The 144179-nt window shown below is 40.2% G+C and overlaps 1 protein-coding gene across 1 annotated transcript; it reads right to left on the minus strand.

Annotated features, from left to right (window-relative positions):
• Positions 1 to 16505: 16505 nt before the first annotated feature.
• LOC126427059 (putative sodium-dependent multivitamin transporter) lies at positions 16506 to 86121 on the minus strand. Its single transcript, XM_050089239.1, has 7 exons — positions 85893 to 86121; positions 43684 to 43830; positions 40212 to 40436; positions 36293 to 36444; positions 29224 to 29419; positions 23719 to 23886; positions 16506 to 17180 (listed from the first exon to the last, which is right to left on the minus strand). Exons 1-6 carry the CDS (start codon positions 85926 to 85928, stop codon positions 23800 to 23802), a joined length of 843 nt encoding a protein of 280 aa, XP_049945196.1. The 5' UTR covers positions 85929 to 86121; the 3' UTR covers positions 16506 to 17180; positions 23719 to 23799.
• Positions 86122 to 144179: the final 58058 nt, after the last annotated feature.

A 144179-nucleotide genomic window follows, 5' to 3' on the forward strand; every position in this document is an offset into this window, starting at 1 on the left:
CAATACGTGTTACCAACCAGTGAAAATCATCCACCAACAAACATATCAAAGCAGGCCTTATGAAGTTAGTGACTAGTGAACTGCCACCAAATATCTGACGCTTCCACAAAAATTCAGACCGAAATTTTTCTCTTCCTTCGCTGCTTTGTTTCCTGCATCAGCAACAGCGCAGTTGACATACACGACAATCCTGTCTAGATATCACTGTTTTCATCGCAACTATTTCACTGCGGTGTGGTTCTATCGGGTATCTGTGTATGTAAGTTTAGTACCAAAGAAACAAAATCGCAGACTTCGCTTTTGTTCGCTCTCTCAATACTCGTTTGGCAGTGCTTTCTTTCGCTCGTCTAGTGTAAACACTTGTTCGTAAGTACAAGCGAATTGTAGTGAACTGTTGTCTGGATTGCTCGTTCGGTTGTGTTTGCTGCGGTGGACAGTCACTACACAGCAGACGGCAACAGGAGAGACAAGACTACACTGACAGAGTAAGGGACGTAGTTCACATAAGTTACGACATCCAGTTGAAGGGTCAATTGTAGTGTCTGATTCCAACCGTCGGCTTTGAACAGTGATGTCATATCTAAGGCAAAGACGCTACATTGAGGTAATCTTTGAAAGTAACTGATTAAAAAAGTAACTGATAAAAAAAAAAAAAAGAATGTAGCATACTATAAAATTATGTACAATCACAGGTGATTAATTACTTAGCCAAGATTTATATTGGAAAGAACTGAAGGTAACGAAAATAAATAACAGAAAAAGAGTAATATCCATGTCTGGAATAAATTAATATCGTAATTTATGTGAGTAAGAAAAAGGCAGATAACCTTTAAATCTATTACAGTATAGCATGTGGTGAAGTCATTATATTATAAAATAGTGTTAATATGTAATAATTATTGAATCTAAAAATTCTACTGGGGGAAAGTGGGAGTTTTTGTGCATGGAGAAACTAAAGTGTAACACAATAACAGAAAATGAAATAAATCGTAACATATATGAAACATTAAAAAAACAGTAGCAAGAAATGTGAAGAAACTGACACACAAATCCTGAAAGAGCTGTCGGTATACAGGTAACGAACAGTCACATAAAGTAACAAATGTTGGCATCAGTAAGTAGCATTAAATGATGTAGGTCAGTTCTATTTACCGATTCCAGCCATTTCATGGTTCATTATTTATATAGTTTATCCAGCAGGTTTGGGCACTGGGTAATAGGGTTTCACCATTAATGATTACTCTCTGAACTACTATGGGAAAGTAACAAATATTGGAATCAGTAACCCCAATTGACCTAATTGGTTTATTCTGTTTACCAATTCCAGTCCTTCTGCAGTTCGTTATTTAGACAGTTTTAATAACACATATATACAGTACAGTGTTATAGGACTTCTACATTTACTATTACTTTTTGCACTACTATGAAAAAGAAAAAAACTTGGAATCAGTACGGTAGTTTCGTATTCCCTGGATCATTTGCACAACAAGTTGTAATGATGTGGAAAGAATCATTTTACGCTCAAGTAACAAATTTACAATATGCTGCTACATCCAGACTATTTACTGGGTGTTTTTATTATTTTTTAAGTATAAAGAAGTTAATTACTAATTACTACCAATCACATTTTACACATTATTGGTACACAAACAGAAATACAGAACAGTTGTTATCGAGGAGAATCTTTTCAGTTGGTTTTCAAATTTAACTTTGCCGTGTGTCACATGTCTCTGATGAAAATTTTGATAGTAATATTGTGCTTCACTTTTTGTGCAAAAGACAACCTCAAACAAGGATAAGTTACACCAGAACTTTATTCCACGTGACATTATTGAATGCAAGTATGGAAAATATGTTGCCTCTCCCCAATATCTACGTGGCCGAACTAACTTGTTTTAGGGCTTACGAAAACCTTTTTTTTACCTTGTAAGTCTTATCAATATAGACATTAAGAAAATTTTGATGTTCCACCCTATGTATCACCCCCCCCCCCCCCCAATTTGTTACAGTTATCATGGGTTTAGTACCCCTAAGAGGGCAGAACTGCATAATTTGTGCCTTTTGAAATTGAGAGCGAGACCATGTGAAGAAAACAGTCAATGATACATTAAAGAAGATTGTTTCTCATTTCTTCCCCTGCTGTATACATGCTTGGATTGATTGCAAAACTAGTGTCATCTACAAAAGGAACTAACTCTGTTTGTTGTGTGTTAGACGAGTGGCAATTTACATGATGGCAGATCTATGATGGGACCTTGGGGAACCCTATTATGATTTCTCTCATTAGAAGAATCTACCCTGATTGCATTGGTTGGTTTACTATGCATAACTTTTCACATTCCATTGGTTATGTATGATATTATCTGTTGGTTGGCTGTGCCATCAATTCCATAAAACCTCAGATCATCTACAAGAATGTTGTGATTTACACACTCAGATGTCTTAGATAGATCACGGGAAATAACAACTGGTGCTATTTTGTTATTTCATCATCACAAGTTTTCATGCTCATCATGGAGCATTATGACTCCACAAACGGAGTGTCTCCATCCTGTTAGGCCCTGCTGAAGAAGTAGACCAGAGATTATCTTCTCCTCGGTCTCTTGCCCTCGATGTTCCCTTCCGAGATTATTTTCTCCACATCTTCTCACAGTATGGCCAAAGGGTGGAGAATTTTTTGATTGATACAAGAAGAAAGGCGTCTGGAGATATTCAGTTGCTCAATAACAAACATCTGTTCTTCTTTCCATCCATTTTATGTACAGTAATCTGTCAGCACCAAAGCTCAAATGCATCAATATGCTGCACACATGTGCATCTCTCGTGTCTTTGGACAAAATGATAAGCAACTACTGATGCTCTAAAAATTAGTGAATGACAAATAATAAGAATTGACAGTGAGACATTAGCAAAAGAAGATTAGCCATCATCTAAATTGGTGATGCTTGGGAAGCAGAAGCCCCTCAAGAGGACAGTCGCAAATTGTATTCTTTCTCATCATAAAATATACAGTTTGTGTATTATTCAAGAAAGGAACAGCCAATGCATATAAAACTATCTGCATCTCTTGTCGCAGCAGACCTGTTTCAGGGTAGTTAATCGTTATTGCCTCAATTTGTAAGAAAGTTAGGATTCCATTACATGCCTGTTTGTGGCTGGATGTTATTAATGCAGCACCAAGATACTACAGCCTGGCACTGCCGTTTTCTGAGTGAATCAGTAGGGACGAATTTTTACAAAATCATTTGGCTTGATGAAACCTGGGTAAAAGCGGGACACAGCTTTGGAAAAGGTTGTAAATATGATACCATCAGCAGTAGTGTGGCAGCTCAAACTGACACAGAGAAGTAAAATAATTGTAGAGCACACTGGAACTTCAGAAAGTTTCATTCCTAGTTGTCTGCTGTTATTAAGTTCGCAGAAGACCTCCGAAGAAAAGGTGAGGCACAGGACTTTTGTAAAATGGTTTTAGGATACTGTACTTAAAATCGTTACAAAATAAGTCTGTGATCTTTATGGATTACTATTTATATTATTCAGTATACAAGGTAGAACACCCACAAAGACAGTGAGGAAAAACAAGACATTATTTGCTGTCTAGAGAAATGAAACGAACCTGTTGACAGTAACTTGAAATGCTGGCACCTCCAACATAGTAGTTGCCCATTCACTTGCCAGTCCATTCAACTGTGGACTGGCTTTTCTGGGTGATGTCTAACTACTTATAGATGTAGGTAAGAATGAATTATTATTTAGAAAAGAACATAATGCAATGAAATATGGCTTGATTGGAATTTAGATTTTCATGGCCTAAAGAATCAACAGAATTCTGAATTACATACAACTTTGCTGGCTAAAAATTTACAATAATGAACATTATTTTTCTTCTGCATTGTGAGCCTTGTCATCTATATGAATGAGAAAAAGTGCAAATTGAAATGGATTACTTGAAATAATCAGTATCTTGATTCACCAATGGTGTACATCTGATGGTATAGAAAATTTAAGGTAAGAAAGTAGTTGAAGTCCAGAGTCTAACGGTGGCTCTGACTAAATCTGCAATGGAAAACACTACTGGGGGGGGGGGGGGGGGGGGGGGAGAGCTTTTCCAATAATGTCAACATTCATACAGCATGGTTCCATGGCCTAGGAGCAGATTTCTATTGTTGAGGAACTGAACGACTGTTCAATGTTCTGACCATTGTTTAGACACTTTGCGACTGTGCTGAAAAAAATAGTGCCACATATCTGTGTCACTTGGAAGTGTAATGCAGCATCCAGTAAACGTTATTCTGCCTGCAATAATGAAGTTTACCATACAAAGAGTGGTTCAACAATTTGAGATTTATCACGTCACGTTGTTCTGGGTCTGGTGAGCTTATAAAAGTATTTTTGAAACAAACTGCCGTAGTTTGCATTTGTTGCCACATAATTTGCAAATCTGTTCAGTATGATGCTTCAGAGTCCATTGGTTTCTGGTGTGAATTTACTGCCTTTGTCAGAAAAGTTCCAGGACAGGTATTTTAAAAAAATAGAAAATTACACTTACTGAGTAATTATCCTACCTCCTATCGAAATTAGTCCCCTTGGCTCTCTATACACAGTGGCCAATGTTTCTGGAGGTCTTGGAAGCAAGCAGGAAAATTTTCAACTGCAATTGCTGTAAGGTCATTTCTCACAGCCCATTGGATGCCTGCAATATCCTGATGGAGCTTTCCTTTCAGTCACCCTTTCACTCAAACAAGGAAAAAACAAAAAACTGTGAGGTGAAAGGTCAGGTGAATACGGTTGATGTGGGATGGCAATAACAGAATGTCTGCCCAGCTTTGGGGTATTGCATTGTCATGCAGTGAAAACCAGTACTGAGAATGTCACAAATCAGGGCGGTGATATCAAATGACTTGTTGTAAATGATTCGAGACTTCAGTGTAAAGAGTTTGGTTCACTGTTTGAACTGTAGGAGCATACTCATGGCGAATAATCCCTATCAAAGGATGTGGTCAACATTTCCTATATTCTCAAAGGTTGTCATTTGACTTGTTTTTTATAGGCTGGTAATCCAGGTCTCTGCCATTCAGCACTTTGACACTTGGTGTGAGGGCTATACTGGTAGCACCAACTTTCTTCTTCAGTAATAACCTTTTACAGAAATGAGGGATTGTCCAATTTTCACAAGTGGTTTTCCAGAGCATAAAGCAGAACATAATGTTAACTCATTGCTCACAATCAGCATTCATTGTGTGACCATAACTAAAACCCAAACAGTGTATTCCTAAGCTCAGTCCTTTCACTTAGTGATTTTGTATGGCAACCTGTCCAAGTTTATTTGAAGGACATACACATACCACATATCGTAAAAATAACATTTTTCATTTTTACAAACAAAGAAAGAAAAAACCGTCCTGAAACTTTTTTGACAGAAGGAGTGTTTTAAAATAATGTATATATGTAAAAGCTACTGATTATGGGAAAAAACGTGATACTTTCACAGCTACATCGTATTCTGCAGTCAGTGTGAAGTGCATGGCACAAAGTACTTCCTGTTGTAATAGGTATTGCTAAGTCTTCCAATTCCATTAGCTTGTATAAATCTGTTTGTACTGTGTTTAAAATGCAAAGTATTTATAGTAAAGTAAAGGGATATGTTACATCCAGAGAAATTATGCTGTTCGAGCAATGACATTTCTACAGACTAATAGTATGTTGACTGGGAAAATTCTTTATAGGAATAAAAGACAGGATGTACATAAAGTTTGGGAACACGTTGAATTATTTATTGCACAAGAACTAAATATTGTAGAGATGTCATACATATGGCATTTTGAAGAGGAAATCTGAAAGTGTTCCCGCCCCCCCCCCCCCCCCCCCCCCAAACATTCGATGTGTGAACCATGAGCGAGCTGGCAGATGTCAATATGGTAATCAAATTCCTGCCATACCCGTCTGAGCATTGCATTGTCGACTGTGGCAGTCACTTCCAGTATTCTCTCCCGGAGATCTCCTACATCACGTGGTAGAGGCGGTACATGTACCAGATCTTTAATGTCCCACAGAAAGAAATCACACCGAGTGACATCTGGGGATCTGGGAGGCCATTTCGAACTCCAACACACAGAAAGCTTGCTCCGCACCTGAACTCGCCATGTCTGCGACTGGCGCTGACTATCGGCAAATTACCAAACTACACTGTGGCGGTATAAGTGAAGAAAGAAAAAAAAAAAAAAAAAAAAAAAACTTTCAGGGTTTCTCTTCAAAATGACATATGTATGATATCTAACAGTGTTTGGTTTTTGTGCAATAAATAATTGAAAGTGTTCCCGGACTTTATGTACCTCCTGTATTTATGTCGGTGGATTAGCTTCCACCTAACACAAAACATGACACTGCAAATTGCCACCAGTTAAACAAAAAATTAAATGAATGCACTTCCTCCACAACTGACCTGACTACCTACATTCAAGGTTTAAACGTTACTGTCAGCTACTGACAAGTAACAGTATTGGCTATAAGGATGCACAAGTGGTGATATAACATAACAACAACTTTGTTACAGGTGTAGGGAAACATTTTCTGCAAAACACGGAAATCCACTCAAGTAAACATTAAGCTACCAATACAAGATAAACAGTGAATATCTGGTACAACTGAGTCAGTAGTAGCACTGTTAAAAATGGCAGCATTCCTGCTGATTCACTATATTTCATTTAGCGGGCATAATCACAGAGCATATTAAAAGGTTTAGTAACAGTTCATCCCAATGTATTATTTTCCTATAATTTCCTTGTTCCTTATTAAGCACTGTATTCAGCATTGAATAGTAGCTCTAGGAAGCTTTGGTCCTGATGCACCATATTGAACCTTCAGTAGATGGAGACTACTTCCTGCCATCTTTTCACTGTTTTCAGATTGCAACTGCTGCTTACATCTTCTTTGCACATTCCAACGATGTGAAAATACAGCCCGTGTGATGACCATTAAATGCAGTTTAGTGGACACCTTTTGTGTAACAAATTAAGTTATATTAACCAATAACAATAATAAAACCATGAGGAAGGAAGAATGGAGTAGGAGTCTATTGTTGAAGTGGTCTGCAGATTTACAGCACAGGTTATAAGTTATTATCTCAAAAAGTTTATTATTCTTTTCCCACATCACTAACACATTCTGTATACCACAGTTGTCACTATAATACTGCTAAATGCTCTCATTTATACACTAATATAAATTTTTTTCACTGAACACACATTCTCTTCATCACTTCTTGTTGCTGGAAGACATTTGGAAAGAGTACAAGCTTTTTGTGCAAATTAGACATTTAACAAGTAATCTACTGCAATGAACTGCAAAATTATCAATGACAGACAAAAGGCAATTACCAACAGCTCAATGGAGAAGTGCATTTTCTACATATGGTATTGTCTGTCTGTCTGTGTGTGTGTGTGTGTGTGTGTGTGTGTGTGTGTGTGTGTGTGTTGGCAATTGCCAAACACGCATTGCAATACCAATAATGGAAACCCATGTGCAGAAGAATTCATCCACACACACACACACACACACACACACACACACACACACACACACACACGCCAATACAAACTGATTACAAAGTTCTGACCAGGAAACAGCTTCTCAGTTATTTCGGAAGTGGAAACACATTTATCTTCTTAAAACAACAAATTGCTAGCACATTTCTTTTAATCATAAGTACAACAATCACTGCACATCCACTCCTGCAGTTCCACAACACACACACACACACACACACACACACACACACACACACACACACACACAGGGTAATAGGAGCCTAAGGATGCACCAGCATGTCAAAGTATTTTCCATTACCAGTTGCCATGTGCCACTACAATAAGACAGTCATACACTATCACATTACATTTTTATGTGCGGATAACTTAACAACAAGACATAGCCAATAATCACCAAACTACATTAGGAATGATTTAAATCAAGTTTTTCCTAAAGTGGCTCTTACTCCTTTCTGTTTGATACATCCCTATAGAGCTCATCAGTGTTCTTTCCCCAACCAATGGATATTCAAAAACCTCAATGTAATACTTGATGAGAGTTTTTTTATTATTTATTTTTCATTTTTTATTTATTTATCTGTACATTTTGGTTGCCATGCTATCACAATAAATAGCAGCCTGCAAGAAATACCATGTGGAATAATCTGATAAAGGAAAGCTTTAAAAAAAGAAGGGGTTCACCACAAGTATTTACCTTTGGGAATGATTTACTACGAGTTTTGAGTGTGATGTGTCTTTTTACAGATATGTAAGATGAACAGCCAGTGGAGAAGTAGGAGAGCAAAGGACAGACATGTTAGATATATGGAGCCGTCTTTAGATGGCAGAGGTACCACTGCCTGTCAAGAGCAGCCAGGGTATTCCACCAACAGGATACATCCTTCAAATACCATTACGACATGCCACTACTCCTGCATTGGTCCTATAATTGATGGAGGTATGTTATGAACCATATTAGAATGTCCTGAAGCCTGTTAGGATGTAAGATCAGTACCAAGAATGTTGTACACTGATCAAGGAACGTCTACACCATCAACCCAATACAGAAATGAAACATATGGCACAGGACATGAGATAATCCAAGAGAACCAACATTTGGTTCAAAGGTTACAGAAGAAGGCTGCTCTCAGTCCTTATGACGTGGATCACCCAGCGTCAGAGGAATACGAGAAGATTAATTGGATACAATAGAAAATTTTCCCCAAATATGCCAATGGAGCAAAGTACAGCTTTCATATATTAATTCCCCACAATTTACGTTACCCAAAATTTATTTTCTTATTTTAACACTTATCCAAAACATTCCACTTGTATTGGCAAGTTCTTGGCCTCACACAACTTCACTTAATCTGCACAAGTCCTCTTTATGAAATGATATGCTTGTGATTGTTTTACTATTGCAACAAACATTTTCAACAAAGAGTTCAGCATTACACAATACCTCCCAACTCCTGGCCACATAAGCGTAATCAGTGAGCTTCCAACAAATTTGCCTACAGTAATAATTAGGACTTCAAGTACAAAATAGTGGATCTTTCTCGTGAGTTGTAGCCACTTGTGTCCTCACATTTCAATGGAACTCACATAAACACAAGTATGGCAACACAAGACCGCCCGGTTTGGTAACAGCACTACATAACAGCTAACAGTTCCAGGCAAAGATCCAGCTGAGGTAACTGCATTTCTGTTGAGCCAATGCTCTGTTTTAGACTGAGTGTAGTATAACAGGTTGGTAGATGGAGTTGGAGTGAAACCTGTAGTTTTAAAGAGAATTCTGTTCAAATGTTGGGAGGATCGTCAGCAAGCAAACTGGGAATTAGTGGGAGGCACATGGAAGCCAATAGCTACACAAATAAGTGGATGACATTAGAAAATGACAAGCAGCAGCAGTAGGAATGGATGTGGGTGAAAATTTGTAAGGTGTGGCAAAGTGAAGAGGCAGCTTTTATTTAGTAGTGGGTGTCAAATGGATGGTGATGAAGAATGAAAGTGAGGACTGATGGTCAGGGGCAATAGCGGAGAGTAATGACAGTCTTAAATAACTGCTAAAAGCGGGTAAGTTGCCAGTATTTGTGACAGTATTTATGAAACTTAATATTCCATTTTTTTAATTTTTTCTTGAGAATTAATTAATTTGAAACAAACTCATGCACAGTACACTCAAGTAGGGACTCATCTCATTTTCTGCCATTAAAAGAAGGGTTTTCATGTTTAAATGTGTCCCTAAGATCCTTGAAGATGACCCACATTAAGTACATCTGAGAAAACCAGTATCACAGTAGCCATGGCTGAAACCCAAATTTTCACCACCCTGTTACATCTCTAATCCACAGTTAGAGTGGTTAAAAAAATCCTGTCTCCAAAAAGTTTATGGCAGAAAGAGTTTCTGTCATCTGACACAGGTTATTTTTGTGAGAAAGCTAGCATGAATTCAAAGTCATTCATTGCTTCACTACCTGACCATCATAGCTTACCTTCAACCCAACAGAGGCCATTTTCCCCCCCAATCAGGATTTCTCATTAATTTCCTTTGTGAAGAATCTAATTGTCATAGTACCAAATGACTAGGATACAGTCATTACTTCCTCTATACAATATCCGGTACCCTTCAGTATCTGTAATATAGAGTAGTCCTCCATGTGGGAAGAAGCTGTTGCTCAGCCTTTCATATGTCCAGTGAAAAAACATGACAATCACAAAATATTGAGAATGTATGCAACTACAGTATGTGCCAGAACTGCTATGCATATCTTCAAGATCTATTGCACTCTGGAACAAAATGAAGTCTCTTCAACTGTTTACCAGAAGGAGATCGAAATTATTAAGTCAGAAGCCCACCTCAAATTCATCTCTCCTTTCTCAACCCAAAACTTCAACACAGTGATAGCTTTGGGACAGTAATTTTTGAGAACAATTTTCTTGAACAGTAGTTTTCCTTAATACTTTAAAATGTACATAAACAGTCTCGACCACAAGAACCGTTATTTTTGTGGTTGCTAGTTTCCTTCTGTTACTATCTGATGGTAGGTGGTATGGACTCCACAAAACTCCGCAGTTGACATTAATGCATTTTGTAATGCCTGCTCTGTTCTCTGCCAACACCTGTCAGCATTATATGTGGTCTGAAGGTGGTCAGTAACTGACAGAAACCAGTAACTACAAAAATAAAGTTTTTTGCAGTCGAGACTGTTTATGTTCATTTTTAAGCTCTGGGACAAGTAGAAAATTGACCAAAGTTGGTAGTGAGTGAGTCTGACAACACTAGTTGCGAGGCAACATAAATGGCAGAGTTTTCTGCATTTCTAATGTAATTTTTGTTTTTTTAGGAACTTGATATGTTCCATGCATGATTTTGTGACAAGACATTCATCACTGAGGACTGTATTTTATTACAATATTTATTTTTGTTAGGACACAAATTACATTACTTGAGATGCCAAAGGCACATGCTAGTAGGATTAGGAAGTAACATACAAAATGTAATGAGACGAGACAGCAGACAGTAAGATTGAGAAGATTTTAGTTGCTGGCAAATTTTTTGGGGTTGTACTTTCATGGTCCACAAATGTTTTTGGCCCTGACATGTCATATAGAGCAGAGTCAGATATCTCCACAGCTGCTTCTGATTCTGCCATGTCTTGCTGAGACTCAGGTCAGTCATGTGACACAAATATTGTGAAAAGTGGGCATGGTACGTGTTTTAATGCGATTGACAGACATCCAGCAAAGATGAAACTTAACTATTGATTCTTTGCAGCTACTGTTCATCAAGAAATTAATAGTGGACAAAGAACAGCAGAATTAGTACAGATCATTGACCAAAGTGTCCCTGCATAACACTGGTATTTAAAATTGTGACAGTGCATCTATGCCATTGTTTAAAACATGCATCAAAGCCAGTTTGGAATAATTCAGTATTTTGCTTCTTGACCCACCGTTTTAAAGCTGATTTTATGTCATCCATGAACCAAGCGTGCGGTGATGCTGCAGTCAACACCAGCTGTGTGTGGTACTGCGTGAAAGAGTTGGGTTACAGAGAAACAGATACCGCTGTGCCAACATATGTCACAGATGTCAATTGAGAATGTGTTGTTGATGTGATTCACAGTGACAGACATGGTGACAAAAATAGGTTAAGAAGCAAAAGTGTGACTTTTTTTCCCCCAAATTGGTTTTGATGCCTGGGTTCAATGATGGTGCAAATGTGTATAAATGCATGGCAACTTTGTTGAATAGTTGTGTTGTCTAGAGGGCTATGATCTGTAACAATTCCAGTGCTGTATGTTCATTATTAAGTATTTTTATCAATCCACATACCACTAAGTCTCGTGGCTTCTTTTCTGTTAAAATCATCCACGTATTTATGTACTTTGATGGCTTCTCTATATAGCTGTGGACAACATTTCATCACTGTATATGAAATATTTGTATTTACATCTCTTTCCAATGCCTAACTCTTCATTTGGCAAAACAAAGTGGCACCGGGAGCATCTCTGAAGATGTCAAAACACAGCTCTGGACAAAATGCGAGACCTAAAATGTTAACCACACAAGTTGGAAGATTCGTTAGCAACTATGACAACTGCCCATGAAAGCATTAACTGTGTGCTGAGCAGGTTTTACCACTGTCTTGAAAAAGTTTATTTTTGAATGGGGATAGTTTTGTAACCCACACCTATTTCACTGGTGGTGCAATCAGTGTACCCCCTGCAAATCCTATAGCCACTCAGTGGGAACTGAAGACAGTGTTAACTAGTAGACAGATTACCAGAGACAGGATGCAACTTTAATGAAAGACAGAGGGGCTATATATTGAAAGATGTTCGGCCAAGGGATGATGACATGCGGAATGTGATGTCGATGGTGCCAAATTGTGGAGGATGATGTAATACTTAACACTAAAAAATAAATCGGCCTGACATTTATTTGGATGCTGTTGGTCCCTTTGCCACATTTTCCAAAATATGAAGTGATGACAGTTTTGGATGGATTATATAACTAGTGGAATACAAAAAGAAAACCACATAGGATTCAGAAGAGGTTCTAGGCAGTGGATGCACATACAGGTAAAGTAGTAAACATGTGGCTAATTTTTGCAGCTCTATACTTCATTCTGCAATGCAATGTTGTCACTGTTTTTCATCACAGCCAGAATTCTCTGAACACAATTTGCGTCCAAAACTTGCTGTGTTTTCCAGTAGAAAATGAACACAGTCTGTGGAATTTGAGTGCTTGGTAACAGTGTGCCTCGCACATTTTCACTCAGTGTTGGCCTGTGGCATAATCTTCACTCATTCATTAATTCACATACTGTGTACAGTAAATCCCATCATAGTGCAGAGCCTGCAGCAATGCGGGCTGATATGAGTCATGGATCGCCAGGCAGAAGCAGCCAGTCTAGGAAACATCCACAAAGCACACTCACTACCAATTGAGGCTTTATCGCAGAGAAGCAGAGGTCAAAAAAGTACTTAGTCTATAGTGAGAATATTGAGTAAAGTGGAAAAACCAACATCAACAGATAAACATATGTTCACTCTTTTGTCTTATCTGAGGTAAATAATAATGAATTTAGGACAAACTGCCAAAATACTAGAAGTAAAAATGCGTTTCATGTAGACTATGAATCCTGACTGGGGTTTGGGACTGAGTTTTTTGTTCTGGTGAAAATGTTTTTGGAAGGTTGCCAACAGACATCAGGTAGAGAACTGGAAATCTCCAAATATTCAAAACTAAGGTGCAGTGGTACCATCACACTTACAGGTTATCAGAACAATGGAGTTTTAAATGCCCTAACACTGATAATTAGTCGGGTTTAACTATGGTCTAACACATACAGTCATGACATTCCGACTCATTTTTGTTATATATTGCAACAGCAGTGTTCCAAGCCAACAGAAAGCTACGTTTACAAATATGGTATCAGACTAGTGCAAACAGTACCATTTATGTTGATTTCTAACAGCTTTTACAATAGGGAACTTCATGTACTGCCATAAAAATAAGCACTAACTAAGAAAGAAAAAGAAGGAAGGGTGGGCGAGACCACATTTGTCTTTCTTTAGTTTCCTAAGGGCCTTGGGAGGTATAAAACAGTCCGTTACAGAATAGTTTGTTTATGTTTCCCTTATAACCTACAGATATTTGCTGAAGCATGTTTTTTTTTAACCCTTAACCCAAACCAATGGTCTCTCAGACCCATCATTCATTTTAAACATTCATTCTAAAACATGTGGCAACATTCAACAATGAGCTTGACTTTGTCAGCCTAGCAATAAGACATATCATTTCGAAGTTAGTGCAAAATTGAGTGCCTTTGTGACCACGTTTCACATTATGTATAATAATTAGGTAGGTCCAACACACTGCATGTTTCTAGTCAGTACATATTTTGCTTTCAGTTGATATTTTGGATATTCTTACTTTATAGTATTTTATTATATGTGTGAATTTATGCTATTTTTAGCTTCAGCATGCAGCAACTTTATAAGAAAACAAAGGGGTCTGCAGTTGAACCAAAGAAGAGGAAGCAGAAAATGGGAAAAACGATAACATTTTTGATGATTCTAGTATCGATTCTGACTTTGTAGTAGCTGATGGTCACCACAAAACAGGAGTGGTATAATAAAGATATTGCTTTACTGGAAGCAGAGCCTGTTTGAATTGTACCACAGCTAATTACTCACAGCAAACACAGTAATTTTATGGCAAAGATAATTTCAAGTAGAAACATTCAGTCTGTTACAGCAAGAAAAACAGCTCAGGATAATATTTTGGAAAGAGGAATGGTTCTACTAAAAGCAAAAATCGAATTTTGGTGCAAATGCCTATTAAATCTCAAACACAGGAGAATTTATTTGATGACACCTTAGAGGCATACCAAATGATAGAATGGAAAAGAAGAAGATGTGTACAAAGTACCCAGCATAAAAAAAGGAACTGGTGGTCTCATAAGTGCATCAATCGTGCTCAGCCAACATTCATGGAATGCAATAGGAAGATGTGCATCGAGTGTGAAAAAGTTCTCTGAATTGCTTTTGTTTGCATTTTCTGCAATCTTTCATTTATACTCATGTACATCGTGATTGATGTCACAATATTAAATCATTTCAAGATTCTTACTAAATGACTGCACATATGTTTTGTATTCATTTTGAATACTGTAAGTTCTCAATAGTATTGCATCTACTCGTAATATGAAACAGTTGACTATTCACTTAATTTTTGTCAGCTAATGTGGGGATATGTGATAACAATATTACAAGCTTTAGGAGACATGTTTCTCGTTACATACTTGAGAGATGTTTTGAGTTAAAGTCTTAACCCTTTTAGTGCCAAATACGATCTGATCGTGATCCAGATTTTCGGCGAAAAATGCCAGTAACGATCTGATCGTGATGCCTTTCTCATTCATTTTTTCCGCACTTGAAAGCAAAGTTGTTAGTATTTCCTAGCGAATGAGAAAGGCATCATGATCAGATCGTTACTGGCATTTTTCGCCGAAAATCTGGATCACGATCAGATCGTATTTGACACTAAAAGGGTTAAGAACAAAAAGTACTAGTAAACAGCAGAAGAACTGACTTTTTGCAGAAAGACACCCATGTTGAGTATCTACTCAATTATGTTAACTCTTTTCATTACAGTTCCAATCAAATCAGAGAATATGTAATGTAGGAAAGCTATTTGGAACGCAATACCTGCATTATTTAATGTACTACATATGCCTCCACAGATGCAGCTGAAGGTGAAACCACACAGACATTACAATAAAATGCCAAAAGCAATAATCCTGCAGGATTTCTTGCTGCAATGTGCACTAGTGTTGTTCCAGCTTGCAGACAGTAACAGTTCCCACAGCAATGAATATCATGACCGTATATGTTAAACTGTGCTTTAACTTTAATGTTCTGTAGACAGCTGACACTGTTCTGTGCAAATTTACTCAAAACTATTAGATAAAAACAGCAGCTAGTAGTATGATAAGAAGATCAGTAATTTCCTTTAAAAAATAATAATGTTGCTAATGTCCAACTACATTCTGCCAAACAAAATTCTAGAAACTAAATACAAAACAATTAAAGTGTTTCTCGAGTCAAATATTTGGATAAATTGTTCTAGGAACTAGTTTTGAAAACACTATGGATGTAGCCCACTGACAAAGTATTTAAAATGGGCAAAGAGGCGCTGAGGAAATATAGAAGAGAAGAAAGTAATCACAAATTATTTTGTTAATAAAAGGATGGATGAAGGAGCAAACAAGGAGATTCTAAATTAGATCAATATTTCTTCACATGTAAAAATATGCACTAAACTTCTATGGGATATTAAAAGAATAGAGTCAACCAGATTAACCAGGTAAGTTGTGGAGCTCTACAAAACCAGCAGTAAAGCTAGAATACAGACAATGGAACTTATCATGACAGTAAAGATGACTTGAAAAAAGCAGGGATAACACAACAGCCAATGTTCGACACATTTCATGTCTCTACGCACACCTTTTAATGAATACTTTAACTCACTCCATACCCCTAATGTGGACCCAGAACAAAATGGGTGAATGAATGGATGAAAAACATGTTTAGCACTAAATTCTTTTTACACTGTACAAGTTGAACCCACATTAGAAATACCATATTTGTTGATTTCTTTGCCATTGATGCAATATGTGTTTGTATAAGTTCAGCCGTGATGGAAGTGGTGCAGATAGCAATGCAGTGTGTTGTATTGAGTTCTATTTAAACTGATGCATTATTCAAAAGAGTGAAGTACAGATGCAGCTCGATTTCGAATTACTCAATTTAATACAGGTGCCAAAAATCAGCTGACAGTGGGTGACTGAATGATGAAATAAATAAACATTTATATTTTAAAAAATTTTAAAGCTGAAATGGCAAAATGGTTTTAACCTTAAAAAAATTTACTTTGGCAAGGAACCCATAAACACAAGACAAGACAGATTCTTCTAAAGTGCAACGTGCTCTAGAAAAATAATTACAGTGCAGCAAATATGATGGAAAACGTACATGTGCAAATTTTTTGATTGGTTTGTATCTGTGACCTTTTATAGGCAACTAGTTTTATTTTGGAGGCATCTTTTCTATGCCATTCAACAATATTATTCAGCCATTTTTACACCATCCAATGCCTCCTCCCTTCTGTAGTATTGTTCTTCATCACACGATTATTGATTTCCTGGTCAGAACTTTTTCCAATATTGTAATAATTATTGTCATACTTTTGCTCACAGTTTACCAGGTAAGCAATTGCCCATATTTAATAAGTCCACTGAAATGTTACATTTGTGAAAGTTTCTACACTGCACAGCATTGCATCACCAGTTAACTTTAGCAACATTTTTCTGCCTCATATAATCTCTCCCACTCTCTTTGGCTGCTTCTGTCGAAGCTTCATGCACCTATAAAACTGATTTTGCAGTGCTTCATTATTTGCAGCAATTCAGCTGAACAGAAGAGAACTGAGAATAAAAAGCACAGCTATTACAAACTGAGGAATACTGAGTGTTTACAATTTTTTCCTTTTTTACAAAACTAGAAAATAAATGGACCAAGTTGTTGCAGCCTCTGTAGAGAAGGCTGGAATGTCTCAGGTTGGGAACCCACAGATCAGCACCTGCAACACAGTAACAGGGAAAACAAACAGTCACACATACTGGATTTCAAACATTCAGTTTACATGGTTGTGGGAAACATACAAGCTGTGTAAAGGGAAATTAAAGAAACCTTTGGAAAAGCTCAGAGGGCAAACTCATATTTAGCAAAGAAAGGAAGGCTGAAATGTGGAAGAAATATACAGAGGCAGTAGATGAACATGATATGGGAGATACGACATTGTGAGAAGAGTCTGACAGAGCATTGAAAGATGTAAGTGAAAACAATGTACTTGGAAATAGATGAAATTCCCCCAGAAATACTGAGCTCCTTGGAAGAGTCAGCCATGACAAAACTATGCTGCCTGGTGTTCAAGACATATGATACAGGTGAAATACCCACAAACATAAAGAAAAATTTTATAACTGCTATTTCAAAAAAGGCAAGTGACAGGTTTGAAGGCAAATGACAGGTGTGATAATACTGAACCATAAGTTTAATAATTCATGACTGCAAACTACTGGCAAATTATTTATAGAAGAATGGAAAGAATCATACAAGCCAAATTGGAGGAGAATATTCTCTTTGAAGTTGCTAAGACAGCAGGAATAAAATTCAGGATGCAAAAGCTTACAGTCAGTAAAGAAACCAGAGTATAGTTATAGGAATTAAAAGGTGTGAGAGGAATGAGTCAGGGTTGCAGCAAACCAGACTGCAGTTACAAGAACTGAAGGACACAAAAGGAATGAGACCAGGTTGTAGCCTATCTCCCAAGTCACTCAGTTTGTACATTGAGCAACAGAAAAGGAAACCCGACAATTTTGGACAGGGAATTAAAATTTAGGGAGCAGACAAAAAATTGAAGTTTACTGATAACATCATAATTGTCTCAGAGACAGCAAAGGACTAGGAGAATCAGACGAATGGAGTGGATAATGCCTTCAGAAGAGGCTACAAGGTGAACACCAACAAAAGTAAAGCAAGGCTAGTGCAATGTAGCCTAATTAAAAAAGGAGGAGTCAGGAATATTTTATTAGGAAATGAGACACTGAAAGCTACAGATGAGTTTTGCTATTTGGGCAGCAAAATAACCAAAGCAGACACGATGTCAAATGTAAATAGGATGATAAGTTTTCCCAAAAAAGAGAAATTTATTAACATCAAATACAAATTTAAGTGTTACGTCAGTCTGTTCTGAAAGTATCTCCCTTAAGTTCCACCCTGTATAGAAGTTTAATGTCAATGATATCGACTTCAGGGAAGAGACATGGTGCTATAGGAGAATTCTGAAGATTAGATGGATAGACTGGAAAACCAAATTATGGAAAAACCAAATTATGGAAAAAAAGAAAATTTATGGCACAACGTGACAGAAAGAGCAGTTTGATTGTGAGGGCTTAATCCTGAGGCAGCAATGAATTGTTGGAGGGGAGAATCTGCAGGGGAGGGAGGGAGAAATGGTAGAGCTTTGCTGCAGAAATAAGGCTGATACAAACCTAATCTCAATCTCTTTTACCATGAGAAGGCATGTTGCATATTTTATACTATTTTCATTATGTTCAGTCATGTATAACTGAAACTCATATCTACATCTACATCCATATTCTTCAATCCACTGTGAGGTGGACGGCAGAGGATACATAACATTGTACCAGTTATTAAACTTTCTTCCTGTTCCATTGATGTATGGAGTCCAGGAAGATTGATTGAATGCCTCTGTGCACGCAGTAATTATTCTAATCTTATCCTCACAGTCCCTGTGTGAGTTATGCATTTGGGATTGTAATATATCCCTAGAGTAATCATTTAAAGCTGGTTCTCGAAACTCTGTCAGTAGACATTCTGGGGATACTTTACACAGATCTTTGAGAGTCTTCCAGTTCAGGTCCTTTAGTATCTCTCTGACAATCTTCCACGGATTAAACAAACCTGTGATTATTCAAGCTGCCCTGCTCTGTATACAAGGTGACAACTACTGAACTATATGAAAAAAAGTTAAATTAATTACAAATTATGGCATGCATACACTTTATTCAACATGTAAATGTCACTACAGATATTTGGGTTTAGGTTATGACACGTTTGATATGTCTGCCAACATTGGCGATGATGTGACGCAGATGAATAGCAAAATTGTACATGATTTGCTGAATTGTCTGAACTTTGATGCTGTTGATGACCTCCGAAATGGCATTTTCCAGCTCGGCAATGGTTTTGGGGTTATTGTGTACACCTTGTCTTTAATATAGCCCCACAAAAAGCAGTCACATGTTTTCAGATCCAGAGAACCTGAATGAGAGGAATGAGGCCCATGCCAGTGGCCTATGGGTACTCCAGAGCCAGAATGGGGTCCCCAAAGTGCTCCTCCAGGGCATCAAACACTCTCCTGCTTCCATGAGGTTAAGCTCTGTCTTGCATGAACCACCTCCTGACAAAATAGGGATCATTTTAGATAATGGGGACAAAATCGTTTTACAAAACATTCACATACTGTTAGGTAGTTACTGTGTCAGCAAGAGATACGGCACCGATTATTCCACGACTGGGCATTGCACACCAAACAGACACCCACTGAAGGTGAAGAGACTTCTCGATAATGAAATGCAGATTCTCAGTCCTCCCAAATGCACCAATTTTGCTTATTGACGGACTCATCTAAATGAAAATGCGCTTTTCCGTTAAACCGAACAATATTCAGATTGAAGTCCTGTTTGTCAGTTCTGTGGATAATAGTGCTGGTGAAACACAACCACTGTTCCATACCCTTGGGGCTTAATGGCTGACGGGTTTGAATTTTGTATGGGAAGAGACGCATGTTTCAACAACAATTCTCTCCGGTTGGTTCCCACCTGTTGTGCAGCTCATCTGATCAATTTCCTGTGGCCGGTTTGAAACACAACACACGTATCCTCGATGTTTTCAGCCTTTTTCGATGACCGATATTGCCGGCACTGTCTTCACGACACTACCCATTCTCTCAAATTTGCGAATCAAATTCTTGATTGTTAGCACACTTGGACTAGTTGTCTTCAGCTTGAACTCGGTTGCAAATTTCCTTCGGACCACAGCTGGGGTGGTATTGCTCGTATGGTAGGACTTTACAAGTGCTATACACTCAGGCACGCTGTACTGTGACATTTTCATGTGCAAATGGTGAAAGACCTGTGTGTATCCACATACTAATTCCCATCATGCTCTGCAGCCAACCATGTAATTTGAACATCCTAATGCAAGCCATTCAGAAGTTCCAATGATTTTATTTCATATAGTTCAATAGCTGTCAGAATGTATGTTCAATATCTCCTGTTAGTCCTGTCTGGTATGGGTCCCACACATGAGCAGTATTCTTGAACCAGCCACACAAGTGATTTGTAGGCTATCTCCTGTGTAGACTGAATGCATTTCAACAGTATTTTACCAATGAATCAAAGTCTAACAGCTGTTTTACCCACAAATGAGCCTGTATGAACATTCCATTACATATCCCTACAAATCGTTACAACCAGGTATTTGTATGAGCTGGCCAATCTGAACTGTGGCTCATTGATATTATAGTAATAGGATAATGAGTTTTTTCATTTTGTCGAGTGCAAAATTTTACATTTTTGAACATGTAGAGAAAATTGCCAATCTCTGCATCACACTGAAATCTTATTAAGATCTAACTGAATATTTATCCCACTTTGTTTCAGATAGTACTTCATTATAGATAACTGCATCATCTGCAAAAATCCTGATTTTACTATTAATATTGTCTGCAAGGTCATTAACATACAACAAGAACAGCGAGGGTCCAACACACTTCCTTGTGGCACAGCCAAAATTACTTCTGCATCTGACAACAACTCCCCATCCGAGATAGCATGCTGTGTCCTTCTTACCAAAAAGTCCTCAATCCAGTCACAAATTTCACTTGATACCTCATATGATCATACTTTTGACAATAAGCAAAGCTGCAGTACTAAGTCAAATGCTTTTCAAAAATCAAGAAATATCACTTCCACCTGGTTTCCTTGATCCAAAGCTTTCAATATGTCATGTGAGAAAAGTGAAAGTTTGGTTTGAAAACCATGCTGTCTGGCATTGAGGAGGTCATTCTATTCAATGTACATCATTTTGTTTGAGCTCAGAATATGTTCTGAGATTCTACAACAAATTGATGTGAAGGATATTAGATGACATTTTTGTGGATCACTTCTACTACCTTTCTTGTAGATAGGTGTGACCTATAACTTTTTCCATGAATTGGACACAGTTTTTTGTTTGAGGGATCTACAATAGATTATACTTAGAAGATGGGCTGACTCAGCCAAATTCAGTATAGAATCTGACAGGGATACCATCGGGCCTGGAGCTTTGATCAGCTTTAACAATCTCAGCCATTTCTTAACACCACTGGCACCAATACTTCTTTCATTCATCTTTTCAGTGGTACAAGGACTGAATTGGAGCAATTCTCCTGGGTTTTACTTTGCAAAGGAAATTTGAAAATGTAGTTAAGCATTTCAGCTTTTGCTCTGCTACCCTCAATTTCAGTTCCTGTCTCATTCACTAGGGCTGGACGCTAACTTTGTGCATTAACAGCCTTTACACAGGAACAGAATCTCTTTGGTTTTTGTGAAATGTCATTTTCACAATATTCTGCTATGGTAGTCACTGAAGGCATCACTAGTTGATATCTTGACAGCCAAATGCATTTCATTCAGTATCTATCTATAGCCCTACTATTTGTTTTGCACCTATTATGCAGTAATCTTTGTTTGTTTAGAAGTTTCTTTGCGGTGACTGTATATCAGAGAGTTTCCCTAATGGCAGTAAATAGACAACCATGACATAATTTACTTTTAGATATGCACTGTGAAGTGTTGGATGAAAGTTCAGCCTATTCCCCTGGCATGTTTCACTCAGACTTGCATTTCTTCTTAAAATTCAAAGTTGCTCTTGTTCATCAGCATTTTTCACCTAACACAGAAACAACTCCAGCTGTGGAAGAGAACCCTTCCAATGGTACACTACAAAGATGAAATTTCACTGGATGAAATATGTTAATGTTAAAGAAGATTATGTTGAAAAACATTCTGGAAACATAAATGCACGTTTTTCAGTATGAGGCAGAGAACTTTCGAGACCTCCCTCCTACCTCCACTGATTACACTTATTACACATTTCAGTTAATTCTGAAGTTCATTATGAAGTGCACAGCAGAAGACACAGCCCACTCTACCACATATTTACATTTCATCCTGCTCCATTACCTCATACAATTCTGTCTGTATTATGTCTGAAATACAAAGTCTTATTTGTGAGGTAAGGGAGATTGTTACACACAGAGAAATAATCCATTTTAAAAATGACATTCCTATAGCGTGACTATATCAAAACTATGGAAATGCTGCAAAGGCATTATTTCAGTGGATAAAAAGTGATATTATTGGTTTGTCCAATGCATGATATCTGTATGTAATTACTGATGCAAGGGGATGGGAGATTGTCACCCCCAAGGAAGTTGCATCACAGGAATGCCATTTTTGAAAATGCAGTGAATGGAAAGAGTAATGACTCAAGAAATAAACTCTGGAATTTTGGTGTATGGAGTTATTACTCCTTCTATGAAAGCAGGCAACAAATGTTCATTATATTGAGGTATTAAGTGGTGTGATTCATTACCATTTGGAAAGCAAGTATTCATTTATTTGCATACCATTTATATAGTCACCCCCAAGGAAGTTGCATCACAGGAATGCCATTTTTGAAAATGCAGTGAATGGAAAGAGTAATGACTCAAGAAATAAACTCTGGAATTTTGGTGTATGGAGTTATTACTCCTTCTATGAAAGCAGGCAACAAATGTTCATTATATTGAGGTATTAAGTGGTGTGATTCATTACCATTTGGAAAGCAAGTATTCATTTATTTGCATACCATTTATATATATATATATATATATATATATATATATATATATATATATATATATATATATATATATATATATATATATTTCTTTTCACACATTTTGTAATTCTTCCATGAGGTCTTCCATGAGATCCTATAGCTCTGATATTTTGCTTTCATGGACTTTTACATGCTTGTAGTATTGTGATTCTTCACTGAATAACTGTCTATTAAAGTTGGAAATCTGCTGCTTGCTTTAGAAAATATGTTGCTCTGACATCCACAAATCCACAAAAATATTTATATAATATGGCACCAGGTGGTGGTGATGAAAGGACTAATGCACATATAGCTGAGCACGACCTCACAAATTAAGTTCTGACACAGGTAAACAAGAAAAATTATCCAGTCAGTATACTCTGTGACCTTGCTACAGTCTGTGACATCATGCCTTCTACAAATGGCATCTAACCTTCAGAATAGAAAGTAGAGGGTCACACTGGTGCACTTAGACACAAGAACGAAACAAACTTGACAATTGTATAACATCAAATGTGGGTCCCATAAGTGACAGTACCAGGTCTGTTGTTTATCTTGGGTCACATTATGATGATCACTCAAGTACAGGGAACAAAAATTCATGGTCACATGTCATGTGGATTCACCTTTCAGCTCACAGCAGTCCCCACTGTACTCTGTCGACATCACATTGGGGCGACGTGGTGGCCATCTATGCCATTGAGCGGCTACTCCTGGGTTTTGGTGTCTGCAGCTGGTCCCACACCATTGGACAGGTCACCGACCACACGTGTCAGCTGCAGCGAGTTGGAGCCCTGCACACAGATATATACTGGCTGTACCCACTGACTGTACTAGAGACAAATATGAAAAACTTTAAACTGTCAATATTTTATGGAACTTTTCCAAGGCCTTCAGATGCACAGATCATTTAATTCTACAAGAGAAACTATAAAATGTTGCATTGTGAATAGAGTCTTGTCTCAAGGACAGAAAACAGACCACATTAACAAATTGTAATACAGGAATAAAACCAAATTCACAGTGAGAAAAACACTAAGTATGGAGATCCACAAGGTTCAGTATTTGGCCCACTACTGTTTTGACCTAAATAAAACGTGATATATTGTTGAGCAATATTGCTGAGCGTTTTGGTATGAGAAATCCATGCTATCCAGTGGCTTGTTACAGAATAACTGCATCTAGTTTGACACTTTACACAAATTTTTTTCATATCTGGATTGGGCTGTGCACTAAGCTTTTATTTGATTCAGCTGCTATATTCGCAACCTAATTGTTAAATATTGTATATTGTACTGTCATGGTAAGCTATTTGGACGTCACTTATAACTCCCTGCAACTGACTTTACGAGAATATAATGATTTCAAAGCAATCTAATAAACAGGACATTGAACTTACAGAGACACAGAACTACACTGTCCACTGGTTGTAGCTTTTCTGATCTGGTATGAAGATATTATGATATGGTTTGCCATCCATGTGAGAATATTTCATTATAGCATCACTGTATTGTTCCTTCCACTGCATTCAGTGAACCTTCACACTAGATGTATTGGCCAACTCGATCCATACTACTCTGCACCACTGTTAACATACAGCTAACACTGCCAGAAAAGAAACCTGAGAAAGTACTGAGCTGTTTGAAAATCCAGCTTGAGGGCAAGGACTAAAATGGACATTATTGACGTTGGCAGCAAGAATTGTGAGCAAATTGAACAAATTTGTTTCCAAACAAGACACACAGTGCATAATGTAAATGTTGGGTTGCAAATGTCTATGATATGCAGACATTTGCAGCACAACCACATCACAATACCTTCACAGCAGGCCAGAAAAGCTACACCCAGGCCTATCACTGAAGCCTGTTTGTGTACAGTGTAGTTTTGCCTTTCTTTAAGGTTACAGTTCTGTTAGTTTGGTTACTCTGAAATCTTCTTCTTCTTCTTCTTCTTCTTCTTCTACTTCTACTTCTACTACTACTACTACTACTACTACTACTACATAAGTCAGTTGCTGGAAGTTATAAGTGAACTTTAAGTAACTTTCAACAATAAGTACAATGTAGAGTAGTTAACAGTAACTTTCTGAATATAGTGGGTAAGTTAAATAAAAACTTAGTTTCTCCAGGGAATTATCTAATTCTCTTAGGAAATGGCTTTCAAAGACTGCTATCTGAAATACACCTCTATGATACTGGAAAGGTGGAGATTCAGTCACTGAGTAAATAAGTGAAGACTAAGAACTCTCAGGTACATGATGGATTATCTAGCGGAATACTAAAGCAATGTGCTGCCTATGTTGGTCCAGTACATGGCCAAATTTGTAATTCTTCTTTTAGGAATGTTTAGTTTCCTGAATGATTAAAGAACTCAACAGTGAAACCACTTTATAAAAAAAAAAAGAGAGAGAAAAGGATAATGGAGACAAATTCACATTTCAGCGCCAATGGCTTTTCAGAAGGAGTTTAAAAAAATTAATAAGTAGCAATAATATTTTGTCTAATTCAAGTAATTGTGCAACTGAGAATTTGCAGAAGTGACTTTATACTGGCTGACAAACCCAGTGACTGTACATGGTTGTGCACGAACTGACCTCTGCTCTGTAGCAGCAGCTATTTACAGATGCATATAAATCTGTCTTTACAGAACAATAAATTATGTATAAGATTTTTGAAAACATAGTCAGTGATCTTAAAAGTAGTTAAAATCAAGACTCTTTTAAATTTTAATTTTAATAAACTATGCAGTTGTTGAATTTCAACAGTAACATAAAAGACAGAAAAGTAGAGAAAACATATATACATTAAGCAATTAAGTTATTTTGATTAACAACTAGCTGGATGCACAAAAAACAGCACATGTAGCTGGTTCTAGTTTTATGAGCAAAATTTTAAGCGTGTACTAGGATTGTGTGGAAGAAAACATTGAGATTTGAGGGGTCTCACTAAAATCCATCATCCTGGTGCTGTAGGGAACAGAACACCATGTTATAGTAAAAGTAGCTTCTTTTCCACATTTTCAAAGGTCTAAACGAAAAAATTTTACTGTGCAATCAAGTTTTGAACACAAGCACAACTGTTCAGAAGAGGAAAGTTTACACTTTTATCACAAATGCAATGTAGAATGAAATGAGTCAGTTCTTAATTGCAAAAGCCAGAGAATCTGAAATCTGTTCAATACTGCCCCACCTACCACAAATGAAAAGAAAGTTTCAGGTAAACCCTAGGTATTTTTTGACATAGACTCCAAATCTGCGATGAAATCATGATTTCCATTTGAAAATAAAAAATTGACCACTGCATGGTGGGAATGGAAGTTAGTGGGTAGCACATATATATGTCCCCTTTGAAAACATTAACTTTTTATCTGGAACATTTTTTTCATACAATTCACACTTTTTGGAGCTATTTAGTTGTTCTATGCCAAAACAAACACCCTACCCATTATATACAGGGTGTTTAAATGTAGTGCCATATATTCCTACACGAGTTAGTATTGGTGAATAATAGAAGGAAAGTACTTATTTTGATATGTCCAAAAATCAATACCTGTTATAATATGAGCTGTTGAAAATCCACAGTTCACAGACTGTATTTTATTTACAGATGAGGCAGAATTCACAAGAGATGCCATAGTAAATTATTACACTATGCATGTATGGACCAATGCAATACTTGAGCAATCACAGTGATAAGGCATCAGGATCACTTCAGAATGAATGTACGGGTGGGAATTGTCAGTGAAAGGCTCTTAGGGTCATAGACTTTACCAAACAGTTAAACAGGTGCCACATATCTGAGTTTTCTGTACAATAAATTATTAGCGCTAATGGAGAACATTACCATTACAGAATGATGACTGTTTTATGCATGACAGGTCACCACCCAATTTTCTACAGATTGTGTAACAGTATCTCACTGCAATGTTCATGGGTAATGGATTGACTGGAGAGGTCCAGTACCACGGTCCCCTCATTGACCAAATCTGAATCCATTGGATTTCTGGCTCTGGGGATATTTAACAACATTGATGTATGCCCAACCCATCAACAATGTCCAGATGTTGCAGTAGCACGTGACCAATGCACAAAACACAATCCAAATGGTGCTCCGTATATCTGAAAGAATGCCGATTCACTGTGAAGTAGCACTGAAGGATGCATCAGAATGCATGGTAAGCGCATGCCTGTAGCATATACTTCTATGTAACACACATATGGGAATGAGAGGACACATTGAGCCATATCTCAACAGATACTGGTTTCCGGACACATCTTTTATTCCATTTTTGACCAATATTAGCTCCTATAGGTATATGTAACAATTTTCTATAATACCCTGTATATGTAATGGATGACATCACAGTAAGTGGAGGAACTGTACCTCACTACATTCTGCCATGTCTAAATATAATATGTCAGGCTTTTACTTTCTTCCCATTTTATTATCAGTTTCTTGGTAGTTCTCCTTTTACCTTTAGTTGCCTTGTTTGCAGGAATATTGAGCTTTTTGGTCACCCCGACACCGCTATATGCGATCCAACATGACACACGGCATTTCCAGTAAGCTCAATCTCTCTGGTGAGCGAGACGACCATTGACAAATGGTCGGCATATATAGGGGAGCCATTCGTCTGACTCTCAGCGTCCATTTAGTCACAGACCATGTTGTGTAGCTACATCATAGAAGCTGAGTTGTCACATCGGCCCCAGTGGGGTCACAGCAGAATGGCTCATGTGACTTTTTTTAAAACTAAGTGCCAAGATTAGTCTCTTGAGAGCCATTTAGGCCACTAGACTAAATAGATTCTGCAGTCGAGAAAGACACTTTATAATTTAATAATAAAACTAAATAAATTAAGTTTAATAATAAAGTTAAGGACAAAAGAGATAAAGCTAGTGTTCTTTATCCCACAGAATCTTGGTCAAACACATGTAAATAAATAGTATGTGGCCTGTGAAAAGTACGACACTGCTGGTATATATCGCATCAGTTGTGACAATTGTCCTGCCAGGTATGTGTGGCAGACTGGCAGAGGGTCTGCTATTACGTTTCGAGAACACGATAGTCTGAGAAATTTGAGGTCTACTTTAAGTAGCCACTTATGTGATTCTGGCCACTCCATAACAGGTGTAGTCAATAATTTAAAGGTCTTACACAGAGAAGTGAAGGATTAGATCTTTAAAGGAAGAGATTGAAATTATGTGGAGTCTAAAGCTATACCCCAAACACATCCTTAACAATCAGCTGGAGTTAGGACGTTACAATATACTGTCTAACTTTGATTACCTTTCAAAGATGTAGTGTCATATTTGCTTGGTTATTGATCCTGGGCTTGTTGTTACATGTTCTTACATCTGGTCTATTTGGTTTTACAATTTTTTTGCTGACATATTTTATAATTTATATGATTATGCTGTGTAACAGAGGCCTCAAACATTTCCAAGATATTTTGATTGAATAAAAATGTTTGTAGCTTTCCCTGCTATGTGCACGGTGATGCTAGTGCCCTCCATGATACACATGAACACACTGGCACACTGAGCAGGGTGAAGCATTGCTGTCTGCAGCTTCCCATTATGAAGTGAGGATTCATAACCAGGGGCGTTCAATGTAACTAGCTGGGGCTTTTACTTTTCTTGTTTTGTTATTTTGCTCTTTTCACTGTAGGTAGGTGCACATTTAATATTTCAGTTTTCAACCTGTCAATTTGAATTACGACATCCCGCTTGTTGTGGGTAACAGTACTTTACTTTGAGATGTCGTCCCCCACTCCTTTTTGTATCAGGGGTTAAACATTTCACTGATGTGTATTTCATATTGGTTGTCATCAGCATAGGTTATTAGGATAGCTATCTGTTTATCATAATGTTCATTGTACATTTCCTATCTTGTACACCTGAAGATGTGATTTTAAATCACGAAAGTTTTTGTGTTCCCATAATAGTTCATATACAAGTGAAAGAGGTTTATTTCAGAAACACTTCATAATTAACTCCACCACTAAAACAGCTTTTAATTCAACAGTAAATGTGTCTCCAAACAGATTATATCTGAAATTGACTGCCTAATCACTTGTCAGGGCATCGCTCAGCTGGAGACAGTGCTGCCACTGTTACCACTGCCACTCACCCTGTGCCCTCTCCTCGCGAGCAGCGCCCTCCGGACTGGCGGCACGAAGAGGTCGTGATCTGGCGGCGGCACGCTGTGGTCCCCCTCGCAGGTGACGCCCGCCACCCACGATGCGACGGCGCCCACGACGAGTGTCAGCAGGGATCCCAGCACGACAACCCACAGGTACGACACGCGGTACAGGTAGAAGTACTCGCTGCAATGTGGGGGATAATACGTATTGTACATACGTGTAACATGTGGATCCCAGGAGTGGGGTGAGTGTGACATCACGATATAACTGCCGATGTTGTTGTTGTGGTCTTCAGTCCAGAGACTGGTTTGATGCAGCTCTCCGTGCTACTCTAACCTGTGCAAGCTTCTTCATCTCCCAGTACCTACTGCAACCTACATCCTTCTGAATCTGTTTAGTGTATTCATCTCTTGGTCTCCCTCTACGATTTTTACCCTCCACGCTGCCCTCCAATACTAAATTGGTGATCCCTTGATGCCTCAGAACATGTCCTACCAACCGATCCCTTCTTCTAGTCAAGTTGTGCCACAAACTCCTCTTCTCCCCAATTCTGTTCAATAGCTCCTCATTAGTTATGTGATCTACCCATTTAATCTTGAGCATTCTTCTGTAGCACCACATTTTGAAAACTTCTATTCTCTTCTTGTCTAAACTACTTATCATCCACATTTCACTTCCATACATTTCTACACTCCATACAAATACTTTCAGAAACGACTTCCTGACACTTAAATCTATACTCAATGTTAACAAATTTCTCTTCTTCAAAAACGCTTTTCTTGCCATTGCCAGTCTACATTTTATATCCTCTCTACTTTGACCATTGTGAGTTATTTTGTGCCCCAAATAGCAAAACTCATTTACTACTTTAAGCATCTCATTTCTTAATATAATTCCCTCAGCATCACCCAATTTAATTCGAGTACATTCCATTATCCTCGTTTTGCTTTTGATGTTCATCTTATATCATCCTTTTCAGACACTGTCCATTCCGTTCAGCTGCTCTTCCAGGTCCTTAGCTGTCTCTGACAGAATTACAATGTCATCGGCAAACCACAAAGTTCTTATTTCTCCTCCATGGATTTTAATTCCTACTCCAAATTTTTCTTTTACTTCCTTTACTGCTAGCTCAATATACAGATTGAATAACATTGGGCATAGGCTACAACCCTGTCACAGTCCCTTCCCAACCACTGCTTCCCTTTCATGCCCCTTAAGTCTTATAACTGCAATCTGGTTTCTGTACAAATTGTAAATAGCCTATCTCTCCCTGTATTTTACTCCTGCCACCTTCAGAATTTGAAAGAGAGTATTCCAATCAACTTTGTCAAACACAGGCTTGCCTTTCCTTAATCTATTCTCTAAGATAAGTCATAGGGTCAGTATAGCCTCACGTGTTCCAACATTTCTACTGCCAATACGGAATTTTAATTGAACGCTACTCTTTCCGTTTACTAAACTACCCCATACACTGTGCATTTTTTCATACTTCCATCCTTTTATTCTCAGGTGATGCTTCATTCCACTATTATGAGCCACATTTGAATGTTTTCTGCATATTCTTTACTGATTTTATGTTAATCTCATTTTATGGGACATTGTATTTCATTAATAGTTGCTTGTAGGTGGAAGGTACACAGTGTTTCAATAGCTTTTCAATAAATTATTAGGAACAGTATAAATGTATTGAAGTACTCATATATGCAGAAATGTTAAGAATAATCAAGAAGTTAGAATTGATTAGAATGAAAGCAGTTGCTGACGTGTGTGAATATTACCAGACTATCAGTTTAGTAAGTCATGGTTGTAAAATACTAAAACAAATTCTTTACAGAAGAATGGAAGAACTGGTAGAAGCTGACCTGGTGGAAAGTTTGTATAGATTCTGGAGAAATGCAGCAAAATATGAGGCAATAGTGATCCTACAACTTATCTTAGAAGATACATTAAGGAAAGGCAACCCTACATTTACAGTATTTGTAGACTTAAGAAAGCTTTTGAGAGCCTTGACTGGAATGCTCTCTTTTAAATCCTGAAGGTAGTAGGGGTAAAATACAGGGAGCAAGAGGCTATTTACACCATGTGGAAGTTATAACAGTTGAGGGAACAGAGGAAAGCAGTCATTGAGTGAGTAAGGCAGGATTGTAGGCCTATCACTAATGTTATTCAATCTGTACATTGAGCAAGAAGAAAAGGAAACCTAAGACATATTTGGAGTAGGCATTAAAGTTCAAGGAGAAGAAATAAAACTTCTGAGGTCTGTCAATGACAGTGTAATTCCCTCAGAGGCAGCAAAGGCCTTGGAAGTGCAGTTGAAAATTATGGACAGTGTCTTGAGAGGAGGATATAAGATAAACATCAACTAAAGCAAAACAAGGATAATTGGATATAGTTTAATTAAACCAAGTTATGCTATGGGGATTAAATTAGGAAATGACACACTTGAAACAGTAGACGAGTTTTGTTATTTGGGCATCAAAATAACTTAGGATGACTGAAGTAGAGAGGACATAAAATTTAGACTGGCAATGGCAAGTAAGGCGTTTCTGAAGAAGAGAAATTATGTTAAAATTGACTATCAATTTAAGCTTTAGGAAGTCACTTCTGAAGCTATTTTTATCAGTGTATGTAGCCATGTTCGGAAGATAGAGTTCACACATGAAGAGACTAGAAGCCTCTGAAATGGGGTGCTATAGAAGAGTGTTGTAAATTTAATGCCTAGATTGTGTAACTAATGAGGAGGTACTAAATACAGTTGGGGGGCACAACCACACTAGAGGAAGGAATCGGTTGATAGGAGACATTCTGAGATACCAGGTGATCAATTCTGTACTGGAGGGAAGTGGGGGTGGGAGGGAAGGGGCTGTAAAAATCATACAGGGAGACCAAGACATGAACAGAGTAAGCAGATTCAGTAGGATGTACGTTGCAGTAGTTACTCAGAGATGGAGAGTCTTGCACAGGCTAGAGTAGCATGGAGAGCTGCATTAAACCAGTCTCTGGACTGAAGGCCACAACAACAGCAATAACAAATAATAATAATAATAATAATAATAATAATAATAATAAATAACAAAATATATGTTCACATTTTGTGCATGTCCAGGTGTGCAATGGGAACATGTGGTGATAAACACTGGAACCAATCCTTATATCGTTTAGTGTAATAGTATCGGTGCTCTTTTTACACACTCGTGATCTACAGCCTTAACTAAGACAGGTAGTGCAAAGCTGATCTTCACTAATTTTCTCTTTTAGTTCCAGGTGAGAACCAAGGAAGGCAGGTTGTGGTGTTGACACTGCATTATCTGTGGCTAACATTATCCCAGGCTGAAGTTATCGCTGAACTGTTACTCGATATTTTATTAAAAAGATTTATGAATATAAGTCCTATATGCTATGGAAGGTAGAAAGTGTACGAGATGTGGCAGTAGCTGCTCCATGCCTGCTCTGGTGACTTTTGGCACCCACTGTCCACAACCTCCTCACTGCCCCACTACTACTGCAGGCCGACACCACCGTGGACAGTGAAGCTCTTGACACTGTGCTTCCAGGTGATCAGCTGAGTTGTGAAATGCACGTTCCTGTATGATATTTCAACAACAGACACAGTCGTCACCTTTGGGAGCTGCTAGCTGGGTCACTATGCACACTTGCTGCCTGGCCTACAACCGGACCGAAACACTGTCTACGTCGCACAGTTATTCGTAGCTGAGACTGATTCCTAGTGCCAGTTACACACTGTGATCCTCTTTTGTTTTTCAGAGACCGCACTGATATTCCGTGAAATGCAAATGCCTTCAGTGTTTACCACCCCTGGTGGGCAAGGTGCCCAGCCTTATTTAAACTGCTATCTCCATTCCAGTTTACTAAACTTTTTGGACTTCTTTGTATTGCTAGAATCCTTAATTACAGCGTCCCAGAAACTTTGTGTTTACACGAGGACACTGGCCTCAGAGCATTTCAGCTTGAGATTATATCAGAGGCACTGCTCAGCAACAACTGATTTGCCAAGCTGTTTTAGTTGGGTGTGCCAGTGAACCTGTTCTCAATTGTTCTACTAGTCTGCCCGATGTAAGATATGCTACATACACTTGACCTTCTGAGAAGCACATCACATCTCTAATATTGCAAGCCACATTGCTTATCTTTGTTGACGTGAGTGAAAGACTGTGGATGCCATTTTCCATACAGGCGTACTAATTTCAGTAGATATTGAGTAATTATTTGTATGTAACCTCCCCCCCCCCCCCACCCCCCTGTATCTCAGGAGTTGATTACAAAGCCCACTCAGTGTACCAATCCAACTGACCTCTATTTCAATACACTACTTGTAGATGATATAATTCTGCAGCAGTGCTCTCATGATATGACACTACACGAGGAAGGCTTTGCTGGAATGCCCATAGTTCGTAATAATGGCACAGTACAATGAGCCTACACCTGTGTAGTTCTGGAGTACATCGGATAGCTGGAACTAATGTATGAAGTAATATATCTTTTGTTATTATAATATTTTGTAACACTAGCAAAGTGTATTTCCTTAGTTTTAATTTATTGATTTATTTTGGTGTTTGGGGACCCATGTTTCTTATGTCACATTTAACTATATTCCTTTATTTCTGAAAGCCTATGCCTTTGTATTTTGAGTTTCCAGGATGAAATACTGATAACCATATGTGAAAAATTATGTTCCCATTTATCAATTATCAGCAGAGAATTTTGGTCTTATGAATATTTAAAACTGTTAAAACCCCATTTTAAATTTATTGCATCTAACACTAATTGATTATTCAAGCTTAACAAAACTTCAATTACTATTTGATTAAAGTATTATACACATTCCATTTGTGAACAAATACCGATATGAGTGATACTGTACAATCCATCTTATATCTTTGGTTTATGTTTCTCTAACTGGAGGTAGTTGGCAGTGAGCTGTGGAGAAAGGAACCCGTTTTGTAACTGTGTTGATGATCAGACATGTGGAGGCAAAACTGCAACTTCTCTCCATTGCACCCATGTGAAACACATTGTTTATGTGTGAACAAATCTGAAAAACTGAAATTTATTATTTTATTTATTTCTTTATTTTTTTTTAAGAATTTTATTTTATACCTGATTAGATAATTCTGAGAACATGACAGAAATGCATTTTTGACTATTTTATTGCATGAATGAATTGTGCTAGTATACTGAGACCAAGAAGGAGAAGGATATATTGTTCTGAAACGTTTTCAAGATCCAAACACCCTTTTGGTAAAATCATACCCCATTTTTTTCCAGACAGCAAGCAAGAACAACAAGTACAACAATGTACTTAAGATGAGTGTTATTCTTAACTATTTATTGTTCACTATGTTAATGAAATATTTCTAGCGCCTGAGCCCTGCAATTTCTTTTAGTCAACTCTACATATCGTGTCCACAGACAGACGTGTGACTTTTTATTGCAACAATTATTCAAACATATTTTAATCATACAGCAGGACACGGTGGCTTTAGAAGACCCACTACATACCAGCTAGCAAAATATCTGGAACACCAAGAGAATGTGTATTTCAGAAAAAATTGTGTCATCTCAGTAAAACAAACATGTGAAGCAGTGCAGCAGGAGCTAGGAGTCAAACTCGGCTATAAATAGTGGTGTGATACAAATTTTAACATCATTCTTTACAAAAAGATATCTCCAAGTCAAAAACAAAGTCATATTCTATGAGAACATGGGAACATGTCTTTCAGCACCCATGTAAGGAACTATAATCTGGGAACTTCCCTCCATTACTCAACAAAATAGACCAATTAGTACAAAATAAGTCATTAGGTGGAATCCTTGGGAATCTCTCTGCACCCCCCCCCCTTCCCTTCCAAATTGGGGCATCTTTACATGCTCACTGTGCACTCAGAACTGTGGGGAGCGACGTGATGCGCAATCGACAGGTGTATTACAGACACTGTCCTACAGATCTGTGCAAAACTTCATCAGGCTTCCACTGTGGTTTCCTTTTTTGCAACTGATTGGACTTTACTTTCTGAACAGCCCTCGTATGACTTTCTTTAAAAAAAAAAAGGTAAATCCAGTGTGGAATGTAATAACATTATGAGAAAGATAATTGCAGTCTCTGGCTACTGAGACCTGACTTGGTTTGTGGCCTCATCAGACAGAGACTGCTGTCATCCATGAGTGAGCCCCATTTGCATGTCTATGTGTGTGTGTGTGTGTGTGTGTGTGTGTGTGTGAAAGGGGGGGGGGGGGGAAGTGCGCCCAATGAGGTCTTGTTGGCCAAACACTCATTTTCTGGTGCCTGTCTGCAACTCGGTTGGTTGGTTGGTTTGGGGAAGGAGACCAGACAGCGTGGTCATTGGTCTCATCGGATTAGGGAAGGATGGGGAAGGAAGTCGGCCGTGTCCTTTCAGAGGAACCATCCCGGCATTTGCCTGGAGTGATTTAGGGAAATCACGGAAAACCTAAATCAGGATGGCCAGACGCGGGATTGAACCGTCGTCCTCCCGAATGCGAGTCCAGTGTCTAACCACTGCGCCACCTCGCTCGGTCTGCAACTCAGTATATCTGCTATATGGTGAGTAGCAACTATCCTTTTCATAATACTGTTACTAAGAAATGAGATCTATGAAGAAGAATCCAGACCCCAAAACAGGTTCTATGTGCTATTAAAAATTACATATCAATAAGCAAAGTTTTTCCTCTGTAGCATGGAACCCGTGAGGTGTGGAACTAACAACTTATGACTCAAACCTTCCCCCAAGGGGATCAAAAGAATGTGTGCCTTCAAGGTTATAAACTAAATATTTTAATGTCATGCAGGTGATAGCAAAGGTGATATAATGTGCGAAAAAAGGGAAAAAAATTGAATTTTGTGAGAGTCCAGGTAGCAGGTACACTTAACAATACATCTCACGTCAACTGAAGAAGATGACTGCGTCAGTCGTTGAAGTATCGTGTGGAATAATGGAACTGACAACTCTGCTGAGCACCCAAAAGTACAGTGTTAATTTATGACGCTGCGGAAATGTTTGAGGAGATGCTGCGGCCAACCTTGGGTCCTGGGTGGGCGGCGGCGGTGTGGCCGTTATGTTGAAGTCGCAGCCATCCGTCCTCGTGGGCAGCCTTACTGCGTCCGGCCGGGGGACGCCGAAGCCGACCCACATGGAGAAGGTGAGCCCCGTGGCAAGGCCCGTTATGGCTCCCTGCAACACCGTCACGTAGCAGTAGGCCTCAGTGGGAAGAGGGGATGAAAAATAGTCAAAAGAGTCTGCAGGCATCTGAGAAAAGTTCACGTCGCTCTTTCAGTTGACGGTGAGCAGAAAGAACTGAAGGATGAGAAAGCCTCGTGGGCATCTGTAGATATTTATGCAATCTGGGCAAGACTAATACTGCCATTTCTGATACCAAAGTATTTGGGAAATTCGTGTCGATTGTTAAGAAAAGTAACGAGGAAAAATGTCACTGATTACTACCCTTAAAAGTGAAGCAACGGGAAACGAACTTAACCATGCAGTGGGTTCACCATTTTTCGTAACGCAAGCTGGCATACGGTATACTTTGTACACTTGTAAAGAGTAGTGGTCTTTATGATACCGAGATTAAGATGTGTGAGCAAAATCATTGTTTAATCTTAGTTTGATTACACAACCGTATAATAAACTTACATACCCTTGCTAAAGCATTGCTTAACTAAACTATAATGAAATAAACTTTCATTACGTCGATCTGTTGCCACGGATAGGTGTTACTTCTCGGTAATGACCCATGGTATACAGCTGCATCAGACCCCAACCAACCAATTATTTGATTACTAATTAACTCGTAGGGAACAGCTTCATTAGGGGGTTTTGCTGCTAGCTCACCATCTGTGTCACTTTCGTGCGTGACCCATGAATTTTTTTTGTTTCCTAACACGCTGTTTATTTTATGTTACTGCTAATCACTTGGACATATGTCAATCACCAACCTAGCTGATGCAAAAACGAAGGAATTGGTATAGCCCCACAACTGTGAAACAACAATGGAATAGTGCAAAACAGTGTCATTTGTGTTGGCGGACTTTTTACTGATTGCTGCCGCTTAATGATGTCGGCAAAGATACGGACATTCTATAGTTCACAAAGCTGACCATCAACTGAGCTGTGTGTTAATAAATGTGAAGAGAAACGAACACATTGTTCCACAGTGTTGGGATATCATTTAATAACAGTGCACCACATTCAACTATCAAGCAGCAGAAGGTGCAGATGTTTATGTGCAAGTTCGGTAAGCTAAAACTGTTATATGACATATACTGAGCTGTTACAATTCTCGCAATGTCTGTCTCAGTTTCACGGATGGCTGCCGTCAGGTCAGTAAGTTGACCTTAACACTGGAATAGCAGTCTTGCATGGCTAAAACTGGTGTCTCATGCGTCAATTCCTTTACAGATACAAAGCGAGCTGGTGCATTGGTTAGCACGCTGGACTCCTACCTGGGAGGGCCACAGTTCAAATCTGTGTCTCGTCATCCACATTTAGGTTTTCCATGATTTCTCAAAATGAATCCAGCCAAACTCCAGGATGATGCCTTTGGAAGGGCATAGCAAATTTTTTTCCACATCCTTGAACATCCTGAGCTTCTGCTCCGTCTATTGATCTCAATGTTGACTGGATTAAATACTAATGTTTCCTTCCTTTCTTTCTTTCTTCCTTCCTTCCCTTCACACATGTATTGCATATTCTCAGGACCCTCCCAAGTCCTGGTTTTTCAGAACTTTTGCTACAACTGGTTTCGAGATTTCATTTTATAATCATTCTTAGTATTATCTTCGGACAGGTGATATGAAAGCCTACACAAGCTATCATCCATTTTTTAACTGAGTGCTATCAGGTTCCCTCCTTTTATAATACCTTTTATCTTTCATTTATTCACACTTAAGGATCTATCAGAGTACTGCTCATCCTAATTGACAATTATTTTATAGACCGATCTAAAGCAAAAGGGCTAATCATTGCAGTTGGCACTATGGCACTATTAGTTCCTTTCTCAGGGAACAGAGATGGATAGATTGGGGAATGTTAGAAGGAGGGGTAGCTCACCTGGACACCAGAATGAAAAGGAGCCACTGATTGTGACAATGAGGGCAGAGAGGATGAAGGAGGGAAAGGGAAACTTTTCTGAAAAAGAGAAATACCTTAATTTCTAACACATATTTAAGTAAGTTTTTTCTGGAAGAATTTGTTTGGAATGTGTCATTATATGGAAGTTAGACAAAAACAATAAACACTACAGACAAAAAGAAAATAGAACGTTTTCAAAATGGGTGCTACAGAAGAATGCTAAGAGACATGTGGGTTGTTTGGATAATTACGGAAGAGGTACCAAATCAAAATGGAGAGAAAATAATTGTGGCATACCTGAAAAAAGATCAGATGAGTGGTACACATCTGGAGGCATCAAAGAATCATCAGTTTGGTAACGGACGGTAAGTATGGGGGACAGAAATTGCAGAGGGAGACCGAGGCTCAAACACAGCAAGCAGGTTCAAGTGATGAAGGTTGCAGTCATTAAGCAGCTTAGACATGACGTGTTTGGGGAGAGCTGTATGTAACCAGTTTGTTGGTGATGTTCAGTATGTAATGGAACAGCTCAATAGTATCAGTGAAGTATGTGATAGACTCCTAATTTCCTTTATGGTACAACAAGATATCTTCCACAATTTTTTTGGATTACAACATTAAAAAATTAGTGTAACATTCACACACAAACTAACAAAAATTTATATAAGGAAAAATATTTTCACACAAATAATGTAATTTTAAAACTGTCATGCATATTTTGTGCATTCATGTAACTAGAAACATTCTCCCCCTCCTCCTCCTCACCATCACCACAATTACTACTACTGTTGGCATTAATATTGGATACTGAACTGGCTCTGAGCACTATGGGACTTAACATCTATGGTCATCAGTCCCCTAGAACTTACAACTACTTAAACCTAACTAACCTAAGGACAGCACACAACACCCAGCCACCACGAGGCAGAGAAAATCCCTGACCCCGCCGGGAATCGAACCCGGGAACCCGGGTGTGGGAAGCGAGAACGCTACCGCACGACCACGAGATGCGGGCTGATACTGAACTACAAAAATTAAAAATTAATTATAAATGAAATATGCAAGAAGTTGCTTATATTTACGATGTGATTGATACTTACAGCAAGCAATATCTTTGGATGTTTTGGACCCACTGACCCTTGGCGAGCAGCACCAGTTACAGTCTGACATGTTTTGGAAGTAAGTTTCCGTGTAGCATAAAGGCAAGGTGCATTGTGTTGTACAGGATGCGACAATTCAGATAGGGATTGTGAGGGTAAGATTAGAATAATTACTGCATGAACAGAGGCATTCAAAAATCATTCTTCCTGCAGTCCGTACGTGAATGCAATGGGAAGAAATCCTAATAACTGGTACAGTGGGACATACCATCTGTTACGCACTTCACAGTGATGTGTATGGTAGAAATATAGATGTAAATTATCAGTAAAGATTGAATGAAATGTGGAGAAAAGAAGTAACCTGCCTGTTACAGATCCTTTAATATAGTACACACAACGAAATTTGAACCCTAAAATCTCTTCCGCATCTGTAGATGCCTTGTGCAAGCCACAACAAACCCTGATAATGAATTAACACTGAATGGCAGATAAAACAAAATCATTTATTTCAACACTGACAGAAAAACAGGTCTCATGTCGTCTCTTGTATGTACTTCTGGGAACACTGAGGGGTAATGGTACAAACAGATCACTGTGGGAGTTTGTCAGGTTTGCTATGTCTCATCTGCTTTACTTCAGTTATTTCATCACAGTGCCAATAACAATAGATAAGAGAGTTCACTACCGGTATACCTCGGCATCCCAGTTCTACACACCAGACCTCTCTAGCAGAGTCTCTGGCGAGGCAGCAGGACGAGGAGTACGTACCGGCTCATTGGCGTGGGGCAGGAACATGCCGAGCGAGAAGAAGCCGAGCACGGGTCCACCGACGGCGCCGAATATCGTGAGGCTGGCCTGCAGCACGCCACCGAGGAACTGCGCCATGAAAGCCAGTCCCAGAAACAGCAGTCCGAACACCAGTGCCAGCAGCTTCCCCACAAGCGGCGACCGCGACTCCCCCAGCGGGTGGCCCCGGTACCGCACGTACAGTGGCTGCCGAACACCGCAAAACTGCGTCACCGTTTCGTCACGAATGGCAATCGCACAGCTGGCTAGCGACCACGTACGCAGAGCCCCTGCACTAACACGGGAACCGATACCTGTCTCCGCAATGTTCCGGCGGTGGTCTCTCGGCAGTCTGCTCACGGTATCGTGACAGTAATCCGTGTTTACACCGATAGGCCAAAATTGTGAGGCCGCTGCCTATTGCCAGATTCAGTGCAGCCTGGTGCACTGTAGGTATCTGATGTGAGAACAAGTGGCTACGAGCACTGTGGAAACTGCACAGCTCATTGGATTTTGCCGTACTACCGTCATTAGCATCTATGGACAGTGGTCGAAGGGTGGTGGAATCTAAAGTCGGTGACAAGGTGTTTAATGTCTGTGCCAGTTAACAGAGTGTGGAGGTCGGTGGCTTGCCTGCTCTGTGAAGAAGCACGGATGGCAGTCTCAGCGATATCTGAACGAATTCACCATAAGCGGCGAGAACTAGCGGAAACTAGCAGTAAGCTCTTACATCTCCATTTATACATCAGTAACATAATGCAGTGTTATGACTGGAAGGTGGACTGTCTATGGTTCAGGACCATGGACCTCAGTGCAGAAATGGCAACTAATAGGCAAAAGAGGAAATTCGATGGCCTACAGAAAGGCAGAGGTGAAACATCAGTCGCTGGCAACTCTCGAACTGTGATTAACATGTCTGGGAGAGAATTAACAAAAGAGGAACATTCAGTTCTGTCGAAAGGAGGCAACTTTCCAGTCACGCCACTAAAGGTTCCTACGGAGGACATTATAGCGAATGTGGAGGCAGGGATCCGTTTGTTACCATCGCACTCCGCGAATGAAATCGGGACTGAAACAGCCAGAATATTACGCCAAGCGAAACCATCTACCAGCAATTTGTCTCAATCGGAAAGGAGGGCACTGAGGGAGATCAATGCGCGTAAGAGCATTATTGTACTTGCAGCTGATAAAGGAAATGCTACGGTTTTGCTGAACACCGAAGATTATCACAAGAAGATTAGTGACCTTTTGGATCCCACTATGTACAAAAAGCTTCAGAAGGATCCTACAACCAAAATATTGAGAAATACCAATCAACTGGTGAAACAATCTTCTCTTTCTTTGGATGATAAAAAACAACTCTGCAAAACGAAGCTTATCCACAAAGACTTTTTGGACTCCCAAAGGTGCATAAACCACAGGTCCCGTTGAGACCAATTGTGAGTGCCATAGGATCTCCGACACAAGAGGTGGCCAGATATCTCACCTGCTTGCTGCAACCACACATCGGCAGAACCGACAGTTACATTAACAACTCGGCGCATTTTATTGAAAAACTGAGGGAGATTAACATCAGCCCAAGTGATATTCTTGTGAGCTTCGATGTAGTGTTTACCATTGTGCCTGTAAACGAAGCTATTTCATATATAGCAGATATTTTTACGACTGACATAGTGGCTTTATTTAAACACTGCCTGACGACAACTTATTTCCAGTATAACTAGTTTTATGAACAGATCGACAGGGTGGCTAAGGGAAGCCCTCCCAGCCCAGCTGTTGCCAATTTATTTATGGAGATCTTCGAACAGCCAACGCTGCAGACTGCCAGTAAAAAGCGTGCTAAATGGTACCGCTATGTTGATGACACATTTGTAGTGTGGATTCATGGTGAAGAAGAGTTGGATGTCTTCTTGGTGCACCTGAACAGCATTAATCCGAAGATACAGTTTACGATGGAGAAAAAGAGCAATGGTCAACTCAATTTCCTGGATGTGTCGGTAATTAAACGGGTGGATGGGATGCTGGGCCACAAAGTATATAGAAAGAACACTCACACGGATTGATACCTTCACAAGGAATCTAACCATCATCCTAGGCAAAAAAGAGGTGTCATTAAAACCTTGGTGGCCAGAGCCAACAAAATCAGCTATGTCCAGAGCAACAATGGTCACCTACTGGAAAAGTTTTCCTACCATTTATTAATAAGGTTACGGACTGTGTCGGGAAAGTTCTGGCCAAGTATGGGATCGAAACAATCTTCAGACCCACCAAGAAGATTAAGGAATATTTAAGAACTGCAAAAGACGCCCGACATCCCCTAGCAACACCTGGGGTATACAAAATTCCATGCAGTTGTGGACAAGTATATATTGGAACAACGAAAAGAAGTGTAAATACACGCTTAGCTGAACATAAAAGAAACTGTCGCTTGGGACACATCAAAAAATCGGCCGTAGCTGAGCATGTTTTTCGAGATGGGAATCATGAAATTAAATTTAATGAGACAAGTGTTCTAGCATGAACATCCCATTATCATGCGCGCTACTACTTATAATGATTATAATGTGAAAGTATGATTAATGACGCATCAAATGTATGTAAACGTGTCAAATGAGCTAGAAGAGAGATTGCATAATCAATGAAAAAGATATTTATTTATTCAGGTCTAACATTAAAAACCTCTAAAATGACAGGCATCATCAATTTAATTACAGCTACCATGCTCTTAAGCAGAGAGAATGATAAAATATTTTGTACATTTTTAGTTTAGTCAGCACAATAGACACACATTCATACTTGTTTACTTTTGCAGAATTATGTTATGCTTTTCCTTTTTAACAAGAAGAAACAAGAAAGCTTGTACTTATTGGCTCCGTTCTCACCTGATAGAAGCATGTAATGGATTTATCATCATTCTCACATCCCCAGCTGGACCTGTAAGAGCTTTGGCAACTATCTACTTATCATATTTCTTTTTGTTTCGCATTTGTTGTGTGGATCACTTGGCTCCCAGAAGCATATATGATACATATAGTGCTGTATCACCAACATTACTTGGTTTTTTTTCCAGACCACTCCATCACTCACTCCAATTCAACCAGTGGAACAAGTGAGAGTGTAAGTAACTGTGAACCAAATGTAATCAAAGGCTGTTCGCTTACGTACCATTTACAAAAGACAGAACATTTCTTGGCAGATGCTCATTCTCCTGTATCTTCTCCTGCGCAAACCAGGCTCCAGACAACAAAAATGATCTACAATTCAAAACAAATAAGAAAGTCGGCCCATCCAGTTAATGCATTTAAAAACAAACACACACACACACACACACACACACACACACACACACATGTGCACAAACACCATACATCAACTGTTTTCAATACAGGGACATATGACATCCATCCACCCATAGCCCACATATTCCTCTCATCGCAGCTGCAGTAGGCCTCACCTTAAAGTAATCCTCCAATGTGACGGCAGCCAGCGAGTTGACGGCCGACGAGACAGTGCTCAGGGAACCACTGAAGATGCCAGCGACGAAGAGGCCCGGCAAGCCCGGCATGCCGCTCATTGTGTCCACCACATACAACGGCATCAGCTGCAAATGAAGTGCTCCTGTCATTCCGAGGGTAGCTGCATTACATCCAGCACAGGAGACCGTGACAGCGCTGACTCGGGTAAACACAGGATGGACCGACATCTGCCTGATATCTTGTCAAATACCTCTCAGTTCAATTACCACAACTGCATTGTAATTTGGAACTTCCTAGCAGTCTAAAACTTGGTTCGGACCAGGATTCAAACCTGAAATGTCACCATTCAGTGGAATGCTCTTCCTGGCTGAACTACCCTGGTCCAGTTGGCACCCCGTCCTCACAGTCTGACTATTGCCAGTGCCTCTCCAGTATTTTTCAAACTTCACGCAAGACTACCAGTACTCCTTGCTCTATCACAAAATTATCTCAAATTACCTATTAAATTATGTAACAAGAACCAAATTTGTTACTGAAATAAAGCATCTAATTTAATTAGATACCTAGATACCTATTTACTGTGAAAAATCGGAAAGAAAGTTTATGATATTGCTGTAAGTTTTACTGGAGTCAAGAGTAATAATTATATACACTGCCTGGCCAAGAAAGTGAAGCACTCTGAAGACTGATCAGATGTTAATGTAACAGAGCATGCATACATGCACACATGTACACGCGCACACACATGCACGCGCGCGCGCGCGCGCACACACACACACACACACACACACACACACACACACACACACACACACACACACCTGCAACAGGTAGAATGGCCATAAGAGTGCATTACTGTTTTTTATGTTTTGTGTTGTTACCAGGTCTGGTACAACATAAAAAAGGCATGAACAGATTAGGACATTAAGTGGTCACTGTGAAGGAGACAGAGAAGCTGCATAATCATGTGAGAAGCGTTATCAGCACCTGCAGAGGCCTCATATTGAGTTTCCATTTGGGCAGATTTTCTAATTATGCAATATCCAAATTAAATTTTTGAAAACAGCTACAAGTCACACTTTTTTTGTTGTATTGACTGGTTTCACTCTTCAGATTAACAAGAGCATCATCAGAATATACACTGTAAAAGATAAAAATTGAGGCAATACAGGAAACTTACACTGACATCACATGAAGTACATATTCTCCTTCCAGTATGGTGATTTACATTTAAAGTTGGCTGACAGGCCTAAAGATTAATGTGGCTCTACTATAGTACTTAAACTTGTGTTTAAAGTACAGCAGTAAACAATGACATAGATATGACAGCACGAGAGGAACATACAAGTAAATCTGTAAAAATCAAAATATCTTTCAAAATACATTATAAAAATACATATTTAAAATATCCATTCAAAAATGCACTCAAAACTACTGTTTTTAAAGATATTTCTAATAGGATGATATGGCAAGTAATATATGTTTCCAGAATGAGATTTTCACTCTGCAGCGGAGTGTGCGCTGATATGAAACTTCCTGGCAGAGTAAAACTGTATGCCGGACTGAGACTTGAACTCAGGATCTTTGCCTTTCGTGGGCAAGTGCTCTACCAAGCTCTACCACCTGGGCTACCCAAGCACGACTCACGCCCCGTCCTCAAAGCTTTATTTCTGCCAGTACCTCATCTCCTAACTTCCAAACTGTATATTAAATCATATACACACATCAAAAAAAGCTTTGCATCACCCCGGTTCCCAGAACTCCTGAAGACAGATATTGTCTGTGGATATTGTAATATTGTATCACAGACACAGTCCCTTTGACTGTTCAGAGCTCCACTAAAAGTGCCTAAAGATGTAAACAACCATGCATGAGCAGCACCTGTAATCTCCCCACGGAAAATTACCCTCTACCACGCAATAATTAATAATGGTCAACCAAATCATCCACATGTATTTATGTTTCAAAAGTATCTGATCAGATTTTCTAGTAATATATGCGCCGACAGCTCGTCGACGCCAAGGTATTTTTCTAGTACGTTTATTCTTTGGAACAACAGAGGTACAGAAATGTATGCTCCATGGTTATTATAGAGAGAGAAGGGAAGAGCTTCGGAAGTATCGGTTGGAAGGTTGTCGGATTGCTAAAAGAGATTTTTTTTTTTACTCTTCTTCGCTCTAAAGCGAGTTAGGAAAGTTTGTGCCGCTAGCATGATAGGTAAAGAGAAAGAAAAACCTGTAAAAGCAAATTACATGAGACTTGGAACCAACAGAAAACGGAACATGTACGGAAATGGATTCAATATACAATTTGCCTCAGAAATAAGGTTTGTGACCATTTTATTCTAGAGTGAATGACGAATGAGTTCCCTGTCTGAATCATTGAAGATTGTCTTGGCCCTGTAATTAATTGGGAAGTTTCAGCTGTGACGAAGAGAGCCTGCAATCTCTGAGTTTTTATAAATCGTCCAAAAAGGCTTCGTCCACATCTGAAATTTTAGATCTGTCGTGAACTGAACGAATTGTTCAAACGATCGATTTTTCCCAACTGAATGCAGCGCTTAATAATAATAACAAATGCAAAGATCTTTTCTAGCAAGCCAGCCGCTGAATATTAAGACGAAGGGCTCCACCAGAGATTCTACCAGGCTGATTTCACGTAATTAATATATTTAAACTGTACACAGATAAAGGACAGATAGAGAGAGAGAGAGAGAGAGAGAGAGAGAGAGAGAGAGAGAGAGAGAGAGAGCGCGAATGGAATTCGAGAATTTACACAGAATCCTCCATTAGCATAATTGTTTGTGTGTCTTTTCACGGATCAGCCTAATTAGAAAACACGAAGCCCTGACTTTATTGTACTGATTTATGTGTGAAAGTGAAAGAGCAATAAAGGCGACAGATACACTTCTGTACAGACAAAACATTACACCAAGTTAGCGGCAAGCTGCATTCACATAGACTTTCATCATTTAAAAAGTAGAGTAGAATTCATTATAATGGCCAATCCGTGACAGGACACGTTTTTGGACGTTGTTAAAATAATTTTGTTCTCTGTTTCATGTGAACTACGACGAGATAACTTAACTTGGAAAAGAGAAGAAATACTCACAGGAAAATTAAGTGGATCTACAAATAAAAGCAGCACGCTGGGCGCAGAAAAAAGGCCAGATCTATAATTTTTTATTAAAGCTTGCTAGTATTGAGGAAGTAGACGTAGATTTGAACATTTACTAAATGTGTTCACACCAGACGTAGTTTGATTGACCTGCACTAGTTGCATTTACCTGTATAAGTACTATAAGAAAGTAGCCACAGAAGTATTGTTGTGTGAAGGGAGATATATACATATTGACTGTAGAACATTTATATGGTTTTAACTAGGGCAATGTTTAAGATGAGTCAAGCAGAGCAGAGCAACACGCAACAGCCTTCAGCTGTGAGCACGGATAATAGTGATGTAGTAAGAAGTGTTGTAGAACCGATCGCTACAGATAGTGCAATAGAACACCCGGTAGACACGGCTGGAGATGTAACAGCAAGTATGCAACATGGATTAGATCCATTCGTAATTATCATGAGACAGATGCAGATGATAACCGAGAGCATGAATAATATGAAAACCGACATTAATGCGAAGTTAGCCTCAGTTACCGAGGGGCAAAATGATTTGAATGCGAAATTAGCCTCAGTTACTGAGGGGCAGGAAAATCTGAAAGCTGAGATTAAGCAGCAGTTACACGACAGTTTTTCCGAATTAGAGCAGCGGATAGAGGCGAAGACAAAGGAACTTAAAGATCAGGCCGAAGAGACGGAACGAAAATTAACTGCACAAATAGAATTGGTGAAAGCTCAATGTGAGGAATCTACTCACCGCGTACGTGTAGAAATGAAGGAGTATGTGGCTATTAAGATAGATACCGTACGGGAACAGGTGGAAATGGTTCCGCAGTTAGTACAAAAGCAAGATGCCATGTCATGTGCAATTGCGCAACTTCCTGAATTGGCACGTACGCAGACGAACCTAAAGGAAAGTGTGGAACATCTGACAGAACGTCAAGAGGTTATAGACCATCAGATTAATGTATTAACGGGTAAATTATCCGAAATCACATTAGAAAACAAAAGGCTAATGTGTGAAAACGTTGAGCAAAATGTTAAAGCAGCATTCCAGAGTCTATGCGGCAAACAGGAAGAGAATTTGTTTGCGAAAGGACTTGAGGAAGTGCGACAGCAGTTAGGGGCTGATTTCGAGCATTGGAAACAAACGATAGCAGAGTCGATACGCGTTTCATAACAAGGCTCAGAACAAATGAATACAGGCCAGCAGCAAAAGTTGGCAGCGACTATAGAGCCAGTTACTGCACATTCGTACACAATACCGACTTGTGTAAGTAACTCAAATATTAAATTGCCACGAGCTAGTTGTTTGCGTGAAGTTTTATCTGACGGAGATTACGAAAGCCTTTGCCATGCCGAAGAAAAAATGATAAAGCATCGGCAATTTCAGATTTTTAACACTGATAAAAGGGGGGTCCATCCGATTGTTTTTATTCGAAGTTTTAGAGGAGTGCTACCCAGAAATTGGTCGGAGTGGCAGAAGATCAGTTTCGTTACGGGGTATATACAAGGTTCGGGGGCGATCTGGGCCTCGGACATGACTTCTGTATGCTCGACCTATGACGATTTTGAGAAAGCGTTTTTAGCAAAATTCTGGTCAGAAGGGGTACAGGAACGCCTAAGGCAGGAGGTGCTCTACCCAGAGCCGTTCTCTTTTTCAAAAAGAAGCCTTAGGAAGTATTTTGAAAAATATATAAATAAAACTAGATATTGGGACAGACCTATGCCCTTGCCAGACATAATAAACATACTTAAGGCAAGACTACCAACTAGTATACGGAATCAATTAATTTACGGGAACGATAAAGACCTGGAGTCGTTCCTCACGACGTTAGACCATATAGACATTATAGAAGAGAACAACCAGAAAGCCCGTAACAACAGATTCCAATATAGGGAGATAGAACCTCCGCCAAATGGTAGGCAAGGGAACGCACAGAGATCGATAAATAGTGGAGAAACCCCTCAAAATCTCAATAATAATACCGGCAATAGTCTTGCGAGGGGCTATCCAAGGAACAACAGGAATGGGAAACGATACAATCCCGTATGGGGGAACGAAAGGAATTTCAGACCGCAAGCCTGGAACAATAACAGTAATAGAAAGTGGAATCAACTGGGGGGGAATAGATTCAAATAACCAACATCAGTGGGGACGGACATCTACGAATCAACCGGTAATTACCGAAGTGATGGACAATGTCAACCACCAGGCGAATCAAAATCCAACAAACTTGTAAGGACCCACTCGTGCCCCGGAGGAGCGGTCAACAATAGGTTGAGGGGCAACAGGATATGTGTGCCCATGCTAACGTATAATGATGGACGATTACTGGCAGATGAATTGACCGAGGACTTAGAACTCCAAGATGAGGATAAGGAACAGGTGGCAGTAGCCGAAGTGCAAGTCATTTTGGAGACTGTACCTATAGTGGCGGTTTTGGACACAGCTGCAACCACGAATGTTATTTCGGAGGCTCTATTCAACAAGATCAGAAATATAAGACGAGTACCAATTTTTCCAGTTTAAAATTGCAGAATAATAGGCGCCGTTGGGGCTAGATCGGCTAATGTAAAAGTGCAGTCACTACTTAGTGTAGAAGTCGGAAATGTAGCAATATTAAGCACATTCCTTGTTGTGAAAAATTTGGTGGTAGACTGCATTATAGGAGTCGACAGCCTACGTCAATACGGATGCAGAATAGATTTTAAAACAGGAAAAATTTGGTTAAATGTAAATAAACAAGAAATTGAGTTGGACTTGTTGAAAAAGGAAAGCCTTACCAGAAAATATAATAGTGGGAACAGTGTGCAAGTAATCAGGACTGCACAAAATTCTAAACAGTACGTGAATAATGAGTTCCAAGTCAAAGGAGATTTCGGTCAATTAGTGTATGAGAAGTTAAATGAATCCGACTGCATTATTGAAGAGCAGAAGAAGCAGCTCAAAGAATTATTATTAGTGTATGAAAACGTGTTTGACGAAAGGCCAGGAGTTATTAAGGGATACATATGCCATCTCTACGTTAAGCCACACGAAACGTATTGTAGAACTTTCTATCCTGTTCCCTGGAGGTTAAAGGCTCAAGTTCAAAAAGAAATAGATCGCATGTTGAAATTGGGTTTGACCGAACCCTCTACAAGCCCATACTGCTCCCCATTGTTGGTCGTGCCAAAAGCAAATGGAACTGTGAGACTGGTACTCGACGCCAGGGAAATAAATAAAATCATAATTCCAGTAAGAACACATCCGGAAAACATAGATGAACTGATACAACAGTTCCAGGATGTCCAATATTTGACGAGCATCGATTTGCGGAGTTCGTATTGGCAGGTCAAGCTGGATGAGTTATCAAGGAAATATACAGCTTTCATTTATGCCGGAAGAAGTTACCAATTTACTGTAGTTCCTTTCGGACTCAACATTATTGCTGGAATCTTTATAGCAGCTCTAGATTATGCTCTAGGCCCAGAACTAAGAAGCAGGATAACAGTATTTGTTGATGATATGCTTATTGCATCGAAGACCTGGGAGGAGCATATTACCTTACTGAGTCGGGTGTTGGACGTGTTCAAAACCATGGGAATAACTGCTAACCTACAGAAATCCCATTTTGCACTAAACAGAATCAAGTTCCTGGGGCATATAGTTGACGCAAAGGGAATTTTACCAACCAAGGAGAAGCTAATTGCGATTAGTAAGTTTCCAACACCGAGAAATAGGAGGCAATTAAAAGGGTTTATGGGTCTTGCCTCATTTTTTAGAAGATTTATAACGAATCAGGCCATGAATGCAGCAGCTCTAAATAGTTTGCTGAAGAAGGATGTGCCCTGGCTCTGGACATTAGAGTGTCAAGAAGCATTTGAAGAGATAAAGAAGCAATTAGTAAATGCACCGCTTTTGTACCATCCGGACATGCAAGAGGAATTCTACTTGTCAACAGATTCGTCAAATGTGGGTCTTGGAGTGTGCCTTTTCCAAGTACGCAAGATAAATGGACAGCTTACCTTTTGTCCTATTGCGTTTGCTAGTCGTGTTTTGTCCAACTGGGAACGAACGTACACGACGACAGAATTAGAGGCTCTTGCGGTCGTCTGGGGATTTAAAAAATTTCATTATTATTTATATGGGTCGAAGACTATCGTATATTGCGATCACCAATCATTAACCTTTTTACAAACGTGTAAACTGTTACACCCCAGGCTGGCTAGATGGACGCTCGCTCTGCAACAATACCAGTTTAAGATCGTACATGTCTCAGGGCAGCAAAACATTATTGCTGACGCTCTATCAAGGTCACCGCAGGGTTTAACAAAAGAGATTGAAGTAAATAATTCCTCAGAATTCCCTGTATTGCTGCTGCAGGAAAATCCATTTAAGACGTACTACGTCAATTTGTGTGTGCATATGGCCCAGTTACAGAAAAAGGATGCTCAATGGGGAAGTGTCATTCAAAGGTTACAACAGCAACCTTCGGATCAGATGGCAAACTATTACAAGCTGGTAAATGGCGTATTATTTTTCCGCTGTGGAAGGCCAAACAAAGTCCGTTGGTGTGTCTGTATACCTGACGCGCAAATAGAGAAACTTGTATGGTTCACTCATTTAACCTGGGGACATTTCGGTGCGACAAAATGTGCAGACAAGATAAGTGGGTACTGTTATTTTCCCAACATAAAGCACAGAGTGCATGAGGTCTTAAAGAGATGCATAATCTGTCAAAAAACAAAGCCGGATTCAAAAGGGACTAAGCATCCGTTATGCTCTATATTAGTACAAGAACCAAAAGGATTAATTTCGTGCGATCTGTGTGGAGCGTTACCCACTTCAAGAGGTGGCGTTAAATATGTGTTGGCATTTCTCGATGTGTGTACGAAATATGTAAAGCTGTACCCGATAAAGGCGGCTACAGCCAAAGTAATTGTATTAAGATTAATAAGGGATTATCTTCCACATGTTGGTACACCTAAGGCGATCATAACAGACAATGCTAAAATATTCACGGGACTCCGATGGAAGCAGACTTTGTCTCAAGTCGGTGTGAAACATATACTAACATCATTTTACCACCCACAAGGCAATTTGGTTGAGAGGATTTTTAGAGAATTCAATCGATTTATGAGGACGTATTGCCATAATAAGCAAACTGCGTGGGCAAATTATGTGGAAGAGTTTGAGCAGATATACAATAACATGCCCCACCACTCAACTGGATATACACCTTGTGAATTGATGTTCGGAGCAAAAGAGGAAAACTTCTGGACTGACCATATCCCCAAAACTCAGGAAACTGAGATGCCTTGGGAAGAAAAAATAAGACAAGCTATCATAAATATGACGAAAAAGGCTGATCAAAGAAAACAACGATATGACAAATTAATCAAAAGGGTACAGACATACCATGTCGGAGAGAAGGTACTAGTTAAACGACATACCAAATCATCCGTAATAAAGAAAAGTATAAAGAAATGGGAGTTACTATATACTGGACCATACATTATCCTACAAATTCCGAATCCGGGGGCTTATCTGTTAGCATACCCGGGATCGAATAAAATAAAAGGGTTATTTTCTCATAACGACTTAAAAAAATATAATGAAGTTTAGAAGATAGTGAGGAATGGTGTTCCGAGTGACAGAAATGAACGCTCGTAAAAAACATAATAATAAACTGTGTGTGTGTGTAGTGATAGAAACCTTTAAATTGAAATAGTTAATCAGTGACATAGAGTATAGAAATAGTGACTAACTATTAATATCAAGTGTTGTAAAGAAGATAGTGGAGATAGGCTTCACCTGTGGTTTGGGTGAACATAGAACTTTAGCATTGCTAATGTCATTAAGAATGATTAAAGATCTAACTGACCGTCAAGAAGAATGAAATGTTTCCCGTAAATGAAGTTGAATAATCAAAAGAGGTTCCGAGTGAATATTCATATATAATCTCATGTGAACGCTTAGATGTGTAAACGTGTGAAGGGATGTGTTGTGGCAGTGAATTGTGAGTGACGGTTAACGCCGCAAAGATAATTTCCCGCGCAAAACAGTTGACGTCGGCGCGAGAGTTAAAATCGATATAGACGATACAGATATGCTTTGTAAGAGACTCGCACCAAACGCGAGGATAAACGGATTCATGTTGAACTTTAAAAGAAATAGGTGTTATAATTAGAAGTTAAGAGTTCTTAATTTATTAATGAATGATTAAAGAAAGTAATATTCATAGATTCAGTAGTAATTTAATGGTTCGTGTTCGTTTGGGAATTTTGTGTGAAAAATCCATTTCCATATATGAGCATGGATGAACACCGTATGAATCAGAGAGTAAATGGAAGAAGTGAATCCGCATTCCTCAATGCTAATAACTTTTACATTTCAGCACTCAAGCGTAGAAATATGTGTATTTAGAATAAAAAGTTTTGAGTATAGCTAAATTATATGACTTATCAAGTAAATATGGATGATGTCTTGGTATAAAATGAACTACACTTTCCATTATTCGATGATTTGAATCCAAAATCTATAGTAAGTTACATGAATCCTTTAAATTACGAAGAACAAATCAGTGATTGAAAATCCGTTAGAACTTTTGGACTTATAAGCACAAGTGGGGAAGCAAAGTCAAAAGGAGTATTCAAACGAGAGTAAATCGGATGATGCTTTTGGCAACATCATGAGTTAATGGTTGAATTCCTTGAAGTACGTCGTAACAAAAAGGATCCATGAAGCCATAAGGATTTTGCTTTCAAAAAGGAGAATCTTGGACGGTGCAACCTAACCAGTTCTCTTACAGGAAGAGTTTCCCTTTTGGTCATTACTAATTCTTTTGGAATGAATGTTGCATGTGAATTCGAGTATCCCCCTGTCCCTTCTACTCTTCCCATTATGGGCCGCGTAGAAGATCAACTACAAAGGGGGCCGCGTAGAAGAACGACTACAAATGTGGACGTCGGGGACATGCAAGACCCGGAGGAGTTTAGCACCGCAAGATATTGTCCAAGAAACAAGATTGTAAAACGAGAATTCACGTTATTTATTGTAAAACGTTTTTTTTTGCTAGAGGCACAAAGCACTCTTCTCCAAATCGTGATACAAATTGATCCCTGTCTTTCCTTTAGAGATCTATTTCAAAATTATATTTTTTTTCTTCTATAGGCTTTCCTATCTTCTATGTACCGTAGGCTGGGGGTCTAGGCTTAAGAGGTTTTCCAAGGTTTCCCTGCTTAAGAAAGTTCCCGAATGGGTAGACCCTGACATCAGTTCATGAAAGATCATCTTCCTTGGTTGTGCACAGCAAACATAACACCTAGATGCACGTAAAAGCAATACAGCCGCGGTACCTGTCTCTTCATTTCTTCTGTCTTCAACATTTCTTTTCTTCGGTATGTTGATGATTTTCACTTATGGACCGTCTGACAGCAACTGAATAAAACACAATTTTAGTGCCATACGCGTTTCGCCTTTATTTTCTGCAAGGCATCATCAGTGGCCTGTAATATGTACATATGTTAGCTATTTTATTTACATTTTTGATACTGTGCCTATAGGTTATAAACAGTTCTGGTGGTTGGTATTTCCTATTAAGTAGTAATGTTTTGAACTGTACTTACAGGTTGCGTAGACAGTTTCTACATATTACGCTCCTGTTGCATTTTTGGTCTTGTTCGTCTTCCTATGAGCGCCAATTTGCTGTTTTTTCTGCATTCCACAGCACTATGCACTGAACGCTTTTATTAATGGAATGTTTTGGTTTCTGTTGCCGACTGTCAAATGTTTTTGCCAAAGATCGAATATTACTGCCAAACTTATGAGTGTAACTATCGAAGTATCTGTGGTCTGTTCCTGTATGCATTTGTGTGTGTGTGTGTGTGTGTGTGTGTGTGTGTGTGTGTGTGTGTGTGTGTATTTTTTGATGTTATATTATTTTATTTTATTATATTTAATTATTTATTTTTGTTTATGTCCTGTGTGTGTGTGTGATTTGGTGTGATATATATATATATATATATATATATATATATATATATATATATATATATATATATATACACATATATATATATACATTTTTTTTTTTTTTTTTGTGCTGTGTATGTGTATCTGTCTGTATTTTGGTGTTATTCATTTTTTTTTTTTTTTTTTTTTTTTTTTTTTTTTTTTTTTTTTTGGAGGGGTGGGGGGCTGTGTGTGTGTGTGTGTGTGTGTGTGTGTGTATTTTGGTGTTATATACTTTTTTTATGTTATCATTTCCTTTATTAAGTGTAGTAAGGAGCCTGTGCTGATGTGTGTTTGTTCATTTATCACATGTTTGTTTTCTGCTATGGCTTTCTGGATGTGGAAGTTTTCTTGCATTTGTATAAGATGTTTGTCATGGTTGCTTATTCTCATTATTTTCATTTCTTGTTCCATGTTTGTAGGATGATGGTTGTGGTGTTTTAAATGCTCTGCAAATGTGGAATGGTTTGTTTCATACTTCCAACATCTGATATGTTCTTTGTATCTTGTTTCAAAATTCCTGCATGTCATGCCTATGTATACTGCATCACAACTTTGACATTCAAGTTTATATATTCCTGATTGTTGGAATTTGTCCCTCTTGGTAGCTGGCTGGCTTAGTTGTGATTGAAGGGTTTGCCCAGGCTTATATGCTATTTTGAAGCCCTGTCTCTTTAGGATGTTTGCAACTCTGTGTGTTAGTTTATGTGTGTAGGTCATGGTGTACCATCTGGTTCTTCTCTGTGTGGTGTTGTCATTGTGTGTGTTTGTTGAGTGTGTTTGTAAGTTTTCAGCTTGTGAGTTCTTTTGTATTGTGGAAATGTTGTGTTTGTTTTTTATTTGTGTTTTTATTTTTTGATTTAGCCTGTGTACCACATGTGTGTCATACCCGTTGTTCCTAGCTATTTGTATGATCGTGTTCATTTCTTGTTCATAGTTTCTCTTACTGAGTGGGATTCTGTTTAATCTATGTAACATGTGTCTTAGTGCTGCAAATTTCTGGTTTTGGGGGTGGTTGGATGTGGAATGTATTATTGTGTCCGTGGCTGTTGGTTTTCTAAAGATGTTAAATGTATGTTTTCCATTTTCTTTTTTAATTGTAATGTCAAGAAAATTTATTTGATTTTCTTTTTCTTTTTCAAGTGTGAATTTTATGTTCTTATGAGCTTTGTTTATTTCTGAATGGAGTTCATCTATTTTTTCACTTGGCTCGTCTACCAAACAAATAATGTCATCCACGTATCTGTACCAATATATGATTTTGAAACTTTCATTTGTGGTTATCTTATCAAATATCTGATTTTCAAGGTGACTGATGAAAATGTTTGCTAGTGTTCCTGATATTGGGGATCCCATGGGCAGTCCATCAGTTTGTAGATAATATTCTTCCTCAAACTGAAAGTAGTTTTGTTCAGTTGTCAGTCTGAGCATATCTGTTATTTCTTTTATTGCGTCTGTGGTGAGGTTGCTGTGGGATGAGAGATTTTGTTCTATGATTTCTATTGTTTCTGTGATAGGGATGGAGGTATACATATTTTCTATATCAAATGAAATCAGTGATGCTGTGTGTGGTACCTGTATGTTCTGTATATTTTCTATTAGGTTTCCTGTGTTTATCACTGTTCTGTTGTTTTCTACTTTATAGTGTTTTGTAACTAACTTTTGGAGGTGTTTGGCTATGCGGTATGTTGGGGCTTTCTTGAAGTTGATAACAGGTCTCATTGGCATTCCGTCTTTATGTACTTTCGGTTGACTGCGGAGTGTTGGTGCTTGTGGGTTTTTCTGTGTTAAGTAGAATTTTTGTTTGTCTGTGAGTGTGTGTTCAATGTTTTTCAGTGTTCGTTTCACATTTGCCTGGAATCGTGTAGTTGGATCTGACTTCAGTTTTTGTATTGCGTTGGTGTTTATGTATTCCTTGGTTTTTGTGATGTATTGCTCTTTATCCATGAGTACTGTTACATTTCCCTTGTCTGCTCTTGTTATTAATACGTTGTTGTTTGTTAACTTTTGTTTTAACCTTTTCATAGTAGCTGCTTCTGTTTGGTTGTTCTTATTGTGTGTCTGCTGTGTTTGTTTTATTATGCCTTTTATTTCTTGTTTTACTAGTTCTCTTGTCAGTCCTATGTTTATTTCACAATTATTTTGTTGTTCTTCACGTGTAAGGATGTGTTCGGTTTCTACTATGAGATTTTCTATGTATTGATTGTTCACCTTGCTATTGGTGCAGTGTTTCAAACCTTTTTCCAAGAGCATTTTTTCGTTTTCGTGTAGTTCTGTCTCTGTTAGGTTAACTAAGCGTGGATGGAATGAGTGTTGGTGTTCATGTGGTTTCACATTTAAAATGTAAATGTATTTTTGCGTCTTTTTTACTGTTAGTTTCATTATCTTGTGTTTATGTTTGTTTTGTAAATGTTTCATTGCTATGTATGTGTTGTGCTCAGTTTTTTCTACTAGTGCCATGAAAACTGCGGCGTTTCCTACGTTTTTTGCCAATTCTAGATGAGTCTCATAGAGCATCATGTTTAGGTGTTGTTTTTTCGAATAGAGCATCTTAATTTCATGTAGTAACCAATATCGTTCTGCAAATGATTTCGACTTTTGTGCCACTGTAGAACTGTTTTTAACCTTTACATTAATGTAGCTTGGAATTAAATCGTTCTTTTTGCATGTTCTGTTGAATTTTATATGCTGTATCGTCTTATGGAGTCTCAGATGTATTTTCTTGAACCTGTTGTACACGTTGACAGGGAATGCTTGACATAGCTGTATTGACATCTTCAATTTTTTGGTCCTGTCCTCCTCAGTTGCGCGTAATACTACGGTATGTTGATGATTTTCACTTATGGACCGTCTGACAGCAACTGAATAAAACACAATTTTAGTGCCATACGCGTTTCGCCTTTATTTTCTGCAAGGCATCATCAGTGGCCTGTAATATGTACATATGTTAGCTATTTTATTTACATTTTTGATACTGTGCCTATAGGTTATAAACAGTTCTGGTGGTTGGTATTTCCTATTAAGTAGTAATGTTTTGAACTGTACTTACAGGTTGCGTAGACAGTTTCTACATATTACGCTCCTGTTGCATTTTTGGTCTTGTTCGTCTTCCTATGAGCGCCAATTTGCTGTTTTTTCTGCATTCCACAGCACTATGCACTGAACGCTTTTATTAATGGAATGTTTTGGTTTCTGTTGCCGACTGTCAAATGTTTTTGCCAAAGATCGAATATTACTGCCAAACTTATGAGTGTAACTATCGAAGTATCTGTGGTCTGTTCCTGTATGCATTGTGTGTGTGTGTGTGTGTGTGTGTGTGTGTGTGTGTGTGTGTGTGTGTATTTTTTGATGTTATATTATTTTATTTTATTATATTTAATTATTTATTTTTGTTTATGTCCTGTGTGTGTGTGTGATTTGGTGTGATATATATATATATATGTATATATATATATATATATATACATATATACACATATATATATATACATTTTTTTTTTTTTTTTTTTTTTTTTTTTTTTTTTTTTTTTTTTTGTGCTGTGTATGTGTATCTGTCTGTATTTTGGTGTTATTCATTTTTTTTTTTTTTTCAGACGGTCCATAAGTGAAAATCATCAACATACCGTAGTATTACGCGCAACTGAGGAGGACAGGACCAAAAAATTGAAGATTTCTTTTCTTCGTCTGTCTCAAATATAATATTCTTTTTCAGTCGGAGGACTGACCATCATCACTTCCGGGTTATCCACGCTAATAGATAGCTCGCGAAGTGTGTTCGGTGAATCAAAATTGAGCTCACAAACTTCGCTTGCTGCGAGGGGCATTGTAATCTCCCCACGGAAAATTACCCTCTACCACGCAATAATTAATAATGGTCAACCAAATCATCCACATGTATTTACGTTTGAAAAGTATCTGATCAGATTTTCTAGTAATTTATGCGCCGACAGCTCGTCGACGCCAAGGTATTTTCCTAGTACGTTTATTCTTTGGAACAACAGAGGTACAGAAATGTATGCTCCATGGTTATTATAGAGAGAGAAGGGAAGAGCTTCAGAAGTATCGGTTGGAAGATTGTCGGATTGCTAAAAGAGATTTTTTTTTTTACTCTTCTTCACGCTAAAGCGAGTTAGGAAAGTTTGTGCCGCTAGCGTGATAGGTAAAGATAAAGAAAAACCTGTAAAAGCAAATTACATGAGACTTGGAACCAACAGAAAACGGAACATGTACGGAAATGGATTCAATATACAATTTGCCTCAGAAATAAGGTTTGTGACCATTTTATTCTAGAGTGAATGACGAATGAGTTCCCTGTCTGAATCATTGAAGATTGTCTGGGCCCTGTAATTAATTGGGAAGTTTCAGCTGTGACGAAGAGAGCCTGCAATCTCTTGAGTTTTTGTACATCATCCAAAAAGGCTTCGTCCACATCTGAAATTTTAGATCTGTCGTGAACTGAACGAATTGTTCAAACGATCGATTTTTCCCAACTGAATGCAGCGCTTAATAATAATAATAACAAATGCAAAGATCTTTTCTAGCAAGCCAGCCGCTGAATATTAAGACGAAGGGCTCCACCAGAGATTCTACTAGGCTGATTTCACGTAATTAATATACTTAAACTGTACACAGATAAAGGACAGATAGAGATAGAGAGAGATAGAGAGAGAGAGAGAGAGAGAGAGAGAGAGAGAGAGAGAGAGAGAGAGAGAGAGCGAATGGAATTCGAGAATTTACTCAGAATCCTCCATTAGCATAATTGTTTGTCTGTCTTTTCACGGATCAGCCTAATTAGAAAACACGAAGCCCTGACTTTATTGTACCGATTTATGTGTGAGAGTGAAAGAGCGATAAAGGCGACAGATACACTTCTGTACAGACAAAACATTACACCAAGTTAGCGGCAAGCTGCATTCACATAGACTTTCATCATTTACAAAGTAGTGAGAATTTATTATACACCTATTAGATGGAGGGGACTGACAACCAATCAGTTCCAGTGATTCCACCACGAAGGAGGTACACGGCTCATGTTGTCTATAGTTCAACCATGCCTAGACAGTTAATACTGCAGTTTGATCATGTCTGCATTGTAACTTTGTGCCAAGAAGGCTCTCAACAAAGGAAGTGTCCAGGTGTCTGAGTGTGAACCAAAGCGATGTTGTTCGGACAGGGAGAAGATACAGAGAGACAGAAACTGTTGATGACATGCCTCAATCAGGCCGTAATACTGCTGCAGTGGATGACTGCTACCTATAGACTATGGCTCAGAGGAACTCTGTCAGCAATGCCACGAAGTTGAATAATGCTTTTTGTGCAACCACAGGATGTCATGACTCAACTCAAACTCTGCCCAATAGGCTGCACAGTCTGCAACTTCCCTCCCAACGTCCATGGCAAGATCCAGCTGTGCAACCACGACACTGTGCAGTGTGGTACAGTTGGGCCCCTACAACAGGCCGAATAGATCACATCAGTGTATCAAGCGTTCATGACTAAGACATCATGAGTGAACTGCTTAATCTTCTTCAGCTCTTGCAATCATACTCTTAATACATAGTACATGGAACAGAAAATACATTGGATTAATTAATCATCATCATCATTTAAGACTGATTATACCTTTCAGCATTCAGTCTGGAGCATAGCCCCCCTTATAAAACTCCTCCATGAGCCCCTATTCAGTGCTAACATTGGTGCCACTTCTGATGTTAAACCTATTACTTCAAAATCATTCTTAACCGAATCCAGGTACCTTCTCCTTGGTCTGCCCCGACTCCTCCTACCCTCTACTGCTGAATCCATGAGTCTCTTGGGTAACCTTGCTTCTCCCACGCGAGTAACATGACCCGACCATCTGAGCCTGTTCGCCCTGACTGCTACATCTATAGAGTTCATTCCCAGTTTTTCTTTGATTTCCTCATTGTGGACACCCTCCTGCCATTGTTCCCATCTACTAGTACCTGCAATCATCCTAGCTACTTTCCTATCCGTAACCTCAACCTTGTTGATAAGGTAATCTGAACCCACCGAGCTCTCGCTTCCATACAACAAAGTTGGTCGGAAGATTGAATGGTGCACAGATAACTTACTCTTGGTACTGACTTCCTTCTTGCAGAAGAGAGTAGATTGTAGCTGAGCGCTCACTGCATTAGCTTTGCTACACTTCGCTTCCAGTTCTTTCACTATGTTGCCATCCTGTGAGAATATGCATCCTAAGTACTTGAAACTGTCCACCTGTTCTAACTCTATTCCTCCTATTTGGCACTCAATCCATTTATATTTCTTTCCCACTGCCATTACTTTCGTTTTGGAGATGCTAATCTTCATACCATAGTCCTTACATTTCTGATCTAGCTCTGAAATATTACTTTGCAAACTTTCAATCTAATCTGCCATCACAACTAAGTCATCCGCATATGCGAGACTGCTTATTTTGTGTTCACATATCTTAATCTCACCCAGCCAGTCTATTGTTTTCAACATATGATCCATAAATAATATGAACAACAGTGGAGACAGGTTGCAGCCTTGTCTTACCCCTGAAACTACTCTGAACCATGAACTCAATTTACCGTCAACTCTAACTGCTGCCTGATTATCCATGTAAAGACCTTTAATTGCTTGCAAAAGTTTGCCTCCTATTCCATAATCTCATAGAACAGACAATAACTTCCTCCTAGGAACCCAGTCATATGCCTTTTCTAGATCGATAAAGCACAGATACAATTCCCTGTTCCACTCATAACACTTCTCCATTATTTGCCGTAAGCTAAAGATCTGGTCCTGACAACCTCTAAGAGGCCTAAACCCACACTGATTGTCATCCAATTGGTCCTCAACTAATACTCGCACTTTCCTTTCAACAATACCTGAGAAGATTTTACCCACAACGCTGATTAAAGAGATACCTCTATAGTTGTTACAATCTTTTCTGTTTCTATGTTTAAAGATTGGTGTGATTACCGCTTTTGTCCAGTCTGATGGAACCTGTCCCGACTCCTAGGCCATTTCAGTTATCCTGCGTAGCCATTTAAGACCTGACATTCCACTGTATTTGATGAGTTCCGGCTTAATTTCATCCACCCCAGCTGCTTTATTGCACTGCAATCTATTGACCATTTTTTCCACTTCCTCAAATGTGATCCTATTTCCATCATCATTCTTATCCCATTCTACCACGAAATTACTGATCGCATTTTCACCTACATTGAGCAACTCTTCAAAATATTCCCTCCATCTGCCCAAGGTATCCACAGGATTCACCAGCAGTTGTCCTGACCTGTCCAAAATACTTGTCATTTCCTTCTTACCTCCCTTTCGAAGACTGCTAATTACATTCCAGAATGGTTTTCCAGCAGCTTGAGCCATAGTCTCCAACCTGTTTTCAAAGTCTTCCCAAGATTTCTTCTTGGATGCTGCAATTATCTGTTTGGCTTTGTTTCTTTCTTCAACATAACTTTCTCTGTCTACTTGAGTTCTAGCCACTTCTAGTACTTGTAATGGTACTTTGACTACCGCGCCTCCGCCAATACAAAGATATAATTTACGATCGCGCACGCAGAAGAGCGCTGCGCCAGCGACCGATTTTTATAAATAATTTTGTTCGTCTTTTTACTTTTTGCGTAGGTTTTTGTTTTTAACAACTAATTGATGACACTCTCTCTTGTCTTCATACGAAACACATGTATTTTTCGGCGATGTGTTGAATGTGCTTTTGGGTGGAAATTAAAATTATATTACAAAGCGAGGTTGTTTCAATAGTGATTCGAGGTGGATATCACCAAATTTGTAAATTGATCACGACAGTGACAACTTGAAGTTTTCAACAGACGGAGAAAAGTGAAAGACGGGTCGTCCTACAAGAGAAATTAGGAGGACAGCCATGAAGACTATATTGTAATTGATACTGCGTATCTAACAAGATTATAAGGTAAATTTCAATTAGTTTCTGATGCTATTTCCGTACAGTCGCTATTTGTAGTGTTGCCGACCCGGTCTGCCATGCACGGTCAAATTACAGCATGATCTCAATCAATAATACGAAGTCCGCCTTATCCGTAACTGAAACCACCAAAATTCAAAATCCAATCAGATTTTCTATTTTATATTTTTCACGGCAGAACCCTGAGAAAAAGGAAACACCACAATTGGCGTCCTGGTGACAGGACTTACAATCTCCGGATTTGATACGGGTGCAATTATTATAGATTTTGGACATTTGATCTCATTTTAACCACATTATAGCACCAGAAAATGAATTTGGACTAAGTCTCATTCATTTCAATTGTAATGTTACGTGCATGAAATTTACAACAATATTGTTTTCCCTGTTATTAATTCGTGTTAATTTTCATTTTCATGCTAAGGAAATTAAGTTGGTAAAAAAAATAAATAAATAAAAAAAAGGAAAAAGGATAACGATCCATAAAATAATTTGCACGGACGCGAAAGAAAAATTTTGGTTTGAAAACTGTATATGTGATGCTACATTTGCAACATAAGAAAAAAAAAAAAAAAAAAAAAAAAAAAAAAAAAAAAAAAAAAAAAAAAAAAAAAAAATTGGTGAGTACAGAAATTTACATTTTTTACAGTTTCAAGCAGCCACCTGTACTTCCATTATTCCGATCCATTTATTTCGCAATTATTTTTTCAAATTGTAGTTAAAATTGATTTACTATTATTGCAAATTATAAGTGAGGAGCATATTCACAGTCATTTATTTGTGAGAGGGAAATTTCACTACCAGTTTAATAATTCAATTTCTAATTAAAAATCACATCAAAATATCCATTTCCATAAGAGAAATTTCAGATTTCAACATATCATACTTTAAATTTTTTTTTTTTTTTTTTTTTGCCATTGGAAAATTTTATTTGCAATTAATTACAAAAACCGCAAGATGGACGCTAGACGCATAGAAATTGTTTCCGCAGACGAGCTTAGTGAAAGTGACACATTGCAAAACATGTCCGACAGTCAAATGAATATTGAACTTAATTGAGGATGTTCAAGACATAATTTTACCGGATCGATTACGACAACAACCCCTATATTTAAACAGATATACAGGCGACTGGAGAGTGAATACTACGCGACAAAACGCGACACTGACAACATCAACTTCAGAACCAGACATCAATCAGACACGAAAAAATGATGAAACTAAGACACAGGACTCTGACATGCTCAACCAGATTCTGAAGTTACTTGGTGACCAAATCAGAAAATTTGCCAAAAATTTGACACTTTAGACGAGAAAAATGACAATTTAAAACGTGACATTGGGAAATTTGACACTAAATTCGATGAACTGACACGGGACATAAAACAAAATTTTGAAAAACAATCGAGACAATTTGCCGACTTGACAGAAACCACCAGTAGTCTTAAAAGGAAATTTACTGACTTATCAGACAAGGTTACGAGACAAGAAAAGGTATTTGTGGAATTCAGTGATGAGACAAAAACTGACTTACAGCGATGTAATGAGAAATTGTTAACAGTAGTTTTTGAACAACAGAAAACCAGTACCCAAGTTGACGAATTACGACAGTCACACAATTCCGTAAAAACAAACCAAGAACACTTAGACCTGACGATTACAGACCTTTCAGACAGATTAAATGATGTAACATTAGAGCAGAAATCCTTACAGGAAAAGTTAGAAAAACTTGAAGACAGAGCAGATGTAGCATCTCTGAAGAATGACAGAACTCTAGCAGAGAAACTTGTACATGAATGCAAAGTATGTGATGATTATTTAGATGAGAAGTTTGAGACAATGACACACATCATTTTAGATAAGGCAAAGGAACAAGTAAAGGGAGAAACAGATAATATTCAGAAAGAGGTACGTAAACTTAAAGAAAATGTAATACCAAGTTTGTCAGTGATACCAAAACCCATAACAGGCAACCAAAACACAAATGAGAATCCGAATAATGCTAGACGCAGCACACAGCCAAAAATAGAATTACCAATGAGTGATACAAATCCCAATGAACCATTTTCAATGCTACCACAAGATCAAAATTGCTATCAGACATCACCACATACTATGCACAGTTTGACACAAAATGCAGGACCCATAATACCATCGGGAGTAGTTGATGAAACATTAGTACGACATGGATACTTTCAGACATTTTCATGTGATGAGAAAGACAAAGTGCATCCGATTGTTTTCATCCACTCTTTTGATGGTATTTTCCCGAGACATTGGTTAGAAGCCGATAAAATTCAATATGTTACAAATTTGTTATGTGGAAGAGCAGCTAAGTGGGGAGCAGCAATGAAAAGACGATGTTCAACATTTGAACAGTTTGAACAAGCATTTCTTGAGGAATTCTGGTCGATCACAGAACAGCAAAGTTTAAAACGAGAAGTGTACAATCCAGAAATTTACAACCCGAAGGAAGAGACTTTACGTCAATACTTTGAACGCTACCTAAACAAAACATTATATTGGACAAAACCAGCAGATTTACCAGACGTAATTAGAACACTTAAAAGGCACTTACCATTTCCTTATCGTGATAAATTAATAGGAGTGTCCGAGGACAACATAAAGAATTTTTTCAGTTATGTTGATGAGATAGATGTTGTTTACAGAGATGAGATCAGGAATTTCAATCAATTGTATCCGATCCATCCAAGCAATTCGCGTACGCACAACAGAAATGACAGAGGCTATTGGAATCCGCCTCCGACACCACAACAAAACACTCAAAGAAACAATTCACACTACACTGGGGCAAATCCATTCAATATTAGGAGAAACAACTCGCAGCATTGGCAAGGAAACAGTAATTATTACTATAATGGTTATCCTAACAGTAATTACAATCAGAACAATAACAGTTATATTCAAAATAACAACAACAGAAGAAGGAACCGAAATCATAGACATCAAAGAAGAGAGGATAACAGGTACCATCCAGGATATTTTCAGAGAAACAACGTACAACAACATCCAAACATGTATTGCAGGAATAACAGTAATGACAATACCAGTTACAGTCATGGACGAAATAATGTATGGGGAAATCACAATGGACCACCTCCACAACACATGCAACCCTCAATTCCTACCTAACGGAACTCCCAATGCGACGCGAGTTAATGTCAACAACCAAACAGCTGATACTTGGGTGACGCGCGACAGAAATGTAAATATTATTGAGTTGGGCAATGAACCCGACCCGCAGCAACAACCAAATTTACCAGAAAACGAACGACGACCGATCTAAGCGCTCGAGTTACGGTTGATAGGGAGCAGAGTGCAACAGAACCGACGATTTGTTTGCTCCGATATGATGACAGTAAGAAAATAGAAAAAGAATTATATCAGGATGTAGATTTTAATAGTACCAGTAAAGCAAAGAAGATTATTCAGGCTATAACACGAGTTACGATTGGTAGTTATGAAGTGGAAGTAATGTTAGATACAGGAGCAGCAGCAAGTGTCATTTCAATGTCCTTATGTAATGAACTCAAACAAATAATGAACATACAAACATTGCCAGTACAGAATTGACACATTATAAGTGCCACCGGTAACAAATCGAAGAATGTGAAATTTCAAGCGCTAATTAATTTCACATTTTCAAATATACCACTCAATTACAATTTTCTGGTGGTAGACAAATTAGTTATGCATTGCATATTAGGAATTGACTTTTTGAATGAATATCAAGCAATCATAGACTTAGGAAAAGGGAAATGTCATTTAACCGTAAACCAACAACAACTGACAATACGGTTAACACAGGGTACAAACTTAAAAAGTAAACAAGGGAAGTTTGAACAGTTACATTTTGTGAATCCACCAGCAACAAACATATGTGATTGAACTTTTAATGAAGCTGTAGCTCAGGAATTATACCTAATGATTTATATGAAAAATGCACAGAATCTTAATATCTGACAAAGGAACAACAACTTGAATGACTAGAAGTTTTGCAGCAATTTGCTGAGGTATTTGTGGAGAAACCTGGAATTATTAGAGGCTATACTTATGAGATGGATGTTAAACCACACAAAACATACTGTAGAACATATTATAATATTCCTTGGTCAAAGAAACCCACAGTTTTGAAAGAGATTGAAAAAATGCAAGCTTGGGGTATCATTGAAAGGTCACATTCACCATATTGCAGTCCGATCCTCGCAGTTAATAAAGAGGATGGTAGTGTAAGGTTAGTGCTGGATGCACGAGAAATTAACAAAGTTATAATCCCAATCAACACACAACCGACAAATTTGGAAGAACAACTTTTAAAATTTCATAATGTACAGTATTTAACCAATATCGACCTCCGCTCATCGTTTTGGCATGTGAACCTCCATAAAAACAGTCGTAAATACACTGCATTTCTATGTGAGGGACGTAGTTATCAATTTTGTTTTCTACTCTTTGGTCTACGAGTGAGTGCTGGAGTATTTATTGAAGCCTTAGATGCTGTTCTTGGACCACAATTGTTATCGCAAATCACAGTTTATGTTGACGACATTGTCATTGCCACCACTACTTGGGAAGAACTTGTTAATCTTTTGAAGCAACTTCTGACTAAATTTTCTGACGCAGGTGTCACTATCAATTTATCAAAGACGAAATTAGGGAGGAGAGAAATCAAATTCCTTGGTCACATCATATCAACTGAAGGCATTTATCCAGACTCAAGAAAAATTGATGGAATAAAGAATTTTCCATCCCCACAGAATCGTAAACAACTCAAAGCTTTTCTTGGTCTATCTTCATTCTTTAGGAAATTTGTACCCTACCACCTTCTTAACAGTCCACATTTTCTATCTTTACTCAAAAGAAATAATATTTGGAAATAGACAGAGTTCAGAAGAACCTTTTGGGAACTGTTTACAGCTTCATTACTGTGTCATTAGACGTTTGATTCTCTTTCTGTATTAGTCTTTTGTTATATTCACATTTGTTGTTTATTAATACTGTTAATAATAGTAGTTACTTCCCTTATAGAGTAAGTTTGTGATTATTGTAGTCAGGTTTTTAGCATCTTCTTATTGTAGTAGCGGAACTTAGAAAAAGTAAAATTTTACCATGAGTGAGAAGTGTGGGCTTTGCCGTAGGTTCGTAAGTAGTGGATTGCGGTGTGAGACTTGTTCGAAGTATTTTCACTGGAGGGAATGCAGTGGGGAAGCCAGTGGGCATTCTGGCGAGATTCTCTCCTGGAACTGCAGGTTATGTAGTAAGAGTAAATTGATAGAGGAGCAGGAGCGTAAGATCTGTGCCCTTCAGGTGCAGTTGAAAAATGCACAGGAGCAGCTAGATAGGATGAGGAGGGAGAAGGGGTTTGGGGAATGGGAGCTGGCTGTTGGCAAGAGATCTGCTAGGAGAAGAAGATTTTCAGATAGTTTTACTATTGGTGTTTACAATAGATATGACCAACTGTCAGAGTCTAGTGGAGAGGAATCTCTAGTAGCTGTAGATGTAGGAAGCATGCAGCAGACCTCAGTAGTTACTGTGCCTAGAACAGTTGCAAAGTCGAAGAGGAAGAAGAAGGTTCTGCTGTTAGGTAGTTCTCATGGCAGAGGTGTAGGCCAGCAGTTGCAGGAAGTGCTGGGGGGTGAGTACCAGGTCACCAGCATTGTGAAGCCTAATGCAGGGTTGGCTCAGGTGACTGTTAACATAGGGGGGTTACGTAGGGATTTTACTAAAGAGGATCAGGTAGTGATTGTGGGTGGGGCTGGTAATAGTATTGATAGGGATAGGGAGTATGACATAGATGGTGACCTGGAAAAGATAGCCACTCAGACTGGCAACACGAATGTGCATTTCGTGGAACTGTTTCAGCGTCACGATCGGCCTTATCTTAATACAGCCGTCAGGCGTAATAACATGAGACTTGGGGGTGCGCTGATGACAGAAAGCATGGGTCACATTTCAGTGGTGTCGGTGGAGTCTATCAGCACGACGGGTTTCACTAGGCACGGCCTGCACCTCAACAGGTATGGGAAGGGGAGGTTGGCAAAGCTTATAGGTGACAGCATAGGTGGGGGTGGTGGGATCACTCATGGGAAAATTCCTGCAGTAGTGGGTGTTAGAGCTGCACCTTTTTTAGATTGAAGTCAGCTGATAGGTATTCCTGCTTAAGGGAAGTCTCTCTAACAAGGGAATCACTTTTGACAAAGCTTAGGTATCTGAGTAATGAGGGAATTAGTATATTTCATCAAAATATACAAGGTATTAGAGATAAAGTTAGTGAACTGCTTATAGATGTTGACTCTGAAATTATTGGTATATCTGAACACTTCTTAAATAAGGAGATAATTCAGAGGCTTCCTTTACCAGGATACAGGTTGGCTGGTTGCTTTTTGAGGAGCTCTTTGCGGTGTGGGGGAGTAGCCATGTATGTGAAAAACGGCATCGCATTTGAGTCAATTGATGTTTCAAAGTACTGCACAGAAAAGGTGTTTGAATGTTGTGCATGTGTGGTTAAATTTAACGGAGCTAAACTTGTAACTGTTATTATTTATAGATCCCCAGACTCCGATTTCACAGCATTCTTTGCTAAAGCTAGAGGAGGTTCTTGGTTCACTTTATAGGAAATACAAAAAGTTAGTTATATGTGGTGACTTCAATATTAATTGTATAAGTGATTGTGCAAGGAAGAGGATGCTGGTAGACATCTTTAATTCATATAATCTTATGCAAACCGTATTCTTTCCAACGAGAGTGCAAGGGAACAGTAGAACAACCATAGACAACATTTTTGTTCATGCCTCATTACTAGAAGGGCATTCTGTTAGCAAAAGGTGAATGACCTTTCAGATCATGATGCGCAAATTTTAACTTTAAAAGATTTTTATGCTGCAACACGTGTTAAATATAGTCATCAGCTGTTCAGGAAAGCTGATCCGGTTGCTGTAGAGACCTTTATAAACCTTATAAAGGAACAAGAATGGCAAGATGTTTATAGCGCTGATACAGTAGAGGATAAATATAATGCTTTTCTCAAGACTTTCCTCATGCTCTTTGAAAGTTGCTTTCCGTTACAACGTTTAAAACAGGGTACTAGCACAAACAGGCAACCTGGGTGGCTGACTAGAGGGATAAGAATATCTTGTAGAACAAAGTGGCAATTATATCAAAACGTTAGAAACAGTCAAAATCTAAATGCAGCAGCCCATTACAAACAGTATTGTAAGATGCTTAAAAATGTTATTAGGAAGGCAAAAAGTATGTGGTATGCAGATAGAATAGCTAAGTCTCAGGATAAAATTAAAACCATATGGTCAGTCGTAAAGGAAGTTGCTGGTCTGCAGAGACAGGTTGAGGATGTAGAATCAGTGCGTAGTGGGAATGTCCGTGTTACTGATAAGTTGCATATATCTACAGTATTTAATAATCACTTTCTGAATATAGCAGGTGAACTAAATAGAAACCTAGTCCCAACAGGGAATCATATAGCGCTCTTAGAAAAAAGTGTTCCGAGACTGTTACCTGAAATGCTCCTCCATGATACTGACAAGAGGGAGATTGAGTTAATAATTAAATCACTAAAGACCAAGAACTCTCATGGATATGACGGGGTATCTAGCAGAATACTGAAGTATTGTTCCATGTATGTTAGCCCAGTACTTAGCCATATCCGTAACTTTTCCTTTAGGAGTGGTCGGTTTCCTGATCGATTAAAGTACTCTGTATTGAAGCCACTTTATAAAAGGGGAGACATTGATAATGTTGACAATTTTAGACCTATTTCTATGCCATCGGTGTTTGCTAAAGTTATCGAGAAGGTTGTATATACAAGGTTACTGGAGCATTTAAATTCACATAATTTGCTGTCAAATGTTCAGTTTGGTTTTAGAAATGGTTTAACAACTGGAAATGCTATATTCTCTTTTCTCTGTGAGGTTTTTGACAGATTAAATAAAAGGTTGCAAACGCTAGGTGTTTTCTTTGATTTAACGAAGGCTTTTGACTGTGTTGACCACAAAATATTACTGCAGAAGTTGGACTATTACGGAGTAAGGGAAGCAGCTTACAATTGGTTCGCCTCTTACTTTAAGAACAGAAATCAGAGGGTAATTCTCCGCTATATTGAGAGTGGTAGTGATGTTCAGTCCCAATGGGGCACTGTTAAGTGGGGCGTTCCCCAAGGGTCGGTGCTGGGGCCGCTGCTGTTTCTTATTTATATAAATGATATGCCTTCTAGTATTACAGGTGATTCAAAAATATTCCTGTTTGCTGATGACACCAGCTTGATAGTGAAGGATCTTGTGTGTAATATTGAAACAGTAACAAATAACGTAGTTCATGAAATAAGTTCGTGGCTTGTGGAAAATAATTTGATGCTAAATCACAGTAAGACTCAGTTTTTACAGTTTCTAACTCACAATTCAACAAGAACCGATATTTTGATCAGACAGAATGGGCATATTATAAGCGAGACGGAACAGTTCAAATTCCTAGGCGTTCGGATAGATAGTAAGCTGTTGTGGAAAGCCCATGTCCAGAATCTTGTTCAGAAGCTAAATGCTGCTTTATTTACCATTAGAACAGTATCTGACATAAGTGACACTTCAACACGAAAAGTAGTCTACTTCGCATATTTTCATACGCTTATGTCGTATGGTATTATTTTTTGGGGTAATTCTTCTGATTCAAAAAGGGTATTTTTGGCTCAAAAACGGGCTTTTCGAGCTATATGTGGTGTAAGTTCGAGAACCTCTTGTCGACCCCTATTCAAAAATCTCAGAATTATGACATTGCCCTCACAGTATATATTTTCTTTAATGTAGTTTGTTGTTAGCAATATTAGCCTATTCCCAAGAGTTAGCAGCTTTCACTCGGTTAACACTAGGCAGAAATCAAATCTGCATGTAGAATGCACTTCCTTGACTCTTGTGCAGAAAGGAGTGCAGTATTCTGCTGCATTCATTTTCAATAAGCTACCACAAGAACTCAAAAATCTTAGCAGTAGCCCAAACTCTTTTAAGTCTAAACTGAAGAGTTTCCTCATGGCTCACTCCATCTATTCTGTCGAGGAGCTCCTGGAAGAGCTAAAAAAATTAAGCAAATTCCAGTGTTACATTGTTGATTGTCTTCATTTAAACTTATGACTTGTCACCTGAATGTTTTTTTTTTATTTCATTTTATCTGTTTCTAATATCATGTTATAATTTCATGTATTGACTCGTTCCATGACCATGGAGACTTCTCCTTAATTTGGTCCCATGGAACAATAAATAAATAAATAAATAAGTTAATGCACCGTTGTTATGTCATCCTGACATGACGTCAGACTTTTGCCTAGTAACAGATGCAAGTTCCTATGGGCTCGGAGCATTTTTATTCCAAATTCTTGTAGAAAATGAACAAACAGTCATCAAACCTATAAGTTTTGCTAGCCGCACGCTCACTGAATGCAAAAAGTCATATTCAGTGACCGAGCGCGAAACACTTGCCATAGCACGGGCATTTCGCAAGTTTCGCTACTTTCTATAGGGAAAACGTACTAAGCTTTATACTGATCATCAAGCTCTTTCTTTCCTGCTATCGTGCAAATTATCACATTCACGTCTTGCACGCTGGTGTGCATCACTACAAGAATATGATTTTGATATTATATATATAAAAGGAGAATCCAACATTATAGCCGATGCTCTATCTCGTTTGCCAGAAGGCCTACAAGAATTTTCAGATGTGACAGAACAAACATCAGATTTCAAAATTTTACTCATGTATGACAGTACATTTGCACCTTACTACAAAAACATGTCCAGGAAGTTAGCCATATTGCAGGACAATGATCCCAGGTGGATCCAGATAAAGAATAAATTACGTGCAGGAACAGACCCACATCTCGAAAAATATTACACATTACACAAAGAAGTATTATTTCACCAACGAAACCCTGAATCACAGCATTGGTGTGTTTGCTTATCTGAAGCTCATGTCGATGATTTTATTTTATTTACACACAGAACTTGGGGACACTATGTTGTAACCAAATGTACAGATAAGATTATACAATATTGCTATTTTCCAAATTTAAGACAAAGAGTATTGAGTAATATTAGGAAATGCATCATATGTCAGAAAGCCAAATATTCTAATCGCACAAGCATGAATGAATTGCAACCAATCATACCTAAGAAGCCATTACAGCTAATTTCTTTAGATATTGCAGGACCCTATCCACAAGCACGTGGAGGAATGAAATACATCCCTGCTGTGTTAGATGTTTCCACAAAGTATTTAAAATTATATGCTTTACGTTCAGTTTCTACCACTGCTATTACCAGACGTCTATTAACAGATTATTTTGTAAGAATAGGAAAACCTGAAGTTATGATCACGGATAATGCAACATATTTTACCAGTTTAAAATGGAAGAGTTTTATTGAAGAACAGAATGTTAAACATATTTTAATTTCAAGACTTCACGCGGCAGGAAACCCAGCAGAAAGAACATTTCGGGAATTTGGACAGTTTATGAGAACACACACACACCAGAGAAGCACACAAAATGAGTAGAATACCTAGCACCATTTGAACAAATAGTGAACAATTTAACTCACATTTCTAATGGATACACACTAACTGAATTAATTGTGGATAAAACAGAAAGAAATGAATGGATAGACCCTCTACCTAAATTTACAGCAACAACAAATCATGTTAGTTTAGAAGAAAAGGTAAGACAAGCTCACACAACATTATGTGACAAAGCTAAGGAAAGAAAGCAGAAATATGACAGAGGTGTCAGGAAAGCACAAACATTTCAAGTTGAACATATCCTAAACCCACGAAACTGAAACATTTAAACAGGAAATGGCAGATCTTATACTCTGGACCATACCGAATTGCAAATATTCCATACCCTGGCTGTTATTCATTAGAATATTCATTAACTCATAAACCCAGAGGTCTTCATCCACACAGACATTTGAAAAAATACATACAGTAAAATGTTAGCCAATGAGAAGAAGATAATTAATATGATATACAGTTATGATGAGCCTACATTTAAGTTATACAGATACTTACAATCTAATGAATGCAGGTACGTCTACAAAGCAATGTGAACCATCCAATAGCTAATTAGATATTTGGTTATAAGAGGAGTTGCTATTGAGGCATATACACATTAGAGGAGGCAGAGAACTGAACAGAATTATTTTCTTTAGGAGGCATGTGATAATAGTAATGTTGATATGAGTGATTTGAGTGACTGAATGAGATGAGTGAATGTAATTTTAGTTTAATAAGAGGATAAATAGTAATATGGAGAGAGGTAAATGGAATATAAGATGAGAAAAGGGTATTATTATTATTGAAGTAACAAAGTAAATGATGATGAATAAGAGGATATATATATATATATATATATATATATATATATATATATATATCTAAAAAGAAAGATGATGAAACTTACCAAACAAAAGCGCTGGCAGGTCGATAGACACACAAACAAACACAAACATACACACAAAATTCTAGCTTTCGCAACCAATGGTTGCCTCGTCAGGAAAGAGGGAAGGAGAAGGAAAGACAAAAGGATATGGGTTTTATGGGAGAGGGTAAGGAGTCATTCCAATCCCGGGAGCAGAAAGACTTACCTTAGGGGGAAAAAAAGGACAGGTATACACTCGCACACACACACATATCCATCCACACATACACAGACACAAGCAGACATTTGTAAAGGCAAAGAGTTTGGGCATTTTTTGGGCAGAGATGTCAGTCGGGGCGGATGTACAGAGGCAAAGATGAAGTTGAAAGACAGGTGAGGTATGAGCGGCGGCAAATTGAAATTAGAAATTAGCGGAGATTGAGGCCTGGCGGATAGCGAGAAGAAAGGATATGCTGAAGGGCAAGTTCCCATCTCCGGAGTTCTGACAGGTTGGTGTTAGTGGGAAGTATCCAGATAACCCGGACGGTGTAACACTGTGCCAAGATGTGCTGGCCGTGCACCAAGGCATGTTTAGCCACAGGGTGATCCTCATTACCAACAAACACTGTCTGCCTGTGTCCATTCATGCGAATGGACAGTTTGTTGCTGGTCATTCCCACATAGAACGCTTCACAGTGTAGGCAGGTCAGTTGGTAAATCACGTGGGTGCTTTCACACGTGGCTCTGCCTTTGATCGTGTACACCTTCCGCGTTACAGGACTGGAATAGGTGGTGGTGGGAGGGTGCATGGGACAGGTTTTACACCGGGGGCGGTTACAGGGGTAGGAGCCAGAGGGTAGGGAAGGTGGTTTGGGGATTTCATAGGGTTGAACTAAGAGGTTGCGAAGGTTAGGTGGACGGCGGAAAGACACTCTTGGTGGAGTGGGGAGGATTTCATGAAGGATGGATCTCATTTCAGGGCAGGATTTGAGGAAGTCGTATCCCTGCTGGAGAGCCACATTCAGAATCTGATCCAGTCCCGGAAAGTATCCTGTCACAAGTGGGGCACTTTTGGGGTTCTTCTGTGGAAGGTTCCGGGTTTGAGGAGATGAGGATGTGGCTCTGGTTATTTGCTTCTGTACCAGGTCGGGAGGGTAGTTACGGGATGCAAAAGCTGTTTTCAGGTTGTTGGTGTAATGGTTCAAGGATTCCGGACTGGAGCAGATTCGTTTGCCACGAAGACCTAGGCTGTAGGGAAGGGACCGTTTGATGTGAAATGGGTGGCAGCTGTCATAATGGAGGTACTGTTGCTTGTTGGTGGGTTTAATGTGGACGGACGTGTGAAGCTGGCCATTGGACAGGTGGAGGTCAACGTCAAGGAAAGTGGCATGGGATTTGGAGTAGGACCAGGTGAATCTGATGGAACCAAAGGAGTTGAGGTTGGAGAGGAAATTCTGGAGTTCTTCTTCACTGTGAGTCCAGATCACGAAAATGTCATCAATAAATCTGTACCAAACTTTGGGTTGGCAGGCCTGGGTAACCAGGAAGGCTTCCTCTAAGCGACCCATGAATAGGTTGGCATACGAGGGGGCCATCCTGGTACCCCTGGCTGTTCCCTTTAATTGTTGGTATGTCTGGCCTTCAAAAGTGAAGAAGTTGTGGGTCAGGATGAAGCAGGCTAAGGTAATGAGGAAAGACAAGGGTTCCACAACTGTGGTACTTGATCGTCGGGAGTATGTGGCTGAGGGACTGCGTCAGCTTTCAGACAACACTACTTACAAAGTTTGCCAAGGCAATCCCATTCCTGATGTCCAGGCGGAGCTTCAAGGAATCCTCAGAACCTTAGGCCCCCTACAAAACCTTTCACCCGACTCCATCAACCTCCTGACCCCACCAACACCCCGCACCCCTACCTTCTACCTTCTTCCCAAAATTCACAAACCCAATCATCCCGGCCGTCCCATTGTAGCTGGTTACCAAGCCCCCACCGAACGCATCTCTGCCTACGTAGATCAACACCTTCAACCCATTACATGCAGTCTCCCATCCTTCATCAAAGACACCAACCACTTTCTCAAACGCCTGGAATCCCTACCCAGTCTGTTACCCCCGGAAACCATCCTTGTAACCATTGATGCCACTTCCTTATACACTAATATTCCGCATGACTCACAGTGAAGAAGAACTCCAGAATTTCCTCTCCAACCTCAACTCCTTTGGTTCCATCAGATTCACCTGGTCCTACTCTAAATCCCATGCCACTTTCCTTGACGTTGACCTCCACCTGTCCAATGGCCAGCTTCACACGTCCGTCCACATCAAACCCACCAACAAGCAACAGTACCTCCATTATGACAGCTGCCACCCATTCCACATCAAACGGTCCCTTCCCTACAGCCTAGGTCTTCGTGGCAAACGAATCTGCTCCAGTCCGGAATCCTTGAACCATTACACCAACAACCTGAAAACAGCTTTTGCATCCCGTAACTACCCTCCCGACCTGGTACAGAAGCAAATAACCAGAGCCACATCCTCATCTCCTCAAACCCGGAACCTTCCACAGAAGAACCCCAAAAGTGCCCCACTTGTGACAGGATACTTTCCGGGACTGGATCAGATTCTGAATGTGGCTCTCCAGCAGGGATACGACTTCCTCAAATCCTGCCCTGAAATGAGATCCATCCTTCATGAAATCCTCCCCACTCCACCAAGAGTGTCTTTCCGCCGTCCACCTAACCTTCGCAACCTCTTAGTTCGACCCTATGAAATCCCCAAACCACCTTCCCTACCCTCTGGCTCCTACCCCTGTAACCGCCCCCGGTGTAAAACCTGTCCCATGCACCCTCCCACCACCACCTATTCCAGTCCTGTAACCCGGAAGGTGTACACGATCAAAGGCAGAGCCACGTGTGAAAGCACCCACGTGATTTACCAACTGACCTGCCTACACTGTGAAGCGTTCTATGTGGGAATGACCAGCAACAAACTGTCCATTCGCATGAATGGACACAGGCAGACAGTGTTTGTTGGTAATGAGGATCACCCTGTGGCTAAACATGCCTTGGTGCACGGCCAGCACATCTTGGCACAGTGTTACACCGTCCGGGTTATCTGGATACTTCCCACTAACACCAACCTGTCAGAACTCCGGAGATGGGAACTTGCCCTCCAGCATATCCTTTCTTCTCGCTATCCGCCAGGCCTCAATCTCCGCTAATTTCTATTTGCCGCCGCTCATACCTCACCTGTTTTTCAATATCACCTTTGCCTCTGTACTTCCGCCTCGACTGACATCTCTGCCCAAACTCTTTGCCTTTACAAATGTCTGCTTGTGTCTGTGTATATGCAGATGGATATGTGTTTGTGTGAGTGTATACCCGTCCTTTTTTCCCCCTAAGGTAAGTCAGAAATTCCTGGAAGGTTAGGAGAGGGTGATTTTGAGGAAGAGGAGGTGGGTCCCGCTGTGACGGAGGACGGAACTGTTCGATTTGGATAGTGTCTTGGGGAGTTGGATCAATAGGAGTAGGATTAGGATCATTTTTCTTCGTGGCAAAGTGATATTTCCAGCAGAGAGTACGGGTGTAGGACAGTAAATCTTTGACGAGGGCTGTTTGGTTAAATCTGGGAGTGGGGCTGAAGGTGAGGCCTTTGGATAGGACAGAGGTTTCGGATTGGGAGAGAGGTTTGGAGGAAAGGTTAACTACTGAATTGGGGTGTTGTGGTTCCAGATAGTGTTGATTGGAATTTTGAGGTTTTGGAGGGAGTGGAGCTGGAAGTGGAAGATTGAGTAGATGGGAGAGACTGGGATTGTGTGCAATGAGAGGAGGTTGAGGTTTGCTGGAAAGGTTGTGAAGGGTGAGTGAGTTGCCTTTCCGGAGAGACTGGATAGTTTTTTAAGGTGGAGGGTGGCATGCTGTTCTAATTTGCGGTTGGCCTGTAGGATGATGGTCTGAGCAGTTGGTGTGGATGTGGGAGAGGAAAGATTGAGGACTTTTATTAAGGATAGGAGTTGACGGGTGTGTTGACTGGCTGAGTGGATGTGTAGGTGAAGGATTAGGTGGGTGAGGGCAATGGATTGTTCAGTTTGGAACTGGTATAGGGACTGATGGAAAGAAGGGTTGCAGCCAGAGATGGGAACTTTAAGTGTGAGGCCTTTGGGGGTGATGCCAAATGTCAGACAAGCCTGAGAAAATAAAATATGGGAGTGTAATCTGGCTAGGGCAAAGGCATGTTTGCGGAGGGAATGTAAATAAAACTTAATGGGTTGTTGTGGAGGTGTTGTGAGGGTGACATGGTACTAGAATGTCGAAAAAGTAACATGAGGCTGAAATGTAAATGACAATTAATATAAAAATAAAAATGGGGAGAGATAAAGGTGAAGTAGAAAGCAAATGGGGATCTGGTGTGAAAAGAAGCGAAAAGGGGTTGGTTGGGGCTGGGTTATGTTGATCCTGTGGTGAAATAGTGTAGGTAGATAACGATGTGAATAAAGGTTAGGTGGTTGTGTTGCCGCCAAAACACGTTAAAGGGTGGAGAAATTCGGGAACATTTCGAAAAAACTACGTGAGTATGTATTAAAAGTAGTGGTATGGTGGTGGCAGATTATGGAAATGAGGCTAACAATAGTCTGATGGAGAAATAACGACGTTAAAACCTGTGGGAAGCGGCTAAAAATGATCGGTGATGTGAAAAAACGGAAATGGAAATAAAGCAAAAGTTGTTAAAACTAGCCGAAAAGGTTGTTTATTGATCCAACTCCCCAAGACACTATCCAAATTGAACCCTGTCTGGAACAGTTCCATCCTCCGTCACAGCGGGACCCACCTCCTCTTCCTCAAAATCACCCTCTCCTAACCTTCCAGGAATTTCTGACTTCCAGCCTTGCCTCTCAATCCTTCTTAAAAAACCTTAATCCTACTCCCAACATCACCACTGCTGAAGCCCAGGCTATCCGTGATCTGAAGGCTGACCAATCCATCGTCATTCTTCCGGCTGACAAGGGTTCCACGACTGTGGTACTTGATCGTCGGGAGTATGTGGCTGAGGGACTGCGTCAGCTTTCAGACAACACTACTTACAAAGTTTGCCAAGGTAATCCCATTCCTGATGTCCAGGTGGAGCTTCAAGGAATCCTCAGAACCTTAGGCCCCCTACAAAACCTTTCATTTGACTCCATCAAGCTCCTGACCCCACCAACACCCCGCACCCCTACCGTCTACCTTCTTACTAAAATTCACAAACCCAATCATCCCGGCCGTCCCATTGTAGCTGGTTACCAAGCCCCCACCGAACGCATCTCTGCCTACGTAGATCAACACCTTCAACCCATCACACGCAGTCTCCCATCCTTCATCAAAGACACCAACCACTTTCTCGAACACCTGGAATCCCTACCCAGTCTGTTACCCCCGGAAACCATCCTTGTAACCATTGATGCCACTTCCTTATACACAAATATTCCGCATGTCCAGGGCCTCGCTGCAATGGAGCACTTCCTTTCATGCCGATCACCTGCCACCCTACCTAAAGCCTCTTTCCTCATTACCTTAGCAAGCTTCATCCTGACCCACAACTTCTTCACTTTTGAAGGCCAGACATACCAACAATTAAAGGGAACAGCCATGGGTACCAGGATGGCCCCCTCGTACGCCAACCTATTCATGGGTCGCTTAGAGGAAGCCTTCTTGGTTACCCAGGCCTGCCAACCCAAAGTTTGGTACAGATTTATTGATGACATTTTCATGATCTGGACTCACAGTGAAGAAGAACTCCAGAATTTCCTCTCCAACCTCAACTCCTTTGGTTCCATCAGATTCACCTGGTCCTACTCTAAATCCCATGCCACTTTCCTTGACGTTGACCTCCACCTGTCCAATGGCCAGCTTCACACGTCCGTCCACATCAAACCCACCAACAAGCAACAGTACCTCCATTATGACAGCTGCCACCCATTCCACATCAAACGGTCCCTTCCCTACAGCCTAGGTCTTCGTGGCAAACGAATCTGCTCCAGTCCAGAATCCTTGAACCATTACACCAACAACCTGAAAACAGCTTTTGCATCCCGTAACTACCCTCCCGACCTGGTACAGAAGCAAATAACCAGAGCCACTTCCTCATCTCCTCAAACCCGGAACCTTCCACAGAAGCACCCCAAAAGTGCCCCACTTGTGACAGGATACTTTCCGGGACTGGATCAGATTCTGAATGTGGCTCTCCAGCAGGGATACGACTTCCTCAAATCCTGCCCTAAAATGAGATCCATCCTTCATGAAATCCTCCCCACTCCACCTAGAGTGTCTTTCCGCCGTCTACCTAACCTTCGTAACCTCTTAGTTCATCCCTATGAAATCCGCAAACCACCTTCCCTACCCTCTGGCTCCTACCCTTGTAACCACCCCCGGTCTAAAACCTGTCCCATGTACCCTCCCACCACCACCTACTCCAGACCTGTAACCCGGAAGGTGTACACGATCAAAGGCAGATCCACGTGTGAAAGCACCCACGTGATTTACCAACTGACCTGCCTACACTGTGGAGCCTTCTATGTGGGAATGACCAGCAACAAACTGTCCATTCGCATGAATGGACACAGGCAGACAGTGTTTGTTGGTAATGAGTATCACCCTGTGGCTAAACATGCCTTGGTGCACGGCTAGCACATCTTGGCAGAGTGTTACACCGTCCGGGTTATCTGGATACTTCCCACTAACACCAACCTGTCAGAACTCCGGAGGTGGGAACTTGCCCTACAACATATCCTCTCTTCTCGCTATCCGCCAGGCCTCAATCTCCGCTAATTTCTATTTGCCACCGCTCATACCTCACCTGTCTTTCAATATCACCTTTGCCTCTGTACTTCCGCCTCGACTGACATCTCTGCCCAAACTCTTTGCCTTTACAAATGTCTGCTTGTGTCTGTGTATGTGCGGATGGATATGTGTGTGTGTGCGAGTGTATACCTGTCCTTTTTTCCCCCAAGGTAAGTCTTTCCGCTCCCGGGATTGGAATGACCCCTTACCCTCTCCCTTAAAACCCACTTCCTTTCATCTTTCCCTCTCCTTCCCTCTTTCCTGACGAAGCAACTGTTTGTTGCGAAAGCTAGAATTTTGTGTGTATGTTTGTGTTTGTTTGTGTGTCTATCGACCTGCCAGCGCTTTTGTTTGGTAAGTGTCATCATCTTTCTTTTTAGATATAGATATATATATGCTGAGAAAGAAAACTGGCGTTCTACGGATCGGAGCGTGGAATGTCAGATCCCTTAATCGGGCAGGCAGGTTAGAAAATTTAAAAAGGGAAATGGATAGGTTGAAGTTGGATATAGTGGGAATTAGTGAAGTTCGGTGCCAGGAGGAACAAGACTTCTGGTCAGGTGACTACAGGGTTATAAACACAAAATCAAATAGGGGTAATGCAGGAGTAGGTCTAATAATGAATAGGAAAATAGGAATGCGGGTAAGCTACTACAAACAGCATAGTGAACGCATTATTGTGGCCAAGATAGATACGAAGCCCACACCTACTACAGTACTACAAGTTTATATGCCAACTAGCTCTGCAGATGACGAAGAAATTGAAGAAATGTATGATGAAATAAAAGAAATTATTCAGATTGTGAAGGGAGACGAAAATTTAATAGTCATGGGTGACTGGAATTCGAGTGTAGGAAAAGGGAGAGAAGGAAACATAGTAGGTGAATATGGATTGGGGGACAGAAATGAAAGAGGAAGCCGCCTGGTAGAATTTTGCACAGAGCACAACATAATCATAACTAACACTTGGTTTAAGAATCATGAAAGAAGGTTGTATACATGGAAGAACCCTGGAGATACTAAAAGGTATCAGATAGATTATATAATGGTAAGACAGAGATTTAGGAACCAGGTTTTAAATTGTAAGACATTTCCAGGGGCAGATGTGGACTCTGACCATAATCTACTGGTTATGACCTGTAGATTAAAACTGAAGAAACTGCAAAAAGGTGGGAATTTAAGGAGATGGAACCTGGATAAACTAAAAGAACTGGAGGTTGTACAGAGATTCAGGGAGAGCATAAGGGAGCAACTGACTGAAATGGGGGAAATAAATACAGTAGAAGAAGAATGGGTAGCTTTGAGGGATGAAGTAGTGAAGGCAGCAGAGGATCAAGTAGGTAAAAAGACGAGGGCTAGTAGAAATCCTTGGGTAACAGAAGAAATATTGAATTTAATTGATGAAAGGAGAAAATATAAAAATGCAGTAAGTGAAACAGGCAAAAAGGAATACAAACGTCTCAAAAATGAGATCGACTGGAAGTGCAAAATGGCTAAGCAGGGATGGCTAGAGGACAAATGTAAGGATGTAAAGGCTTATCTCACTAGGGGTAAGATAGATACCGCCTACAGGAAAATTAAAGAGACCTTTGGAGATAAGAGAACGACTTGTATGAATATCAAGAGCTCAGATGGAAATCCAGTTCTAAGCAAAGAAGGGAAAGCAGAAAGGTGGAAGGAGTATATAGAGGGTCTATACAAGGGCGATGTACTTGAGGACAATATTATGGAAATGGAAGAGGATGTAGATGATGATGAAATGGGAGATATGATACTGCATGAAGAGTTTGACAGAGCACTGAAAGACCTGAGTCGAAACAAGGCCCCCGGAGTAGACAGTATTCCATTGGAACTACTGACGGCCGTGGGAGAGCCAGTCCTGACAAAACTCTACCATCTGGTGAGCAAGATGTATGAAACAGGCGAAATACCCTCAGACTTCAAGAAGAATATAATAATTCCAATCCCAAAGAAAGCAGGTGTTGACAGATGTGAAAATTACCGAACTATCAGCTTAATAAGTCACAGCTGCAAAATACTAACGCGAATTCTTTACAGACGAATGGAAAAACTGGTAGAGGCCAACCTCGGGGAAGATCAGTTTGGATTCCGTAGAAACACTGGAACACGTGAGGCAATACTGACCTTACGACTTACCTTAGAAGAAAGATTAAGGAAAGGCAAACCTACGTTTCTAGCAGTTGTAGACTTAGAGAAAGCTTTTGACAATGTTGACTGGAATACTCTCTTTCAAATTCTAAAGGTGGCAGGGGTAAAATACATGGAGCGAAAGGCTATTTACAATTTGTACAGAAACCAGATGGCAGTTATAAGAGTCGAGGGACATGAAAGGGAAGCAGTGGTTGGGAAGGGAGTAAGACAGGGTTGTAGCCTCTCCCCGATGTTGTTCAATCTGTATATTGAGCAAGCAGTAAAGGAAACAAAAGAAAAATTCGGAGTAGGTATTAAAATTCATGGAGAAGAAATAAAAACTTTGAGGTTCGCTGATGACATTGTAATTCTGTCAGAGACAGCAAAGGACTTGGAAGAGCAGTTGAATGGAATGGACAGTGTCTTGAAAGGAGGATATAAGATGAACATCAACAAAAGCAAAACAAGGATAATGGAATGTAGTCTAATTAAGTCGGGTGATGCTGAGGGAATTAGATTAGGAAATGAGGCACTTAAAGTAGTAAAGGAGTTTTGCTATTTGGGGAGCAAAATAACTGATGATGGTCGAAGTAGAGAGGATATAAAATGTAGGCTGGCAATGGCAAGGAAAGCGTTTATGAAGAAGAGAAATTTGTTAACATCCAGTATTGATTTAAGTGTCAGGAAGTCATTTCTGAAAGTATTCGTATGGAGTGTAGCCATGTATGGAAGTGAAACATGGACGATAAATAGTTTGGACAAGAAGAGAATAGAAGCTTTCGAAATGTGGTGCTACAGAAGAATGCTGAAGATTAGATTGGTAGATCACGTAACTAATGAGGAAGTATTGAATAGGATTGGGGAGAAGAGAAGTTTGTGGCACAACTTGACCAGAAGAAGGGATCGGTTGGAAGGACATGTTCTGAGGCATCAAGGGATCACCAATTTAGTATTGGAGGGCAGCGTGGAGGGTAAAAATCGTAGAGGGAGACCAAGAGATGAATACACTAAGCAGATTCAGAAGGATGTAGGTTGCAGTAGGTACTGGGAGATGAAAAAGCTTGCACAGGATAGAGTAGCATGGAGAGCTGCATCAAACCAGTCTCAGGACTGAAGACCACAACAACAAACAACATATGCTGAGGAATAAGTATGTTATTTCGTGAAGAATGAATAATGGATGAGTAATTGAGAATATGTTGAGAGGAGAGAAACTAGATTTGAACGCTATATCACATGTACTCATGGAATACAGAATGAAAGTAGTGGAAAGAATATTATTTATTGAAAGATTGGTATGCCTGAGATAATAACATATGTGATGTCTTCTATATTCTTATAACTACAGGTGAAAGTATAGATTTATGTGGAAAGAATTATTTACAGCAGCCACTGTTGGAAATATACCAGAAGATTTAAATCTATAACACTTTAACACTAAACTAATGGGAACTTGTAATGAAATTTTTGGAGTTATGTAGGCTTGACACTTCAGATTGGAAGAATTATTTAAGAGAACATATTTAGCAGTCATCTAATGACATAATTAAAGCTTATCTACTGTACTGAACTAATGCACCATTAAATAGAAAGGAGTACACAAAACATCAGTCCTCTGTTGTGGCTCATACTCTCATCCCTCCCTTAGAAAAATTTATACATGATGATGAAATATTTGACATTATATAATTCGTGATTATCTGACAGTATGGAGAGACATACACATATTTATTTATGAATAGAATTTTACAGGTACCACAAGGTAAATACAGAATCGATATACAGCATGGAACGCAGCAGCAATTACCCAAAAAGATTTATTTACTTATTAAATAAAACATTTATTTATATTGCTTGATACTCATGAAAGGAAGGAGATGAACTACACAAACTTTATAAGAACATGATTGACTTACTGATGTCCATACTTGTAGGATCCCAACATATTTAGAGGGGCACCACTCTTAGAAACGGTAATAGACGGGTACCTCTCTTAGAAACAGCAATAGTGGGGACACCACACTTAGAAACGGTATTAGGTATAGGAACTTTTACATTATATTAAGTTAACATGTATTTTATCTATCATATTTTATTTTGTGTAGTCCACTGTAGGGGATGACTTTACTAGTATTTATGAAGTAGTTAGCAACCATCCCATGAAGCTACCCTCCTACAGAGGGCTGTCTTGAAGCTTGAAATATGTGTAAATTTTATTCCAGGAGGCAAGATGAATTTTAAATTGAATATTCTAGCGAGTTGCCACAATTATCTTCAAATGTTGCAAGTATAACGGAGAAAAAGAAGGAATGAAAGAAAAAAGAATGAGCTAACAAATAAAATGTATACTTCAATCTGAATGTAATGTAATTCAATGTCAGCACAATGATATTGAATGTAACTTAAAAATTTACTATATTTATCATTTAATTATGTATATGTACTATATGACAACAATGTAACTATCTCATGTAATGATTAATTGTAAATATTCGTATATTTATGTACTTACTATATCAAGAAATGTATTTTAAGGAGATGTTAATGAACCGCAAAGGACTTGTGCATATAGCACATGATTCATATAAATGGAACTGAAAATGCAAAGAAGAAACTAACGTGATGGAACACTGGTCAAGAAATATTTACGTAGTGCCAATATGTCTTGAAGTGTATGGTGTAGTGGAAGCTGGCAGGTCTTCAGATTGGTGTAAAAGACAAGCTCATCACCTGTCGTAGGCAGTGAGGTGTTTCCTGTGCCCTCATTGACCATTTATACACCGGTAGACGCCACCAAAATTCGACTGCTGGAGATCACAATTTCGTGTTGACACATTGCACAAACTTTGGATTTTCTTCAAGTCACACGCAAGAGATCCAGGCAGTACACACTCACTCAGAATCCGATACTACGTTTAAAGACATTGGAGCAATATAATAGAAACATTTATTGCTCGAATTAAATCCATTGTAAACACGAATCATGTGAACTGAAATCAAACGCTGAGCTATGCAACGATAATACGCTGCAATTCAAAGACATTAATGTTACGACTCCCAAAGAAGATACACACCGAAAAGACTGTATATAAAGACTGATAAGCAAAGAACATTGTGCTCAGAAATATTTTTTGTAATATGTAAATTTTTTTTTCTCATATATATATGTATCTATGTAAATTTTCTATACTGCCACGCTCGTTTGCGGAGCGTGTCAGTAGAGGAGGCATTGTAATGGTACTTTGACTACCGCGCCTCCGCCAATACAAAGATATAATTTACGATCGCGCACGCTGAAGAGCGCTGCACCAGCGACCGATTTTTATAACTAATTTTGTTCGTCTCTTTACTCTTTGCGTAGGTTTTTGTTTTTAACAACTAATTGATGACACTCTCTCTCTTGTCTTTATACGAAAGACGTGTATTTTTCGGCGATGTGTTGAATGTGCTTTTGGGTGGAAATTAAAATTATATTACAAAGCGAGGTTGTTTCAATAGTGATTCGAGGAGGTTATCGCCAAATTTGTAAATTGATCATGACAGTGACAACTTGAAGAAGTTTTCAACAAACGGAGAAAAGTGAAAGACGGGTCGTCCTACAAGAGAAATTAGGAGGACAGCCATGAAGACTATATTGTAATTAATACTGCGTATTTAACAAGATTATAAGGTAAATTTCAATTAGTTTCTGATGCTATTTACGTACAGTCGCTTTTTGTAGTGTTGCCGACCTGGTCTGCCATGCACGGTCAAATTACAGCACGATCTCAATCAATAATACGAAGTCCGCCTTATCCGTAACTGAAACCACCAAAATTCAAAACCCAATCAGATTTTCTATTTTATATTTTCACGGCAGAACCCCGAAGGAAAAGTAAACACTACAAGTCCTGTGGTGGCGCGGATGGCGAGCGCGGGCGCGTACAGCACTATGCCCATGTAGAGCACCATCTGCAGCGAGAAGGCAATGCTGGCGCACAGCCGGGCCGCCACGCCGAAGCACATCTCCAGGTACTGCAAAAGCCGAGCACCGGCCATGGCTGTCAATATGCTCGTGCTCATACGCACACCACAGCCGACAAAGGCATACGCGGTCAAAAGCACAAAATGGAGCCACGCATTAACATGAAGTTCTGCTTCAAATTAGGGAATGAAGCGACCGAAATTCATCGAATACCAAAGCAGAGCTGCAGTATCGAAGCAGGGGGTAAAATGTACAGTCGTGGACAAAACGAGCGAAACCCCTGGCCTTTTCGTTATGCTGATTCGCACAGCTTTAAAGTCTGCTACACAGCGTATCAGGCAAGGCGACGAAGTGCTACCAACTTACTATGCACAGGCGTGAAATTGAAAAACTATCCGAAATTTGTCAGACTGTTTTCAATCATGTGTAAGACTATATTAATACTGAAACTTCCTGGCAGATTAAAACTGTGTGCCCGACCGAGACTCGAACTCGGGATATTTGCCTCTCGCTGGCAAGTGCTCTACTATCTGAGCTACCGAAGCACGACTCACGGCCGGTACTCAACGCTTTACTTCTGCCAGTATCTCGTCTCCTACCTTCCAGACTTGACAGAAGTACAGCTGTGAGTACCAGGCGTGAGTCGGGCTTCGGTAGCTCAGATGGTAGAGCACTTGCCGGCGAAAGGCAAAGGTCCCGAGTTCGAGTCTCGGTCGGGCACACAGTTTTAATTTGCCAGGAAGTTTCATATCAGCGCACACTCTGCTGCAGAGTGAAAATCTCATTCTATATTAATACTGATTAGTGTGTTAACCACAACACCTAAATATAAGATAGAAATTAAAGAATAAACGCTAGGTAGGTCTCTAGAAGAGCGTAGCGTTCCAAAGGATTGGAAAAGGGCACAGGTCATCCCCGTCTTCAAGAAGGGACGTAGAACAGATGTGCAGAACTATAGACCTATATCTCTTAACGTCGATCAGTTGTAGAATTCTGGAACATGTACTATGTTCGAGTATAATGACTTTTCTGGAGACTAGAAATCTACTCTGTAGGAATCAGCATGGGTTTCGAAAAGACGATGGTGTGAAACCCAGCTCGCGCTATTCGTCCACGAGACTCAGAGGGCCATAGACACAGGTTCCCAGGTAGATGCCGTGTTTCTTGACTTCCGCAAGGCGTTCGATACAGTTCCCCCACAGTCGTTTAACGAACAAAGTAAGAGCATATGGACAATCAGATCAATTGTGTGATGGGATTGAAGAGTTCCTAGATAACAGAACGCAGCATGTCATTCTCAATGGAGAGAAGTCTTCCGAAGTAAGAGTGATTTCTGGTGTGCCGCAGGGGAGTGTCGTAGGACCGTTGCTATTCACAATATACATGAATGACCTTGTGGATGATATCGGAAGTTCACTGAGGATTTTTGCAGATGATGCTGTGGTCTATCGAGATGTTGTAACAATGGAAAATTGTACTGAAATGCAGGAGGATCTGCAGCGAATTGACGCATGGTGCAGGGAATGGCAACTCAATCTCAATGTAGACAAGTGTAATGTGCTGCGAATGCATAGAAAGATAGATCCCTTATCACTTAGCTACAAAATAGCAGATCGGCAACTGGAAGCAGTTAATTCCATAAATTATCTGGGAGTACGCATTAGGCGTGATTTATAATGGAATGATTATATAACGTTAATCGTTGGTAAAGCATATGCCAGACTGAGATTCATTGGAAGAATCCTAAGGAAATGCAATCCGAAAACAGAGTGATGTGTCGACAGAAGTGCCGACACAGTGTGGTTTCACGAGACCACTATGCACGCTAAACTAACGCAGACGGGCGTGAATTCTGTAACAGGATACGTATGAATACTATAAAGAAAAGAACGGAGCTTAGGTTTACTTAACTTTACTTCCTTAGGAATACATCTCTCCTGATTATACAAATGAGACTTTTAAGATACATGCACTGTTACAAATGGCGCCTTGCTAGGTCGTAGCCATTAACTTAGCTGAAGGCTATTCTACTGTCTCTCGGCAAATGAGAGAGAAGGCTTCATACGTCTAGTCGCTAGCAATGTCGTCAGTACAACTGGGGCGAGTGCTAGTACGTCTCTCGAGACCTGCCATGTGGTGGCGCTCGGTTTGATCACTGACAGTGGCAACACGCGGGTCCGACATGTACTAATGGACCACGGCCGATTTAAGCTACCACCTAGCAAGTGTGGTGTCTGGCGGTGACACCACACAGAGGAAGTAGGTTACGGTATGCTTTTTCGCCCACTGCTTGAGTACTGCTCAGCAGTGTGGGATCCGTACCAGATAGGGTCGATAGAAGAGAGAGAGAAGATCCAACGGAGAGCAGCGCACTTCGTTACAGGATCATTTAGTAATCGCGAAAGCGTTACGGAGATGATAGATAAACTCCAATGGAAGACTCTGCAGGAGAGACGCTCAGTAGCTCGGTACGGGCTTTTGTTAAAGTTTCGAGAACATACCTTCACCGAAGAGTCAAGAAGTATATTGCTCCATCCTACGTATATCTCGTGAAGAGACCATGAGGATAAAATCAGAGAGATTAGAGCCCACACAGAAGCATACCGACAATCCTTCTTTCCACGAACAATACGAGAATGGAATAGAAGGGACAACTGGTAGAGGTACTCAAGGTACCCACCACCACACACACTCGGGTGATTTGCGGAGTATGGATGTAGATGTAGATGAATTAGCATGAACTGTAGTAATGAAAATGAATTTCAGCTTATCGAGATAACATAACTGTTTTAGTAAGACTAAGTACCCCAGATAATGACGAATTAACAAAATATTATGCGCATTCTTTCCCGAAATGATCTGTGTCAACGTTCAGTCCAGTCATACTGGTTTACCGTTGCTGACCTACAATGAAAGTGTGCAAATTTAGCAATGCGTGAAGATTCATAACGAAATTCAGTTAAAAATCATTTAGCGATATGAAGTGGGACAAGCATGTAATGGCAGTCGTGGGGAAGGCAGATAGTCGTCTTCGGTTCATTGGTAGAATTTGGGGAAGATGTGGTTCATCTGTAAAGGAGACCGCTTATAAAACACTAATACAAAATAATCTCGAGTACTGCTCGAGCGTTTGGGATCCCTATCAGGTCGGATTGAGGGAGGACATAGAAGCAATTCAGAGGCGGGCTGCTAGATTTGTTACTGGTAGGTTTGATCATCACGCGAGTGTTACGGAAATGCTTGAGGAACTTCGGTGGGAGTCTCTAGAGGAAAAGAGGCGTTCTTTTCGTGAATCGCTACTGAGGAAATTTAGAGAACCAGCATATGAGGCTGACTGCAGTACAATTTATTGCCGCCAACTTATATTTCGCCGAAAGACCACAAAGATAAGATAAGAGAGATTAGGGCTCGTACAGAGGCATATAGGCAGTCATTTTTCCCTTGTTCTGTTTGGGAGTGGAACAGGGAGATAAGATGGTAGTTGTGGTACGAGGTACCCTCCGCCACGCACCGTATGGTGGATTGCGGAGTGTCTATGTAGATGTAGATATAGACATATGGTCGTGGACGAAACGAGCGAGACCCCTCGCCTTTTCGTTATGCTGATCCGCACAGCTTTAATGTGTGCTACACAGCATAACAGAGAAGGCGACGAAGTGCTACCAACATAATATGCAAGTTCACTCACAAGGAGATGGCACGACCGTGGAGTCGTGGATTTGTCCGAAATTGTGTGGTGAAACACGACCCCTAACATCTCACGTGGTTAAAATAGTAAGACCCACTACTCGGAAAATCCCGAGAAAAATCGATCCAAAGTTTCTTAGATGCCTTATGAGTATAAAATATTAGTCTATTGCCAAACCGCTGTCTAACCTATATGGTTAGAGCTCGGACCCTTACGCCAGAGGTCTCGGGTTCGATTCCTCCTCTGGTACTTTTCTTTTTTTCTGTTGCTTGCAAAATTGCAGCGCATTGTTACAGGAGAATCGTGAAATTAATTCCTAGGAAGATTGTATAAAAATTCATTCTATAATTCACCCTCAATTATCGTCACCAATATCCCGAGACATGATTAAATATGCCCAGTTTGCCTCAAAATTATCAGAAACTCAAAACATTTTCGTAAATGTTAGTGGGGCATGTTTTTGTACAGATTTATTGCAAACGCCCTGTGATTGTAAAAAATCCGTTTTATGTGCTGCGCAAGATGTTGCAAAAATTATTGCTTTGTTTGTTTTTACGATAATTACCACTGCGGTTCTTGTTTATAATTATTATATATATAAAAATAATTGAATGTTTCACAATCGACTTTGTTATTCTGATTAAAAACCCAATGTTACTCCTCATCTACTTTACAATGAAAAATGGAAAACCCACCGCCATGAATTGTGTTGTTGGACAAAAAGAAAATACTTTTTATTCAATAATGTAACTAATTTGTTAAAGATAATGTAGGTTTGGGAAGCTTTCTGAATAATTGGTGGAATAACCAAAGAAAATGAAACAGAACAGAAAAAATTGTGCTGGGGGAGTAATCGAACCCTAGACCTCTGGCGTAACACTCCGCGCCCTAAACATCCAGGCCACACGGCGGCTGGTCAGTGGGCTAACATTTTATGTTCGTAAGGCACCTAAGAAACTTTAGATAAATTTTTCACTGGATTTTCCGGGTAGTGTGTCCAAATATTTTAACCACGCGAGGTGTTAGGGGTCCTCTTTCACCACACAAAATTTCAGACAAATCCCCGACCCCACGGTCGTGCCGTCTCCTTGTCAGCTGATTGCTGAGATAGCTAGCACTGGAGAAACAGCATCCTCTGCCACCACTTCGTGGGAAACGAAATACCTCAAGTACAAGCCAAGGTGTTGTATTTGCATATATGTGACTATGACTTGTATCTAAAGTGTGGTTATGGATAGTACGTATGCTCAGATTGCGAATCTAACATCATGAATAATGACAAGGGGAAATGAATTAAGCGTCCAGCCTCTTCTGTAACATCAAATATATTTTAGTTATTCTTTTTTAAATGAACTGCGCAGAAAATCATTCACCACAGGTGAGTAACTTTTTAGTAACGCCAGATGATATTAACAGCTTGCCGGCGCGGGTTAGCCGTGCGCTCAACGGCGTCATATCGCGGACCGACTTGCTCCTTGCGCCGTCAGTTCGAATCCTTCCCCGGGCATGGATATCTGTTAGGATTTTTGCCTTTCCTTAATCCTTCTTCTAAGATAAGTCGTAGGGTCAGTATTGCCTCACGTGTTCCAACATTTATACGGAATCCAAACTGATCTTCCCCGAGGTCGGCTTCTATCTTCACGAAATAACATACTTATTCCTCAGCATATGTTGTTTGTTGTTGTGGTCTTCAGTCCTGAGACTGGTTTGATGCAGCTCTCCATGCTACTCTATCCTGTGCAAGCTTTTTCATCTCCCAGTACCTACTGCAACCTACATCCTTCTGAATCTGCTTAGTGTATTCATCTCTTGGTCTCCCTCTACGATTTTTACCCTCCACGCTGCCCTCCAATACTAAATTGGTGATCCCTTGATGCCTCAGAACATGTCCTTCCAACCGATCCCTTCTTCTGGTCAAGTTGTGCCACAAACTTCTCTTCTCCCCAATCCTATTCAATACTTCCTCATTAGTTACGTGATCTACCAATCTAATCTTCAGCATTCTTCTGTAGCACCACATTTCGAAAGCTTCTATTCTCTTCTTGTCCAAACTATTTATCGTCCATGTTTCACTTCCATACATGGCTACACTCCATACGAATACTTTCAGAAATGACTTCCTGACACTTAAATCAATACTGGATGTTAACAAATTTCTCTTCTTCATAAACGCTTTCCTTGCCATTGCCAGCCTACATTTTATATCCTCTCTACTTCGACCATCATCAGTTATTTTGCTCCCCAAATAGCAAAACTCCTTTACTACTTTAAGTGCCTCATTTCCTAATCTAATTCCCTCAGCATCACCCGACTTAATTAGACTACATTCCATTATCCTTGTTTTGCTTTTGTTGATGTTCATCTTATATCCTCCTTTCAAGACACTGTCCATTCCATTCAACTGCTCTTCCAAGTCCTTTGCTGTCTCTGACAGAATTACAATGTCATCAGCGAACCTCAAAGTTTTTATTTCTTCTCCATGAATTTTAATACCTACTCCGAATTTTTCTTTTGTTTCCTTTACTGCTTGCTCAATATACAGATTGAACAACATCGGGGAGAGGCTACAACCCTGTCTTACTCCCTTCCCAACCACTGCTTCCCTTTCATGTCCCTCGACTCTTATAACTGCCATCTGGTTTCTGTACAAATTGTAAATAGCCTTTCGCTCCATGTATTTTACCCCTGCCACCTTTAGAATTTGAAAGAGAGTATTCCAGTCAACATTGTCAAAAGCTTTCTCTAAGTCTACAACTGCTAGAAACGTAGGTTTGCCTTTCCTTAATCTTTCTTCTAAGGTAAGTCGTAAGGTCAGTATTGCCTCACGTGTTCCAGTGTTTCTACGGAATCCAAACTGATCTTCCCCGAGGTTGGCCTCTATCAGTTTTTCCATTCGTCTGTACAGAATTTGCGTTAGTATTTTGCCGCCGTGACTTATTAAACTGATAGTTCGGTAATTTTCACATCTGTCAACACCTGTTTTCTTTGGGTTTGGGATTATAATATTCTTCTTGAAGTCTGAGGGTATTTCGCCTGTTTCATACATCTTGCTCACCAGATGGTAGAGTTTTGTCAGGACTGGCTCTCCCAAGGCTGTCACTAGTTCTAATGGAATGTTGTCTACTCTGGGGGCCTTGTTTCAGTGTTAGGTTAGGTAGGTTGAAGTAGTTCTAGATCCAGGGGACTGATGACCTAAGCAGTTTGTTGGCATAGTTCTTACAGCCATCTTTTGACCTTTCGCGTAAATTTTCTTTACATAAACAGCCGTATCTTTAGATTGCGTCGACATAGCTCACTTTTTTACACCACCAAGGGACCGTATACCGCAGAAAGTGCGATACGTTTCCACTTATTATGTCCACCCCTACTCGAGGTAAACGTGTTTTAAGGGTTAGGTAGACAGACAGACGGTCAAGAAAGTGATACCAGTTTTTACCGATTTACGTGACGAAATCATAACAACGAAAATAATTACCACAGTTACTGAATATGAGGGCCACATAATAATTTCCGCTAGTCTTTATTCGAAATGTTTCAGTTGCAGTCGATACATCAGCATACTAATCGTAGCTACGCTTAGGATCCATATCACGTATAAAGGAATGCAAATAAAATCAGTTTGCCTATACACGTGGTAGTTCAGATCCCACTATTAATGCAACCGCGTTTTAAATGTGCGAGCATTCCCATTACTAGCTACCTTAAGGAACACGTCGGCTAATAAACGTTTTCTGGCTGTGACAGAATGGAGAATTCGAAACATTTTAGAATACGTTTGGCAGCTGCGTCGCCGTTTATTTGCTGGGGTGGTGCAGAATTATCTTACTAAATTTACTCGCTAATAAAATTTTTTTGTTATTTCGATAAACATTCCGAATGATTGTCACATAAGCGGTGACATACAGGTAGACGATTCATGTTTTTGAGTCAAGAAAACTTCATCTAACAGAAAATGCAGATCATTTTGCCATTTTCATTGCGAAATTGCCGGCTTATTCATGTCTGGGGTAATAATAGAGGGCTGTTTGCCTGGGTTGTCTGCTAGCGTAGTGAAAGGTGTTTGCTACTGCAAGGGAGGTCTGGTTTGTTTTCTATTCGATGGAGGAGGATAGACTATCAGTTAAGGAATTTTAAGAAATTCTCCCGCCCCCAATAGGTTTTATTGCTACCTTTATTCTGTACTAGTGCCCTGTGGATATCGATGTGAAACTCTTGTAGAATTTCATACTTGTTACTGCCTACTTTTTCCGCTTCTGTCAATAACTGAATGATTTTTAACTGAATTTCGTTATGAATCTTCACGCATTGCTAAATTTGCACACGTTCATGGTAGGTCAGCAATGGTAAACCAGTATGACTGGTCTGAACATTGACACAGATCATTTCGGGAAAGAATGCGCATAATATTTTGCTAATTCGTAACGATCTGGAGTACTTAGTCTTACTAGAACAGTTATGTTATCTCGATAAGCTGATATTCATTTTTATTAGTACAGTTCATGCTAATTAGCGTTTATTCTTTCATTTATATCTTATATTTAGGTGTTGTGGTTAACACACTAATGAGTATTAATATAGTCTTACACATGATTGAAAACCGTCTGACAAATTTCGGATAGTTTTTCAATTTCACGCCGTATGTTAGGGGTCGTGTTTCACCACACAATTTCGGACAAATCCACGACTCCACGGTCGTGCCATCTCCTTGTGAGTGAACTTCCATATTATGTTGGTAGCACTTCGTCGCCTTGTCTGTTATGCTGTGTAGCAGACTTTAAAGCTGTGCGGATCAGCGTAACGAAAAGGCGAGGGGTCTCGCTAGTTTTGTCCACGACCGTACGTCTGTATCTACATCTACATCTACATGCATACTCCGCAATCCACCATACGGTGCGTGGCAGGGAGTACCTCGCACCACAACTAGCATCTTCTCTCCCTGTTCCACTCCCAAACAGAACGAGGGAAAAATGATTACCTACATGCCTCTGTACGAGCCCTAATATCTCTCATCTTTGTGGTCTTTCCGCGAAATATAAGTTGGCGGCAATAAATTGTACTGCAGTCAGCCTCATATGCTGGTTCTCTAAATTTCCTCAGTAGCGATTCACGAAAAGAACGCCTCCTTTCCTCTAGAGACTCCCACCCGAGTTCCTGAAGCATTTCCGTAACACTCGCGTGATGGTCAAACCTACCAGTAACAAATCTAGCAGCCCGCCTCTGAATTGCTTCTATGTCCTCCCTCAATCCGACCTGATAGGGATTCCAAACGCTCGAGCAGTACTCGAGAATAGGTCGTATTAGTGTTTTATAAGCGGTCTCCTTTACAGATGAACCACATCTTCCTCAAATTCTAACAATGAACCAAAGACGACTATCCGTCTTCCCCACAACTGCCATTACATGCTTGTCCCACTTCATATCGCTCTGCAATGTTACGCTCAAATATTTAATCGACGTGACTGTGTCAAGCGCCACACTACTAATGGAGTATTCAAACATTACGGGATTCTGTTTCCTATTCATCTGTATTAATTTACATTCATCTATATTTAGAGTTAGCTGCCATTCTTTACACCAATCACAAATCCTGTCCAAGTCATCTCGTATCCTCCTACAGTCACACAACGACGACACTTTCCTGTACACCACAGCATCATCAGCAAACAGCCGTACATTGCTATTCACCCTATCCAAAAGATCATTTATGTAGATAGAAAACAACAGCGGACCTACCACACTTCCCTGGGGCACTCCAGATGATACCCTCACCTCCGATGAACACTCACCATCGAGGACAACGTACTGGGTTCTATTACTTAAGAAGTCTTCGAGCCACTGACACACTTGGGAACCAATCCCATATGTTCGTACCTTAGTTAGGAGTCTGCAGTGGGGCACCGAGTCAAACACTTTCCGGAAGTCGAGAAATATGGTATCCATCTGATACCCTTCATCCATCGTTGGCAAGATATTATGTGAAAGAAGGGCGAGTTGCGTTTCACAGAAGCGATGCTTTCTAAAGCCGTGCTGATGTGTGGACAGCAACTTCTGTCTCAAGGGAATTCATTATATCCGAACTGAGAATGTGTTCGAGAATCCTGCAACAAACCAATGTTAAGGATATTGATCTGTAATTTTGAGGATCTGTCCTTCTACCCCTCTTATACACAGGCGTCACCTGCGCTTTTTTCAGTCGCTCGGGACAAGAGATTCGCGATAAATGCAAGCTAAGTAAGGAGCCAATGCAGTAGAGTACTCTCTGAAAAACCGAATTTGAATCCCATCAGGACCTGGCGATTTATTTATTTTCAACCCATTCAGCTGTTTCATAACCCCAGGGATGTCTATTACTATGTTCTCCATATGGGAATCCGTATGAGACTCAAACGGCGGTGTGTGTGTGTGTGTGTGTGTGTGTGTGTGTGTGTGTGTGTGTGTGTGTGTAAACGCTTCAGAGACGGAAAGGAGGGTGTTGAGGATAAGCCGCATTCAAGCCAACATGCACAGTCCCAAACAGCCTCAAGGGAGAGTGACGGATGCTTCTGGATGACCGGCAACGAACTTTAACAATGAGAACAGAAGAGTTGAAAATAAGCTAAGACAGTAAACACACACATCAAAAAAAATTCTGTATCACCCCAGTTCCCAGAATTCCTGAATATAGATGATGACTGAATGTTGTGCCACAGACACAATCGCTTTGGCTGTTCAGAGATGTCACTAAACCCGCCGAAAGATGTAAACAACCACGCATGAGGAGCACGTATTAGATGGAGGGGGTCGGACAGCCGATCAGTTCCAGTCATTCCACCAGGAAGGAGGTACATGGCTTGTGCCGTCTGTAGTTCAACTGTGCATAGACGGTCAGTACCGCGGATTGATCGCATCCGCATTGTTACTTTGGGCCAGGAAGGGCTCTCAACACGGAAAGTGTCCAGGTGTCTCAGAGAGAACTAAACCGATTGTGTTTGGACATGGAGGAGATACAGAGTGACTGGAACTGTCGATGACATATCTCGCTCAGCCCGCCCAAGGGCTACTACTGCAGTGGATGACCGCTATCTATGAATTTGGCTCGGGCGAACCCTGGCGCAACGCCACCATGTCGAATAATGCTTTTCGAGTAGACAGGACGTCCTGTGACGACAAACTGTGCGCAATAAGCTGCACGATGGGTAACTTCACCACGGACGTCTGTGGCAAGGTCCATCTTTACAACCACGTCAATATGCTGGGCGGTACAGATAGGCCCAACAACATGCTGAATGGACCATTATTCACCGACGAATGTCGCATATGCCTTCAACCAGACAATCGTCGGAGACGTGTTTGGAGGAATCCCTATCAGGCTGAATGCCTTAGACACACTGTCCAGTGAGTGCAGCAACGCGGAGGTTCCCTGCTATTTCGGGGTGGAATTATGTGCGGCCGACATACGCTGCTGGTAGTCAGAGAAGGTGCTGTAACAGCTGTACGATACGTGAGTGCCATCTTCCAACCGATAGAGCAAGCATATTGGTAGCATACTGGCGAGGCATTCGTCTTCGTGGGCGACAATTCGCGCCCCCATCATGGGCATCTTGTGAACGATTTCCTTCAGGATAACACCATCGGTCGATTAGAGTGGCCAGCATGTTCTCTAGACATGGACCCTATCAAGCATGCCTGGGTAAGATTGAAAAGGGCTGTTTATGGACGACCACTCTGAGGGATCTAGGCCGAATCTCCATTGCGGAGTTGGTCAGTCTGGACCACCACTGCCTTGATGAACTTGTGGACAGTATGCCACGACGAATACAGATATGCATCAATGCAAGAGGGCGTATTAGAGGTACCAGTGTGTACAGCAATCTGGACCACCACCTCTGAAGGTCTCGCTATGTTGGTGATACAACATGCAATTTGTGGTTTCCATGAGCAATAAAAAGGGCGGAAATGATGTTTATGTTGATCCCTCTTCCAATTTTGTGTACAGGTTCCCGAACTCTCGAAACTACAGTGATGCAAAACATTTTTTGATGTGTGTATTTTATTCACAAATATTCGTAAACTTCGTAAATATCCAACAATGTGAGACCACTGTGCGTACAGATCCACAAGAAGCACTTGATGATAGGTTCGAATAGTTTTACAACCAGTGTCAAAAGTTTCTTGTATTTAATGGTGATTGCTCTGCAGGCCACTAAAGGAACTTTGCTAGCAACTTTTGTTTCCTTTATTTTCAGAGAGTATCAGCGAACTTTTCAGGTCACCTCGTGTTACGACAGTGTCACCAGAAGTGCGAAAATTCCGCAATATCATGAGGTTAGACAAATTTCTGTTTATTAATGTAGCTTTTCTAACGTGTTTCATACAAAATTAAAAGTGTGTGACAAACGCCAACATGTTTAATATGTTGCTGGTCCAACGTCTCTTGTTAAGTCTATGACCAAGTATCTCATAAGTGTAGCTGCAATTTAAATGCAGTTTAAACCTTTGTGATCTGAAACGACTTCCAACTCCTGTGTCATTAATAAAAATGGCACCTACTCTGCCTATTTCTCATCTGGAGTCTCAAATACAAGTAAACACCACCAAACCATGAGAAGTCAGACCAAATGGTGAGCAGATAGTATTTTGTATTAGATAAGGGCTTCAAAAAGAGGTACCAGCTAATTATACAGCGGCAATTCCCCCTTGCTTCTTACTTTACAGTATTTACATACACTATGCGATCAAAAGTATCCGGACACCTGGCTGAAAATGACTTACAAGTTAGTGGCGCCCTCCATCGGTAATGCTGGAATTCGATATGGTGTTGGCCCACCCTAAGCCTTGATGGCAGCTTCCACTCTCGCAAGCATTCGTTCAATCAGGTGCTGGGAGGTTTCTTGGGGAATGGCAGCCCATTCTTCACGGAGTGCTGCACTGAGGAGAGGTATTGACGTCGGTTGGTGAGGCCTGGCACGAACTCGGCATTCCAAAACATCCCAAATGTGTTCCATAGGATTCAGGTCAGGACTCTGTGCAGGTCAGTCCATTACAGGGATGTTATTGTCGTGTAACCACTCCGCCACAGGCCGTGAATTGTGAACAGGTGCTCCATGGTGTTGAAAAATGCAATCGCTATCCCCAAATGGCTCTCCAACAGTGGGAAGCAAGAAGGTGCATAAAACATCAATGTAGGGCTGTGCTGTGATAGTGCCACGCAAAACAACAAAGGCTGCAAGCTCCCTCCATTGAAAACACGAACACACCCTAACAAAAAATGGTTCAAATGGCTCTGAGCACTATGGGACTTAACATCTGTGGTCATCAGTCCCCTAGAACTTAGAACTACTTAAACCTAACCAACCTACGTACATCACACACATCCATGCCCGAGGCAGGATTCGAACCTGCGACCATAGCACACCCTAACACCACCGCCTCTGAGTTTCACTATTGGCACTACACACGCTGTCAGATGACGTTCACCGGGCATTTGCCATACCCACACCCTGCCATTGAATCGCCACAGTGTGTACCATGATTCGTCACTGCACACAATGTTTTACCACTGTTCGATCGTCCAATGTTTACACTCCTTACACCAAGCGATGCATCATTTGGCATTTACCGGCGTGATTTGTGGCTTACGAGCAGTCGCTCGACCATGAAATCCAAGTTCACTCACCTCTCACCCAACTGTCATAGTACTTGCAGTGGATCCTGATGCAGCTTGGAATTCCAGTGTGATGTTCTGGATAGATGTCTGCCTATTACACATTACGACCCTCTTCAGCTGTCGGCGGTCTCTGTCAGTCAACAGACGAGGTCAGCCTCTACGCTTTTGCACTGTACATGTCCCTCCACGTTTCCACTTCACTATCACATCGAAAACAGTGGACCTAGTAATGTTTAGGAGCGTGGAAATCTCGCATACAGACGTATGGCACAAGTGACACCCAATCACCTGACTATGTTCGGAGTCCTTGAGTTGTGTGGAGAGCCCTATTCTGCTCTCTGACGATGTCTAATGACTACTGAGGACGCTGATATGGAGTACCTGGCAGTAGGTGGCAGCACGGTGAACCTAAGATGAAAAACGTTTGGGGGTGTCCAGATACTTTTCATCACATTCTGTATCTGCATATCCTCTACAGTTAATTCTGTTTCTCTCTTCTTAACTTTCGCAGTTTAGTCTGCACAGTCCCCCTGCTGGAGATTCCTGGTGCTACATGGGCACCTGTCAGCTCACTCTGAGGTAAGTGCAGTTACTATAGGCACGAATTCGAAATATGGGTTAGCCACCTGGACACCCGGCAGCATGGTCGCGTATGCTACAGGCAGGTTGCCTTCACTCATACAGAGTCTGTGGGCAGCAGGTAGCCCGCAGGTGGGCATGTGAGCTGCAAGAGCCTACTGTACTCCTCACCTACTGAAAAAAAAATGCAGAATTGACCCAGACGCTAAGGTAGACACTCTCGTAGAAGTCTTCACCAATGACTTCATCCGCATCAATGAACCTACCAACCGAGACCACGTTCCAGAAGCAGTGGGACAGCTACAAATATTCATGGCGAGACAGGACAAAAACTGCCACACTGAAGAAATCACTGCAGAAAGAGTGACGACTCCAACCACCTCAATGCAAGGAAGGCAGGTGACCCTGACCTCACGAATAAGATGCTGAAACTAATGCTCCCAATAGCAGCCTGGCCAAGGCATTCAATATCTTACAAACTGGACAGTACACCTGTTATAACCTTTAATCACCAATAATTGCGTGGATATTCAAACACACTCACTTAGAAACAATAGCTGGTTACATGATAACAACTCAGTGTCTCTCATTCGACTGCCGTGCCGTGACATGCGGCCGGCGCCGTTCGTAGCTAGGTGGCGCTCCCGCGCTCAGCCGAGTTGCGGAGCGCCTCTATTGTCGTTTCCGCGTACTGTCGTGGCGGCACTGTTAAATCTCGTGGCACTGTCACAACACTTTCCCCACCCTTGAAAAAAAACACTCACTTCTTTGGAGACACGGACAGTGCGGAGACATTCGTGGCCTCTTGTGAGGCCCCGAGAAGATCCCGCAGAGAGACACGAGAGTATGGTCGAAAATGTCCAGGACGGAAGCTCGTGCGTGGAACGTGCCTCCTGGACGAGATGATGAGTGAAAACTCCGGAGCAGCATCCATAGGTGTCGTGGACCTGGGGGTGTTCTCCAGCGAGATGGGTTCCGGGGAAGGCGGCGTTTGACTGGGGCCGGTTCCGGCGTACTCGGAAGTGGTAGCGACGTCGGCTGCATCAACACGTACGGTAGATCGACAGCAGCGACAGGACTGGCTTCTCGGGCTGGTGGAGGCGAAGGAGGGGGCGGTGGCACCGGCGTGGCCACCGCTCGTGGGCGCATCTGGTCGTAATAGCGAACAACCGTGCCGTCGTCCGTACGTATTTCACAAAGCCGGCGGCTGCGAAGAGGCTTGACCACCCCTGGAATCCATTTAGGGCGAGATCCATACCCTCGTGACCACACGTCGGCGCCCACCGAGTATTTTCCCGCACTAGGGGACACAGCATAAGGCCTGACAGGGTGAAGCAGGTGCAGTGGAGTGCGCGGTTGGCGGCCATGCAAGAGTTCAGCAGGGCTGCGATCACCCAGAGGCGTGAAGCGATAAGAACTCAGAAATTGCAGCAGAGCGTCGTCTGTGGAAAAATAACTAAGGAATTTTTTCATCTGGCTTTTGAAAGTGCGGACGAGGCGCTCGACCTCCCCATTCGATTGCGGATGGAAGGGCGGTGCTGTAACATGATGAATCCCTTGTCCAGTACAAAAATCACGGAAGGCCTGCAAAGAGAACTGAGGGCCATTGTCCGTGACGATCGTGGATGGAAGGCCTTCTAGCGCAAAGATTTTGGACAAAGCCAGCGTCGTCGCCGCAGTGGTGGGCGACGGACATCGAACAACAAACGGAAACTTCGAGAAGGAGTCAATCCACTAGCAAATAAGTACCGAGGAAGGAGCCGGCAAAGTCAGCATGCACCCATTCCCATGGCTGTGCCCGATCAGGCCACGGAGAGGGCATTGGACGAGGTGCAGCCAGTTGTTGAGCACACTGACCACACGCAGCAACCATGTGGGCGATGTCCAAATCAATACCAGGCCAATAAACGTGCCTGCGGGCCAGGGACTTAGTTCGAGAAATCCCCCAATGGCCTTCATGGCGTTGGGCGATAGTGAATATCATAGTGAAAACGAGACAAGTATAAGGCCCAATGTTGCAGGCGGTGAGCTGCCTTATCCGGAAGTGACGCCAATGGGCTGAACAGAGAGACCAGTGGCTTGTGGTCGGTGATGAGGTGAAACTTAGAACAATACAAAAAAATGCTGAACTTTTTTAGAGCATAAATGATAGTGAGCGCCTCCTTTTCGATTTGAGAGTAACGCCGTTGCGCATCGTTGAGGGTCTTGGAAGCATAGGCGATGGGTCGTTCCGACCCATCCTCATACCGATGGGCGAGAATAGCCCCTGGGCCATACTGTGACGCGTCAGTCGCCAGAACCAACTGCTGACCCGGACGGAATGTGGCAAGACAAGGCGCCGACTGCAATTGAGCCTTCAGGCGGACAAAAGCCTGCTCACACTCGTCGGACCAACATAAAGGGACGTTTTTTCGTAACAGCTGATGCAGAGGATGAGCTACCGCCGCCGCGGATGGAATGAATTTGTGATAATAAGCAATCTTGCCTAGAAACACCTGAAGTTCTTTGACCGTAGACGGCCGGGGTAGAGCGTTAATGGCCGCAACGTGCTGACGTAGAGGACGTATACCCTCACGGGACAAGTGGAAACCAAGATACAATGGAGGGTTCGAAGAACTATGAGTTGTCCAGATTGCACCTCAACCCAGCCGAATGCAAAACCCGAAACAGTGAACGCAAATTGCGAAGGTGCTACTCAGTGGAGGACCCCGTGACAACAATGTCACGGGGGCAGCTGGGAACGGAAGCCGTGAGCTGTTCCAAAAACCGCTGAAAAATGGCCGGCGCGCTAGCGACGCCAAATAGTAACCGCTGGTACTGCTACAACCCACAAGGAGTGTTGAAGATGAGAAATTCCTTGGAAGAAGCATCCAACGGCAACTGATGGTATGCCTCCGATAAGTCAAGTTTGGAAAAGAACTGGCCCCTAGCGAGGTTGGTAAATAACTCCTCAGGACGGGGAAGAGGATAAGTGTCAATGAGGCTCTGAGCGTTGACAGTGGCTTTAAAATCACCACACAATCGCAGACTCCCGTTTGGTTTAGAAACCACCACGATTGGCGATGCCGATTCGCTGGAGGTAACAGGAAGGAGAATCCCTGAAGCTGTTAACCTGTCTATCTCAGCCTTGACAGGTGCACGCAACGCTACCGGAATAGGGCGTGCCCGGAAAAACTTAGGGCGAGCTGTAGGTTTAAGAGTAATGTGGGCTTCAAAATCCTTGGCACGACCCAGACCAGCAGAGAACACGGACGAAAGTTCAGAACACAATCCATCCAGCTGTTGATACGGAATATCCTCAGATATGAGGTGCACATCATCATCAATGGAGAACCCGAATAACTGGAAAGCATCATAGCCGAACAGGTTTTCAGTGCCCGCATGATCCACCACATAAAACGTGAGGGGCCTAACAACAGACTTGTAGGCAGTGGAAGCATCACACTGGCCAATGATAGGAATTTTCTGTTTATTATAAGTTCTCAGTTTTCGCGTAACTGGAGACAAGGGAGGGGAGCCCAACTCCAAATACGTGCGAGAATTAATGAGAGTTACTGCAGGGCCAATGTCCACTTCCATGCGAATGTCTTTATCCAGAATACGAACAGTAACAAACAACTTATTTGTTTGAGAAAGCACACAGTTAACATCCATGTCCGATGCCTCGTCCTCGTCGACAGGAACTTTAGGGGACTGACACACAGAAGCAATGTGGCCTTTTTTCCTACATGAATTACACGTGGCCCAACGTTTTGGACACGTGGCCCTGTCATGCTGTACGAAACAACGTGGACAAGAAGGAAGTGCAGAACGAACTTGCTTCTGTGGGTGCTGTTGTCGCTGGAAGCGTTGCAGCCCACCGCGACGTTGTGTATGCGAGTGAACTGCCGCCACATCTTCGTTCTCCTGTGAAACAGGCAAATTGTTCGTGTCGAAAGTTGACTGTACAGCGCCTACATCACACCACGCGTCTACTTGCGCGCCAGCAGCGTGAGACACTTCAAAGGATTGAGCGATGCTTAGAACTTCCGACAACGACGGGTTTGGCAGTTGTATGGCACGTTGCCGAACTTCTTCATCAGGAGCAAGCCGTAGAATAGCATCCCTAACCATTGAATCAGCATAAGACTCATGATGAGTGTCCGTGACAAACTGACATTTCCTACTCAGACCGTGTAGTTCTGCCGCCCAAGTCCGGTAAGATTGATGGGGCTGTTTACGACACTTGTAGAACGCCACGCGGGCGGCAACGACGTGGGTGTTTTTTCGGTAATAGTTAGACGATAAGTCACACATTTCTTGGAAGGACAGAGAGGCAGGTTCCTGCAGAGGGGCTAACTGAGATAGCAGCTGATAGATCCGTGGGGAAATCCAAGATGGAAATACCGACTTACACATAGGAGCGTCGACGATGCCGAAAGCCAAGAAGTGTTGCCGCAAACGCTTCTCATAATCCTCCCAGTCTTCAGTGGCCTCGTCGTAAGGAGGGAACGGAGGCGGAGAAGAGGAAGACAGACGATGAGTAAGCGACGTTGACAACGCCTGAATAGCAGCCGTGTTTGTTGTTCAATGGGCGCTTGCATAAGCTGTTCCATGTCTGCCCCGTCACGAACACACAAATCCACAATGCAGTGAAAATATCTGACCCCGTCGCCAAAAAGTGTTATAACCTTTAATCACCAATAATTGCGTGGATATTCAAACACATTCACTTAGAAACAATAGCTGGTTACATGATAACAACTCAGTATCTCTTATTCGACTGCCGTGCCGTGACATGCGGTCGGCGCCGTTCGTAGCTAGGTGGCGCTCCCACGCTCAGCCGAGTTACAGAGTGCCTCTATCGCCGTTTGCACGTACTGTTGTGGCGGCACTGTTAAATGTCGTGGCACTGTCACAACAGTAACAATGAAATCTGACCTAAATAACCAATGAGCAGATTTATGCCTACATCACATACAAATATTACTGAAAATCAGAACCAAAACACCCAGAGATAGAAAAGAGAGAAAAAAATTATTGGTAGTAGTTGCAGTGTAATTAGAGCAGGTGACAGATGCCAGCTTGATCTGTCACAGTATGCCATGACAATCCCCTGTGATATGTTCAGTTGTAGCTTATCTTCACTGAGCCAGTGCTTATTAACACGCAATGTAGTCTTCTTGTTTACACCTAATAGCCTACTATGATTACCAATTTTATTTTTTAATGACCTGACATTTATATATAAGAATAATAAATAAGTCATCACCACAAAATGGTAAATGTGGATTCTTAGGCAGTAGCACATCATTGTCTTCACTTTATACACAGTCTTCTGTTAAGAGGAGATTGCATACACGCAACAGCAGATAGCTCCTTGATTGCATTGAATGCAGATGCCCCCAGCAAAGTAATTTGCTCAGAGCCACCCACATAAAAATCACCGTTCCTTTCTTGTTCTGGCAGACTCTCATACAATGAATTCTTTCTTTTCATACAAAATTCTTTGTATTTGTTTTATGCAATGTCCTACTAATATAATTGAACATTTGTAATACTGTCCAATGAAAGGAAAGTAATTGTTTCCTTTTTCATGGATTTGTCTATGCATTTGTAGCATCAACAGTAACTATGAAAAGATGACCAAATAGTGTATTACTTATATTATTATAAGGTGATAATTTAATGGCACAACTGAAAAATGGGACTGCCTGTTAGGACACATCTTGAGACATGAAGGAATAGTCAAGTAAATTTGGTACTGAAGGGAAGTGGGTGGGTTAAAAATTACAGAGGTGCACCTAGGTCTGACTATGGTATGCAGGTTCAAATGGATGTAAGTTGTGCTTTATAATAAAATGTAATGGAAGCTGTGCCTTATAACAAAATGTATCCAAGTTTCCTGAATAAATTAATTACAGTTACAGCCCATGCTTTTAAGTGTGATATCCTAATGGATTTGTGCATCAGTACAAATTGTCAGGCGTATCAAATACAAGTCGGTATCACTTTTATTTTCAATTAACTATTCTTAGTTCAAATATTTACTAGCAACAAACATTTGATATAATAGTCTGTTGATGTAGACCCATTTATAATATGATCCAGCATGTTGAAGAAAGTGTACAAGAAAAACACTCCATCTGAACAGCCCTTGAAGGACCAACGGTACTGACTGGCTGCCATGTCATCCTCAGCCTTAGTCATCACCGGGTGTGGATACAGAGGGGCGTGTGGTCAGCACACAACTCTCCCAGCCGCTGTCAGCTTTTGTGACCAGTGTCGCTACTTCTCAGTTAAGCAGCTCTCAATAGGCCTCACAAGAACTGAGTGCACCTCGCTTGCCAACAGCACTGCGCAGACCCCGATGGTGACCCATCCGAGTGCTAGCCGAGCCCATAGCTCATAGTATCGGTGATCTGATGGGAACTGATGTTACCACTGCGGCAAGACCATTGGCCAAGAAAAATATTGGTTTCATTTTTTATTGTGTTGAGACCACAGGAAATTAAGGTGCAATTGACTTGTGCATGTTCCTTGGTGTAATATGTAACTCACAAACTTCAGCATGTTTACACAAAAAACATTAAATACAAAATAATTTTTAATCATTATGGGCTCCAAATATTTAGGTATTCTGTGTAATATTTTCACCCCTAGCAGATTTGTATGTTTGCGATATTATTTATTTCAGTGTTACAAGATCAGTGATTAAAAAATGGCTACTTGCAAATTGCTTCCCCACAAATAAAGAGTATTAGATACGTATTTCAACACAGGAAGCAAGCTTACAGGATACTCCCTCAAGGTAAAATTCACATCTGTTGGCAATACTTTGTCAGTGGTGTTAATAATGCAATATAACTTATGCCCTTGTTCCCTGAAAACCAAGTTGAACCTGGAATATTAGACAATGAATGCCCGTGTAATAAAACCTCAATCAATACTGTAATGTTTAATACAGTTACAATTACACATTTTGCTCATCTTTACTCTCAGTGTATTTCCTTTGCCACAACTGAATAATAAATCTGTAAAAATGTAATTGCAAAAATCACAGTACAGCGTTTAAATATACTATCAATACTGTACCGATTAGAGTGAGTACTGTTATTTGCTAACAAGAATAGACAATACATTAACCATTGTTTATTAGCATGTTTATGACTAATGTAGAAATAAGCCAAAAACCTGTAGTCATTCTTGAAGCACTTAACGGTGCTGTACTTTATGCACATTCCTCAAGCATGCAGCATCAGTATTTGGGCATAGTCTGAGAGCGTTAAGACAATACACAGTAGTTGAAGTGGATGCGGTATCTTCTGTGAACAATGTTACTTCCCATGTTTTGATGTGGGAATGGTCTTGTGTTGACTTTATAAAGTTCTGTCGAATCATAGTTACAATAAGACACCTCTTTAAATTGCATATTTCTAGTTCGTTAATGAATTTACTATAGGTGAACATGGATTTGACCTATTTACAACGAGAATCATCACACTCATTGATGTACTTCATTGGCAATCCTTTATAATTTCGTTGCAAGGAGCATACAATCTGTTCAGTTGGAAGGAGCCTGACACTTACTGAAGGAAGCCTACCACCTACTGAACAGCCCACCACCGGCGAGCACAAGCTGAGCCGTGATTGATGCAGGTCAGTGCGCAAATGGGTGTATAACAGCCTCCCAATTTAAAGATCACTCTCAACAACATGAAAGACACCGACACCCCAGATGGACATCCACAGTGATCACCCTGAGATGAAAGGCAAAAGGGTGATGTTGGCCAACTGCGCAACACGAATGACAGAGGCTACCTGAGAGGATAGAGTCAGATCAACTCGAACAGTGAAGATTGCCCAAACAATGATAGCTGATGAAGTAAGACACTACAAAGGATGGCTGGCATAGCAGGAAGAACTGAATCATAATATCAGCAACATTGAAGAAGATTAAAGACACCGAAGACTGAGTCGTCTATGAGACACCATGGCAGACCATTTTGGCTACCATATTGGAAAGGAAAAGATTAGTCCCAGCTAAAGCTGGAACCTGAGGAAAAAATACCCAACACATAACATTATTTACTTGTCATTTTCTTGTAATATATCCCTTAGCTATACATGTACCACATATAAATTCAAAGTTCTTGTCTTTTCTTTAGCTATGTGTATTATTTCTGTATCAAATTTGTAACAGCAGTTTAAAGATATAGTTTAAAATGGTAAGATCGAACAAAAGAAATTATCTGCTTTTTGCAAGAAAAGGGGGCATAAATGCAATAAAAGTAAAAGTTGTTAATACCTATGGCTGGAAAGGGTAGTTAGCATGCACTCAAACAGCCTGCTCTTCCCCCTGATGGAGGAGACTAGGGGCAGCGGAGGGGGGAGGGGGAGGGAGGATGATAACCTTACCTTTAATTTTTTTGGGGGTGGGGGTGGGGGATGGAGGGCAAGCTTGGATAGCAGTGGAGCGATTTGCATCTGCTAATATTAATAAAAATAAGATACAGTGTTAAGCCATGTTGTTAATGACGTGCCATACCCATGGTTCTAAATATGTGTTACTCAGGGAATATAGTTGATAGTTATTTATCTATGTTATTTCTTTCAGGTAACTTAAAAAAAAAAAAAGTTGAGGATAATCAATGGACAACCTGTAGCTAGTCGCCTTTCTCATGCCCCTGGCAAATTAAGAGAAATAGGGGAAATAATTTATAAGCTTTTGAAACTTTAGGAAAATACTCATACTGGATTTAGTAATGAGAAACAGAAAAGTTCCCTCTCCTTGTGGGTGAGCGTCTGCCTCCACTGCCCTTTAATTCAATTTTTTGAACTTTATTTTTCTGTTTTTGTGTAAAACAGTTCATCATTCAAAGACGTCTATTACAATGAAAAATATTTCTAGTGAAATTCTGCTCAAAGAAGTTCATATGCATGTTTTAAACAAGACAAACAAGTTGAGGATTACAGGAGACCACTCACTGGAAAACAGAAGTATTGAGTTGCTGATAGACACAAACAAAAGAAAGAAAACTTGCTAGCTTTAAGACTTATCCTTTGACAAGCTAGACTAACAAAAACAAACTTACTCTCTCTCTCTCTCTCTCTCTCTCTCTCTCTCTCTCTCTCTCTCTCTCTCTCTCTGTCTGTCTCCATGCTGCCAGCTAGACTGACATGTCGGTGATATTTTGATTTTGTGGCAGGTGGGCTGATTGTGGCGGGGTAGTGTCAAGTGGGGTGGCTCAAGGGAAAGGAGGTGGGAGGCAGCGAGATGAGCTGGTAATGGGTAGCTAGCAGCTTGGACATAGAGGGCCAGTTTGCCTGCTAGGAATGTGGGAAGGAGGGGTGGCTGATATATGGGTTGGCACAATTGTAGTGGCCAGTGGGACGGGGCACATGCCGAAAGCAACTTAACTTGGGAGGGGTGACAGGACAGAGAGGACAGAAATTAGGTTGAGGATTTAGGGACAGTAGGTTAATGTAGGTTGAGGCCGGGATAATTTCAGAAACAGAGAAAATGCTTTAAGGGTAACTCTGGTCTGTGTGGTTCAGAAAAGCTAATGGTGGAGGGGAGGATCTATATAATCTGGGTTGTGAACCAGCCATTAAAATCATTCATTTTATATTCAGCTGCAAGTTGTGCCACAAGAATGGTCTACTTTGTTTTTGGCCACAGTTTGGGGTTGCCCATTATCCTGGTAGACAGCTGGTTGGTAGTCATACAAAATAGAAAGCTGTGCAGTGATTGCAACAGAGCTGGTATATGATGTCTGCTTTCACAGGTGGCCCAGCCTCTAGTGGGGTAGGATGAGCCAGTGACACAACTAGTGTAGTAGGTGCTGAGTGTGTGGGCTAGGCAGATCTTGTACTTTGGTCTGCCCCATGTATAAGATCTTTGTGATAAGCAGATGAGTGTGGGCGTGGCACAGAGGTACACTAGGATGATGTGTAGGTTGGGTGTCCAGCAAAACACCACTTTAGGAGGGCTGTAAAGGTTCTTGGGTACAATGCCCCTCTTCAGGGCAGGAAGAGAGATGAAGCCCTGTTGAACAATATGGTTAACCTGTTCCACTCCAGAGTGATATTGGGTGATGAGGGGATACTCCTTTTAGCTGCTTCTTGGGGATGGTGGAAGGATTGGGTGTGTGTGAGGATACAGCATTGGAAAATTATTTCTGGACTAGACTGGGGGAATGTAGCTGTCTGCGAAGGCCTTTGCGAGCCCTTCAGTATACGGGGCAAGAGAGTGATCAGAGCAGATATGTCGTCCACAGGTGGCTAAGCTGTAGATGGAGGGATTTTTTTGTGTGAAAGGGATGGCAGCTGTCAAAATGCAGGTACTGTTGGTGGTCAGTGAGTTTGATGTTGACTGAGGTGTGGATGGAGCCATCAGAGAGGTGGAGGTCACCTTCCAGGAAGGTGGCACATTGTGTAGAGGAGTACCAGGTGAAGCACATAGGAGAAAGGGTGTTGAGGTTCTGAAGGAATGTGGATAGGTTGCCTTGACCCTGAGTCCAGATTGTTAATATGTACCTTCAACAAACCTTAACAAGACTGGGGGGTTGGGAGATGGATCATTGAATATTTGGGGAATGACTCCATAACTGTAATGTTCGGTCAGTTTGCATTCTAAGCATTTTCATAGTAATTGTATCTCAGTCTAAGAGTCATTGATTGACATCCTGCAATAAATGCTATAGTGATAATTGGGATTTCTCTGAGGAATCTAGAAAATTGCATACTTCTGGCAAAGCAGCATCAAACTTGGTACCAATACTGTGCCCCCCCCCCCCCCCATTTCAAACAGTTGAGGGGTTTGACACTAATTTAGCATAGCAGTCTTGATGATAACAGTCTTCTGCAGCTACTGAACGCAAATCATTGTTGATATTTTCAGCAACTTTTCTGCAAAAATCATAAGCACATTTATCTGCTTTCTCAGGCAGTGTGTGTTTCAGAGTTAATTGTATCATTGCCATCAATATCTTAGTGAAACTCTTGTGAGTGGGGTTCAGTCATCTGGAAAAGTGCCTAACACCAGCCAGATGCATGTCAGAAGATGTTGCTGAGGTCTCCCATCACAGCATTGCACAGCAGGAGAGACATCAGACAGACATCGAAACTGTAGCACCATCATGTTTACCGTGACAAAGAAACTACAGTGGTGCTATCTTTTTGTTTGGTCATCAGCCTACTCAGTTACAGATATGAGATGGCAGTGTAAAATTTCACACAACCTCCCCCCCTCCCCCCCTCGCCCTCACAAATGTCTAGACACGGCACTTACAAGCCATACATCATGAAATGAATTGTCATAACCATATCTCAACCACATCATTTACATTTACAATAGCTATGGCTTAAGTTACACAATCAAATCAGTGCCTCCAACTAGACATTTCCATTTCAATCACAGAAATCTTGTCATTAATATTATCTTGTTAAATACACAGAAGCAGAGTCTCTATTAAGAAGTTATTTTTCCCAAACATGTTTGCAGAAATAAGTGAATTATTGCCCAGATCATCCTAAAATGATGGATTTATTGCATCAGAAGACCTGAAATTCTCACAACCTTTGATCCTGAAGCATAAACCAGGTAAGGAACATAGCCGTATGATATGTTATATTATTTTAAACTGTATTCATCCAATACAAAAGAAGTGACTTCATTCTTGTAGGTTTATGTCCAAATAAGTTGATGACCACTGATAAAGAATTTACATGATCGTACTATGCACCTGAAAAACAAACGAATCCAGTCTTGGCCACAACCCATTTCATCTTCTGTATCTCTCTCACTGTAATGTTGCTGGAAACTTATTACCTACAGACGTGCAGCCACTGAAGAAACAAATGCAACGTAACTGACTTTGCTTTTGCACAAATGCAAAAATGTGCACAAGCACAGGTCATTGTTCTGTGGACAGCAGTTCTTGTACCAAAACTTCAGCTGACAGAAATTGGAGTGATCTCTACAATGACAAACTGTTGCTCACTAGGATGTGGTGCAGCAATGTGGAGATCTGTCTTGACAGTTATTCACAGCGGCAGCTGCTCCACCAATTGTTGATTCTCTGCAAGTCTTCCTGCACTTCGCTGCAATCTTCCAGCTTCTCAGTCTCCATACAAATAAACAGACTCATGTAACTACTGAAGCTCCAATTACGCAGTATCTCATTCTGTAGGCGCTCTGGTGGTCCCGGTCCCCAATGGTGGACTGGAAGCCGAGTGGTGACCTCTCCAGTTGTCAGTATACTAGGAAATGACTGTGAACGCATCAGAAACGCTAAAGAAACATTATTAATTCATAACCCCTTTATTCCTGCTGAGTACAATGTGGCCCACGTAACACAGGCTGGCTGAGTTTGTGTGATATCAACGACCTTTCCCAAGTCCTCGCTGACTCGTAGTGATGACACCAGCTCTGGGCCGCACCAGTCTTGCTAGCGCAGTGCCGCACACTCTGACGTAGCGGCGAAATGTCCTTACATCGTACTTCAGCTGTGCGTAGCTGGTGGCACCCGGCTGGACAGCTAGCTTGGCTGCGGACAGCAAGCCGCTGCACGTAAGAGGCTCCAGGTTGGAGTCCTAGTGCTGTTGGCACCAGAGGCGTTCTCGTAGTGTGGAGTGTTCTCTATCCCACTCCGTCCTCTTCCCTGCTCCTCCTGGTGGCTCGTCTGTGGTGGAAGGGAGGAGCAGCTGCAGTCCCCCAGCGTCGTCGGCTCACCCGGTCGTGATGGCGGATGCACAGGGCCTAGGCCCTGCACGATCTCAACGACAGCTCACTGATGTGGTCAGCATTGGCAGCGAGTGAGTCTGCTGTGATGTCTGCTAATCCTGGGTCGATGATTGACAGCGGCAGCAGAAGAGAGAACCAGAGCTGCTACTGTCCCCTCACATCTGCTGCTGGATGGACCGCCCTTTCTGCAACATCTCCTTAATAAAGATTAACATGTCGATCACCGAGCTGAGCGCTACGCAGCGACCCAGTACACATCTAACTGCAAGTCTAACTGTGGGTGCTTGTTGCTGTCAAAGCTGGCGTATTTAAAGGAAGCACGAGCGACGTCCTGACGTCATGCTCGTTTGTAATGAATGCATTCATTCCACTTATACTGCTGGCTTATCTGCCGTACTCGCCCCTTAGGTGTTCTTGCGACAGAGTTACGTGTTGTTACAGCAGACTTACGCGAAGTTGTTAAATACAGTACAGTTGATGCTATACCTCTGTCTTACACTCTATGAAAGTCTCCATCTAACACAAACTCACATGTTAAGCAATTCTCTCTCGCCTATTGTGTGTAACCGGGTCACTGCCCCTGTGTGCCGACACATTCCAATATGTGTGCAATTCTCTTACCTCTTGGCTAACTTACTGCTTCTTGCTCTCGGCATAGACAATGAAACTTTGACAATATTCCACGTTTCCGCCTGTTTACTATTCTGCGACACTACAGTTCTTTTGCAGTTACATGGAATTTCCTACTTTTTACCTTGTTTGACCACAACAGTATTTTTTTCCACCTTCAGTTGCATTTTAAGGAAATGAAAATCCATCATTCTGGGGCAAACAGCTGTGCCACGTATGCCAGCTGAAGAAAATCAGAAAAGGAAAGCAGATAAACGGAAATAAATAATAGCCAAGAAATCAAACTTACTATATTTCAGTTGGCACTAAAATCTTTTTATATATATTTTTAGTATGGAAATAATTCCCAAAAATACTTATGAAGAGAAACTGCTATGAAGTTCAGTTATGAAGAAAACTTCTACTGCAAAAATGCTTTGTGCAGTGTAAGTGAACTTTTGGTCAAAGAATCTGTCAATTTAATATCAGTTTCAAGTTTATGCCCTGAACAAATTTCCTGTCTGTTTATTTATTTTTACTTATCACTAATTCGGTTTGAGGCAACATTCAGTTGGCTGATAGTCAGCTACAGATCTGAAGCGAAAAGCCTTGAGGGAGATTGTGTCCATCTTCATAGAGACCACAGAGTAAGAGGTAAGCACCACTCTTGGCAAGATAACAATTGCATGTACTGTCTGTTGTTAGAAACCTGATAGTCTGTCCTTATTACTGTGGTTAATGGGACATTAAACACTAATCTTCATACAAATATCCATTATGTAATAATGAATGTTATGAAGAAATGTAAGCTACTCCATCAAAAAATATTATCTTTGGACCTATAATCATTAGTGGATCGACCAATAAACTCTTCCCAAAAGTGCGTGCACTACTCCACCCTTCCAAGACACACACACACACACACACACATGATGTAACATTATGCAATGATTCTGTAATTGCTTTCTCTGGTCAGGGATGGGAGCAGGGATTGTGAACAACAGACATATAAAATGGGCCAATATAACATATGTAAGAGACATAACTCCTTTTCCAATAAACAAACTAATTTTACTGCAGTTGTTTTTCAGATTTCATACTAAAAAATCACATTCATTGCAACAGTAACTCCAACATAAGAGATACAAGTGTCATCCACTTCAATAAACATTTTATGACAGTGGGTTTTCACAGTGGAATGTAAACCATTTCATTTTCTTAATGTGTATCTATGACAGTCCCATAACACTAAAATAATACCAGACACATTAATTTTCACAGGTGGTAAAATATGAAATAATTATCTAGGGTATTCACCATGGCCTATCCCTAGTATCCATCCTAGAAAATATAGGGTGGTGGCAGAGAACGTTTGGTTGTACAATCCTGTAGTTCTGGTGTGGTACTGGATTTGTGATATGTTTCTGAAAATATATCAAAGGTATACTGAATGAAATATTGAATACTTTTTGACAGAACATGGCAGTAATGAAAAGAACAAACATAAGTAGAGTATTATCACTACATGTGAAATTCGAAAAAATTATGTACGTTGTGATTAGTAACACCAATTTTGTATGTAGAGTACACACTCTGTTGCCAATGTGATCCAAAACAACCTCAAATGAAGTACCTATGAGTAAAAATTCCTGCACTTGAACAAATATTAAGTTCTCAAATGCTGAAGAACATATCCAGCTAATCTGATCACATATTACATCACACTGTAAATGGGAAGCTGGAGATAGTGGCGCTGGTGTTTAACAACAGTGATTTTTGTAGATGCATCTTCAAGGCATTAAGCATTCTCATCACAGCATCTACACAATATAAACATTTACTAATGTGGTGTGACATAAATAAACAATCAAAATTTCAAAAGAGTAGCGATTTATTACACTCACTGCAAAATAAAGATTCACCCAAAATCAAGCACACAAAATCCTCAAAATTTAACAAATAATTACAAAAATGAAAACTATTGGTGTCATAATTTTCATGTGACCTACATATCTCAGATTGGGAAGACCTCAATACTAGTAGCTCTCAATACCAGGAACCAACTACTCTAAAACATGGTATTGCAAATTTCACTTCACCCACATAGCTCAAGCAAAGCCCAAGATACGACACTTTCACTTACTTTATCTAAATCAAGGTTCTCAGTACAACAAATCAAACAATTTTCACATGACTAATATCAGAAATATATCCTAACCAATGAGAATACAACAGTACCCATGATACCTACCAATAACAATCCAGCAATTACAAAACTCTAACAAGGAAATCCCGAAAATTCGTGAATACTTTCATCACCATCGATGTCAACATACACAAACAACTTTGCCCATTGCAACAAGCAATGAGCTACTCATAAATACCTGTATCTTCTTCACAACTGAAGGAAAGAGAAAAATATAAAATCTCTGACCACAAGATACACACAGCACTAATATTTCCAAACATAGAAAAGAATCCATCAGCCAAAATATGCAAATTCAAAGTAATTCACCAGAAAGCCAGCACAAATTCTTTAAATAGCAACCTGAAACATTCAATACATTTCAAACAACTCACTGACAAACCTCCAGCACAAGAGAGCACCACCAAATACTACAACACACAATCTACAAATAGAAAGACTCAAAAACATCAAGGCTGACCATGACATTATGGGCCAAAGCAGATGGGTGTAGCACCTTAGCTTGTGCGAATAGCTTCATCTTAGCCTCAGGTAGGAAATTGTGATGAGGCAATGGCTGCCAATTGTTCAGAGTTTGCATCTTTTTGGTACCACCCAAAATGGCCAGTACTGTCTGCTTTGCACTTAGATCATTCTCACCATACTACCTCACAAACAGGGCTGACAGCATACTTTTATTCCATCTGCCCTACAGCATTTTCTTTCTAACCAGCGCAGCTAAGATCTAAAAATAGTCCATTCTAAAGTGAAATTCTAATACTTAAATCCTAGGCCATTTACTCCCTAATAGTACTTATGAATAATAATAAAGAGTGAATGTACTAGACACTGATTTGATTTATGAATTTTCTGAATGTTCGGCGACACATTCATATGAATCGTTACCTGCTATTTGAGCACCTTGTTTTGCAAATGCATATTTCCCACAGTATTGCAGTTTTGTTGCATTTCTCTTCCTGTTTTTATCGAGTTTCATCACTACATACTTCAGTGATAAAAAATAAAGTTCTACTACTCCATTACTTAACATATCAATATGTTTAGATGAGAGTTACCTTCGAAGAAGCCTTCCAACAGCCACAACAGTACTAAGTTGCATACAACACCCCTATGAAACTGAATCTGCCGTTTATAACGTTCATGAGTATAACACTACACGTGCAGCTTGAGTACATACGTCACAGTATCAAATAAATCCCGCACATTTATATTCTATGGGAAAATACGAAATGCTAACCACAATCATTTTAACCGATAAACTTACTTGCCTCCCAGAATACGATTGTATATTACATTTCCTGTTTTCTCTCCACTTTTCATCTCTTAGAAATCACAATAGCACAAAGCCTATTACTGAGTTAGGGTCGACAGAAGCATCCGATCCCAGGTGTCGGCTTTGACCCGTGACATAAGAGTGTTGTGTTACGTGATGTCATGACGGCGCAGAGTTTGGTTTGTGAGTATGGCTTGTTTGTAGATGTCAGCGTGTTGTGGTTTGTTGTGCTCTCTGGTGGTATGTTCAAGGCTTTTGTTTGTGTGGTGAAATGGACTTAGTTTGATCTTGCTCATTATACAGAATTGTTTGAGTGCTGGCTGTGTTTGTAGTGGAATTTGTTTCAGTGAGTCAACAATTTACTGGTTTTGTGTGAAGGTAGATTTAGTATTGTTCGCTGTAGGTCGTGTGATAATTTTAGGAAATTAATCGGTTGTTGTTTTTGTTCAAGAATGGATATGAAGGATAAAATTAATAGTGCGCGTCTGTGGGAAATGATGGGAAACTCCACTTTGGAACTGATAAAGTTTTTGCAGCTGTTTGGTTTCATTGCCGAGATCGTGAAGTGCTCTATTTGTGGCAAAGAAAGGAAGTTGGCTAATGTCCTGGCATCTCGAACCAGGGACAGTTGTTATATGTGGTGTTGTCGAAAGGATGACATTTGGCGTTCCATACGGCATAGTTCCTGGTTCGAGAAGTCTAAGTTCGGCATGTACAAGATTGTACTGGTGACTTATTATTTTTGTTATAGATCCCCACACAGTTTTTGTGTTCAATAGACTGGTGTGCGTGAGAGGAGTGTGTCTGATTGATTTTCTTTTTGCCGTGAAGTGTGTTCTGAGTTTATTAAGTACAGGGGTAAGTTGGGGAGGCATGGGGTTGTTGTGGAGGTGGATGAGTCGCAGTTTGGGAAAAGGAAGTATGGGAGGGGTAAGCCTGTGGTTGGTTTCTGGGTGTGGGGGGCTGTTGTTCCAGGGGGTGGGTGTTCTGAATGTGTTTTTAGGATTGTGGAAGGGAGGTCTAAGGTGGATTTAGTGGGGATAATTGAGGAGTACATAGAACCGGGGTCCACAGTAGTTTCAGATGAATTTTCTTCATATAGGGGTTTGGATGAGAGGGGATTTAATCAATTAGTCATTAACCATAGCTTAGAGTTCAAAAATTATGAGACAGGGGCTTGTACAAATACAATAGGGGGAATGTGGGGGCGCTGTTAAGTCAGTTCTTGGGAGGGGGAAGTGGCGCTCTTCCAACCTTCAGTTTCATTTAGATGTGTACTGTTGGCAGAAGAATGTCCCTGAGGGCTATTGTGTTTTTTGGGTTTTTTTAAGGGCTGTTAGTAAAATGTATAGGCAGAAAGTGGTTAGTTAGGGTGGTTTGGGTAGGCGGGTGGGTGGGTGGGTGGCTGCGGCTCAGGGTGAAGTGGGTGGTTTATTTCATGTTAGAGTGTTTGTGAGGGGGTGGAGGGATGTTTTTGAGCTATATAGGTCAAGGGAAGCGTTTGATCCTAATTTATGGGTTCTGGAGCTGCTGTTGACCTATATAGGTCAAGGGAAGTGTTCGATCCCAATGTGTGGCTGTGAATTGGTATTGGGAGATGTTTTTGAGCTATATAGGTCAAGGGAAGTGTTTGATCCCAATTTATGGGATCGGGAGCTGCTGTTAAGCTATATAGGTCAAGGGTAGTGTCTGATTCCAGTTGATATCGTGTTTAGTGGAATTTGGGGAGTTTTGTGATGTCAGTTTTTTTGGCCGTTTTGCATGGTTTTGTACGGGCGTGGGTGTCTAATCTTTATATTTAGTTTCCCCCCCCCCCCCAATTTCACGCGTGTGTCCGTTAGTGTCACTAGGTTTTTTTTGGAACGTGTGTGTGTTTGTTTTTTGATGCATTTTTGTCTTTATAATGTGTACGTAACGACTTTACATATGCCATATTGGAATCGTAGTATATGGTCGTTTCTGCCATATTCATGACGTCATGGGTCAAAGTAGATGGGTGGGATCGGATGCTTCCGTATTTCCCTGAGTTACTACAACAGTTCCACGCAACATTTACCACCTCGACGAAAACAATAACAAACACTGATCTAACTGTCCGCCAAAAATTTCGTCTTCAAATTTAATACTCACAACGCCTTCAACTGGAAGACTCTAGCGACAGCAAAACACCGGAATTGACATAGTTAAAAGAAGTTACCATATCCAGTTAATGTCGTTGCGACTAATAACTTTGAAGATAAAATTTCGGGTTGACACTTGATAGAAAGGTCTGTGTTTGTTATTGTTTTCGTCAAGGTGGCAGATGCTGCATGGAATTGTTGTTATAACTGAGTAATAGGCTTTGTGCTATTGTGGTTTGTAAGAGATGAAAAATGGAACGCAAAATTGTTGGAGAGAAAACAGGAATCATAATATGCATTCGCATTTCTGGGAGGCAAGTAAGTTTATCAGTCAAAATGATTTTAGTTAGCATAACGTATTTTCCCATAGAATATAAATGTATAAGCTTTATTTAATGCTGTGATGTATGTACTCAAGCTGCATGTGTAGTGTTGTACTCATGCACATTATAAATGACAGACTTAGTTTAATAGCTGTGTTGTATGCAACTTAGTACTGTTGTAGTGGCTGTTGGAAGGGTTCTTCAAAAGTAACCCTCATTTAAACATCTCAAGACGTTAATAAATTGAGTTTAACTTTATTTTTAGTCTCTCAAGTATATAGCAATGAAACTCGCTAAAAACAGGAAGAGAATGCAGCAAAACTGGAGATACTGTGGAAAATTTGCATTTGCAAAACAAGATGCAGAAATAGCAGAGAAGGATTTATATGAATGTCTCGCTGGACATTCAGAAAATTCGTAAATCAAATCAGTGACTAGTAAATTTATTATTAAACACATGTACCATTAGGGAGTAAATGGTTTTGGATGTAAGTATTAGAGCTTCAGTGTTAGAATGGACTATTTTTAGATCTTAGCTGCGCTGCTTAGAAAGAAAATGCTGTAGGACAGATGGAATAAACATATGCTGTCAGTCCTGTTTGTGGGCCAGTATAGTGAGAAAGATCCCCTAAGTGCAAAGCAGGCAGTATTGGCCTTTTTGGGTAGTACCGAAAAGATGCAAACTCTGAACAAATGTCCTACAGTAATTAAGCTTCATTCTGTCAATTTAGTTCTGTTTTCTTGCCAACTGGCAGTCATTGTCTCAACACTGTTTCCTACCTAACGTGATGTTATTCGCACAAGGTCAGGTGCTGATGTTACACCCATCTGCTTTGGTCCATGAGCCTTGATGTTTTTGAGTCTTTGTGTTTGTAGATTGTGTGTTGTAGTATTTTGTGGTGCTGTCTTGTGCTGGATGTCTGGCAGTGAGTTGTTTGACATGAATTGAATGTTTCAGGTTGCTAATGAAAGGATTTGTGCTGGCTTTCTGGTGAGGTACTTTGAATTTGCATATTTTTGGTAATGGATTCATTTTTATGTTTGGAAATATTAGTGACATGTGTTTCTTGTGGTTGGAGATATAATATTTTTCTCTTTCCTTCAATTGTGAAGAAGATACAGGTATTTATAAGTAGCTCATTGCTTGTTGCAATGGGCAAAGTTGTTTGTGTATATTGATATCAATGGTGATGAAAGGTTTCATGAATTTTGGGGATTTCCTTGTTAGGATTTGGCAATTGTTGGATTGTTATTGGTAGGTATCACTGACGTACCATCGTTGGTTAGGATACATTTCTGATATTAGTCATGTGAGCATGGTTTGGTGTGTTGTACTGAGAACTTTGGTTTAGATAGAGAATGTGAAAGTGTGGTATCTAGGGCTTTGCTTGAGCTATGTGGGTGAAATGAAATTTCATGGCTTTGTTGGAGCTATGTAGGTCAAGTGAAAATTGTGTTGAGTTTTTGAGTTCTGTATGGGTTACTGGTTCTGAGTACTTCATTTCAGATATAAACATCACACAAAATTTACAAAACCAAAAGTTTTCTTTTTTGTGTTAAATTGTGAGGATTTAATGTGCTTGGTTTTTAGATGAATATTTGTTTTGTAGCGATGTCATTATTCTTACTATCATTTATTAAGCTTTCCCTCTTCATTTGGTTGTCCGTTTGGATTCATTCTGTTCACGTTCACAGTGTAATGATTGATGTCATGGTCGCCATGTTGTATGTGCTTGAAATAGTGTACACCACGTCGATGGCATTATTAGTCAAAATAGCCAGGTGGAGTCATGACTTTACACCACTCTACATCTTATAATAGAGAAGTAGATCACTTTATATAAACTGATTTTGTTCTTCAGATATAGTTTGTGTGCATTTTGATTAATTAAAAATAATGCTATGTTCCAAGGATCATCGGTCTGCTTCTATCAAAATGACGTAGATTACATTGGTTTTACACTCTTTGTCTTTTTTGTGTTTATGGCTACATACTGGTTATTTATAGATTACCAGCCAGCTTATTTCCTGAAAAGTAATGATAATGAACACATTGGACTCTGTCACTGTTCATGTTACTGTTACAGAATGTTTAGATCTACTTCTAAATTGCACAAGCAATAATTGTAGTCTTTTACAACACAAGTTTTCTGTTAAATATCCATATTTAGAGCAGAAGTTGCCACCAGAAGAGGCAATTTGAGTTCAGATTTAAGTTTGTGTAAAGGTTTACAGTAGCCAGTTGCCTTCAGTTTTATTCTTCAGTTTCTATTTACCACGACCGATTTTCAGTTGACAAGTGATGTGTCATCAGATGGGACATATTTATTGCATATTTGCAGCATTCTTGTGGCTCATGTAGATATGGCAAGAGAACAGTTCATGCCTGGCCACAACTGCACAATTCTAACAATGCTACAAACATCCAATAAATATGCACCATCTGCTGATAGTGATTCAAAACTGGTCTTGGCAAATAAAGATTGAAAAATAATACAAAAGGTGGCTGATAGCAGTAATTTCTGAAAAGTTAAAAAAAATTTTGACACCTGTCAGATCATATTAGTGGGAAAATAATAGAAAAATTTGGTGTTGAACGTTTTCATGAACCTTTGGCCCACTTAGTGATAAACGATTATTATATTTTCTTCTAAGTTTGGTTAAAATAATCTCTTGGTTGACAGACAGGTATGGTGACACTGGGTTGTTTATTATATACATCATTCCACATACTTAGAATGAGCAAGAGCTGCACATGCAATGCAAATAGAACAAAACATATGTTCAGATTACTTTTATTGTTGTCGTTGTCAGCAGCAGTGGGAAGTACATGAGTGGGGAAGGTGGATAGGCAACAGCTGGCTCTCCCCTTCCTGTGCATTGTACTGTGCAAGGGAAAGCTGTGTGGTGCCTAAAAAATCAGACATTATACTGGGCACATAGGTGTCAAGAAAGAACTGCAGTTGGCTGACTCCCAGCCTTTGCCACACTCACAGAGTTATTTTAGTCAAGGTGTAGTGTGGCTGTGAAAAATCAGTTCAAGCTGAACTGTGATCTGCACTATAAATACAAGACACAAAAATAACTATTGTGTAAACATTGCATCCTTACCTAGGGTTTAACAAAGTTGTGTACTATGGTATGAAGATATTTGAGCAGTTCACATCTAACATACAGTAAGTAATTAGTTATCTCAGCCATTTCAAAGGAAAATTTAAAACATATCTCATTAGTGACTCCTTCTACTGACTATCTTAGTGGAAGAATTTGACTCCTTCTTTAGATGGGTGGCAAGAACTGTGTTGTAAACTGTCCTGTGTAATTACTTATTTAGGTTACTGTTTTCTTTGAAAAATTAATGGATTAATGAAGTAAATATTAAGTTTGTGATAAGACAGCCTGCAGCTACCTAATATAACTAAAGTAGCAGCAGCTTTCTTTCTAATTCACTAGAAAACATTTAACCGGCACAAAAACAGAACTAATAGTAAGCAGTATTGTGATAGTTTCTTGTTAATATAGTGTACAGTTTAAGCAATGTTTGGTTGTCTTTTTTTAGTGTGAACCCTCACATGTTCCTTGGCCTTGTAGGTTCACCTTCATTATGGGATGTACAGAATGTGATGAATGAGTAGAAGTAGTCTCTATCCTTTTGAAATTGTGATGGTTTATTTATATCAAGCCACATTAGTAAATGTATATAATGTGAAGGTGCTGTTAGAATGCTTAATGCCTTGAACATGCACCTATATAATGACTGTCGATAAATCTGCAGCATTACTATTTTCAGCTGCCCACTTGCAATGTGAATGCAATACATTATCAGATTAGCTGATTATATGTTTCACCATTTGACAACTTGATATGTGCTCAAAAGTAGAAGTTTTTACTTCTAGGTACTTCTTTTGTGATTGATTTGCACCTCATTGGTGACAGAGTGTTGTAATCAAGCCAATCTACGTACAAAATACATGTTACTGATCACTGCATTCTTAATTCTTTACTAATTTGACATGTCTTTCTTCATTCTTGGCTCTACAGCTAGTGATGAGCCTTGGCCTCTTCTACAATTTCCTTCCATCTGTCTTGGTCCTTTGCCAATACTCTCCAGTTTCTATAGCCCATCTTCCTAAGATCTTCCATTACTCCAACTTCCCATCTGGCTCTTAGTCGACCACATCCTCTCTGCCCTCCTGGCTTTCCTTCTTTTTGCTACTTCTGTATCATTCAAGCGAGCCACATGTCCCGCCCACCTCAGTCTGGACAATTTCACTATCCTTCTGATGGGCTGGTCTTTGTACATGGTATACAACTCATGGTTGTATCTCCTCCTCCATCTTCCTCTTTCACAGATTGGGCCCATAATTCGTCTAAGTACCTTTCTTTCAAATGCATCCAGTGTTTCAATATCTTTAGCTGTTAATGTCCAGGCTTCAGAGGCATATGTAAGCACTGGTCGTATAAGTGATTTATACATAGTTAATTTCGTGGTACGAATCAGTAGCCTTGAGGATAGAAGTCTTGTTATGGCAAAGTAGGCTCTGTTGGCCAGTATTAATCTCTGCTTAATTTCAAAGGAGGTATCATTTAGATGTGTAACTGTCAAGCCCAGATACTTGAAATGTTCAACTCTCTCAAATGTATAATTGCCCATTGTTATTACATTTGGCATATTTACTCTATGTGCTTTTCCAGCTGCCATATATTTTGTTTTTTGTTCATTAATAATTAACCCCATGTTCCTACTGGCCTGTTCAAGAGCTGTAAATGTCTCTTCCACTGCTTTTTGGGTTCTTGCTATTATATCTATGTCATCTGCATAGGCCAGTATCTGCATCAATTTATAGAAGATTGTTCCTCTGTTCAGAAGGTTTGCGTTTCTCATCACCTTCTCCAGGGCGGCATAAAAAAAAAGGCATGCCAAAGCATCCCCTTGTCGCACTCCACTTTTAATACTCATTGTGTTGGACATCATTCCTCCTATTCTTACACTACCTTGTGTTTCGCTCATTGTCATTCTCACCAGCCTTACCAACTTTCTAGAGTTTCCCAGTTCATATAGAGCTTGATATAACTGCTCTCTATTTATGCTATCATAAGCTGCTTTCAAATCTATAAAGAGGTGATGCGTGCCAACTCCGTATTCGTTTGTTTTTTCCAAGATTTCTCTTACGGTGAATATTTGATCTATGGTTGACTTCCCAGGAAGGAACCCGCATTGGTACGGCCCCGTCTCCCTCTGTATGATTGGGAGTATTCTGTCGAATAGTATATTAGAGAGTATTTTATATCCCAAATTAGGTAGTGTGATCCCTCTGTAACTGCTGCACTCCATGTTATCTCCTTTCTTATATATGGGACATATGATACCCTCTTTCCATTGTTGGGGCATTTTCTCCTCTTCCCATATTCTGGTGACCATTTTCAGAGGGCTTTGTTCCAGCTCTCTGCCTCCTTGCTTAAACAGTTCTGCTGGAATATCATCTGTCCCTGCCACCTTGTTGTTTTTCAATTTCTTCATGGCAGTTTTCACTTCAATATTTGGTGGGGTAGAGTTGTTGTCTGGGTCCTCTTCCCCATTCATGTCTCTTGGGTTCTCTGGCATAGTTCTTCTAGGGTTGAGGAGACTATCTAAATACCTGCGCCATTTTTTGCATATTCCCTTCCCTTCACTTATTGTATTCCCTGTCTCATCTTTTATTAAGCTTGTTTTGCTACCAAAAGTCTTCCGTGCCGCATTCACCTCTCTGTAGAATTTTCTTATTTCATTTTTGCTTCTCATGAGCTCCATTTCTTTGACACTTGCTTTCATCCATTCTCTCTTTTTTTCTTTGGTGAGTCCCCTTTCCAATCCTCCATTTTTCTTTGTAATCTTCTACTATCCTCCTCGTACAGTGTGATCGCAGTGTCCTTCTATATACCTTGTTCTTTGCTTCAGTTACTATTTTGCATTCAGTATCAAACCATGATGGTCTTACTGGTCTTGTCCCAGTTCCAAGTATCGCTCTTACTGATGTCGTCACCGTCGTTTTTGTCGCTTCCCACTGATCTTCAACATTGTTATATTCTTCAGTGTTTTCCAGAATCCGAGTTATCTTCTCCTGATACTGTTCTCTTACTTCCACTGATTCTAAATTTGTTATTTTATATTTCTGTGCCCTGGGTCAGTCTCTTTTCACTGCTTACCCATACCAGAAAATGATCTGTATCTATGTTTGGGCCTCTGAGACTTCTCACGTCCAATAGGTCCGATTTGTGTCTCACATCTATCAACACATGGTCGATCTGGTTTATTGTGTTTCCATCAGATGAGTTTCATGTTCCCTTATACATTTCTTTATGTGGGAACAGTGTTGATCCTACTACCATCTTTCAAGATGCTACGAACAGTATAAGCCTGTTCCATTATCATTACTTGTGCGTGTTTGCTGTGGGGGCCAATTATCGGTCTCTAAATCTGTTCTTTCCCCACCTGAGCGTTTAGGTCTCCAGCTATTATTTTAATATCATGCCCTGGGCACTCATCATATACTCTTTCTCTTCTTCTTCAGATTCTTCTGTTGGCACATGGGCATTAATTATGGAGTAGGTAAAGAATTTCCCCTTTATCCTGAGTGTTGATAATCTTGGACTAATGGGTGTAAATCCTATTACCAAATGCTTTAATTGATGATGTACAACAAATACTGTCCCCAGCTGGTGATTTCTTCCACTGCAGCTATAGAATATATTCGCCTCTTTCTTTTCTAAAACTCCACTCCCTGTCCATTTAATTTCTTGTAGTGCTATTATACTTTGCTTCAGACTCATTATTTGATGCAGCATTACTTTCAGTGCTCCTGGTCGATATAGGGATCTCACATTCCAAGTACCAGTATATAGATCTCATCTATGCCTTATATTTCCTTCTTCCTAATTTTTCCTGCTTCATTTACTTGTATTCCATCCTCTTTGTCCTTTTCCATGCCAGGTCCGTCTTCCTTCATCCATCCAACTTTACCTTGTAGAACTTTCGCAACATGTGGTGATGTTATTCTAATGATGTTTTCTAATTTGATATCTAGTGATGTTATTCTGCTTGTGTTTGTTCTTTCCATTACTGCCAGGTTCTATAAAATATTCTATAATTCATTCAATATACCTTTGATTTATTTTCAGAAACACATTGCAAAGCCAGTACCACAGCAGAATGGCTACAGGATTGCACAACCAAATGTTCCCTGCCACAACACTATATTCTCTGGGATGGTTACTAGGGATAGGCGAAAGAAAATACCCAAGATCATTATTTTTATTTTACCATCTGTGCCAAATTAATGTGTCGGGTAATATATTAATGTTATGTTGTGGTCTGTAGTAGTATCATAGATGTTCTGGGTTTGCACTCAGATGTTACTGAACCAGTCTTTTGACTGCATAACTTCCAGCAATCTGAATTTTTATGGGATGAAGAAATACTGAATATTCATCTGTCCTAGAAACCTCATCAGAGATTCATCATGTATATGTTTAGAATAAGGTATAATGAGCCACTTGTAACACATTCAGCCAATGATACACAGCTTTTTATTTGTCATGTATTCAGTTCTTTTTCCTTGATTCTTTCCACACATCACCTCTCCTCTGTTTGTAACTTCAGATTGATCTGTCCATGAGAGTATGTAATGGGCTATGAAAATGAACCGTTATTTACAACAGTTTCTTCTAGATATGTGCAGTTTGGTTTGACCGTTTGGATGCAACATGATCTTGAAGGAATAAAACAAGTAGGAGTAGCAACAGTTATGACCAGTGCTTGATTTGTAAAATAGAAGAGGTACCAGTACTGTGACTTACCAGAGGTATCAGTATGGCGTAACATCACAAATAGAGGACTGGTTATAACAACAAAAGCAATTGTTTGGTTTTCCTTTGTCATCTCACAGCAATAAAAAAATGAAGATCTATGTTTGACAGTATTATGAAAAGAACAGTTGCTACTCACCATACAGTGGGAGTCACTGATTCACAGATAAGCACAACAAAATGACTGTCAAACACTGCTTTTGGCTACAGTAAGTATTCATTAGATTTAGACTGCACACAACACAAAAATGCAATGTGTGCTGATGTGGCCACATTCTATTTATTTATTTATTTATTTATTTATTTATTTCTCATCCAGTAGATCACACATGTGATATAGGGTTTGTCATTTGATTACACGTAACACATAACAACACATACACATAATGAATTGACAAACATATACAAACAGCAAACAAATTACATACACATAGTACATAAGTAGTGTACAAGAACTTATTACCCAAAAAACAAAAGTACATGCCCACGATAAACAATTTTAGATAATGAACTATGCCTTATACACAAAACATGTTACGGATATACACAAAACTTATTACGGATATTTAACAGATTTTTCCTAAGTATCATAATTACAAAGTTGAAAACATCATTTAATTAGTCTGAATTTTTAAAAAATAAGTAGGCTACAGGTTTCAATCCACAGTCTGAGACAGGTATTCATTTACACTGTAGTAGCATTTTTCCATCAAGTATTTTTTTACCTCATGCTTGAAATTATTTTTGCCTTTCAATTCTTTAATTTGAGATGGAAGTGCATTTAAAAGCTTTATTCCTAAGTGGCTAACATGTTTCTGACTTCTAGTTTTTGCTACATAGGGAATGTGTAAGTCTTTACAATGCCTTGTATTGTGATCATGGTAGCTTGAGTTGGTTTGGAGATCGCAGTTATTTTTACTTATCATTTCCAGGAATTTAAAAATATATATTGATGGTATTGTAAGTATCTTTAGTTGTCTGAATAAGGGTCTACAGTGAGTTTGTGGTGGGCTGTTTGTCATGATATGAATAACTCTTTTTTGCATAATAAAAATGTCATTTAGTCTTGACCTGGTTTTTCCGCAAAAACTTATGCCATAGCTTGCAACTGATTGGAAATAACTGAAATACACTGCTCTAATACATTCTTTGCTGCGTACCTTGGATATTATTCTTAAGGCAAAACATGCTGAGCTAAGTTTCTGAGTAAGATATACACTGTGTTCATTCCAGTTTAAATCTTGGTCAATTTGCATTCCCAGAAACTTTGTGGTGCACACTTTTTCTATTTGTTTGCTATACAGCATAAGGCACATATTTTCCCCTTGACACTTGCTTCCATACTGTATAAAGTTTGTTTTCTTTGTATTTAATGTCAGCTTATTTGAATAAAACCATGACTGTATGTATGAGAGCGTTTTCTCTGCTGTAGTACACAATGATTCTTTTATATCACTAATTATGATACTCATGTCATCTGCAATTGGTAGAATTTTGGCTGAGCTGTCTGGAGCTTGTATATCATTGATATAAATTAGAAATAACAATGGGCCCAGAATGCTGCCCTGTGGAACACCTATTTCAATTTGTTTTGGTTCAGATATGAGTTTAAAATTGTGAAGATTGTTGGATGACCTCAGCTCACCAACTTGTGACCTGTTTTGCAGATAAGATTCAAACCATTTTGTAACAGTACCCCTGATGCCTACTGCTTCAAGTTTCTCTAGTAAAATTACATGGTTCACAGTATCGAAGGCTTTGGATAAATCTAGATTAATTCCAACAACCTGTTTATTTGACTCCAAATTTCTTACTATTTCTGTTGTGTAGTCCAATATGGCTGTTTCTGTATTGTGCCCTGCTTGAAAGCCATGTTGACTGTTATTTATTAGTTTATGTTTTTCTAGATATTTTGTAACCCTGATTTTCATTAATTCCTCAAGTATTTTGGAGAAGGCTGGGAGGAGAGATATAGGTTGGTAATTTTCTATTTTATGTCTGTCACCATTTTTGTATAGAGGTATCACTTTGGAGATTTTAAGTTTGTCCGGAAATATCCCTTCACTAAGGGACAAGTTTGCTATGTGCACTATAGGTTTGACAACACATGGAGCAATTTTCTTAATTATTGATACAGGTACATCATCCAACCCAGAGGACATTTTGGATTTCAAGCATTTAATGAATTTTAGAACTTCATGCTCATCTGTTGGCATAGCCATCATGCTGGTATTTACCATTGGAGTTGTCACTGTTGGTTGTTGCTTAAATTTACTACTTAAAGTAAGGGGAATATTTACAACATAATTGTTTACATAGTTTGCCATGGCATCTTTTTCTGTGGGAATATTTTCATTATTTTTAAGATTGATTTCCTGTTCTTTAGTTTGACCCCCAGTTTCTTTTTTTACCATTTTCCACATCATTCTGGACTTGTTACTACTCTGCCTTATTAATCTATCATTACTTAATAATTTTGCTTTTGCTATTACTTTGCGGTAAGTCTTTTTGTATGTCCTCACATACTCAACAAACTACTGATCATGACATGTTTTTAACTTTAAACTTAGTAATTTCATGGTTTCACTTGACTTTTTAATTCCGGGTGTAATCCAGGTCCCTTTGGATCCACATGATCTATAACTCAAAAGCTTTTTAGGGAAACACATTCCAAAGTATGTCATAAAAGTGGAAGCAAATATATTGTAAGCATCATTTGTGTTTGTTTGTGCCAGGACCTCTGACCAAACTCCATTTTTTAAATTATTTTTGAACTGATTACAATTTTCAGTAGAGAAAAATCGTTTGTACTCCTTTTTATTTTCCTCCTCCTTGGGAGTTGCAGTGAGATTAAAGGTTAGTGCATTATGATCTGATAATCCTATATACACATTTGTAACTGCAACTTCATGTGTGTCCACATTTGAGAAGATGTTATCTATTAGGCTTTCACTGGAATCTGTTGTTCTAATGGGAGCTGATATGTGGGGGAACATGTTGAAGCTTTTTAGTATGTCTAAAAACTTGTTTTTTACTGGACTCTGGACCAATACATTAATATTAAATTCACCACAAACAATTATGGAAGAGTTCTCATTTGAGAAAATGTTGAGCATTTCTTCCAAATTCTAAAGAAAGACTTCAGTATCTCCAGATGGTGACCTGTATATTGCTGCAACAATTATTTTCTTCTTTAAACTGTATAACTGAATGGCTACTGCCTCAAAATCCTTTTCTTTGATTAATGGTTTAGCCTCATATCTTAACTTAAATTTAAGCTTGGGATTTAGATAAATGCATACACCACCACCTTTGGCATTTTGCCTACAGTACTGACTGGCAAGTTTATATTGGCTTAAGTTTGTGCTGTTTAGTTCACTGTCCCTGCACCAATGTTCCATAACACATAAACAATCAATATGGTCACTATTTGCTGCTACCTCAAGTTAAAGGTACTTGTTTTTAAGACAGTGAATGTTCAAACTCAAAATTCTTAGCTGATTTGAACAATCCAACTGACCTGTGACTTTACACTCTTTTGATGCATTTTCTCTTACACTGTTACAAGATTTCATACCTTGTTGTAGATTCCTCTGCTTGCAAACATTTCCCTGTTTCCCTGTTATGTGCTGTTGTTCACTGTTTTGCCCCAGCAAAAATCCTGGCTTCTCAAGGGTGGCAGCCTTCTTCTGGTGTGATGACTGCTCCTATTTCCACTGCTGCTGCTGTGTGTTGTTGCAATGAATGTCAGTGATTCTGGTTGCTTGGTTATTGATGTTGGAACTACTGTTTCTGATGTTGCTGTGACTGCTAATGATTCTGGTTGGTTGGTTTTTGACGCTGTAACTATTGCGGCTCTGGCTGCCAAGGAAAGACTTTGAGCATCTTGCACTGCTGCTTGTGTGTGTGTGTGTGTGTGTGTGTGTGTGTGTGTGTGTGTGTGTGAGAGAGAGAGAGAGAGAGAGAGAGAGAGAGAGAGAGAAAGAGAGACAGAGACAGAGAGAGAGAGAGAGAGAGAGAGAGAGAGATTCTTATGAAGGGCTGTTTGGCCAAAAGCTTTGTTTGACAGTCTTTTTATTGTATGTATCTATAACTCAGCACCTCCATTATGGATCTACATCTGCATCTACATCTACATCCATACTCCGCAAGCCACCTGAGGTGTGTGGCGGAGGGTACCATGAGTACCTCTATCGGTTCTCCCTTCTATTCCAGTCTCGTATTGTTCATGGAAAGAAGGATTGTCGGTATGCTTCTGTGTGGGCTCTAATCTCTCTGATTTTATCCTCATCATCTCTTTGCAAGATATACGTAGGAGGGAGCAAGATACTGCTTGACTCTTCGGTGAAGGTATGTTCTCGAAACTTTAACAAAAGCCCGTACCGAGCTACTGAGCGTCTCTCCTGCAGAGTCTTCCACTGGAGTTTATCTAACATCTCCGTAACACTTTCGCAATTACTAAATGATCCTGTAACAAAGTGCGCAGCACACTCCATTGGATCTTCTCTCTCTCTTCTATCGACCCTATCTGGTATGGATCCCACACTGCTGAGCAGTACTCAAGCAGTGGGCGAACAAGCGTACTGTAACCTACTTCCTTTGTTTTCGGATTGCATTTCCTTAGGATTCTTCCAATGAATCTCAGTCTGGCATCTGCTTTACCAACGATTAACGTTATATGATCATTCCATTATAAATCACTCCTAATGCGTACTCCCAGATAATTTATGGAATTAACTGCTTCCAGTTGTTGACCTGCTATATTTTAGCTAAATGATAAAGGGTCTTTCTTTCTATGTATTTGCAGCACATTACACTTGTCTACATTGAGATTCAATTGCCATTCCCTGCACCATGCGTCAACTCGCTGCAGATCCTCCTGCATTTCAGTACAATTTTCCATTGTTACAACCTCTTGATATATCACAGCATCATCCGCAAAAAGCCTCAGTGAACTTCCGATGTCATCCGCAAGGTCATTTATGTATATTGTGAATAGCAAAGGTCCTACGACACTCCCCTGTGGCACACCTAAAATCACTCTTACTTCGGAAGACTTCTCTCCATTGAGAATGACATGCTGCATTCTGTTATCTAGGAACTCTTCAATCCAATCACACAATTGGTCTGATGGTCCATATGCTCTTACTTTGTTCATTAAACGACTGTGGGGAACTATATTGAACACCTTGCGGAAGTCAAGAAACATGGCATCTACCTGGGAACCCGTGTCTATGGCCCTCTGTGTCTCGTGGACGAATAGAGTGAGCTGGATTTCACACAACCGTCTTTTTCGAAATGCATGCTGAATCCTACAGAGTAGATTTCTAGTCTCCAGAAAAGTCATTGTACTCGAACATAATATGTGTTCCAAAATTCTACAAATGATCAACGTTAGAGATATAGGTCTATAGTTGTGCACATCTGTTCGACGTCCCTTCTTCAAAACAGAGGTGACATGTGCCCTTTTCCAATCCTTTGGGACAGCACGCTCTTCTAGAGATCTACGGTACACTGTTGCAAGAAGGGGGGCAAGTTCCTTCGCGTACTCTGTGTAAAATCGAACTGGTATCCCATCAGGTCCAGCGGCCTTTCCTCTTTGGATTTGTTATAACGTCCACCGTTGTGCCATCTCCTTGTAAGACAGTCAGTAGAAGGAGTCACTAATGAGATATGTTTTAAATTTTCCTTTGAATTATGTCCTTGTTTCCCCCATAGAAACTGATAAATGAAATTGATCTTATGAATTTTTGTGTGGTGGAGGGGGGAGGGTGGAAACAGAGGGTATGGTTTGCACTGCTCACATGGAAGAATCTCTCTTAGCATGTGTTAATTAAGAAATCCCAACCTCATCATGGATCTGCCATTACAGATTTATCATTGAGTCAACATAGCAGAATTAATAAATTAATTTGAAAGTGATGAATGAAACCAAAATATTTTATTATTGGCTCTGCATGGGATCTAAACTCTGTCATATTCATCTTTTTTGTCGTAATATATTTGGATACACTGATGCAAAACTTCAGAAAGAGTACACAAGATAAAAGCTCCATGTATAAGGAAAATAAGACTGATGGAAAAAGTAAGTAAAATGTTTAGTATTACAAAAGTAATCACCATATCTGTGAATACATTTATGCCATTGTGAGACAAGATGGTCAATCACTCCATGGAAAAATGTTTGCGGTTATCTATGAAACCGTAATTGTACCATGTTTGCACCTCTTGGTGTGAACTAACGAATGGCCAAGAATGTTTTTTAGGGTTCCAAAGATATGGAAATCACACGAGGAGAGACTGGGATGCTATGGAGGTTGTGTGAAGGCCTCCCAGACAAAACTGCGGCACAGTTTAAGCAACCTGCCAATAAAGTGCCTGCCAAGATTGTACAGAGTATGCTGTAGAAGTTTCGATGGGAAACACACATTATCCATAAAGTCCCAATCAGTCCTCATGTGATTTCTATATTTTTAGAGCCCTGAAGAAAGGTATTCATGGCTGTCCCTTTGGTTCAGATAAAGAGGTACGTGCCTGGCAACTGCAAACATTTTTCCACCAAGGCATTGACCGTTGTAAACGTGTTAACAACTATGGCAAGTATTTCTGTATTAATGAATAGTTTACTTACTTTTTTCCCATCTTTTTCGTATTAATCTCACTGCCCTTGAATGCCACTCTATCTTAAGTTTGCTTTTGTAGATCTGTGTTCTATGTACACAACTGCTCTATTACTGTTTCACAGCATTTTATTTTTTTTAATACTGTGTTCACCTCAAACTTGCAGCTGTGTGCTGGATTAAATATATCCCAAATCTGGTAGGTTTTCATAATCCAGCTAGATTATCTGCAGTGATAAAGCAATCAACAGTAGCTTAATAATCACTGATTGACATGCACAATTTTGGATTTGAGAACTGTAGACTCACATTTTTGAGGTGAGGGCACCAGAATACATGCTTCTAGTGTAGAGATGAGGATCTTTAAACTTAGCAAGTTGGAGTAAAAAGTCATATTTAGGTAATGTTTCAGTAAAATTAATTATTCATCAGTTTATCTGAGTTCTGCTAATGCCAATGGTATAGTTAATTTTTCACTGTACATGTTCTTTTAAGAGAAATATTTAATTTGCTTTATTCAGAAGCCATATGCTCAGGAACATATTGTGGGCTAGCAGTTGAATATTTCCAGAATGACAAATTATTTGAAAGCACTCATTTCACTCTATCAGTAAACATCTTGTTATTTGTGAAAAGTCATTAACTAAAATGATGTTCACAATTAAAGTTTCCATACCCAGAAAATAATATTATTTGGACCTTTAAGTATGTTTATAAAATCATAGCTGTAATAATTTCTTGCTGTAATTTTTCTGAACTAGAAAATAGCTTTGGTTATCAGAGTAATTTGACAATTAAGAAAGGAAGAAAACTATCTTGTTAAATGTACAAGCGGGTAAGTAAATTCTCATGGAAGTGCACATGGTATGAATAAAGTAATCCGCCAACTTTTTTATTTCCCAATCATCTATCACATACATAAATCAAATTATTATTTTCTTCCCCATAGTGTCATTGCCACTAATTTCGAAATTGCTCTCTTTATATAGCAACAGGAATTCAGGTCCTAATAAAAGTTACAGGAACTTCTGCATGGCAGAGACACGACTAGCTACTTTCACCTTAATATCTCGATGTGAACATTCATAGAGTTCACTCAAACATTCCACATTCCAATGTCAGTCACTAATATGAGCAGATCTTACTTTTACAGTCACTCAGTGTGATTATTTAATGACTTGGTTGGAAAATCTGTCTAGTCGTCCACATATAACTTCTTTGTATTAAAGTGTTAGTAAAGTTTTGGAGACAAAGTTCTTTGAAATGTTATTTTCTGAAGATTTACTTTTTTGTAGATTTGGATGATGACTTCACCGCAGAAAGAACCTGCCACTGTTTAGGGTTCATAAAGTGTAGTAGCTGACTTGGTTTATTTGAATTATAAAAATAGTTGATAGCAGAAGTTAACCATCATTGTGTGTTTTGGCACCAAGAAATGTGAAGTAATCTGAAGTTTAAATCAATGATGTCATGTCCATCACTGAAATATTAGATTACAATTTCAACCAATTTCAGAGAATGAGACTTCAGAAGTTTAGCATTACGAAAGATACCAGCTATATAACCAGGTCAGTAATGCTACGTAGTGTGTTTGGCTTTTCACTGGGCAACTGAGAATCCCTAATGATGATGAAGAGCTTCCTAAAGATGCTTTAAACATAAAATGTGCCTACCCATACAACTAAGTATGAGAGCAGTGCACATTAAAAAAAAAAAATCATTTTGTGCGGAACTTCCTTTCCAACTGAAAAAACAGGGTGCCCAAAACTGCAATACTAAGTTCTATACTGTACAGTGCACTCATTGACACAGCGAGCGAGCGAGTGAGCGAGCGAGCATGCTGGGACATACTAGAGACAGGATAATGAGCTGCTAATTGCAGCATCTGCAGGCTATGCTGGGACTGTGGGGGAAGTGGAGTAAAGTAGAGAAGGTAAAAGGATTCTGCCACTGCGCCGGTGGGATAGACGGTTGTGTAGGGCTCGAGTGGAAGGAGGGTAGGTTGAGATCAGGCAGTGGTGTGGGTGGAAAGAATCCAGTCAGTGAAGAAGTCGTTGAGTTCGGGCGTATCATGTTCGGTGGCATGCTCAGCAAATGGGTGTTCCAGTTGTCCTTGGCTAGTTTAGCGCTGGCCATTCATGTGGACACACAACTTGGCAGTGGTCCTGACATGTAGAATGACTGAAAGTGGTTGCAGATAACTTGGTAGATCATGACTGCTTTCACATTTATCCCTGCCTTTGATGGGATGGAAGATTCCTGGGACAGGACTGGAGCATGTTGTCATATGGTTCAGGTTTTGCATCTATTACAGGATAAGCCCCATGGGACAATTGGGGTGTGTGTGTGCGTGGGGGGGGGGGGGGGGGAATATTTTTCAATTTAGGACATGATGATAGGTAGTCGAAACCCTACTGTTCTCTGAAGCATAGTTAATGAATCCTGATGATGACAGAAAAATTATTATGAACTATCATTAACGCATTACAAATCATCCATTTTAAGGAAACTAAAGAGTTTGGGCAGAGAGCCCAAACTCTTTGCCTTTACAAATGTCTGCTTGTGTCTGTATGTGTGGATTGATGTGTGTGTGTGTGTGCGCGAGTATATACCTGTCCGTTTTTCCCCATAAGGTAAGTCTTTCCGCTCCCAGGATTGGAATGACTCCTTACCCTCTCTCTTAAAAGCCACATCCTTTCATCTTTCCCTTTCCTTCCCTCTTTCCTGATGAAGCAACCGTTGGTTTCGAAATTTCGAAAGCTTGAATTTTGTGTGTATGTTTGTGTTTGTTTCTGTGTGTGTGTGTGTGTGTGTGTGTGTGTGTGTGTGTGTGTGTGTGTGTGTTCATATATATATCACAAACATACACACAAAATTCAAGCTTTCGCAACAAACTGTTGCCTCATCAGGAAAGAGGGAAGGAGAGGGGAAGACGAAAGGAAGTGGGTTTTAAGGGAGAGGGTAAGGAGTCATTCCAATCCCGGGAGCGGAAAGACTTACCTTAGGGGGAAAAAAGGACAGGTATACACTCACACACACACACATATCCATCCACACATACAGACACAAGCAGACATATTTAAAGACAAAGAGTTTGGGCAGAGATGTCAGTCGAGGCAGAAGTGTAGAGGCAAAGAAGTTGTTGAAAGACAGGTGAAATATGAGTGGCGGCAACTTGAAATTAGCGGAGATTGAGGCCTGGCGGATGACGAGAAGAGAGGATATACTGAAGGGCAAGTTCCCATCTCCGGAGTTCGGATAGGTTGGTGTTGGTGGGAAGTATCCAGATAACCCGGACGGTGTAACACTGTGCCAAGATGTGCTGGCTGTGCACCAAGGCATGTTTGGCCACAGGGTGATCCTCATTACCAACAAACACTGTCTGCCTGTGTCCATTCATGCGAATGGACAGTTTGTTGCTGGTCATTCCCACATAGAATGCATCACAGTGTAGGCAGGTCAGTTGGTAAATCACGTGGGTGCTTTCACACGTGGCTCTGCCTTTGATCGTGTACACCTTCCGGGTTACAGGACTGGAGTAGGTGGTGGTGGGAGGGTGCATGGGACAGGTTTTGCATCAGGGGCAGTTACAAGGATAGGAGCCAGAGGGTAGGGAAGGTGGTTTGGGGATTTCATAGGGATGAACTAACAGGTTACGAAGGTTAGGTGGACGGTGGAAAGACACTCTTGGCGGAGTGGGGAGGATTTCATGAAGGATGGATCTCATTTCAGGGCAGGATTTGAGGAAGTCATATCCCTGCTGGAGAGCCACATTCAGAGTCTGGTCCAGTCCCGGAAAGTATTCTGTCACAAGTGGGGCACTTTTGTTGTTCTTCTGTGGGGGATTCTGGGTTTGAGGGGACGAGGAAGTGGCTCTGGTTATTTGCTTCTGTACCAGGTCGGGAGGGTAGTTGCGGGATGTGAAAGCTGTTTTCAGGTTGTTGGTGTAATAATTCAGGGATTCCGGACTGGAGCAGATTCGTTTGCCACGAAGACCTAGGCTGTAGGGAAGGGACCATTTGATGTGTAATGGGTGGCAGCTGTCATAATGGAGGTACTGTTGCTTGTTGGTGGGTTTGATGTGGACGGACGTGTGAAGTTGGCCATTGGACAGGTGGAGGTCAACGTCAAGGAAAGTGGCATGGGATTTGGAGTAGGACCAGGTGAAACTGATGGAACCAAAGGAGTTGAGGTTGGAGAGGAAATTCTGGAGTTCTTCTTCACTGTGAGTCCAGATCATGAAGATGTCATCAATAAATCTGTACCAAACTTTGGGTTGGCAGACTTGGGTAACCAAGAAGGCTTCCTCTAAGCGACCCATGAATAGGTTGGCGTACGAGGGGGCCATCCTGGTACCCATGGCTGTTCCCTTTAATTGTTGGTATGTCTGGCCTTCAAAAGTGAAGAAGTTGTGGGTCAGGATGAAGCTGGCTAAGGTGATGAGGAAAGAGGTTTTAGGTAGGGTGGCAGGTGATCGGCGTGAAAGGAAATGCTCCATCGCAGCGAGGCTCTGGACGTGCGGAATATTTGTGTATAAGGACGTGGCATCAATGGTTACAAGGATGGTTTCCGGGGGTAACAGATCGGGTAAGGATTCCAGGCGTTCAAGGAAGTGGTTGGTGTCCTTGATGAAGGATGGGAGACTGCATGTAATGGGTTGAAGGTGTTGATCTACGTAGGCAGAGATACGTTCTGTGGGGGCTTGGTAACCAGCTACAATGTGGCGGCCGGGATGATTGGGTTTGTGGATTTTAGGAAGAAGGTAGAAGGTAGGGGTGCGGGGTGTCGGTGGGGTCAGGAGGTTGATGGAGTCAGGTGAAAGGTTTTGCAGGGGGCCTAAGGTTCTGAGGATTCCTTGAAGCTCTGCCTGGACATCGGGAATGGGTATACCTTGGCAAACTTTGTATGTGGTGTTGTCTGAAAGCTGACGCAGTCCCTCAGCCACATACTCCCGACGATCAAGTACCACGGTCGTGGAACCCTTGTCCGCCGGAAGAATGACGATGGATCGCTCAGCCTTCAGATCACGGATAGCCTAGGCTTCAGCAGTGGTGATGTTGGGTGTAGGATTAAGGTTTTTTAAGAAGGATTGAGATGCAAGGCTGGAAGTCAGAAATTCCTGGAAGGTTTGGAGAGGGTGATTTTGAGGAAGAGGAGGTGGGTCCCGCTGTGACGGAGGACGGAACTGTTCCCGGCAGGGTTCAATTTGGATGGTGTCTTGAGGAGTCGGATCATTAGGAGTAGGATTAGGATCATTTTTCTTCGTGGCAAAGTGATACTTCCAGCAGAGAGTACGAGTGTAGGACAGTAAATCTTTGACGAGGGCTGTTTGGTTGAATCTGGGAGTGGGGCTGAAGGTGAGGCCTTTGGATAGGACACAGGTTTCGGATTGGGAGAGAGGTTTGGAGGAAAGGTTAACTACTGAATTAGGGTGTTGTGGTTCCAGATTGTGTTGATCGGAATTTGGAGTTTTGGAGGGAGTGGAGCTGGAAGTGGGAGATTGAGTAGATGGGAGAGACTGGGTTTGTGTGCAATGAGAGGAGGTTGAGGTTTGCTGGAAAGGTTGTGAAGGGTGAGTGAGTTGCCTTTCCGGAGGTGTGAAACCAGGAGATTGGATAGTTTTTTGAGGTGGAGGGTGGCATGCTGTTCTAATTTACGGTTGGCCTGTAGGAGGATGCTCTGAACAGCCGGTGTGGATGTGGGAGAGGAAAGATTAAGGACCTTTATTAAGGATAGGAGTTGACGGGTGTGTTCATTGGCTGAGTTGATGTGTAGGTGAAGGATTAGGTGGGTGAGGTCAATGGATTGTTCAGTTTGGAACTGGTATAGGGACTGATGGAAGGAGGGGTTGCAGCCAGAGATGGGAACTTTAAGTGTGAGGCCTTTGGGGGTGATGCCAAATGTCAGACAAGCCTGAGAAAATAGAATACCTATTCATGGGTCACTTAGAGGAAGCCTTCTTGGTTACCTAAGTCTGCCAACCCAAAGTTTGGTACAGATTTATTGATGACATCTTCATGATCTGGACTCACAGTGAAGAAGAACTCCAGAATTTCCTCTCCAACCTCAACTCCTTTGGTTCCATCAGTTTCACCTGGTCCTACTCCAAATCCCATGCCACTTTCCTTGACGTTGACCTCCACCTGTCCAATGGCCAACTTCACACGTCTGTCCACATCAAACCCACCGACAAGCAACAGTACCTCCATTATGACAGCTGCCACCCATTACACATCAAACGGTCCCTTCCCTACAGCCTAGGTCTTCGTGGCAAACGAATCTGCTCCAGTCCGGAATCCCTGAATCATTACACCAACAACCTGAAAACAGCTTTCACATCCCGCAACTACCCTCCCGACCTGGTACAGAAGCAAATAACCAGAGCCACTTCCTCGTCCCCTCAAACCCAGAATCCCCCACAGAAGAACCACAAAAGTGCCCCACTTGTGACAGGATACTTTCCGGGACTGGACCAGACTCTGAATGTGGCTCTCCAGCAGGGATATGACTTCCTCAAATCCTGCCCTGAAATGAGATCCATCCTTCATGAAATCCTCCCCACTCCGCCAAGAGTGTCTTTCCACCGTCCACCTAACCTTCGTAACCTGTTAGTTCATCCCTATGAAATCCCCAAACCACCTTCCCTACCCTCTGGCTCCTATCCTTGTAACTGCCCCTGATGCAAAACCTGTCCCATGCACCCTCCCACCACCACCTACTCCAGTCCTGTAACCCGGAAGGTGTACACGATCAAAGGCAGAGCCACGTGTGAAAGCACCCACGTGATTTACCAACTGACCTGCCTACACTGTGATGCATTCTATGTGGGAATGACCAGCAACAAACTGTCCATTCGCATGAATGGACACAGGCAGACAGTGTTTGTTGGTAATGAGGATCACCCTGTGGCCAAACATGCCTTGGTGCACAGCCAGCACATCTTGGCACAGTGTTACACCGTCCGGGTTATCTGGATACTTCCCACCAACACCAACCTATCCGAACTCCGGAGATGGGAACTTGCCCTTCAGTATAGCCTCTCTTCTCGTCATCCGCCAGGCCTCAATCTCCGCTAATTTCAAGTTGCCGCCACTCATACCTCACCTGTCTTTCAACAACTTCTTTGCCTCTACACTTCTGCCTCGACTGACATCTCTGCCCAAACTCTTTGTCTTTAAATATGTCTGCTTGTGTCTGTATGTGTGGATGGATATGTGCGTGTGTGTGAGTGTATACCTGTCCTTTTTTCCCCCTAAGGTAAGTCTTTCCGCTCCCGGGATTGGAATGACTCCTTACCCTCTCCCTTAAAACCCACTTCCTTTCGTCTTCCCCTCTCCTTCCCTCTTTCCTGATGAGGCAACAGTTTGTTGCGAAAGCTTGAATTTTGTGTGTATGTTTGTGTGTCTATCGACCTGCCAGCGCTTTTGTTCGGTAAGTCACCTTATCTTTGTTTTTTATATATATATATATATATATATATATATATATATATATATATATATATATATATATATATATATATATATATCTGTGTGTGTGTGTGTGTGTGTGTGTGTGTGTGTGTGTGTGTGTGTGTGTGAGTGTGTGTGTGTGTAAGCCCATCAGCCTGATTTATGTAGTCTCTTCTATGATGCTTCTTCGGTAGCACGTCAGTCTGAAGTCATAAAGCTGAAAAGCTTAATGAGTTCAGGATGGTGTTTCCTCAAAACTACACACACACACACCACAATTTTGGTTTCACTGTTTCGTATGTTGTCTTCAGGGTCCTATTGATGGATGGTGACCAATTTCTTAACTTCATATGAAAAAATTATTACTCAGGTTAGACTGTAATTATTAATAATAATTTTGTTAGTAAGAAGTGTAGTGATCTAGGACTTTGGAAAAGTATATGGAATCATTTTACACATCAGCATTGGCATTAATGCGTTTACAGGTACAAGTTCAATACTGAACATCATGGGAAATTATGCAATATTCATAACTAATGGATCAATCAGTTAGTGAAGTGAGCCACCTTGTGCATAGAAAGTGGAGTAACAGAAGTACAGCAGTAAAAGATGAAATCTAATAAGCACAGAGCCAAAATCTACAACATAAAATGTGTCTACTTCTGAACTTTAATGATAATTTTCTTGTAAGTTAATTTTTTCCATAAAACTTTAACTATGTTAATGACAAGTTGGAATGCTAGTCTTTACAATGAGTGGTATCATCCTTAACAAATCTATTTATTAGCTCAAAATATTTTCACTGCTTTTTACTGTAGTAAAATTTTTAATCAGACATAACTTTTAATTAACATGGTTTTAAACAAAACTAATTGTATTTTTGCTGTCAGATACTGAGACTACAACTGTAATAATGAAATCTGACCTAAATAACAAATGGGCAGATTTATGCCTACATCACATACAAATATTACTGAAAATCAGAACCAAAAGACGCCCAAGGTCAGAAAAGAGAGAAAAAAATTATTGGTAGTAGTTGCAGCGTAATTAGAGCAGGTGGCGGAAGCCAGCTCAATCTGCCAAAGTATGCCACGACCATCCCCTGTGATATGTTCAGTTGTAGCTTACCTTCACTGAGCCAGTGTTTATTAACACACAATGTAGTCTTCTTGTTTACACCTAATAGACTACTAAGATTACCAATTTTATTTTTTAATGACCTGACATTTATATATAAGAATAATCATGAGTCATCACCACAAAATGGTAAATGTGGATTCTTAGTCAGTAGCACATCATTGTCTTCACTTTATACACAGTCTTCTGTTAAGAGGAGATTGCATACACACAACAGCAGATAGCTCCTTGATTGCATTGAATGCAGATGCTCCCAGCAAAGCAATTTGCTCAGTACTACCCATATAAAAACCACAGTTCCTTTCTTGTTCTGGCAGACTCTCATACAATGACTTCTTTCTTTTCATACAAATTCTGTATATTTGTTTTATGCAATGTCCTACTAATATAATTAAACATTTGTAATACTGTTCTATGAAAGAAAAGTAATTGTTTCCTTTTTCATGGGTTAGTCCATGAGTTTGTAGCAGTATCAGTAAATATGAAAAGATGGCCAAATAATGTAATACTTAAATTTCAGTCATTGCATGGAATGCAAAAAGTGATATAATGAAGTAATGTAATAATATAAGTTAGATCTTCTCAACTATTTATCATGAAACAAATGAACTATTTATTGTATGTGGTTAAAAGACAGTCTGACATTCCCCCACTGCATCTTTTGTAGATTATGTACAATATATGTCAAGCACTCATGAGATAGTTGTTTATTATCCCTTATGTGCTTTCTGAATTTACCTTGCAGTTCGTTTTATAACAAAAAGTGCACTAAATATGGCATGAACATAGACATCATGCTACTCTACAAATCAATATGTTACATCTAGCT

The sequence above is a fragment of the Schistocerca serialis genome, chromosome 11, assembly GCF_023864345.2.
Source record: "Schistocerca serialis cubense isolate TAMUIC-IGC-003099 chromosome 11, iqSchSeri2.2, whole genome shotgun sequence".
Lineage (NCBI taxonomy): Eukaryota > Metazoa > Arthropoda > Insecta > Orthoptera > Acrididae > Schistocerca > Schistocerca serialis.

Coding starts and splice junctions, on each gene's coding strand:
- LOC126427059 (XM_050089239.1), bottom strand. CDS start 85,928: ATGAGGGCACAGGAAACACCTCACTGCCTACGACAG. Junction 40,437..43,683: donor CATTGGAGGATTACTTTAAG/GTGAGGCCTACT, acceptor GGTGTTCGGCAG/CCACTGTACGTGCGGTACCG. Junction 36,445..40,211: donor TGCCCCACGCCAATGAGCCG/GTACGTACTCCT, acceptor ACGGTGTTGCAG/GGAGCCATAACGGGCCTTGC.